At 46.9% G+C, this 144,179-nt stretch overlaps 5 protein-coding genes, 1 long non-coding RNA gene, 1 other non-coding gene and 1 pseudogene across 9 annotated transcripts; 6 read left to right on the top strand and 2 right to left on the bottom strand.

Annotated features, from left to right (window-relative positions):
- The first annotated feature begins 4,906 nt into the window (after positions 1-4,906).
- On the top strand, positions 4,907-5,855 carry LOC120963157 (uncharacterized). The gene is made up of 4 exons (XR_005755218.3): positions 4,907-4,999; positions 5,095-5,199; positions 5,355-5,531; positions 5,691-5,855. It is a non-coding gene; the product is annotated as an uncharacterized lncRNA (long non-coding RNA).
- A 64,268-nt stretch (positions 5,856-70,123) lies between these two features.
- LOC109772772 (uncharacterized) lies at positions 70,124-75,182 on the top strand. Its single transcript, XM_020331472.4, has 7 exons — positions 70,124-71,993; positions 72,099-72,189; positions 72,279-72,436; positions 72,529-72,580; positions 73,640-73,719; positions 73,844-73,937; positions 74,019-75,182. The coding sequence occupies exons 1-7, from the start codon at positions 70,779-70,781 to the stop codon at positions 74,612-74,614; spliced, it is 2,286 nt and encodes a 761-aa protein (XP_020187061.1). The 5' UTR covers positions 70,124-70,778; the 3' UTR covers positions 74,615-75,182.
- A 9,833-nt stretch (positions 75,183-85,015) lies between these two features.
- On the top strand, positions 85,016-86,529 carry LOC109772790 (protein PLASTID MOVEMENT IMPAIRED 1-like). The gene has a single exon (XM_045228065.2). It carries the CDS (start codon positions 85,481-85,483, stop codon positions 86,057-86,059), a length of 579 nt encoding a protein of 192 aa, XP_045084000.1. The 5' UTR covers positions 85,016-85,480; the 3' UTR covers positions 86,060-86,529.
- Positions 86,530-88,034: 1,505 nt separating this feature from the next.
- Positions 88,035-90,424, top strand: LOC109772771 (pyridoxine/pyridoxamine 5'-phosphate oxidase 2). Of its 3 annotated transcripts, none has more exons than XM_020331471.4 (8): positions 88,035-88,258; positions 88,328-88,377; positions 88,459-88,516; positions 88,632-88,664; positions 88,769-88,864; positions 89,204-89,371; positions 89,529-89,661; positions 90,206-90,424. In XM_020331471.4, exons 1-7 carry the CDS (start codon positions 88,148-88,150, stop codon positions 89,628-89,630), a joined length of 618 nt encoding a protein of 205 aa, XP_020187060.1. In that variant the 5' UTR covers positions 88,035-88,147; the 3' UTR covers positions 89,631-89,661; positions 90,206-90,424. The 3 variants fall into 3 exon arrangements, with proteins under 3 accessions (XP_020187060.1, XP_020187059.1, XP_020187058.1); XM_020331470.4 differs by lacking the exon at positions 90,206-90,424 and adding an exon at positions 89,947-89,998; XM_020331469.3 differs by lacking the exon at positions 90,206-90,424 and having other exon boundaries at positions 88,036-88,258; positions 89,529-89,998.
- Positions 90,205-95,422, bottom strand: LOC109772770 (receptor kinase-like protein Xa21). The gene is made up of 2 exons (XM_020331468.3): positions 92,659-95,422; positions 90,205-92,528 (listed from the first exon to the last, which is right to left on the bottom strand). Exons 1-2 carry the CDS (start codon positions 95,387-95,389, stop codon positions 92,161-92,163), a joined length of 3,099 nt encoding a protein of 1,032 aa, XP_020187057.1. The 5' UTR covers positions 95,390-95,422; the 3' UTR covers positions 90,205-92,160.
- An 11,725-nt stretch (positions 95,423-107,147) lies between these two features.
- LOC141022053 (F-box protein At5g07610-like) lies at positions 107,148-109,285 on the top strand. The gene is made up of 3 exons (XM_073497934.1): positions 107,148-108,104; positions 108,305-108,432; positions 109,219-109,285. The coding sequence occupies exons 1-3, from the start codon at positions 107,148-107,150 to the stop codon at positions 109,283-109,285; spliced, it is 1,152 nt and encodes a 383-aa protein (XP_073354035.1).
- An 18,958-nt stretch (positions 109,286-128,243) lies between these two features.
- On the top strand, positions 128,244-128,337 carry LOC120963690 (small nucleolar RNA Z101). Its single transcript, XR_005755439.1, has one exon. It is a non-coding gene; the product is annotated as a small nucleolar RNA Z101 (small nucleolar RNA).
- Positions 128,338-131,960: 3,623 nt separating this feature from the next.
- On the bottom strand, positions 131,961-137,265 carry LOC109772800 (protein ACCELERATED CELL DEATH 6-like; annotated as a pseudogene).
- Between the last annotated feature and the right edge of the window lie 6,914 nt (positions 137,266-144,179).

Genomic DNA, 144,179 nt, shown 5'->3' with positions numbered 1-144,179 from the left:
TATTCAATGCACTTTTTATGAAAGTTTTTATTATACCCATCTTGGATGCTCATCATATTAGGACTAATTTTATAGCCAAAGCAAATTACCATGCTGTTCTAATAGACTCTCAAAATAATATAAGTGAAGCATGAGAGATCAATAATTTCTATAAAATAAAACCACCACCGTGCTCTAAAAAGATATAAGTGAAGCACTAGAGCAAAATTTATCTAGCTCAAAAGATATAAGTGAAGCACATAGAGTATTCTAATAAATTCCGATTCATGTGTGTCTCTCCCAAAAGGTGTGTATAGCAAGGATGATTGTGGTAAAATAAAAAGCAAAGACTCAAATCATACAAGACGCTCCAAGCAAAACACATATCATGTGGTGAATAAAAATATAGCCTCAAGTAAAGTTACCGATAGACAAAGACGAAAGAGGGCATGCCTTCCGGGGCATCCCCAAGCTTAGGCTTTTGGTTGTACTTGAATTTTACCTTGGGGTGCCTTGGGAATCCCCAAGCTTAGGCTCTTGCCACTCCTTATTCCGAAAACCATCAAATCTTTACCCAAAACTTGAAAACTTCACAACACAAAACTCAATAGAAAATCTCATGAGCTCCGTTAGTATAAGAAAACAAATCACCACCTTAAATTACTGTAATGAACTCATTATTTATTTATATTGGTGTTAAATCTACTGTATTCCAACTTCTCTATGGTTCATACCCCCGATACTAGCCATAGATTCATTAAAATAAACAAACAACACACGAAAAATAGAATCTGTCAAAAACAGAACAGTCTTTAGCAATCTGTATCAAACGTATACTTATGTAACTCCAAAAATTCTTAAATAAATTGGTGGACATGAGGAATTTGTCTATTAATCATCTGCAAAAAGAATCAACCTAAAAGCACTCTCCAGTAAAAAAATGGCAGCCAATCTCGTTAGTGCTAAAGTTTCTGTTTTTTACAGCAAGATCATAAAGACTTCATCCAAGTCTTCCCAAAGATTCTACTTGGCACAAACACTATTTTAAAACATAAAACCACATCTAAACAGAAGCTAGATGAATTATTTATTACTAATCAGAAACAAAAAGCAAGAAACAAAAATAAAATTGGGTTGCCTCCCAACAAGCGCTATCGTTTAACGCCCCTAGCTAGGCATAAAAACAAGAATAGATCTAGGTATTGTCATCTTTGGTATGCAATCCATAAGTGGCTCTCATAATGGATTCATAAGGTAATTTAATTTTCTTACTAGGAAAGTGTTCCATGCCTTTCCTTAACGGAAATTGGAATCTAATATTTCCTTCTTTCATATCAAAAGTTGCACCAATCGTTCTAAGGAAAGGTCTACCAAGAATAATAGGACATGTAGGGTTGCAATCTATATCAAGAACAATAAAATCTACGGGCACATAATTCCGATTTGCAACAATAAGAACATCATTAACGCTAGTCTCAAAATCAGAGGGCATCTTATTAAAATTTCCATAAGAGTTGTTGTAGGAATTACCATAATTGTTAGAGGAGTTACTAGGGAACGGCCTAGAATTAAAGTTTCCTCTATACGCGTTGTTACCAAAATTGTTTCTACCAAAAAAATTCACATCCATAGATTCATTATTATTCTCAATCAAAGTAGACAAAGGCATATCATTAGGATCAGAAGAAACACTCTTATTAGCAAAAAATTCCATAAGTTTATCCATCTTTCCACTCAAAACATTAATCTCTTCTATCGCATGAACCTTTTTACTAGTAGATCTTCCAGTGTGCCATTGAGAATAATTAACCATAATATTATCTAGGAGTTTAGTAGCTTCTCCTAAAGTGATTTCCATAAAAGTGCCTCCCGCGGTCGAATCTAAAAGATTTCTAGAAGCAAAATTCAATCCAGCATAAAAAAATTGTATAATCATCCATAAATTCAAACCATGTGTAGGGCAATTACGTATCATTAATTTCATCCTCTCCCTATATTGTGCAACATGCTCATGATCAAGTTGCTTAAAATTTATAATATCGTTTCTAAGAGAGATGATCTTAGTGGGAGGAAAATACTTAGAGATAAAAGCATCTTTGCACTTATTCCATGAATCAATACTATTTTTAGGCAAAGAAGAAAACCAAGTTTTAGCACGATCTCTAAGAGAAAACATGAATAGCATCAATTTAACAATATCATTGTCCACATCTTTCTTCTTTTGCATATCACACAAATCAACAAACTTGTTTAGATGGGTAGCGGCATCTTCACTAGGAAGGCCAGAAAATTGATCTTTTATGACAAGATTCAACAAAGCAGCATTAATTTCACAAGATTCAGCATCGGTAATAGGAGCAATCCAAGTGCTAATAAAATCATTGTTGTTGGTATTGGAAAAGTCACACAATTTAGTATTGTCTTGAGCCATCGTGACAAACAATCCAACACACAAGCACACAAAGAAGCAAGCGAAAAAAGACGAACGGAAAAAGAGGGCGAATAAAACGGCAAGGGTGAAATGCGGGACAGGAAAACGAGAGTCAAATGGAAAATAATGTAATGCAAGGGAGAAGAGTTTGTGATTGGTACTTGGTATGTCTTGACTTGTGCGTAGATCTCTCCGGCAACGGCGCCAGAAATCGGCACATTGACGGGAGATCAAATCTTGACTTGACTTGGCGTAAACCTCCCCGGCAACGGCGCCAGAAATCCTTCTTGCTACCTCTTGAGCATGCGTTGGTTTTCCCTTGGAGAGGAAAGGGTGATGCTTTAAAGTAGCGTAAGTATTTCCCTCAGTTTTTGAGAACCAAGGTATCAATCCAGTAGGAGACTACACGCAAATCCCTCGTACCTGCACAAACAATCAAGAACCTTGCAACCAACGCAATAAAGGGGTTGTCAATCCCTTCACAGCCACTTGCAAAAGTGAGATCTGATAAAGATAATAAAATAAATATTTTTGGTATTTTTGTTGTATAGATTGTACAGTAAAGATTGGAAAATAAACGGCGACAGAAATGGCTAGTTGACGGAAGATTAATATGATGGAAGATAGACCCAGGGGCCATAGGTTTCACTGGTGGCTTCTCTCAAGATAGCATAATCTACGGTGGGTGAACAAATTACTGTCAAGCAATTGATAGAAAAGCGCATAGTTATGAGAATATCTAGGCATGATCATGTATATAGGCATCATGTCCGTGACAAGTAGACCGAAACGATTCTGCATCTACTACTATTACTCCACACATCGACCGCTATCCAGCATGCATCTAGAGTATTAAGTTCATAAGAACAGAGTAACGCATTAGGCCAGATGGCATGATGTAGAGGGATAAACTCAAGCAATATGATATAAACCCCATCTTTTTATCCTCGATGGCAACAATACAATACGTGCTTTGCTGCCCCTGCTTTCACAGGGAAAGGACACAGCAAGATTGAACCCAAAGCTAAGCACTTCTCCCATTGCAAGAAAGATCAATCTAGTAGGCCAAACCAAACTGATAATTCGAAGAGACTTGCAAAGATATTTAAATCATGCATATAAGAATTCATAGAAGAATCAAATAATATTAATAGATAATCTTGATCATAAACCCACAATTCATCGGATCTCGACAAACATACCCGAATAGATCTCCAAGAGAATCGAGGAGAACTTTGTATTGAGATCCAAAGAGAGAGAAGAAGCCATCTAGATAATAACTATGGACCCGAAGGTTTGTGGTAAACTACTCACACATCATCGGAGAGGCTATGGTGTTGATGTAGAAGCCCTCCGTGATCGGTTCCCCTCCGGCGGAGCACCGGAAAAGGCCCCAAGATGGGATCTCACGGGCACATAAGGTTGCGGCGGTGGAAATAGGGTTTCATGGTGCTCTCGGATGTTTTCAGGGTATATGAGTATATATAGGAGAAAGAGTAGGTCGGTGGATCCAAGAGGGGCCCACGAGGGTGGGGGGCGCGCCTACCCCTCCTGGGCGCGCTTCTCTATCTCATGGCCGTCTCGTTGCTTCCTTGACGTCCACTCCAAGTCTCCTGGATTCCGTTTGTTCCAAAAACGATCCTCGCGTAGGTTTCATTCCGTTTGGATTCCGTTTGATATTCCTTTTCTGTGAAATACTGAAATAGGCACAAAGAAATAGCAATTTGCACTGGGCTTTCGGTTAATAGGTTAGTCCCAAAAATAATACAAAAGTGCATAATAAAGCCCATTAAACATCCAAAACAGATAATATAATAGCATGGAACAATAAAAATTTATAGGTACGTTGGAGACGTATCAGCGCCGCCTCCGCCTCGTCGTCTCGGTTTCTGATGCTGCCGCTCCGACGAAGGTCGCCGCGCCGCTGGTGCTTAGATTCATGGAGGGGAACAGCAGCCGCGCCACGCGGCATGCCTCGATGTGCCGCATGGTGGCCTAGAGGCGGCCACCCCATGCTCTGCGTGCGCCGTCTCATCGTCTTCATCGACAGGAGGCATCTCTGCCGGCCTCACCCCATCACCATCGCCTCCCTTCCCTACGAGAGCGACGGATCCAATAGCTTGAGTTCGGATCGCTTCCAGGTGCTTGCGGCCGCCGCCCAGCACGCGCTCGCTTGCCGACCTTGAACTCTAGCCGCAGCAGATCGTCCATGAGGTATCTTGCTCTCTTATCGTTCTCAATTTACATCTTGTTTATCACATGTACCCAGGCCAAAGCTAATGCACATTATTTGCCTGATGAAATGGCCAAATAAATGTAATACAGTTTCACGTTCTCAATCAACACATAATAAACTTATAAAAAGTTATTTCAATAAAGTTTGTTTTGTACGAAAAATTGATAACTATGTTTACTTGTTTCATTGAGCAATATGTTCATCGGTGAACTTTTGGATCAGAATTTTAGTGCAGCTTTTGTTCAATATAGTATGTGCATGCATGATAGTCCTGACCGTTCCTTTGTAGTCCAGCTTCTACTCCTGGCGTCCAAGAGGGTGGTTACGATTGCTTCTTCTAGACACACTACCAGGTATATATGATCCTGTTTTTCATTTCCCCCTTTGCTTTCTTTGTTAAGTTTTGTAATAAAAAAAGCTCATGTAGGAATCTGGCTTGAATATGCAGTCTCTCACAATGGAAGAGATCCTGTTATGCAGTCTCGCATAATGGAAAAGAGAAGATGATTTTATGTCAACTGGACTCTACATGGATGGAAATGAAAACACCAGAGTGAACTCTTTTTCCTTGCTTAAGACATTAATTCATACAACATGTCGTCGTGTTATTCTGATTTCATACCCTTATGCTCTTAACAATAGTTTCTTAGCTTTCCAAAACTCATAAGTAATTTACCTTCCCCTCATATTTTAATTGATTTTGTGCAGACTAATATAATACCAAGGCTCAAACCAGAGTTGGACGACCTCTTATCTCTAAACATTAGAAATGTAGAGCAGTCCATGAAAGCTTCCCTACGCTACTACCGCACCGCTTGATATACTGAACTTGATTCCTCGGTGCATATAAAATGATACAACTGTATTTACATTGGAGTAGGCAAGGTAAAACTAGGCTCCATCTCTGCTAATCTGTTTTGCCAATTGGATTCGCACCCTCCGGAGAGAATGTTTATTTACTCATTTTTGTTTTACCTGGCATATGTGAAATGATACAATTTGTATTTACATTGCCACCATCTTGCTAATATATGTTTGCTGCAGTAATGGGTTCTAGAAGATAGACAAGATCAAGGACTCCAACAGGCACACTGGTGGCTCGAAGAACTCACTGGGAAGATGAGCGAGTGCAAGCGGTAAGTCTTGTTGAACGCTGTCGTTGTTGTTCCTACTTGAGCCTGCAATTTCATATCTTCTGCATGTGGCATGATGAATTTTAGCAATTTCTTTACCTGGAGAATGTATCACCGCCGAGTTCTTGTTTATGTAGATATATGACATGGCTTCTTGCAGCTTAATCAAAGAATTTGATCCTGTACTCAAAGATGAAGAGAAAAGGAATACTTATGAGGCCAACAAACAACTAAATGTCAGGAAGAAATTTATGGTTGGTAGTTTCCTTCATTGACATCTTTGTTGTGTCATGTTCCACAATGTATAATTTCTATCTTTGTGTGTTATGGTAGCTCATCAAGATTTTGATATACCTAAATTTGTCCTGAAATTATTTGCTTAGCAAAGCTTTCTTTTAGTATCAATGTATTTTGCATAGTATTTCAATGCACACAATCCTTTTTACTTCAATATGAGCAAGGACAGAGCCAAAACTACAATTCGATCTCTATTTACTTGGCATATGTGAAATGATACAATGTTTATTTACTCATTTTTGTTTTACTTGGCATATGTTCCCTTCACTGATAAATCTCAATTTCTTAAATTTCATTTTTCATACCATTGTAACTCTCTTGGTGCTAATAGATGTGTTATTCGGTCGCCATGATGTTGCAGGTACCAAAGTAGCCTTGCAATAAGAGGATTGAACTATTCGATATTGGTAATGACCAGGTAGATAACATTGAAATGGCATCATGTAAAATTAAGTACTCCCTCGGATTCATATTAGTTGTCGTCGGTTTAGTACAACTTTAGTACAAAGTTGTACCAAACCAGCAACAATTAATATGGATTAGAGGGAGTATCATAATTTTTTGTTCCTATTTATTAATCTTCCCATGAAAGGTTAACATTCTCATCCAACTACCTCATTAGTTTTTGCAGAAATGTCAAATCAACAACTCATTCATTTTGGAATGAAACAAATGGACCAAACAGAACAAGCTATTGAGCATTCGAAAACAGCGCACTGCAAACTTACACTCTCTTTTGTTGTTCATTCTTTCATAAGGTATTTAGATAGAGGAAATTAGGTGCTCCTCTACCTCTCTCTCACTTGCATTTTGATTGCCGAATATGCCAATTTTCTAAAGGTGATGTGTGCAGCTCCCTCCTGGTTTTAGTTTGAGCATGCTTCTCTCCATGGGACTCTCTATTTAGGATTTGTGTGGATCTTGATTCATAGAAGCACAAACTTGGATATGCTTCTTTTCTCCATGGGATCTTTCAAAAATGAAAAAACAAACCTAGGAGCAAGACTTGGGCAGCAGTTTAAATAATGGTTCCCTGCACATCAGTTTATTTCCTGGCATTGGTTCTTTGTGTTATAAGTCACACTTTCCTATTTTGTCAAAGAAAGAGTGGACTCATTCATGGACTTCTACCATATATATAACACTGGCATGCTGATCAACCCAGTGATCCTCTGATCCTAAATCATTTTTCGAGAAACTCTATGATTTTCTCTATATCAAGGTAGTACTGTGTCAAAGTGATGCTTCTTTGTGCTACGTTCATCTGTTTATTTGGAAGTTCAAACTAATTTTGTGTTCATATCTATTTATTGCATGATTCATCTGTGTAAAACCAAGAAGATGCCTCTTAAATTTTGTGTATTTCTGAAATATGTTCTTTTTATCATCATCAGATACAAAAAAATCCATTTCATGCTTATTCCTAATTTATTATTTTCTCTAGCTGCAAAATTGTAGTAGGACAATGATTCTCACTTTTTGCGTATGGATATGCAGATTGAAATTCAAGTTGCTCCAGGATTCCTTGCTAATGAACAGACATGCGCATAAAGTGACAAATACCCAATCTGATTGATAAGCTGGCTGTCCATGTACACACAATATTCAATTTTTTATAGTCTATAAGTGGTGCGGAAGTGAAAGCATCAGTGAGTGCATGTAGATATATTTTGTCAACCTTTTTTTGGTTACCAAACTCCGGTGTGTAAGGTATGAGAGGACCATGTAAAATTTCTTTTAAAAACGATTTTCGTTATGTGCACCTCTGCCCAGATTGAGTATGGTGGTACTAAAAAGTGATGCTCTAATGTTCGTCTATGTTATGGAGTTGGTTCTTTTGAAGTTAAAGTAGCATGTGTTTGTACGGTAATCTTCTCAGTTTTTAAGCTTCGTCTACAAACATATATGCCACCCACTTTCAGATTTCAGTGTAGGCTTATAGGGGGTGGATCATTGGGCTGTGTTCAGAATTAGGGCTTGAGAGAAAGAAAATAATTAAATACTAGGTTGTATAGAGTTGCTATCATTTTGAATAATAATGATGCTCTTAATGACCCTTATTGCTTATATTGTTTGTGCTCCTCTGAAGAAAAATTAGGACTAAATTAAAAGATGGGCCTAAATGCCACACAACTGATGATTAAAATATAAAAACACTATCGCTTCCATGTTACCCAAATAACACAACAAATTGTGCATGCTCAAGTATAAAAAGGGTTACAATTCATGCCATTTGTGCTTACTCAAACCTGAAGCTAATAACAAATGCAAATATTTTCATCGCGGGCATGGCTTTAGCGTGCCTCTGCGCCATTCGGCGCAACGGGTCCACTAGTAAAACTTATAACTCCCTAAAAGAACTCTTCCTCGAGTCTTCTAAGTTTTTGTGTACTTATTATATATCAACTACAAATTTGCACTTATATTAAATTTAAACTTAATGATCAATGTTCACACAATTCAGGAATATTACAAATTTAAAGTTCCCAATTCAAGTTATTCAGATTCAAACACATTAAAGAGTCCAAATGAAGTAAAGAGCATGATATAAGGACCAGTGGCGGATCTAGGGTGGGGGGGGGGGGGGCTGGGCTGGGCCTGGGGCGTGTAGAAGATTTACTTCGTGTAGTATAGCAATTTGCGCACTGTAGCAGCCTGGGGCCCGGGGCTCGGCATGAGCTTCATGGTTCTCGATGCTTCGATGCGCTGCGAGAAATATTTGTATTCCGTTTGCATCGTGTTCCGGCTCAACAGGACCCCACTAGTGATGTACCGAAAGTCCACGGCGGTAGATGCTCTAATTATTTTTTATCAGCGTCAAGCGATTGGGGTGGATGGGGAGGGGATGGCACGCTCCATGGTGTCATTGGCATTGTCGCCGAATTGCAGTTTGTTCGTGAACCGTCTTTGTTTCCTCGACTCCAAGATGTCCAGGTTCAGCGTGTGGAGCAACCGGTGTTGATCAAATTGGTTGAAGTAACTTAAACTACCTTTTTAACAAACAAACAAAAAACCTATAAGTAGTCGTTTTTTACCAATGATCACCTGATCTTGGGCAGGGGCTCCATCTCCATCCTATGCTGCCAGTACATGGAAGCTGCCCATTGCCGGTCCTTTTCTGGCCTTTGTTGTCCCTGGATCTGTGTTTGTCTGACGAGCAGAGCAGCCTGGTTCCTCCTCTTGGTCCATTAATATCGCACCATGCTTTCTCATGGTGCAATACCACGTAGCACAAAGCCACGAACTACTACCCCAGCTACTAGCTAGTATTCCTTTTCTTTACCCAAAAAGGCTTTCGCCCCGCTTTATATATAAAGCAAAGATCAACATCATCCGAAACAAACGCACGTCCACACCACACACACCCAAGGCAGGATACAAAAGCGCTGAGCGCAGCAACACCACCCCTAGCACACTACCATGAAGAGATGAAGCCGCATACAGCGAACCGTGGACTCCAAGGCGGCGCCTTCAGAAAGGATACGACACCGGAGCCCCGCCACCGCCAGATCCAAGGATCAGAGTTTCCCCCGGAGCCGCACGACGGGCGGTGAGAGCCGCGACGACGCCTTCAAGAAGGGAGCGAGCTTCGCCGTCGCCGGTCCGTCCGAAGATAGAGCAGGTTTTCACCCCGACCTACACTCACCGCCACCGAACGCTACACCCCGGCAACCACGCCGCCCACACGGCCATGGTCACCGGGCAGCGCCTAGACACGGGCTCTGCCCAAGAGCACCGTGCACCGCCACCAGGGCCGCCACCCCGGCATCCAAGACCTTGATACCACCACACCCGAGACCCGCCGCTACCCCAACCAAAGAGACGAGCAGAAAAGGAGCCGCCTTTGCACCCCTGGCCCACCCCAGCGTCGAGACCCAATAGGTCGGCCAACACTGGCATCCATCGACCCATCCTGCAGCCCGGAGCGCGAGACGAGATCGGTCCTGCAGCACTGTGCGCGAGACGACCTCGGTCCTGCTGCACCGGGCGCGAGACGAGCGATGGACCGCAGCTAGGAAAGGGCCAGCCCTTCGAAGGGAGTAGCGACCGAGCGCCGAGGAGATGGAGTGAAGACCGAAACGGTCCGATCGCAGACAAGCCGACGCCGGAGAAGCCGGCCGCCGCCGCAAGCAGATCCGCCAAGCCACCATGGAGCCGCCACGACACCGGGAGTCCACCACCGCCGGACCTCCACATCGCCGCCCACGGCCGAAGCAACGGCCACGCCCGGCCGCTGCCCTACCCGCGTCGCCCGGCGCGCTCATAGCGCCGGAGCCGCCGGGCACGCACCACCGCCGCCACGCGCCGCCGACCGACCCCCACCACCAGATCCGGCTGGATCCAGCAAGGGGCCGACCGCACGCCACCTCCCGAGACGGGAGCGCCGCAGCCGCCCTGCCACGCACGAGCCCCAGGGCGCCGGCGCACCGCCACTAGCCGGCCGCCCTGCGAGCCCGCCGCCGAGCCGCTGGACCCCGCGAAGACCAGCGCCGCAGCTCGAGGAAACCGCCCCGCGCCGGTGTCCCGCGAACAGGGGGGAGAAGGGCCCCGCCGCCGCCGCGCCCCCCGGGCTTTACCCGACGGAGCTTGCCGGCGACGGCAGGGGGGAGGGGAGGAAGGAGGGTTCGAGGCTGCAGAGGAACGGATCCCCCCCCACCCCCCCCCCCCCCCCCCCGGCGCGCCGCGGGGGGTTGGTGGGGGAGGGGGGAGGGGGAGCGGGGCAAGCCTGGAGGCGCTCGCCCGGCGGCCGGCGGCGGCGGAAGCAGGCGAGGAGGCCAGCGGCGGCGGGGGAGGAACCCTAGCGGGGCGGCCTCAAGCTTCTGAATACCACCTATTCCTTTTCTTTTCACGAAACCTATTCAGACCGCAGCGTGCTCCTGTGATTTTATGAAGACGAAGAGAATCGCCCAGTTTATAAGGAAAACAGAGACGAAAAATCATACAACAACATGGTAGATTAGAGGACAACCGTGCAAAAAAAAAAAAAACCAACGACGAACACAAGCACTTCCTAAAGGAAACTAGACTCTGCCACCAAACGCAAGCCGACGTCCGAGGGTCAAAGAGACCCGGGATGGGTAGAGGAAGCTCTTCTACAATGCCTTCAAGAAGTAAATGACGTCCGCGCACGGCAACGTCACCGGCACCGGTCCCTTCGAGACAAAACTTCCGCCCAGAGCTCCACACTCCACCACCCCACCGAAACCCATGGGAGGGGATCCGATCCAGCCGCGCCATCAGCGATCGAAACCTAGCTTCATGCAACAGTGATGCAGCGTCAAGGTGAACTCTTCGGTGCGGCAGCTGCTGCTCTCGTCTCCGGGGTCCCGGCATGGAAGGTGACACGTCGCGAGGCAAACAGCAACTCCATCGAATCCTGGTCCTAATAATCATCGCGGCTCAACACATGTACGTACTCCTGTACCATCCTTGTACAGACAGCACAGGCACGTACGGCACATTGATTCTAGGCGTATTGCCGTTCTAAATAAATTGATCGCCTGTTTGTATGTCGGCATATCGCTTTCAAATTTAGTGCCGTTTCTCACAAGGCTGGAGCGGAGCCTATACTCATCCTGGCTTCCTTATCCTGGGCAGCGGCTCCGTATTATTCCACGTAGACGGAAGCTGCGCGAATAGTATCCATCCTTTTCAGGCATTCGATGCCCTTTTGTTGTTTTGCTGTACAGATCCAACGAACGAACGCAACAGCATCTCACTAGTATAATAACACCGGTACGTACGTCCGCAGATATGCGTCCACGTTCCATGGAGGCAGCCACCACCCACTAGTTAGTCGACGATGATCGATCGTACGTCCATGCATGCAGATTCTTTCGCTTGCTCGCCAGCCCGTTGATGATTGATCTTCTGATGTGCTAGTATATATCTAATGAAAAGATCATGTGCCCGAGCTCTAAGCCAAACAACGCCTGTTTTAAACAATTGTGACACCTGAGAAAAGGTGTGTGCATGGACGAAAGTGTACGTTCTGTACAGTGGTGGAGCTTCATGGGACCAAAGAGGCCATTGCCCCTCTCCTTTAGAAAAATTCTTAAGTGTATTCCTAATTATTAGACTTCAATATCAAAGATTTCTCATAGTTCATGCATAACTTATCTTCTTTGTCCCCCCAACTCTGATTAGCCTGCTCAACAATCTTCATCAAGCTCCGCCACTGGTACTGTAGCCTGCGCTTTAGTTCCTACCTTTGGCCACTGTTTAGCTGCCTCGCTATCTGCTCCTTGCCGATAATTGGAGAAGAAGGGGTGTTTGCTACCACCTGGCATGCATACAACAAAGATGCACCGGCCGTGTCTGCTTCGCACTATATCCAAAAGTAACACGTACACTGCACTACTACGGTGATGCTTGCATGATTGATATCCTATCATCCGTCCACCTGGCTTAATTAGGTTCTTTGCGTACTGGTCGCAGAACATGCGTGCAGTCGGTGGGTAGGCCTTTGCTTGGTCGACCCAGGCGAGACACCGGCCGGAAACTTGCAAAGATATTTGATGCCTGCATATATAAGCTAGTTTTAGCAGGGTTTGACAGCAATGTACGTACGTAGTTGACTCAATTCGTCAGCTTTAAGGTACCTATATGCATGCACTTTTTTGCACGGTGGTTACAACCAATCAACGAAGGTTTATCCACAGACCATGCACCGAGCAGACCGATCAGCACAATCAATATGTCCCTTTTTTTCGCATCAAAAGGGAGTTTTATTCATGAATCACAGGGTTACAATCGAGTGACCATAAGTCCTCACAACATGAAGGACGTCTACTCATCCACACTGCAGTACACGACTCAGTGCGGCTAGAATTAGTCAAACACTTTGCTACCCTATTCTGAGATCTCTTAATTTTCTGTGGAATAAACTCCCTATCACCTATCAATAACTTAATCTCAGCTACCAAGTGTCCATAGGCCGATCGAGACAAGTTGTCACCTGTAAGGATTGAAATAGCCTCCGAGGAATCTGATTGGACGAACACTGGTCGATCCGTATGTTGAATAGCGAGAGCCGTGCCTAAATCAATATGTCCCTTGGCTAAACTTGAGCTGAAAAACTGTGCATATACAACACTAATCAAAGGATTTTCACCGTTGCCACGACGAACAAGCAAAGGTTTATCATAGACCAATATCTCCCTCCGCTCAACTTGATCTGAAAATTTTGTGCATACATAGCTGATATCATTATCACTCTAGCTGGGTGTTGTTGGTGATGAACCCGGCAAGGCCTGTGATCTGTTGTTTAATTAGTGTCTGACACGCTCACATGCATGTTTATGAACGGAAGCTAGAGAGGTGGACATGTACAAGTGAACAGCACACACAGAGTTGGCATTGGGGCAAAGGGAAGTGAAGCTGCCACAATTAAGCTTTGGATGACACCGCATGCATGCACTCAAACTTTTTTAATCAGAACATGACACGTCGCCGGCCGGCCGGAGATATTAGCCCCAGCAACATGATCGATCACGGCACCTCACATGCATGCAGATGCGGCGGCTCGCAGCGACGAAGATTAAACAGCGGGCCACCTCTCTAAGAGCGATGCTACACTCACGGAGGGATTAATTACGGGATTGGAGAAAGGAGGAGGATGGGCCCCACCCCAGCTGAAAATCGGGGGGGGGGGGGGGGGGGGGGGGGGAGGGGGGAGATAAGTTTAGAGGGAAAATCCGTAAAATCTTAGTCCGTTGATCCCGTAATTAATCCCTCCGTGAGTGTAGCATCGCTCCTCTCTAATTAACCGCGTATGTCTGTCCAGTTATGCATCGGCCACTATTCCGGCGTACGTAGAATCGAATCGCAGACCCCATCCAAGTTTAAGAACCTCAGCTAGTAGAGTATAGATAGGTTTAGTTGTCGTGATTAGCGTCGTGAGGGTAGCCTTGCTGGTCACAATCACATGTGCGCATGATCCATCACCACCTGGTTAGGCAACATTTGTTAGTTGTTTAGGTGGGGAGAAGAGACCGAAAGGTGCTGAAGCATTAGGGCATCTCCAATACCCTAAACCAGACACCGTATCTGTCCACGGATCAATGGGGATCAGTCCGCGGACACTGATACAGGAGCCGGCCATCCAACCATATTTTAACTATACTATTGCGGACTAGCCCATGCTATTCTAACCTAGTCTATCACCGGCCGCGGCATAGCCTCATTCTCACGACAAGTCTTCCCTATATCCGAAAGCAAGCGCACTTCAGTGGAAGGGGAAGAGTAGGCTCTGCTTCCATCAAGCACGGATCAAGATTGGTTTTTGGGGCGGGGGAAGACGGTCATGGTGGCCTACGCCCCAGCAAAGCGAGCAAGTCACTGAATGTGTAGACCGGCGAAGCGGTGGCGTTGGCCTTCATGGGACCTAAGCGGCGGAGGCCTTCCATGATCTACTTTTCTTCGGTGTTAGCGGCGACAGCGAGCGTGGCCGACCCGGAGTTGATGACATCGTTTTCGGTGCCCCGGTCAAAAATCTCCGCCGCGGCGCCAACCTATGTGAACATGGTTGCCGCCATCGCTCGCAGCAGATTTGCCAGGAGACGCCGTTGGGCAGCCTGGACGGGCGAGGACAGCCTAGTGATGGCGATGAGCCGATGACGCCGGCTTTGAAGAGCTTGTCGGCAAGTCAACCTGTATCCGGTTGGCTCGTCAAGCCACCTAGCCGACTGCAATACCAGAGAGCTCCTTCTTCTGCTCGCCGGAGAGGTTGTACCACAGGGCTTTGGAGCCGGAGGCCGGTGTGGTGTGGTTCTTGCCCGGCACATGACCACGTTTAAATAGCAAGCGGATGTGAGGGGCCAACCGGAGAGGTGTTTAATGTCGGCCGGCACAAGGACGTACGTGTGACGCTCGGGGCGCCAGAGTAGGTTTCTCGGCACACGTGCTAGCTTAATGAAGGTAGGCAGGTAGAAGGATGCCAGATCAATGTGGAGAGAAGGTGTTCACAACGGGCGTGCTGCGGGCGGCACTCTCGGCCGGCGCAACGCTTCAATGCCGGCTATAGTGAGTGGTCACATTTTCACTCTAGGCCGGCATGAATGCGGCGCTGACGCTCTGAGGGAAAAGAGCGCAACTTGAATTTGAAAGGAGGTGTTCTCCTGGCTAACGACGACCTGGCATAGCTTCCACACACTAAAGGCTTGGTGGGAAGGAGTCATCAACAATTCGCATCAAGAAAAGGCTCGCTCATCATTGATTCGCCTTCTTGGATGGAGGATTTTAAAAAAAAGAACGCACGTCTTGAGAAATAAAGTGGCGCTGTTGACGGTGATAGTTATCGTTATTAAGGAGGAAGCATCGCTTGGGGTTTTTACAGGTGTCGCGCACTTGAGTAATGTATTTCTGCGAGAGTAGTTTGTTAGCTTTGAGTCGCTTTGACTGTGTTTACTTTCAACTCCTTTATTTTCTTGGTCAGTGAAAATGGAAAGTATTTTACCTTGTTTCGAAAACAAGATCAAAACAGCACGGTGAGGTCTCCTTTACTTGTTTCTTAGGCTGATGGTCGGCTTCAATTTTGTGACAGTTTTGCGTGCAACGTGGTGTTCAAACGGGTGCAGGGTTAGTAACTTTCTAGCAAGTCGCAACAACGGCAAATTAAAATGGAGCTAGCGCATAGGAACCGAAGAAGATGACAAGGGTGTTCCCACCAAGCACGGCTTTGTCTTTGTGCTCAATGTTTTTTCTTTTATCTTGCACCGATGGTGGAAGGTGCCATGTTCCATCACACACACGATATTGTTTGGTCGTCTAATTGATAGTTAGTTAGTCTTCCATCGCACTCTGCTAGTTATTAGTGCACCTAGCTAGCTTGGTTAGAGCGCGGCCGACACACACTTAGACCACAGTGATTAGAATAGTCTTGTGTAGCACTAGTATAGTAGAAGTGTCATCGGGTGGATGGACGCATGATTGCTGGCTCGATCGATCTTGGGGAATGAATGAATTTCGTGGAACAGGGCACCATGAAAACGTGCCGGCCTGTCGGTGACACCCAGGGACCGCTTGCTTGCTTCCTTTTTACCAGATCGTGATCAGTTGATTATTAATCTACTAGTACTAAGAGTACTCCTGCCACACAAGCGCGGAGACTAAAGCACGTACGGTATATACAATTGCCCTGTACTAGTATTAGTGGAACCATTAGATTAGCTTTAGGTAAAAATGTTTAAAAAAAGCATTATTAGTTAGAAGAACATGCATGATTGCAGTACGGCCGTGTGCGGTGCAGAAGCTAGCTCGCACAAAAGAAGCTGCGCTGATTACCTAAGTCGTTGGCCGGTTACATCGTCGATCGATCGCTAACTACCCATACTGAAGCATCCGATCGAGTAAAAGCTGAATCATGTCATTCCTGAAGCAGTCGTTGTTCCTGCTGCTGCTGCTGGAGGGAAGGACGACGAGTCGACGCAGGGACAGCAGGCGGAGCCGCGGTCAACCTAATTAAGAGCCACCCACCATGCGTAAGTTATAATCCTTCCTGGATTTCCGAAGCCAACCCCTACATGCATCCTCTCTGTTAATTTTGCAGTGAGTCCATGCTAATTGAGCATAACTAATTGGCCTAGCTTTTCAGGACCGACCTCCTAGCTAGTGTAGCTAGCCCAGTGGTTTCACACACACACACACAGTGACGTTAATTAAGTTAACAAGCAGCGCCCCATGAACGAACCACCGACCACGCAGCTGTAACTTTGGCTTTCTAAAAAAAACTTTCCTCCTGTTGATACACAGTTGCTGCCGTTCGTCCGGTCGATCGGTCGACCGAAAAGCCAAAGATATCGTGCGTCGTAGGTCTAGCTAGACCCAGGCGAATCACGCAAAGCGGATCTCTAGTCTAGGCTCTATGTAGTATAGAGAGAGAGATAACAGTGTGATTTCGTTTGACTCCTAAATCGTCTCCTTCTACTTTGTGTGACCCCCAGCGCGTGCATGCATTTGCATCCGAACACAGCAGCCGAAGTGTCTCGGTCCGGCATCACCCACCCTCCAGTCTAGTCTAGGTAAAGCGTAACGAAAAGCAAGCGGGATCGATCGACCGACCGACCGATCAGGATCGGTGCGCGCTTCCCCTTTTTGTCCAAGCATGCATGCATGCATCTCGCTCTATGTGTGTGTGTGTAACGTACGTGAAAAGCTAATAACAGAGCCCTCAAAGGCTGATCGCGATCCTGCTAGCTAGTCAAAAACGCGAGAAATTCACGGACTAACCGATTGGAAGAGAAGAGATGGTGGTAATTGCGATGGATGATGCGACGAGGCCAAGCTGCTTTGTGTGAGTGCGCGTGCTGCGCCCACGGGGCGTCGTCAAGTGATGCATGATCCGCGTCCCGTCGTCGTCAGCGTCGCCGCTGCTTTCTGAGCCTTTGCCGGCCGCAATCCACCGGCGCCGGCCGGAGTTTACCAACATAATTGGTTGGTGCTAAAAATTGGGCCAATGTTTGGCATTGCGTCAAATATTGGCTACTACTTGATTGGTTACCGAGCTATCTTGCCTATCTCACACAAAGTTGCCAATGGTTGACAAGTACTGGTATTGCCAACATTTGGCAATGCCAAACATTGACAGCAAACTAATCGTGCTCTACATACGTAATTGGTGGCCTAGGTAAGTAGGTAGCCTAACACTGCCGAACCGGACAAGGTAGATGCTAGCCATGCATACTACGAGCGCTGAGAGCGCGCGGCTGACCGCCCGCCCGCCCAACTCTTGGACCTGCACGCGCGCTGACTCGTCGCCGCCGCGCACGGGGGTGCGCTCGTTGAGCCGGTCGACGCGCACGCGGCACGGATAGAGCATGCCCCGCGCGTGCGCGCGCATCCGGATCGGCGATCGGTTGCGCGCGCCCACCACACGTTGTTCCGCACGGCACCGCCGTTTCTTCCGGGACAGAACAAAACAAACGTCTCGCTCGCGGCGCTCTGTTTGTGGCTGTGTCTGATCGATCAGTGATGAAGAGCCGCACAAGCACATCCTTGGAAAGCAGAGCGATATGGTTTGGCACTGGTCGCCGGCTAATATACACGTCCAAGTTTCTGTTGTGCTTCTGCGCCCGTCTGCTCCGGAAAACAACTCACAGCTACAAGCACGAGCGACAGTAACAGATAGCTACCTGGTCAAGGAAAAGTAATGGTGGCCGCACATCTATCTAGCTGACCATCTCGATCGTTATCCGTTTGAGTTACGGATTCGGCCTAAGATAGCATCACATGCGCTAATACGTCTTCCCTGGCCACTGCTAGCGCTTAATCAGTTGACACTTGCCGGTGCAATTGGAGAAAATTATAACAACACAAATCACCACCCTTATTATAGTAATCTAAAGGTTGGTTGCATTATTTGGAACTCGGTACGTGCACTGGAACTCAAGGCCCGAAAGCCATAAAAAAAGAAAAGAATTATGTGCATTATCAGTTTCAAGAAATTTAAATGGGGGTCATTCTGTCCTAAGTTTCTTTTGAAGTCCATGTTGCAACACTATACTTACCACTAGGTTTAAGATACAACCTCGAACTTCAAAGCCGGATGTTCTGCACCCCGAACTAACTACTCGATTTTGGGATCAACCCCATATATCCGGTTTCGACTCAGTTTAGTGGTTTTGACCACGTTGACTACTGATGTGGCGAGGTGGATAAACATGGTCCCATGTGTCATGTTCACACTTTTGTCGCCTATATATCACTTTAATCTCTCCTTTCTCCCTCTTGTCTTCTCATTAAAAGGGGAATGACCAGGAGACCGACGCCACCAGTAGCAACATTGGTGGCACCAGCCTCTTCGTCCGCCGTCTTTCGCCTGCATCTGCCAGTGCAACATTAACTAGCTCTCATATGCATGTCTCCCTGTTTGCTGCAGATAATATGGTGACAGTAAACCCCTGTTTGCTGCAGATAATATGGCGGCAACATTCATGGCTGCGATGAAGCGGGCGCAGGAGCTCTAGGGGCATAGGGGCGTCGTTGTTGGCGACAAGGTCGAACTAGAGCAGCGGGTTGTCTCCGCCCTACCCCTTGATCTTGGAAATGAACAATTTGCCATGAAAGAAATGATGGCAAACTGTCAGTAAAATTCTCATGATGCATACTACAAACTACCTTGCAACAACCAAATTTGCCAGGACGCATAAAAAAAGCATGGGAAAATTTATGTGTTAGCGTGATGAATACACACTACTTGACATGCGGCAATTTGTGTGTAAATATTGCCATGTTGCAAACACGCTAATTGATAACTGGACAAGTCTTGGCATGGCAATTTCTGGGAAGCAACCATGAGTATCGCCAAAAACACATCACATTATGGTAGTAGGAGATGCAAAAACAAACAATCTAGGATCATCGATCATCACAGATTGTTTAGCACTGATGTCAGTTCATTAGCACTTAGAAGAAGAAAAGAAAACGGAAAGGTTGGAGCTTCTTCACCTTCCTTGCTTCCTAATCCTTTTCAGGCGGCTCCATCTTCTTCCACGTAGCCACGCACCCGCCATTACGTGCGGGTACACCGAATCTGCCCCGGTGTCCGTCCTTTTCAGGTGTTCGCTGTCCTTTTGGACATGGATCTCTGTTGTTTTGCTGTACAGATCCAACGAACGCAACAGCTAGCTACTCCTAATCGCGTACTCCGGCCGGCCCGGGGTCCGGCCACGGACGGTAACACGTCGTCGGCCGTGAGCCAAACACTGTACGGGAGGCCGTCCAGCTCCTGCTCCTGCTCCTGATCGACCATCACGACTGTGCGGCCGTCCTGCTAGTACATACGTACGTACGTACACATGCATGGCCACGCGCATTCTTCTTGCTCAGAAAGGGGTGTTTGAAAATTGAGAGATCGAAGGGTGTGGAAACGGCCAGGTCCGTCTTGTGGGGTGGGATGGGGATGCGATCGTGCATGGCGCTCACTCGCGCCGGCCCCTAGCTACTAGCTAGCTGGCCACCCTTGGCTCACTCGTCATGGCTCCAAATTCCCAGTATCGACCTTCACACACGCGTCCATGGAGACGCCCACTGATTACTCCAACTAAACAATACTACATGCAAAATATATAAGCCAGCCAGCTACTAGTCCATGCACGTTCTCTATCCGTTGATTGATCATGTGATTTGTACTAGTATCTAATCTAGCGGCCGGTGCATGTGCCCGAGCTCCAGATCACCCAACGCCTGGTTTAAACAATGTATGGCATGGCCGGAGCCACCGTGTGACACCTGAGAAAAGGTGTTGGTATGTGGACGAAATTGTACTACGTGTTGTACACAGTTGGTGTGTGCGCTTTAACGCTTTAGTTTCCTCGTTGTGGCCACTGTATATATATCTGCTCCTGGCCGATGATTGGAGAAGGAGTAGTCTTTGTGCTAACACCTGGCATGCATACTCCGGCCGTACGCGTGTATGTTGTAGTATATCCAAAAGTAACACGTACATATCCAAAAGTAACACGTACATTGCACTACTCACATACTCCGATGATTTGATGATTCGTGTCGTGTCATCCACCTGGCTCGCATACTAGTGGTAGAACATGCGTGCATGGTTGGTAGTAGGTCAGTCGAATCGAGAGTCGAGACACCGGCCAGAAACCTGCAAAGATCGATGTTCCAAGTTTTAGATGCTTGCCTAGGTTTAGCCGGCTTTGACAGCATTCTAATTAGCTCGTACTGCCAGGCCATCCAGCTTTAAGGTACGTACATGCGTGCACCTTTTGCACGGTTGTCACAACGTACGAATCAACGAATGTTCATCCACAGACTAGCTAGAGGGCAGACCAGCAGCACTGGTCAATATATGCTTTCCTCGGCTGAACTTGAGCTGCAAAACATTGCATAGTTGATGTAGTAGTTGCCACACTAGCTAGAGGTGGTACGGTGATTCTGGATTAATTACTAGGTGTAAGGGCTACGTACCGCCATACATGCATGCATCGACATTTTGCACGGTTGATCTGAAAAAAACTATGGGTACGTTGTTGATAGTACAGTTTATTGCCTCACAAGGTGACGCTGAATTAACTAGCAGCCAGGTGTATACTCAATCACTGATCTGTTTCCAATCAATCAGTGTCTGACACGCTCACATGCCTGTTTATGAGCGGAAGCTGGAGAGCTGGACAACAGTGAGTAGATGAACAGTGAGGTTGGGGCCAAGTGAAGTGAAGCGTGGGGAAATTCGGTGACCGTTCAAAAAAAGAAGATGAAATGAAGCTGCCACTGTTGAGCTTAATTTGGATGACACCGCATGCATGCAAATGCAATCAAACAACTTTTAAATCAGGCCCCTCCCAAGCTGATGGGATGACACGTCGCCGGCCGGAGATATTAGCCCCAGGCCCCAGCTCCATCGGGCACCTCACATGCATGCATGCAGATGCGGCCCTACGAGGCGCGCGGCGATGAAGAAGATTAAACTCCAAGCCACCTCCCTAATCAACCTCTTCCGCGGCGTACGTACTACGTCCACGCATGCACGTACGCAGAATCGAATCGCGTCGCAGATCCCATCTTATATGGCTAAACAAGAACCTTAGCTAGGCATAGTTCGCCTTAGTGCTCACATGTGCGCATGATCAATCACCACCTGGTTAAGCAACCTTTGTTTACTGGTTTGTTAAGAGGGGATAAGCGACCGAAAGGTGCTGGAGCATTACGCACTTGCCAAGATAGGCGTTACTGGGAAAACATTATGCGCGTACGGTGCAATTGCCCTTGATCGGTTGCTCTTCCAACTTTCTAACAAAATCATCCAAGATTCAACTTTGACTCCTCAATAGAAATAGTTTTCCGCAAAAGAAAAAGACTCCTCAATAGAATTGTGTATTTCTCTAAAACACGTGTATCTGCATCATTTCATTCTTGCTCACTGACAGGTGTGACCTACCTCGAGGGCAAATAAAGAAAAACTAATCAGGTTCAGTGCACTCGACCGGTTCACTCTTGAAAAAAACCATAATCAAACCAGTGAAATGCAAAAAAAAAAAAAAAAAAAAACCGCCTACGTCGCATGCCAACTCACCACCAAATTGGGCAAAAAATACATTAAGGGTAAATTATGTCACAAGGTGGTAAAATGCGGCACAAGGGTAAATTATCATTAATGAATCCTCTCGCACTCGAACTACATAGTTAAAGCGCGACACGCAGTTACACCACTGTGATTATAATAGTATCATGGGATGGATGGATGGATGATTGCTGGATCGATCTTGGGAAATGAATTTTGTCGATCAGAACACAACAGGGCAGCATGAAAACGTGCCTGCCTGTCGGTGACACTCAGGGCCACTTGCTTCGCTTGCTTTTACCCGATCTTCATCAGTTAATTATATATTAATCTACTAGTACTAGTAGTACTCTCTTGCCATGCAAGCGCGAAGGTAACATTAGTACGTTAGTGGAACCATTAGCTTATGTAGAAGCTTAGAAAAGCATTAGTTAGAACTCGGAACATGCATGATTGCAGTACGGCCGTGTGCGGTGCAAAAGGTAACACAAAGAAGTTGTGCTGAATAAAAGTAAGTTGTTGGCCGGTTACATCGATCGACGGTCGATCGATAACAGCCGACACTACTGAAAGCATGCGATGGAGTTAAAACAAGAGATTAATGAACAAGCTAGTGGCGGCAAGGATTTAAGCCAAAAAAAAAGAGGAATTGAAGAGACGCAGCTAGCTGAATCATTTCGTTACGGAAAGCAGTCGTTGTTCCTGCAAGGAAGGAAGGCCGGGTAGACGACGACAGCGAACGAACGGTCAACTTAATTAAGAGCCGCCATGACATGACACGTCAAGTCAAATCCTTCCTGGATTTCCGACGAAGCGATGTTCCGATCGGTCAAAGCTAACCCGTGGCTACCTCTCTGTTTGGTACAACTAACTGGCCTTAGCCTTTCACAAGACCGACCTCGATCGTACTCGCTTAGTTATAGCCAGCGGTTTCACACCGTTTGAACGGACGGCCGGTCGACCAAGCAGCCGTGACTCTGGCTTTTTAAAAATGTCGTCCTGTTGAAACACAGTCGCTGCCAGCCAAAGATATCTTCGGTCTATCACTAGGCGAATCAAGCCTCCCTCTAGGCTCGCTAATTTTTTTTGAATAATACATTTTTTTTATTAATTTGCACAAGTATTACGCTGAAAAAATAATTTTTAAAAATAATACACCGTCGGCCCGCTGCAGGCCGACTGGGCCTAGTCAGCCCACAGCAGGCCGACTGGGCGTACTCGGCCAGTAGCAGGCCGACAGCTGGCCCGCCTGCCACTTGTCGCACGCGCATTGGGCAGGCCACGTCGCGGGGTGGGGAGAGGGAGCTGTCGGCGCGGCGGTCACGGGGTGAGCCCCTGTCAGCCTACTGCGGGCCGATCGGCCAGCTGCGGGCCGACAGGGTGCGGCCCCACCTGCAGCACGCTCGGCTCCCTGCGGCTCGAGCATATCTGTTCGCTATCCCACTCGAGCATATCTGTTCTTCCTCTGTTCTTTCCTTCTCCCTTCTGTACACGAAAATGCCTTCAATTTCTACACCTAAATGAGCCAGTTTTTTGCGGATTTGGCACCGTGAATGGATTCAACTTAGTTAGGGCAGCCAAAAGAGTCCTCGATCTACTGATGGGGTAGCTCGTGGTGGTCGTGGTGAGCATTTTGGTAGCTCGTGGAGGTGAAGGTGGTGGTGGTGAAGTTGGGGCGGTGTGGTGGAGGTGAAGCTCGTCGTTCGTCGTTCTTCGTTGGAGGCGGAGCACCGGCAGTTTGGTGGCCGCCGTTCGTCGTTCTTCGTTCGCACGCACGCTTCAAGGGTATATTTTAGCAAACATTTTATTTTTCGTAGGTGCTCCGGTAGTATTTGTTAATATGTTTGGATGTGAAATAAATTAGGTGTGCGATTATTGTTATTTGCCCCGGTAGTATACGTAAATATATTTAGATGTCAACTAATTATTTATGTAAAAATGTGTAGTTGCTCCGGTAATATTCCGTACTATATGTGGATGTGAAGTATTTAGGAGTGTCAGTATTTGGAGTAGCTCCGGTCAAATCCGTAACATAGGTAGTCAAATATTAAAATCTGTAAATATTTGTAGTTGCTCCGGCAAATATTTGTAATATACTTGTAGGTGTGTGAATTGTATTAGTTGCTCCGTTAATATTCTGTAATATATATATAGACATGTCTAATATTTTTTAGTGAATTGTATTTCGTTGTTGAAAAAAATAGGTAGAGAGTGAATTGTAGGTGTGTGAATTGTATTAGTTGCTCCGTTAATATTACGTACCTCCTCATAGGTCCTTTCAGGCCAAGGCCGGCAGTGACGGCGCTGTTATGCGGCATTCCCTTCTTGAAGGCATCGCCGAGGAGAAGTTCAAGGCCACCATCTGCTATCTCCGGGGGAAACCCTAGATCAGTAGATCGGATGACGGCGGCGCTATTTTGTGTCGTTTCCTCTCGGGGGCGTCAGTCTTGGAGGTGTTCACGGGATCGAGGGACCAGTGGGCGGCTTCTTTGGTGGAGCGGTGCTTCATCTTAATCATTGATGGCAGCAGGTCTCGGCGGCGTGGTGCAGGGGAGACTTGGCGCCCGATGCGCGGAGATGGACTCGCGCAGGAGGAGGTAGCTGTCTGGCGTCATGGTGACGTCGATGGCGGAGTGGCCTTCACAAGGTAGAAGACTCAATATATTCTGAAGACGGACCTGTGGAAGATGGCTGCGACGACACAAGAGTGTGTCTGACCGGATTGTGCCCCAGACCCGGTATGTGGCTCGGCTGGGGCTGCCGGCTTTTGATGTTAGGTTTAGGTGAGTGGTTTGGGTAGTGGCCCAACTAGCATCCCTTCATCATATGGATAAGAGTAGCGGCATATGTTGCCGAGATGGTGGATTCAGGAATATTGTCTGTAATACTTTGTAAGGTCCTCAAGAATAATTAATAAAGTGGCCGTATGCATCTCCCAGATGCAGAGGCCGGGGGTCATCCTCCATTTCTAAAAAAAAAAATTGACATCACAGATTTAAAATGACATCACAAACATCTGATCCTGACACCGCCACTGGACGACGGATGTGTGGAAGTGGAGGCAGACTGTGCGAATACGGTTTGCGCGGAGGGCAATGGATGGTTAAAGCCGTAGTAGGATTCTTGGTCGCCGTGTCACTGTGAATGCGGGTAAGCGGCTGGCCGGTCTGCCAGTGTGAATGGGCGAAGATTTTAGAGCTAGAACGTCGGAGAGGGTTTTGGATAGGTCAGAGTCTGACACAACGAACGTCGGGCTCTCCCATGGCTTCCCTGATTTGGGGCTGCTTTGTGGGATTTCACTTATGGTCGAAGCCTAAAAATATCTCAACGGTCTTGCCTGGATATTTATGGACATTTTGATGATCAGCGTTGGGGATGCCTAATCTTGGACAGGCGGATCTTCCACATAGCCACGAACCAACCATTACGTGCAGGTACACAGAAGTTGCCCGGTGTCCATACTTTTTAGGCATTCGCTGTCCTTTTTGTATGTTGGACACGGATAGCTGTTGTTTTGATGTATAGATACAACGAACAAAACAACTACGACTAATCAGATACTTCCTCCGTCCGAAAATACTTGTCTCCGAAATATATGTATTTAGAATTATTTTAGTTATAGATACATTCATTTTATTCAATTCTAGGATAAGTATTTCGGGACAGAAGGAGTACATGCGTATGCAAACTGTTGTGCGCTTTCCCTTCCCGTCCCGGGGTGCGGCCACGGACGGTAACACGTCGTCTATCGCGAGCCAATCGCTATCCCGTAGTCCTGCTAGCTCGGTAGCTCCTGATCAACCATCAGGATCGACGGTGCCATCCTTTTGTGCGTACACATGCGTGGCCAAGCGCATTCTTCTCCCTAGCTAGCTACTTTAGGTGCAATAGGTGCTGAACTCAAGTTGCAGTATATATGTATATCGCTTTCGAATTACTGGTGAGGGTTGAGAGAGGGATGTTTGAAAATTGAGAGATGGAAGAGTGAGGAAATGACCACGTACCGTGGGATGCGATCGTGCATGGCGCTCACTCGAGCCGCCGGCCCCTACTAGCCACCTATGGTTCACTCGGGCGAGATGGCTCCAAGTTCCCAGCATCGACCTTCATTCGATGAACACTAGATTCCAACACCAATCACAGCTTGTAGTATAACACCAGTACGTCGGTACGGACACATATGCGTCCATGGTCCATGGAGGCATCCAGCCACTACCCACTAGTTAGTCGACGATCGTCCATGCATTGCATGCACGTTCTCTCGCTCGCCGACGATTGATCATCTGATGTACTCTCGTAGTATCTAATGCCTACTGGCCAGTGTCCTGCTTGATCATGCATGTGCCCGAGCTCCAGGCCACACAACGCCTGGTTTAAACAATGGTGACACCTGAGAAAAGGTGTATGGATGGATGGACGAATGTGTACGTGCTGTACACAGTCGATGTGTGCGCTTTAGCGCTTTAGTTTCATAGCTGTTGGAGGCCGCTGTTTAGCTGGCTCTATATCTGCTCCTGGCCGATGATTGCAGAAGGAGGAGTCTTGTTCCAACACCTGGCATATAACACGTACATCCGAGAGTAGAAAATCCAGTCTCATCAATCTATTATCGATCCACCTGGATTAATCAGGTTCTTTGCATACTAGTCGCAGAACATGCGTGCAGTCGGTAGGTAGGCCTTTCTTTGTCGACCGAGTCGAGAAACCGGCCGGAAACTTGCAACGATATATATATATTCCAAGGTTTGGATGCATGCCTGCATAAGCTAGTTTAGCAGGCTTTGACAGCAGTGGTGGTGTTGCAAAGATAGCTGATATATATGATTACCACTCTAGCTAGGTGTTGGTGGTGATTCTGAATTAACTAGGAGCCAGTTGTGTGCGTATACCACTGACTTGTAGTGGTTGTTTAATCAGTGTCTGACACGCTCACATGCATGTTCATGAGCGGAGGCTGGAGAGCTGGACAATAGTAAGTACGTGAACAGTGAGGTTGGGGCCTAGGGGAGTGAAGCTGCCACGGTTGAGCTTTTGATGACACCACACGCATGCAATCAAACTTTTTAATCAGGCCCGTCCCAAGCTAATACGATGACACGTCGCCGGTCGGAGATACTAACCCCAGGCACCTCACATGCATGCAGATGCGGCCGTACGAGGCGCGCGGCGATGAAGATTAAACAGCGAGCGGGCGACCTCCCTGATTAACCTCTTCCGCCGCCGCGTACGTACCACGTCCACGCATGCACGCACCTGCAAATATTCCGGCCGTCGTACGCAGAATCGCATCGCAGATCCCATCTTATATACTGTATAGTTATTGAACAAGAACCTTAGCTAGCTTGCTAGGCTTAGTTGTTGAGTTTATAGCAGGTACACAGGTCATGTGCTTAGCGTCCGTCATGTGCGCATCATGGATCCATCCGTCACCACCTGGTTAAGCAACCAATTTGTTTGTTTAGTCGTTTGGAGGGGGAGAAGGGGCCGAAAGGTGCTGGAGCATTACGCGCTTGCCAAGCTAGGCTCTCTCTACTGCGAAAGTTGCCCTTCGTAACTTTCTAACAAAATCATCTAAAATTCAACTTTGACTCAATGCAGTTGCCTATTATGTTCTGAAACACATGTATTCCTATCTGCTTACCATTTCAGAAGAAGAAGAAAACTACTTTACACGGACGCACAAGGCTTTAAATGAAAAAAAAGGAAAACAAAAATCAAAATACTGACGGTGGAAATGGCAAATTAAAATGGACCTAACTAGCACTAGGATGACAGGGACGATGCATGCATGGGAGCCAAAGCAAAGCAAGATGACAAGGGTGTACGTACCTACTTGTGCTCCCACTAAGCACGGCTTTGGCTTTTGTGCTTAGTTTTTTTAGTTTGCACCGATCGAGGAAGGTGCCATGTTCCATCACACACGCTTCTATGCTTTCGTCGTCTAATTATTGTTGTTAATTAACTAACCTCTTTTCGCGCTCTAGCTGCATAGTTATTAGTGCGCCTAGCTTTCGTTAGAGTATCATAGGATGGATGGATGCATGATTGATGGCTCGATCTCGGGGAATGAATTTTGTGGAACAGGACACCATCAAAACGTGCCTGTCGGTGACACTCAGTACAGGTTCTTGTTTCCTTGCTTTTACCTGATCTTCGTCAGCTATTAATCTTGTCATGCGAGCGCCAAGACTAAATGTACCGTGCTCTAAAGTCTCTACTACTACTCAGTATTACTTGAACCATTAGATTAGATTAATCATTATTCTACTTCAAATAATCTTGACATGCAAGCGCGAAAGACTACAGTTGCCCTCTACGTAGGGGTAATGCTGCTAGTATTAGTGGAACCATTAGATTAGCTTGGTTACAACTTAGAACATGCATGATTGCAGTACGGCCGTGTGTGGTGCAAAAGCGCAAGAAATTAGTTCCGCTGATTAAGTAAGTTGTTGGCCGGTTACATCGACGATCGATCGCTAACTACCCACACTGAAGCATCCGATCGAGTAAAAAACATGAGGTGAAATTTAATTAAGAGCGGACAGGATACGTCAAGTCAAATCCTTCCTGGATTTCCGAAGAAGCCATAGTCTGGTCAAAGCTAACCCCTACCCCTTTCTCTGTTTGGTGTGATTGTGGTGTTCAGTATTGTGATGTCATCACACAAGTGAAAAGAATGTGGCCACTGGGTTTGCAAGCCATGCAGATAGTAATTTTTTCGGAAGTACTCTGCAGACGACAATTACATGGATGATTCCAGCACGATTCAATATCCAGCGGACTCCCTTGACTGTGCCTGATGCATGCAAGGCTCAGATGCAACGTCGGGCAAACGTCGTGCAATATATGTCGTCTGCATAGCAAGGCTCTAAATTTTTCTTCTTATTGCTTTAAATGTTGGTCAGCTCGTTGATTCAGAAATTATTGCAATTTGATAATCATCATGTTCGGTAGTCCAATGCGCCACCGTGCAGTACTACCAAACCGAGGGCAGACCATTTACGTTCATATATTGTTGGATAAAGATCAAGGGAAACAGTGTGTGGGAGACAAGTGTCGATTCTAGCTCGAGTATCATTGAATTTGAATCGACGAATTCAAGGAACTTGTTGAACATCTTGTTATCTCGGATGTAATATTTATATTTGAATTATTGTTGTACTAGAGATATTTGCATGTTATTAATGGTCTATGATTATTTTAGATGTTGCGCACTTCGAAAAAACAGGCGGAGAACTTTAGGGGACAAGGTTAGATGGCCGGCTCCGGCATCTGTGTCTGCATATTCGTCCGGACTATTCCATTTTTCTTTGAGCGGGAGTCCGGACTATTCGAGGGTGCATTTTGAGTGTCGACATTGGAGATGCGCTTAGGCTGCCCGTATTGTGAGTATCCTAGTTAGCATCATGCATGCCAACTAGATAATTTTGTTGAGGTAGCATAATAAAATTGAATAAAAAAGAAAGAAGATTGAATATCATATCATGATAACAAATTATAAAAAATATTGTACTACTATTGCATGACGAAAATAAGGTAATCTATGATACTGTCCATTTGGGAAGCAGTATTATGATACTACCCAGCAGCCTTTTAGTCTTTTTTCCCAAAACAAAGAACCTAGATTTTGAATAATTCGGTGGATATGCACATCAAAGGCTTGTCTCGATCCTGCTTTGCTTTTATCAAAACATGCGCCTCATGATGTGCGCCTCATGATGTCCGTAGAGATTAGTAGAAAATACTAAGATCGTCCTTCGATCGATAGATCTGATCAGCCAGTTAGCTTGTCGAAAGCGACAGAAAGAAACTCACGGACAAACCAATTGGAAGTGATGGTGAACGGGACGGTAAGGCCGAGCTGACTTTGCGTGAGTGCGCGTGTTGCGCGCATTGGGCGTGAGGTGATGCGTGATCCGCGTCCCGTCGTCGGCGGCGTCGCCGCTGCTTTTCGAGTCTTTGCCGGCCGGAATCCACGGACCACGGGCGCCGGCGGAGTTTGCTGGCCTAGGTAGGTAGCCTAACGCTGCCCAACCCGATATGGTAGATGCTAGGCATGCATAGTACTCTACGTACGAGAGCCGACCGCCCGCCCAACTCTTGAACCCCGAACGCCGACTCGTCGCCGCCGCGCGCGGGCTGGAAAACCAAACGTCTCGCCCAAGTTTCTCCCGCCGCGAGCTAGCCAGCTTCCGTGCCACGGCTGGTACGGAGCCCGGACCGGCCGATCTTCCCTTCCCGGCGCAGAAAAAGCTACGGCGTCGCCGTACGTCGCAGGCACAAGAGCATCGTGGGGATTTCGAGATGATCCATCCAATAGGCCGACCCCGGCCAGCAGATCGATATGGTTTGGCGCTGATCGCCGGTTACATACATACGGACGTGCAAAATTTTGTTCTGCTTTTACGTTTGTCCACTCCACAAAATAACCTACTCCTACAACTAAATGTATGACTGTCGCAGATTGCCCGACAAGGTATAGTCACTCTGAGCGAGCTATGATCGTATGACTCACAGAGAACCGCATGTATTAAGGATCTCTTGCCAAGGATTGTAACACTATTTTAATGAAATAAACTAGTCACTCTGTAAACAAATATAAGATCTCTTGCCGAAGGATTGTAACACCATCTTAATAGCATTATTGATCTAGCAAAAAATAAACTACATGTGTGAGCGACAGTGACGGATAGCTGGCTGGGGTCATGGAAAAGTACTGGTAACGGCACATCTAACTATCTGATAATCTATCTATTTATCTTGATCGTTATCCGGTTGAGAGAGATAGGGATTCGGTTCGCCGTCACCAGCTAACCCAAAGCATTGGCGATTAGCGCGATTGCTCGTTTCGTCGGTGCTCTTGGTTGATCGACCCCAATAATCACCCACGTACGCACATACGCACGCCCTAAACAAGGCACGCCTAACTGCTTAATCAACGGAAAACAATAGTCAGAACTCACTTGTGCCAACAATATATATAGTACGTACGGCTGAGCAGCTGATCAACAACCGTATCGCATAATGATACTCCTACTAGCGCTAGACCTAGGCTGTTAGCTTGCTAGTTAAAACCCTTGTTGATTAACGAAAAGCTCACTGCTTGCTAGTGATCGATATCTAGCTTCCTCTTATAAGAAAATTAAAGCGCTCCCTGCCAACTAACACGAGTTGCTCGCACACGGAAAGGCATCTACCCAAGATCTCGTATCACTCGCAAGTCGCAACTTGCAAATACGTCTTCCCTGCCCACTGCTAGCTTAATCAGTTGACACTTGCCTGTGCAGTTGGAGAAAATTATTAGTTTATATGAGGGTTGCATTATTTGGTCCAGGGTACCTGCACTGCAACTCATGGCCGGAACACCAGACAAAAACCAAGAATGTTGTGTATTATCAGTTTCAAGAACTTGAAAATTGGGACCCTTTCTGTCCCCATGTTCAAAATAAAATAAAATACAAAATTAACATTTTGACCAAGTATTCGTTCAACAATTATGGATTTTTAAGATTTCAGTTCGACTAATATTGGTGCCATTCAATTTGTATTCCAAAGCACTTTTTTGGACAAATATTTATGCAAACTATTTTGAAACCAAATATGGAGTAATCTGCTTCCTTATCTGTAGTAAGTGCAAACTCTATATTATCCCTACAAAAATCATTACCAACAGACCAGAGCAAACTAATGAATCGTTCCAACAAAGTAGCGCCTTAAATTGGATCAACAAATGACCATCCAAAGTAGTGGCCATCTGGCTCACCACTTAACGCAGCAATCTCTTTTTTCAAAAATAACTTATGCTAGGAGACCTACATCTCGTGGTCTTGGTGTGCTTGTTGGGGTGTATCTCTAGATTTCCGCAAAGATTCGTCAATGATGGTTGTGTATCCGGTGTGATGTTTCTCCATGGCCGAGGTTGAAGTCTTTCCGTCGGTCATGGCTGTCAACACAGGGGTGTTGGCTCCGGGAGGAGCGGCAGCGACGGTGGTGCACCCTCAACCCGCTCTGGCATGTGTGGTCTTCATAGGGTGGTCTGTGGACGGCGTTGTAAGTTTATTTACTTTCGAGTGCTTTGTCTACATATGAGTTTTGAATATAATCCTGAGGTCCAATTTTTTTTATGGTACTAGGGCCAATTGTTTGGCCGAGCATTTAGATGGAACTAAATAAACAGAGATGGAATATAGTTAACATTATCTTATTTGGTCTAAAAAAACATTATCTTATTTCATAATAAATGTGCGATATGGGAACGGACTGTTGCAGAGCGTCAGGTATCATACCGCAGCGGGTGCAAAACTATACCTCAAATGATATGATGCCATGCCTTTGCCATACAAGAATAGGAAAATGATGCTACGGAGGTTGCGCATGTCTGCTGCCAATATCGAGTCCCATACTAGCAGCCCATTGACTCGGACCGGGTGCGACCCGGCCAGGATGCACGCGAGACTAGGCGACTCACACAGGCAAACCTCTCCAAATCAATCAAAATCATTTCGACCTCTGTATGTAAATAGAAAACTTTTTTAACACGATAATGTCAAAAGACGTTTTATATTTTGATATGGATTTTCGTGTGCATTTCTTCTTTCTCAGAGAGAAATATAGCGCTGGTCTGGGATGGACCAACTTTCCATGAATCACGGGATCTGTGTTCGTTAGTTTATCGAGTAGAACAAGAAAACATCCATTGCTTCCAATGCACCATTTGTGGACTATTAATATTAAAAACAGACACTTCTGATTATGTTGTTCCTACATGTATCTAAAGGACATATACTAGTACAAATATGTGGAGGAAGAAGTTTTTTTTTTGGCCAAAACCCAATCCACCTTCGCGTCGCCTGGTCCCTTAGAGGGCCCGCCTCTAGCTACCCCTGCTTCCATTCGCCACCACAGCCGGGAGGCCTCACCGCATTGGCGGCGCCGCCAGCTTAGCCACCTATGCTTCACTCGTCGAGATGGCTCCAACTTCCCAGCTATCGTCGACCTTGGGAGCTCTAAGATCACTCGATGAACGCTACTACTACGGAGTAGATAAGATTCCAACACCGATCACACAGAAAAGCATCTCACTAGTATAATAACACCGGCATGTACGTACGCACACATGCGTCCACGGTCCATGGAGACAGCCACCACCCACCAGCCACTAGTTAGTCGACGATGATCGATCGTCCATGCATGCACGTTCTCTCGCTCGCTCACCAGCCCGTTCATATGATTGATCGTCTGATGTGCTAGTATATATCTAATGGCCACACAACGCCTGGCTTAAACAATGGTGGACACCTGAGAAAAGGTGTGTGTATGGACGAATGTGTACGTGCTGTACACGGTTGATGCATGCGCTTTAGTTCCTAGCTTTGGCCACTGTTTAGCTGGCTCTTTTTTTTGCGAAATGTTTAGCTGGCTCTACATCTGCTCCTGGCCGATGATTGGGGAAGGAGTCCTGTGCTAACACCTGGCATGCATACATTCAACAAAGATGCACCGTACCGGCCGTTCGTGTGTGCTTTGTACTACAATATCCAAAAGTAACACGTACACTGCACTACTACGGTGATGCATGATTGGTATCTTATCATCCGTCCATCCACCTGGCTTAATTAGGCTCTTTGAATACCTCCATCTCCATGCAGTCGCGCGCAGAACATGCAAGCAGTCGGTGGGTAGGGCTTCGGTCCATCGAGACACCGGCCGGAAACTTGCAAAGATATTCCAAGTTTAGCTAGCTTCGACGACCAAATAATGGAGGGTTAGCACAGGAAAATGTCTCCCTCCGCTGAACTTGATCGGAAATTAGTGTCTGACACGCTCACACATTTTCAGGTTTTGTAACGCCGACCACATTGCCGGTCTATTTTCCACTTTGGGTTCTCCATACACGCAAGTTACTCTCCATTGCTCAGCATCCGGATGAATTCGCACCAAGGCATCAATGTATCTTTCCTTCTTGTCTAGAATCTGGACGTCATAAGATTCATGCCAATATAGAGCCAGACCACCGCTCATACCATTACTATCCACGCCGCAAAAACCCTTCAAGCCCAACCTCGTTCGGATTCTTTTCAACTTGTCCGCCTTCTGCCTTGTATCACACAAAAACAACAAAGTGGGGGAATGCGACTGACAAAGAGTCGCCAGCTCTCGAACTGTCCGGGTATTCCCCCCTCCCCGGCAGTTCCAACTTAGGAGATTCATTGGGCTCGGCGGTCCTCCGAGCCGGAGGCCGCCACATTTGTCATTTGATCTTCACCCTCTTCCTCCCCTACTCCTTGCTTCCTCCTCTTGATGACAGGGTGTTTCCCCGAAGTACTATTTGAAGGGCCCGGTACCACTGTCTCCACGGTTTCTCCTCCACTCTCAATCATAAGAACTGTATTATTGACCTTCCCGACCAGATTTGGCACCGGTTGACCCCTCACTATGATGGTGCCATCTTCACTAACTAACCTCTTGCGGGCTCCCCTGCCATCCTCCCCCGGCAACAATTGATTCCCAACTGATATGTCCATGTCAACTGAACCAAGGTTCCCCTCACCCGCCTACAACTCCTGCTTCTCCCCCTCTGACCCCTCTACCTCCATCTCCACTTCTTCCCCCTCTTGGGGGGGGGGGGGGGGGGGGATTAAAGGGACCACCCCCTCTCCCAACGCCTGTTCTTCCACCACCACCTCCCATTCCACCTCTAGCACCACCTCCAGCCGGTTCATTTGCCCAATGTAGCCAATCACCCCACTCACAAGAGGCCAAATCATGAGTACCATCCCCGCACTCCTCAAGCACATGGCCCATACAGCCGCAATAGAAGCATAAGTCCGCCAGTTTTTCATAGCTGACCGGGTACTTCTTCCTCTCTTTGAGCGTGATTGGGACAAACCTAACCAGAGGTTGATTGACATTAACAAACACTTTGACTCGTAGATGATTCGAGGGATTTATCCTACCCTCATTAACGATAACCGTGAACGGTGGATTGCCTACTTTCTTCGCCACCTTCTCTGCTAACTCCTTCTTCCTCGTTAAACCATCCGGTAACCCTTTAACTCTCGCCCATAATGGATACATGTCTAGGGCATACTCGTCCACGTTTGTAAATCCATCATACTCCACCAGGATCATCGGATCTCTTCTGAATTGTCTCCAATACTGGACCATGTGGAGGTCAAAGTAACTGAGGATGATAATGCCAGGCTGGTTGCTCCTTTTTCTGATAAGGAGATATCAGATGCTCTTTTCCAAATTGGCCCTTTGAAGGCCCCGAGACCGGATGGTTTTCCGGCTCGTTTTTTCCAGAGAAATTGGAGTACACTCAAGGATGATGTTATTGCTTCGGTTAAGGATTTCTTTCGGACAGGCATTATGCCAAAAGGGGTAAACTCAACTTCTATTGTTCTTATCCCTAAAATTGCTAATCCATCAAAGTTGTCTGATTACAGGCCTATCAGCTTGTGTAATGTTATTTATAAGGTCATCTCTAAGTGTTTGGTTAACCGGTTGAGGCCTTTATTGGATGACCTTATTTCTCCGGAACAAAGTGCTTTCATCCCAGGAAGGATGATTATAGATAATGCCTTGATAGCCTTTGAGTGTATTCATTACATCAAGCAAGAAAAGGACCCCACAAAAAGCTTCTGTGCTTATAAACTAGATTTGTCAAAAGCATATGATCGAGTGGATTGGGTCTACTTGAGGCAGGTGATGCAAAAGTTGGGTTTCTCTCATCGATGGATTGATTGGGTAATGACGTGTGTTACATCGGTGAGGTATTCAGTCAAGTTTAATGGAACCCTCTTGGATTCATTTGCACCGTCGTGTGGCCTTCGGCAAGGCGACCCACTCTCACCATTTTTATTTCTGTTTGTGGCGGATGGACTTTCAACTATTTTGAAAAATAAGGTGAATAGGGGAGAGCTCTCACCGGTGAAAGTGTGTAGAAGAGCCCCGGGTATTTCCCACCTTTTGTTCGCTGACAATACGTTGCTGTTTTTCGAGGCTTCTAGGAGGCAAGCAGAGTGTGTGAGGGCAGCACTACAAGAGTATGGTGCAGCTACTGGGCAAAAGCTAAACTATGATAAATGCTCAATATTCTTTGGTAATTCATGCCCAACCACAAGCCAAGAGCAGGTCCGAAATGCCCTGCAGGTCACTAGTGCAGCTTTTGATGAAAGGTATCTTGGCCTCCCGACCCCAGATGGCCGAATGTCGAAAGGCAGATTTCAGAACCTTCAGGCCAGCCTAACAAAACGTCTGATGCAATGGGGGGATGGCCTATTGGCTCAGCCAGGTAGAGAGGTGTTGATTAAATCAGTGGCCCAAGCATTACCTACTTATATTATGGGTGTATTCAAACTTCCGTTTTCGGTGTGTGATGATTTGACGAGAATGGTGCGGAATTTTTATTGGGGATCTGCAAAAGGGAAGCGGAAGGTTCATTGGAAAAAATGGGACTATCTTCTCCAACCAAAAGACAGGGGAGGTGTGGGCTTTCGAGACTTCTGGTTATTTAACCAAGCATTGCTAGCTCGGCAGGCTTGGCGGCTTTTGTCCAATCCGGATAGTCTATGTGCCCAGGTTCTTAAGGCAAAGTACATATCCATATGGCAAGCTAGAGGATACGGTCTTCACAGGGAACGCATCGTCGTCGTGGCAAGCTATTAGTCATGGCCTTGACCTGTTGAAGAGAGGATTGATTTGGAGGGTGGGAAACGGGAGAAATATCAGAGTGTGGAGGGACAACTGGATCCCGAGGCCGTTCTCCTTAAAGCCGGTCTCGTTGCAGGGCAGATGCCGAATTCGCTTCGTGTCAGATTTGCTTAATGCAAGTGGGTCTTGGAAAGTGGAGCTATTACAACAGTATTTTCTGCCGGCTGATGTGATTGAGATTTTGAAGATTCGAGCTTCACCAAGGTTGGATGAGGATGTGATTGCATGGGCCCCTGGGAAACATGGAGTTTTTTCTGTAAAGTCGGCATATCAGTTTGCGTTTCAGGAATTGTACGGAGCGAGCACAGCCTCGTCCAGTAACTCGGCTTCAGGAGGAAGGAGTTGTTGGAAGCTTATTTGGAATAGTGCAGTTCCTCCAACGATCCGTAACTTTGCATGGCGTCCGGCAACGGACGCTCTTCCTACGTGGAAGAACAAGAACAAACGAGGGCTTGAGCTTGTGAGCGGTTGTCCGATTTGCGGTACAGAGATTGAGGACAATTTCCACCCTTTTCTGAGATGTCAGCGGGGGAGGGATCTGTATAAGGAGATGGCGAAGGTATGGAGGTTGCCGGTGATCGAATCCTTTGTGCCCAATGGGAGGGAATGGCTTCTCCATGCGCTGGACTCCCTAAGTGAGCTTGATCGGTGCAAGGTTTTGCTCATTTTCTGGAGAAGTTGGTACGTGCGGAATGAAATCATACATCATAAACCGGCCCCGGACATGGATGTATCCGTGAATTTCCTGAGAAGATATTTGGATGAATTAGTGGGGATCAAAATGAACCATGGTATGGATGTGGCTAAAGGTAAGGGATACCTGACTTTTGATCACACTAGAGAAGTGAGGGAGATTCAGAGTGCTGGCCCAGTGTGTAAGTGGCAACCCCCCGCCGAGGGCTGGGTAAAACTAAACACGGACGGGTCCTTTGTTGATAGTGATCTTGCGGGCACTGGTATGATTCTCCGAAACTCCAGTGGAGGGATTATTTTTTCGGCATGCAGATCGCTATTTTCTTGCAGAGATGTGGTTGAAGCAGAACTAGGTGCAATCATGGAAGGTTTATCGGTGGCTATACAACGCTCCGATTTGCCTATTGTTATCGAATCGGATTCCAGCTTGGCAGTGTCTATGGTATCCTCTGGTGAAGTTGATCGTTCAATTTATGCTGTTTTGGTTAATGAAATAAGGCTGCTGATGCGTCTTAGACAAACTTGTGTTACTCATATTATGAGAGTACAAAATAAAGCTAGTGATAGTTTGGCTAGGTTTGCTCGATTTGAGGGACGAACTATGACTTGGCTGGGATCTGAGCCAAAGGAGGTCTTGGGTATATCCCTGGATGATTGTAAAGACATTGATATTTGAGTAATACAAGTGTTCTCGCAAAAAAAAAAAGACACGCTCACACATTTTAATCAGGCCCCTCCCAACGTAATAGGATGACACGTCACCCTAACCCGAGGCCCCAGCTCGATCGGTGATGAAGATTAAACAGCTCACCCGCAAAAAAAAAGATCAAACAGCTAGCGGGACACCTCCCTAATTAACCTCTTCCACCGCGTACGCAGGATCGGCTTTGTAAAAAGCTACCTTACTATTTTGTATTTTGTATCGTTTGGTCGTATGCTTCTTCGTTCACTGTTTTATCTATAAAGCTGGACGAAAATCTATTTCTAGAGATATACTCCTTCCGTTTTTATTTACTCTGTATATTAGCTTTGACTGAAATCAAACTCCGTAAAGTTTGACAAGTTTATAAAAATAAATATAAACATTTACCATAATAAATTTATATGGTGTGAAAGTTTACAAAGCTTGATTTTGACCAAAGTTAATAGGTGGACTAAATAAAAACGGAGGGAGTAGTTAAGTCCACGCATGCACCTGCCAATATTCCGGCCAGCATACGCAGAATCGAATCGCATCGCAGATCCCATCCTAGTTAAAGAAGCTCAGCTAGTAGAGTATAGGCTTAGTTGTTGGGATTAGTGTCCTGGGGGTAGCTTTGCTGGTCAAAATCACATGTGCGCATGATCGATCACCACCTGGTTAAGCAACCAATTTGTTTAGTCGTTTGTTAAGAGGGGAGGATGCACCGAAAGGTGCTGAAGCATTACGCACTTGCCAAGCTAGGCACTCAGCTGGCACTAGCTACTGGGAAAGAGCACTCGCCATTACCGCGGTCGCTCTTCTTAACATTTTAGCAGGATCTAAAATCGAATTTCAACTCGGTGGAACTGTCTATTTTTCTGTAAACATGTATAAATGTCATTTCTGAAACGAGAGAATGCAGATTCAAGACATCGGCGGCGATAATGGCAAGACTAATTGATAGCCTGATTTGAGGTAGCTCTAGCCACCACCATACATCTCGTGTGTTGAATTTACAGATTTTATTGGGTGCATTTTATTTTAGTACCCGGATTTTATTACAAAGCTGGTGGACTTTCCAATCAAACGACCTCTTCCCTGGGACACGATTGATCTTTGGGATGACAAATCAAAATCGGCCGAACTAGCACAAGGACGACGTGCACATAGATTTTTTTAAAAAAAAAATCAAGCCTCATAAACTCTCTATACCCACTACATTATGAAACAAAGTCAGCATAGGAACCAAAACAAGATGACAAGGATGTACTTGTGTTCCCACCAAGCACAGCTTTGTCCTTGTGCTCGACTTGAAACTTCCACTGAGGAAGGTGCCATGTTCCATCACACACGCTATGCTGCGTCGTCTAATTATGATTAATTAATCCTCTCTCACTCCAGCTACATAGTTAAGAGTGCGACACACACTTACACCACAGTGATTATAATAGTCTTGTCTATAGTGGCGTCATAGGATGGATGCATGATTGCTGGCTCGATCTTGGGGAATGGATTTTGTGGAACAGAAGAGAACAGGCCACCGTGAAAACGTGCCTGCCTGTCGGTGGCACTCAGGACCGCTTGCTTACTTCCTTGCTTTTACCTGATCTTGATCAGTTAATTATTAATCTACTAGTACTCCTGTCATGTAAGCGCGCAGACTAAAGCACGGTACTCCTGCTGCTAGCATTAGTGGAACCATCAGATTAGCTTAGATACAAGGTTAAAAAAAGCATTGGTTAGTTAGAACATGCATGACTGCTGTACGGCCGTGTCCAATGCCAGTTACGCGACTCGAAACAGGTTCTCACTCTGCTTTTATAGATAAAGTACTCATCAAAGTTCACGGTCCTCCTGCTACTAGCATTAGTGGAACCATTAGATTAGCTTAGGTAGCGAGAAAAACTTCTTACAGAGCAGATTTTGGGATAGCCGGACAGCATAAAAGCACGTGACTGTGTTGTCGAAAAATAACTTAGGCAGGCTTGAATACAGCATCAGGCCACGCCCTATAAAAGTTAAGCTCCACAACAACACCTTCAAGAAGGGAAACGGCGCTAAGCGTGACGCTGTTGAGATCCAGAGAGGTAAGGGTGTTTGTCTGGAACCCTCACACGAAGAGAAGAACCACGACGACGTCCTAGTTGTGACAAGGCATCGGCGCTAAAGTACGGAGCTTTCGCCTGGCACATCACCGCTACCATCACAAGGCATCCTAGTTGTGACAAGCACAAGCCTCCATATCCGGATATGGGCGTCGCTACTGCCAAGAAACGATGTGTGCCCGAGCCACCCTCCTCTACACCCCTTGCTCCGCACATGACTAAGAGGCATCGCCGCCACCATCGACATGGTGCATGTGGTAAAGCCACCCATGCAGACCACCATCGGAGACCGCCTCCCCGGCATCCAAGACCCAAGACACCGCCAACCACTCACTTCATGGCTCATCAACCACACTTGGAAGACGAGAGGCACTCCATCCACACCTAGCCCGGCATCAGCCACCGAGCCTGGGGCAGCGCCACCACAGTAGGAAGTGCCTATGAGTGCGTCCCCGGCCAGTCCCGATGGACCAGGAAGGAGTGGGCACTACGCGGTGACTGTCGATGACTGTCGTCGAGCCAGCAATGACCATAGCCCTCTGGCCTTGGCCCATGCGAGCTCGCACGACGCCATGTTCATAGCCTACGGTGCCGATCCCTCCCTCGATGCAGCGATATCATGACCACCACCACCGCCCACCATGCCCGCGAGGGGAGGAACCTCGCCGCCCGCGGGCTCGACCCGAACCAACCCAACCTCATCTACCTGGAGCTACCGTTCCAACCCATCTCAGGCCTATGCTTGAGTGCAAGCCCTAGGTCCAAGCCACCACCTCTGGCACAGACCCGAGAAAAGATAGGTCGCCACCACCACCTACATCACACGGCAGATCGCCAACCGCCGCGGCCAAGGACACACTGACCACCACTAGTAGGAAAAGGGGCTTTTACCCCGGTTCATAAGGGCCTTTAGTCCCGGTTCAGGAACCGGGACTAAAGGGTCGTTACTAATGCCCTAGCCCTTTAGTCCCGGTTCTTACACGAACCGGGACTAAAGGCCGTCCACGTGGCCGGTGCGGGGAGCCCAGGCAGGAGGGCCTTTGGTCCCGGTTGGTGCCACCAACCGGGACCAATAGGCATCCACGCGTCAGCACCTGGCAGGAGCTGAGGTTTTTGTTTTTTTTTGAAAGGGGGGGGGGGGGTTGGGGGGTTAATTTAGGTTGTTATTAGGTAGCTATTAGAGAGAAGTGTCCTCTCTTATATCTCCGTGCTTGGTTTACCAACGCTACGTACTACTATGCCTAAACATGGCTTAGATTGAAGTGAAGGCAACATGTGGTGCATGTCGAAAGTAATACTAATCCGGACTTGATCAAGTTTGGATTGTACTACTTTCGACACGCACCACATGCATGTTGCCTTCACTTCAATCCAATCCATGTTCATTTCACCCGCTGATATATAATAACTCTTCATGCACGCAACATGCATCATCATATATAATAACAAGTCCTACTAATCATCATCATACAACTTCTACTCGTTATTAATAACAAGTCATACGATCATCATCCTCACAGTCATCGAACCAACCCTACTTAATTGTTCTTAGCACATGATCATCAGTATTAGGTAGGACCGAAATACCCTCTTTAAGGTAAAATAGCATAAAACAATATAGACCCTGACTCTCCATTATGGAGAATGGAGATCATCCTGTCTCCAATTCTTGCAACTCGCTTCCTTTTGCTTCCAAGAAGCTCCTTGCGATTGTCCATACATTTTTTCCATTCTTTGATTTGCATGTCTCCACTTCTTTTAGAAATCCGGTATGGACAGTTGAGATTCGTAGGATGACCTGGTTGTATATTCAAAACATCAAGCCTGCCATTCTGATACATCAAATGAGGCACACAATCCTCTGGGATTATCTGTTGAAAAACATAGTAATAACTTCATAGTTAGCAATGATAATGCACTAGTTTTAGAACTATGCAAAATATGCACGGATGTCGTAATAGTAAGAAATCTTACCAGGGTATCTCCATAGTAGTTACCGTAGTTCACCACGTGCACTAGTGGCACGTATGGAGGACCATAATGATGAGGAGTTTGATTGTAGATATTGTAATTCTCAATATCAGTACAAAATCCGACCAGATGAGTTTTCTCCTTATAAGTTAACTCAGAGCCATCGGTGTAGTAGGTTCTGTCTACCATGTTCCGCACATTGTTTGAACAATCAAAATAAGCTGTCAATGAAAATAAGCTGTCAACTATTTTGAAATGAACAATATAAATTAGCTAATAACTATGTTTGAGAAACTCACATAGCGGTAGAATTGGAGGCGTATCAACAAGGACCCAAATGTCCATATTGTCTTGCTCGATGTCAGGATCACCAAGATCCATGGTGACAAGCATACCCTCATCAAAACCATACATCTTGCAAAATGCTTCCCAATTTTTGCAACCAAAATGGGTTACGCTCTCAGAATTATACAGCTTTACTTCAAAATCTATATCATGATGGGTCCTTAGGTGAATTTTCTTTGTTTCCATACTTTCATGGTCTTCAAAACCCATCCTCTCCAAGACGTAGCGTCTTGCATGGCATGGGATAAGCTAGCCGAATTGTAAAAGATGAAAAGTACACGTTGAAATAGTTGAAGTCGTGCTTAATTACGAAAAAAATAACACTTGTCGTCGTTGCGTACCGTTTCAACATCGAACGTCTCCTCCAGCTTAATACTGAAGCGCCGATCTTCGTCCAGGTGAGGCCTGTCGCACTGACCTCGGTCGTCGTGGCACCAGTCACACTCCCCCGGGAGACTTTCGTCGTCCGAGTACGACATTTCCTATGTTCATATATAATTCAAATATTAAACATCTACAATTAAATATATGTACTAAAAAACCTAAGTTAGATCATTATTATTCATCACGGGTTGACTATCGGTTTGTCGAGTCTTTTCTTGAAAACTCTCAGCTCACGTGGTGTATACATTCGACCGTTGGTGATGGTCGCTCCTCCCTTTGTCCCCGTGTGCATTACACCAAAATGTCTAGCTAGCACACGGGAACAAAGGAGAAGCGACCCCCACGACAACAGTCGGGATTCTTCGTCCTCTCATATATATATGGTGGAACTCTCCCTCACTGATTCCTCTCTGACATTTGCGACCGTCGGTGATGGTAGCTCCTCCTTTCGTTCTCGAGTGCATTACACCAAATTGTCTAGCACACGGGAACGAAGGAGAAGCTACCCCCACGACAACAGTCGGGATTCTTCGTCCTCTCATATATGGTGGAGACTCGACAGACTTACAGTTAACCCCAAATATCGTTTAATTATCTTTCTAAAAGAGGATTTGGCTGGTCTCACCTCGATGTCGGAGGGGGCGGTGACGGGGACGACGGCGGGGATGATGGAGGGGCCGGGGGGGCTCCTAGATTTCTGCAAAAACAAAAACCCTATAAGCTATCAACTAATCATAGTGCTCTTCAATTTTAGCATTCAAAGTAGGATCGGAGTAGTTTTCCACTTTTAGCATTCAATAAGCAAAATCAAATCACAAAATAAAGTATTATTCAAATTAGGATGCATTCAATTATAAGCAAAACTACATCATCTCCATGCGTCCGTACATCGCCGAATATTATCACTAATTCATACACCTCGAATACTATCATACATATAGCATCGCTAGTACAGCTAGAACAGTAGCACCCGACGGACATCGGCGCGGGCGGTGGACACCCAAAGGGACGGAACCATCACAGGATCATAGCTCCAGTGAGATCCCTGAAGAACCTGCCAGGTATTGTCGAACCTGCCCTCCAACGCAACCATGTAGCGACGGACGTGCTGGTCCTCCTCGCTGACACGGTGACGTACCTCCTCCGCGGTGTCCGGAAGCCTCGGCACCGTCACTGGCCCACGCGAGCGCCACCAAACAAGGATCGGGTCAACGACGGGCTGGTTCCTCACCAACCTACGCCCACCGGAAGGTAGCACCTCCCAAAACCAGCCCGGCGGAGCCCAGTCCCGGACATGGCCCCTCTGATCAAGCCGGCCTCCTCCGCCGAGTCGACGACGAGGATGCGGGATAGGCATCGTCGACGTCGATGCGGGAATAATTGCTTTAACTAAAAAAACAAACTAGTTCTATTAATTTCCTTACTATAAATAGAATAAAGTAGTACTTACTACAAATAAACTAGCTAGTTTAACTAATTCTATTATTTTTCTAACTAATTCTATTAAACACTTTCTAAGTAGTACTTACTAAAAGTTATCGGGGAGGGGGGTACATATATCGACAACGACATACCCGATAAAAAATAAGAAGAGGAAGAAGACGAAAAAAAAGAGGAGAAGAAGAAAGGAATAGAGGAGGAGATCGAAGAAAAAAAAAAGAAAAAAAGGAGAAGAAGAAGGAATAGAGGAGAAGAAGAAAAAATAGAATAATATATTATTCTATTTCTCCTTCTTCTTCTCCTCTATTTCTTCTTCTTCTACTCTTTTTTTCTTCTTTTTCATCTTCTTATTTATTTCTCCTCTACTTCCTCTCCTCTTCTTCTTATTCTTCTTCTTCTTCTCCTTCTTCCTCTTCTTATTTTCCTTTTTTCTCTCCTTCTTTTTCTTCTAAATATGAACATACATAAATGACTTCTAAATATGAAAAATCTAAACTACACATCTAAATTAATACATCTAAATTACAACAACTAAATTAACTACACATCTAACTACACTTCTAAATATGAAAAATCTAAACTACACATCTAAATTAACTAAATCTAAACTAAATTAACTACACATCTAAATTACAACAGCTAGGGGGCGCGGCGGCAGCGGCGGCGGCCATTACAGGGAGGAGGAGGAGGGGATCGGGGCGGCGCTCACAGGGTGGCGGAGGGCGACGGCGACCGCGGCTGGCCGGGGGCGCGGAGGGCGGCGACGGTGACGTATACGGGGCGACGGCTCGGGGGCGCGCGGCGGAGGCCGACGGCGGCGGGGGGGCGGAGGACGACGGCGACGGGCGATGGCGTGGGCTCGGGGGCACGGGCGACGGCGACGACGACGGGGCAGCCTGGCGGCGTAGATCGATATCGAGCTCGCGGCGTCGTCGGGCGGGGGGACACTGGCGATGGAAATCAGAAAATTTCCAAAGTGCTACTTATATAGCAAAGGCTTTGGTCCCGGTTCGTGGCTCCAACTGGAACCAATACCCACCCTTTGGTCCCGGTTGGTGCCACCAACCGGGACTAAAGGCCTCTTTTCACCAGCGCAAAGGGCGGGAAGCAGAGGGCTTTGGTCCCGGTTGGTGGCACCAACCGGGACCAAAGGGGAGCGTTGGTTCCGGTTGGAGCCACCAACCGGGACTAATGTGCTGGCGCGGTGCGGTGGGAAATTTAGTCCCACCTCGCTAGCTGAGAGAGCTCAGCACCTGTTTATAAGATGCGCTGCAGCTCAGGTGCTGAGCTCCTCTCAAATATGCAGGCATTATACATGCCTACCTTTGTCATTGCCATGTTGGGCCTATTGGGCCTGCGGGCCTGCATCCTGGCCCATGTGCAGATGGGTTTCTAGTCGTATGCAGGCTTTATTTTTTCCAGTATTTTTTTGTTTTTTGAATTATTTATTTTCTTTTGATTTTTGCTTTATTTTTTTATTCTTTTTGCTTTTAGCTCAGAATAATTATAAACTTTCTGTTAATCCATTAGTTTCTAAATTTGAATAGTTTAAATTTCATACGGAAACTCGTCTGTTACAAAGGGATTTCATTTTTTAAAACTTATTTGAACTCCTGACTTTTTGTGTGTTCAAAATGCACCATTCAAAGCCACATCATCATTTTTCAATCCTTTCTGACTTCATTTGTTATTTCTCATGCATTTACTAATTATTTTGAACTATAAGACCCTAAAATTGAAAAGCATTTCAAATAAACTCTGAAAAGGTTGAAAGTTGGCATGATATCATCATTTCATCCACATAGCATGTGCAAGAAAGTTGAGAGGGTTACGGCAAAAACTGGATGCACTTCGTGTACAAAACGGACAATCTCTTTCAAAGTATCAGGATTTCATCCGGAAACTCGTCTGTTACAAAGGGATTTCATTTTTTAAAACTTAATTGAACTCCTGAATTTTTATGTGTTCAAAATGCACCATTCAAAGCCACATCATCATTTTTCAATCCTTTCTGACTTCATTTGTTATTTTTCATGCATTTACTAATTATTTTGAGCTATAAGACCCTAAAATTGAAAAGCATTTCAAATGAACTCTGAAAAGGTTGAAAGTTGGCATGATGTCATAATGTCATCCACATAGCATGTGCAAGAAAGTTGAGAGGGTTACGGCAAAAACTGGATGCACTTCGTATACAAAACGGATAATCTCTTTCAAAGTATCAGGATTTCATACGGAAACTCGTCTGTTACAAAGGGATTTCATTTTTTAAAACTTATTTGAACTCCTGACTTTTTGTGTTCAAAATGCACCATTCATAGCCATATCATCATTTTTCAATCCTTTTTGACTTCATTTGTTATTTCTCATGCATTTACTAATTATTTTGAGCTATAAGACCCTAAAATTGAAAAGCATTTCAAATGAACTCTGAAAAGGTTGAAAGTTGGCATGATATCATCATTTCATCCACATAGCATGTGCAAGAAAGTTGAGAGGGTTACGGCAAAAACTGGATGCACTTCGTGTACAAAACGGACAAGCTCTTTCAAAGTATCAGGATTTCATCCGGAAACTCGTCTGTTACAAAGGGATTTCATTTTTTAAAACTTATTTGAACTCCTGACTTTTTGTGTGTTCAAAATGCACCATTCAAAGCCACATCATCATTTGTCAATCCTTTCTGACTTCATTTGTTATTTTTCATGCATTTACTAATTATTTTGAGCTATAAGACCCTAAAATTGAAAAGCATTTCAAATGAACTCTGAAAAGGTTTTCTTTCTACTTACAACAAAAAACTTATTTATTTTATTTCTAATTACTTATGTCTTTTACTTTAATTATTTTATTTTTATTTATTTTACTGCTGCTATTTTTATTTATTTTACTTGCTGCTATTTTTACTTAATTAATTCAGGTTTATTTATTGTAGTTACTATAATTTATTTTATTAAGGTTTATTTAGTTTTATTTAGTTTTATTAAGGTTTATTTATTTTATAAATATAAAAAATGAACATAGATGCACTTATAGAGAAAATTCAACCTAAATTCATACTAAATTTCTATGAAATTTACTACGAATTTAAGTCAAATTTCCTGTATAAGGGCATCTATTTTCACTTTAATAGAAGCTCAACAAAGCATAGAGGGACGGGCTTATAAACTGGTGTGAGCGCCCTTCGGTTGGCGAGGTGGGACTAAACACTGGCCGCAACTAGGACCAGCCCTTTAGTCCCGGTTTGTGGTATGAACCGGGACTAAAGGGTGGTGGGCCAGGAGCGTGGCCCATTGGTCCCGGTTTGTACCACCAACCGGTACCAAAGGGTCCATACGAACCGGGACCAATGCCCACGAGGCCCCGGCCGGCCCTCTGGGCTCACGAACCGGGACCAATTCTCACATTAGTCCCGGTTCGTGACTGAACCGGGGCTAATGTGAAAACTGCCCTGTGACCAATGCCCTGTTTTCTACTAGTGCACGCAAAGGACGCACGCAACCACCTCCACCCCATCACCGACACCCCAATGCCATCCCCTGGCCTGCCTCAGTGCAGATCCCGACGGTCGAACACATGCTTCCAAACCAAGCCAGCGAGCATCCAGTAAGGTCAACGCGCACGACACAACATGACTGGCTAGTCCCTTGGGGATCACGTCACCAACAATACCAGCGCTGCTCAGATCCAGCGAGTCAGGCGCCCGCCATCACCAGCACGCGGCCCGCCCCTGTGCCAATGTGCCCCAGCCTGATCAGAATGACCTGTGTCGATCACGCCACGCGAGAGGGCCGCCGCCACGTCGGGCGGACTTCGCCCGTCGGCACTCCGGGAGGTTTGCGGGCTGGCAGCGGCTAGGGTTGATTCCCCTACCAAACGCGAGAGCACCAGAGGAAGGGAAAGGGAAACCGTTTTCATCTTTGTACAGTTCCGGTGATTAAGTAAGTTGTTGTTGCGCAATGACGACGGCGCGTCTTCGGCTCGCTTTAATGCTTGTAGTCATCGCTAGATGGTCTACGGGTCTGGATGTAATTTTTATTATTTCTGATGATCGTTGTACTGTCATAATTGAAGATGAATAGATCTAAAGTTATGTCAGGAAAAAAAGTAAGTTGCTGTCGAGTTACATCGATGATCGATCGCTAACTGCCACGCTGGAGCATCCGAGTAAAAGCAAGAGATGAAAATATTAGTGATGCGCCGCAAGGAATTGAACATGCAGCCGAATCGATCACGTCGTTTCTGTGAAGCATGTCATTCCTGAAGCAGTCGTTGTGTCCTGCTGCAGGGAGGGACGACGAATCGACGACCACAGCGACACCAGGTCCATGACCTATCGGCTAGCGGAGGCACCGTTAACTTAATTAAGAGCCTGCCACGATTAACATCAAGTCAAATATCCTTCTTTGCCTTAAAAAAGGTCAAATAATCCTTCCTGGTTTTCCGATCGAGGAAGCGATGGTCCGGTCAAAGCTAACCCCTCCTACCCCTCTCTGTTTGATAATTAATTTCCAAGTGAGTCCATGCTAAGAGCATACTGCCTCCGGTCCATGCCAGGAAAAAAATATCAATTTTCACAGCACAAAATCAACATCATTATATGTGTCATGATTTTAATTTTTATATTATATAACTTTAGTATTCTAGATATCGGTATTTTTTCATGTAAATGCGATTAAATTTTACGAAGCGTGTCTTCAAACAAATCTCTTATGGGGAGTAAGAAAGACAACTAACTAATTGGCCAAGCCTTTCACATGCCCGACCTGATCCTAGGCTCCTAGCTATTGCTAGCTTGCTAGCCCGGTGGTTTCACACACACGGTAATTAAGTTAACAGCGGCGCCCTTTGAATGAAGAATGATCGAGCGACCAAGCAGGTGTGACTTTTGCTTTTTATAAAATATAAAATTTCCTCCTGTTGAAACACAGTTGCTGCCGTCCGTCCTGCCGATCGGTCGATTGAAAAGTATGAAAAAGCCAAAGATATCGTGCGTCATCATAGGTGTAGCTACTCCTACTAGGCGAATCAAGCAAAGCATATATCTAGGCTCCATGTAGTATACAGAGAGATAACAGTGTGATTTCGTTTGACCCCTAAATCGTCTCCTTGCACTAGTAGCTAGCTTGTGTTAATCCAGGCCTTGTTCCAGCGTTCATGCATGTGCATCCAAACACACAAGTGTGTCGGTCCGACATCACTAGTGATCTAAACTCTCTTATAGTATTTTTTTAACAGGCAGAGTAGAAGTCTAGGTAAAACGTAAAGGAAAGCGGGACCGACTGGCCGATCAAAGATCTGTGGGCGCTTTCTTTTTTCGTCCAAGCATGCATGCATGCATGCATGCATCACGCTGAGTACGTACGATCCATGCAGGGATGTGATCGGCTAGCTGGTGATCTCGTGAACGCGAACAAGAACGACGGCAATTCAGTGCCGGTTAAACCAGATGGAAGAGGCGACGACGAACGGAACGGGGCGGCAACTGCGACGAGGCTGCTCTGCTGTGCGTGGCGTGACTCGTGAGGTGATGCTTGATCCGCGTCCCTTCGCCGCTGCATGCTTCCCCAGTCATTGCCGGCCGGAATCCACGGGCGCCGGCCGGAGTTTACATGCGTGCATGCATAATCGGTGCCCTAGGTAGCTAGGCACGTACGAGCGCCGCCGACCGCCCGCCCAACTCGTCGCCGCCGCGCAGGCGGCACGGGTACAGCATGGCATGCTGCATGCGCCTGACGCTTACGTGCACCGGCCATCGGTTGCGCGCGCCCACAACCCCCACCTTGTCATCTCCCGTACGGCCGGCACCGCCCCGTTCCGCTCGCGTGCTGGAAAACGAACGTCTCGCTCGCGGACGCCCAACTTTTCACCCGCCGGGAGCTTCCGGGCCATGCATATTTCCGTCCCCGACGTCGGCAGAAAAGGCTGCGGCGTCGCCGTCCTAGGTAGTGCCCCGATCCTCCATCGCGCGCTCCGTCCGTTTACTGTGTGTGTGGTCGACGAAAAGCCCTGACAAGAACATCGTCGGGGTTTCGAGATGGTCCAGCAGATCGATATGCATGGTTTGGCACGGATCACCTGCTATATACAGTACATACGTGCACAATTCTCTTGTGCTTTTGCGCCTGTCTGCTCCAGAAAACAACTTACTACAACTACATCTACATGTATGAGCGACAGTGACACATAGCTAGCTGGTCAGCGGCGGCACACATCTACTAGCATCTATCTGAATATCTAGATGGTTATCCCGTCTTTCACCAACTAACCAACCCCCGATTGCTTCTTTCATCAGCGCTCTTGGTTGATCGACCTCAATAATCATCCACGTACGCACACACGCACGGCCTAACTGCTTAATCTACGGAAAACAATACTAGTCAGAAGCCACTTGCGCCAACAATATATATACAGTACGTACGTCTGAACAGCTGACCAACAACCGTATCACATAATACTAGCGCTACACTGCTGGTGGCCTCCTAGGTATACCTAGTTAAACCCCTGGTTGATTAACCAAAAGCTCACTGTTTGCAAGTAGCGATCCATCATATCTAGCTTCCTCATAAGAAAATAAAAGCGCTCCCTGTGCTGCCAACTAACACGAGTTGCTCGGGCTCGGAAAGGCATCTACCCAAGATCTCGTATCACTCGCAACTTGCAAATACGTCTTCCCTAGCCACTGCTGCTTAATCAGTTGACACTTGCCGGTGCAGTTGGAGAAAATTATAACCAGGAAAATTACCACCGATAGTTTTTTGAGTAACTTTTTTTTAGTAACAATTGCCACCGCTAGTAATCTATAAAGGCTGGTCGTTTTATTTGGACCACGGTACCTGCACTGCAACTCATGGCCCGAAAACCATACGAAAACAAGAATTCTTCTGTGCATCATCAGTTTCAAGGAATTGAAGTCGTATTCGAAAAGAAAAAAAGAAATTGAAATTGGGTCCTTTCTGTCCGTAAGTTATAAAAAACAAAAATATATTTTCCACCAAGTTTTTCTTTCAACAATTACTCTAGTAGAATATTCATTTATGACATAAGAGTAAGTCTACCAGGGTTGCCATATCTGCCTGACCGGCATAATAACCGATGATATGATGATTTTGATAAAAACTGTCATTCTACCAGAGTCGTCATCTGGTCCTGGGTTGTCATGATTTACGTTGGGCGCTCCATATCGAGCCGGCAAGCCTCAACATTTGGAGATCGTGGGTGTTGGTTTGAAGGGCGCACCATCTGCCAACCGCTAATACGGGTTGCTCGCACACGGAAAGGTATCTACCCAAGATCTCGTATCATTCGCATGACTTGCAAATACATCCTCCCTATACCGTATGCCTAGCTACTAGCAGACTAGCTTAATCAGTTGACACTTGCCAGTGCAGTTGGAGAAATTTAACAACAAAAATTGCCGTCGTTATTACTCTATTAATTACAGGTTGCATTGTTTGGACCACGGTACCTGCACTGCAACTCATGGCTCAAAGTTAAACCATACGAAAATGAGTTTTTCAATATAATAAATTCGGATATGCCAAATAGATTTAGTGTCCTCTCGTCCCTCCCGAGTCGCCCCCGTGCGGCGGCTGGGACGCCCCAGATCCCGTCGCCCCCGACCCCCCCCCCCCCCCCTCATCCTCCTCCTCCCTCGTCGCTGCCCGAGGGCACGGCCAGGCAAAGCCTTGCCGACGCCGGCGGCGGCGGGGACTAGGTGCCCTCCCGCTCGTGAGGAGCTGGCGCGGGCCGGCGCCCCCGGGCCGGAGCGTGGCGTGCGGCCAGACGTCATGATGGGGGCTGGCGGCGCTCCGGCGATCCCATTCCCCATGGCAGGCGGCTTCAAGATCTGGGGCGCCACGGTCGCCAGGAACGGCGGCGGCGTGACCAGATCGGCGGCGGCGCGGCCGGATCTGGGCTCAGGCGTGAGCTTGGTCTCCGGGTCACAATCGCGCGATGGCGAGTGCGACACGTCGGCAGCAGGACGGATCTGCGGGATTCCATCTGTGTCTGGTCCTTGACAACTCAGACAACTCCGGGGGAAACCCTAGATCTCCATGGGATCGAGCGATGGCGGTGCTCTTGAGCCGTAGTCCCTCTTTAGGGCATCGTTTTGGAGTTTGCTACGGTCAAAGGAACCAGCGAGGCTGGCGGCGTACGCCCGGTGGCGCAACTGCCGATGAAAATCGCGCCGAGTACGGTCATGGCGGACGATGGCGACGTCTCTGATGTCGTTTCCTTGTCGAGGCATCGTTGTTCCAGTTGGCGTCATCAGGCTCGGGATGCTCCGGGGGAAACCCTAGATTTGGGTCTCCCGCATCGGACGATGATGGCGTTCTTAGTAGCGCTTTCCCTCATGGGGGCATCGTTTTGGAGCAAGTGATGGCTAGAGGAGCACTAGTAGAAAACAGGGCTTAGGTCACAGCCCGGTTCGTATGGAACCATTTGTCCCGGTTCGAGCCACGAACCGGGACTAATGGTCCTCGCTCCTGGCCCACAACCATTTGTCCCGGTTCTTGGCATGAACCGGGACAGAAGGCCCGGATTTAGTACCGGTTCATGCCACGAACCGGGACCAATGAGGTGCCTATATATACCCCTCGCCCGCGAGCAGAGCACTCCAGTGCTCTGTTTTTCTCTGGCCGGCGAGGGAAGGGCTTTGTGGTGCTCTAGCTCACCTCCTATGCACATGAGGTGTTCGATGAAATGCCCGAGCCACACTAGTTAAGCTTTGTCCTCTCGAAGCTCGACCTCAAAGCTCCATTTTCCTTGAGATTTGTCTAGGTTTAGCGGCCCGTCACGTCCCATTCCCGTCTTCACCGTCGTCGACCGCCCGCGCCGATCTCGTCGCCGGCACCACCGTGGTGAGCCTCTTGTTCTTATCTTCTTTTTGAAAGAAAAAAAATTCTTACTTTAGATAGATACTTGTCTAATTTTCTTACTATTTTATTCCTTCTTATTACATAGTGCGATGGTTTTGGTATCCGCCCCCGTCGGCCCTCGTCCTGTCTATGATTCGGATGTGGTATATATTATCTTTTTATAACTATTTGATTCATTTATTGTTTATGACAAATATACCGACCAGCGTGACATAGATTTTATTCATCTAGGAGGTGGTTGAACTGGAAATTCTAACCGACCCTATTGTCGAGAGGTTAAATTTAGTTGAAGAAAAAAAACAATTACTTGAAGGAAAAAATAAAAAAAATTGAGGAGGAGAAGCTGATATTGGAGTTGCATGTTGCGGATGTCGTCGATGATCACAAGATCAAGATGGATGCAATGCGCTTGAAGATTAGAAAGATTAGAAAATATGCCATTCATACCGAGGCTTGGTATCATTATGCCGTTGGATCAATTGTTACCTTGGTTGCGATTATGATCGCATTTGTTTTCGCATTGAAATGTTTTACATAGTTTCAATGTATGGTTTAATTAATTAGATGCTCTGGAGAGCTATATATATGTTGTTAGATGAGAACTATGTATGTACTTTGGTTCTAATGTGATGATGAACTTCTATTAATTTGGTCACTTAATTATCTATTCATGATGTTCTGTAATGGTTTTTGACACACTTAATTATATATAATGCACGCAGATGAACCGGCAATGGATGTACGGTGACTGACACACCTCCGAGTACATTAAGGGCGTGCATGATTTTCTCGAAGTGGCTGAGGCAAACAAGCAGAATGGTTTTATGTGTTGTCCATGCCCTATATGTGGGAATACGAAGTCTTACTCTGACCGAAAAATCCTTCACGCCCACCTGCTTTACAAGGGTTTCATGCCACACTATAATATTTGGACGAGGCACGGAGAAATGGGGGTTATGATGAAAGACGGCGAAGAAGAAGAGGACGATGAAAACTATGTGCCCACTGAATACGGTGATGCTGCAACGGGGGAAGCTGCTAAAGATCAAGAGGAACCAGACGATGTGCCCAATGATGCTGCAAGGGGGGAAGCTGCTGAAGATCAAGAGGAACCAGTGCCCGATGATGATGATCTCCGCCGGGTCATAGTCGATGCAAGGACGCAATGCGAAAGTCAAAAGGAGAAGCTGAAGTTCGATCGCATGTTAGAGGATCACAAAAAAGGGTTGTACCCCAATTGCGAAGATGGCAACACAAAGCTCGGTACCGTACTGGAATTGCTGCAGTGGAAGGCAGAGAAGGCTGTGCCTGACAAAGGATTTGAGAAGCTATTGAAAATATTGAATAAGAAGCTTCCAAAGGATAACGAATTGCCCGACAGTACATACGCAGCAAAGAAGGTCGTATGCCCTCTAGGATTGGAGGTGCAGAAGATACATGCATGCCCTAATGACTGCATCCTCTACCGCGGTGGGTACAAGGATCTGAACGCATGCCCGGTATGCGGTGCATTGCGGTATAAGATCAGACGAGATGACCCTGGTGATGTTGACGGCGAGCCCCCCAGGAAGAGGGTTCCTGCGAAGGTGATGTGGTATGCTCCTATAATACCACGGTTGAAACGTCTGTTCAGAAACGAAGAGCATGCCAAGTTGATGCGATGGCACAGTGAGGACCGTAAGAAAGACGGGAAGTTGAGAGCACCCGCTGACGGGTCGCAGTGGAGAAAAATCGAGAGAAAGTACTGGGCTGAGTTTGCAGCTGACCCAAGGAACGTATGGTTTGGTTTAAGCGCGGATGGCATTAATCCTTTCGGGGAGCAGAGCAGCAATCACAGCACCTAGCCAGTGCTCGTCCAAGGCCCTAAGCAACCCGGCAACGACATTGATGTGTACCTAAGGCCATTAGTTGAAGAACTTTTACAGCTGTGGAATGGAAACGATGTACGTACGTGGGATGAGCACAAACAAGAGGAATTTAACCTGCACGCGTTGCTGTTTGTAACCATCAACGATTGGCCCGCTCTTAGTAACCTTTCAGGACAGACAAACAAGGGATACCATGCATGCACGCACTGTTTAGATGACACTGAAAGTATATACCTGGACAAAAGCAGGAAGAATGTGTACCTGGACCATCGTCGATTTCTTCCGACCAACCATCAATGTCGAAAGAAAGGCAAGCATTTCAAAGGCGAGGCAGATCACCGGAAGAAGCCCGCCATGCGTACCGGTGATCACGTACTTGCTATGGTCAATGATTTACACGTAATCTTTGGAAAGGGTCCCGGCGGACTAGCTGTTCCGAATGACGCTGAGGGACACGCACACATGTGGAAGAAGAAATCTATATTTTGGGACCTACCCTACTGGAAAGAGCTAGAGGTCCGCTCTTCAATCGACGTGATGCACGTGACGAAGAACCTTTGTGTGAACCTGCTAGGCTTCTTGGGCGTGTATGGGAAGACAAAAGATACACCTGAGGCACGGGAGGACCTGCAACGTTTGCACGAAAAAGATGGCATGCCTCCGAAGCAGTATGAAGGTCCTGCCAGCTACGCTCTTACGAAAGAAGAGAAAGAAATCTTCTTTGAATGCCTGCTCAGTATGAAGGTCCCGACTGGCTTCTCGTCGAATATAAAGGGAATAATAAATATGCCAGAGAAAAAGTTCCAGAACCTAAAGTCTCATGACTGCCACGTGATTATGACGCAACTGCTTCCGGTTGCATTGAGGGGGCTTCTACCGGAAAACGTCCGATTAGCCATTGTGAAGCTATGTGCATTCCTCAATGCAATCTCTCAGAAGGTGATCGATCCAGAAATCATACCAAGGCTAAGGAGTGATGTGGCGCAATGTCTTGTCAGTTTCGAGCTGGTGTTCCCACCATCCTTCTTCAATATCATGACGCACGTCCTAGTTCATCTAGTCGACGAGATTGTCATTCTGGTGCCCGTATTTCTACACAATATGTTCCCCTTTGAGAGGTTCATGGGAGTCCTAAAGAAATATGTCCGTAACCGCGCTAGGCCAGAAGGAAGCATCTCCATGGGCCATCAAACAGAGGATGTCATTGGGTTTTGTGTTGACTTCATTCCTGGCCTTAAGAAGATAGGTCTCCCTAAATCGCGGTATGAGGGGAGACTGACTGGAAAAGGCACGCTTGGAGGGGGGAACTCAATAATATGCAGGGACGGATATTTTTGGTCTGAAGCACACTACACAGTTCTACAGAACTCTACCTTGGTGACCCCGTATGTCGATGAACACAAAAACAGTATGCGCTCCAAACACCCGGAGCAGTGTGACGACTGGATTACATGTTAACACATCAGGACTTTCAGCAGTTGGTTGGAAACACGTCTCAGAGGTGACACCACTGTTTGTGATGAGTTGTACTCGTTGTCCAGGGGACCATCTTCGACTGTATTGACTTACAAAGGATACGAGATAAATGGGAATATATTTTACACGATCGCCCAAGATCAAAAGAGCACCAACCAAAACAGCGGTGTCCGCTTTGATGCAGCAACCGAGAGGGGAAAGGACACATATTATGGTTACATAATGGACATATGGGAACTTGACGACGGACATGATTTTAAGGTCCCTTTGTTTAAGTGCAAATGGGTCAATCTGTCAGGAGGCGGGGTACAGGTAGACCCACAGTACGGAATGACAACAGTGGATCTGAACAATCTTGGGTACACTGACGAACCGTTCGTCCTAGCCAATGATGTGGCACAGGTTATCTATGTGAAGGACATGTCTACCAGACCGAGGAAAAGAAAAGATAAGGAAGCGAATACATCATACGATGAGCCAAAGCGGCACATAGTTCTTTCAGGAAAAAGGGACATTGTGGGAGTGGAGGGCAAGACAGACATGTCTGAAGATTATGAAAAGTTTCATGAAATTCCTCCCTTCAAAGTCAAGGCTGACCCAAGCATCCTGATAAACGATGAAGATTATCCATGGTTACGGCGCAATAAGCAAATGACACAAGCGAAGAAAAAGTGAAGACTTTCTCCCGCAACTATTATGATGATACCATGCCAACTTTGTAATAGACGAGTATGATACCATTGTCCGTTTTGTACAAGAAGTGCATCTAGTTTTTGCCGTAACCCTCTCAAATTTCTTGCACATGCTATGTGGATGAAATGATGATACCATGCCAACTTTCAACCTTTTCAGAGTTCATTTGAAATGCTTTATAAGCCCTGAGTGCAGAGAGGTTAGGCCCGTAAGCCTGCTTTAGAGAGGAGCTCGACAGCTCAGGCGCACCGCACCTTATAAACAGGTGCGGCTCTCTCTTAGCTAGCAAGGTGGGACTAAACTCACCACCACACCGCTGTGCAAGGCCATTGGTCCCGGTTGGTGGCACGAACCGGGACCAATTCCACCCTTTGGTCCCTGTTGGTGCCACGAACCGGTACTAATGAGGCTGTGGTCCCACAAGCACCTTTAGTACCTGTTCGTGGCACGAACCGGTACTAGAGTTTCTTACTAGCTAAGCAGTTTTTTAGTCCCACCTCGCTAGCTGAGAGGCACTAGGAGCGGTTTATAAGCCCTGAGTGCAGAGACGATGAAGAAGAGGCGCAATGCTCACGTTGCTTAGCTTCAAGCCTTGAGGAATAAGGTAGACTGCATCGAGCTATGTGCAGTGCAGTCTACACTATTCCGAAAGGCTTGAAGCAAATCAACGCGCATTGCGCCTCTTTTTTATTTTTAATCATTAAAAGCAAAAAGAATTTTAATAAAGAACTTTTTTGATAGAAACTTTAATAGCAGAAAGAATTATCATAAAGTAAAATAAATAAGTAATTAGAAACAAAATAAAATAAAATAAATAAGTTTTTTGTTGTAAGTTGAAACAAAACAAAATAAATATAGCAAAAAAGAAAACGAAAAAACTAAATACAGCAAAAAGAATTTTCATAAAGAACTAATGGCACTAATAGAAAGTTTATATGTTTTCTAAAACTAATGGCACTAACAGACAGTTTATAATTTTGCTGACCAAGCAAAAGAATTAAAAAATAAAGCAAAAAACAAAAAAAAATAATGCAAAAAACAGAACCAAAAAACTGGAATTTTTTTAAAAAAAACTGCCACCTATTGGGCCACCACGGCCTGAATACGACTAGAAACCCAACCTGGGCCAGGATTCAGGTCCGCCGAAGGCCCAATAGGCCAACAGACAGCACAGTGTGACATTAGGCCCGTAAGCCTGCATTTGAGAGGAGCTCGAGAGGGCAGCCGCAGTGAGGCTTATAAACCACTCCGAGCCCCTCTCAACTAGCGAGGTGGGACTAAACTTTTGGCCGCGGGCAGCGCAAGGCCTTTGGTCCCGATTGGTGCCACCAACCGGGACCAATGCCCACCCTTTAGTCCCGGTTGGTGCCACCAACAGGGACCAAAGGCCGCCGCTTCCCGCCCTTTGGTCTGCTGAAAAGGGGCCTTTGGTCCCGGTTGGTGGCACCAACCGGGACTAATGTCCACCTTTAGTCCCGGTTGGTGCCACGAACCGGGACTAAAGGCTTTGCTATATAAGTCCACACTTAGGAAATTTTCGAGATACCTCGCCAGTTGCCCCCGACGCCGCCAGGCTGCCCGTGCTCGCCGTGGCCGCCCGCTCCTCGTCGCCGTCGCCCCGCGCCCTTGCCTCGACGGGTCGCCGCCCGTTGCTCGTCGCCGTCGCCCTGCCCCCACGCGCCGCCCCGCCTCGTGCTCCCCTGCTCGCGCGCGCCGCCTCGGCGCCCCGAGCCCCCCTGCCCGGCCCGCGTGTGCTCGCCGGCGCCCTCGCCGCCCCCGCCCCGTCCTCGCCGCCCCCCGCCGTCGCCATCGTCCTAGCCGCCCCCGCTGTGAGAGCCGCCGCCCCGGCTCTGTTTTTTTATTAGTTAATTGTTCTTTGATCATATATATATAATGTATATATATGTGTATGTATGTGGCTATATGTTTTTGTTCATATGTGGCTATATGTTTTTTTATTTTTATTAGTTTAATTTTTGTGTTCATATGTGATGTATATGTGTATGTGGCTATAATGTATATGTGAACAAAAAAAATTGTATGTATGTAGATGTTCAAAATGTATGAATATATATGTCAAAAATGTTTTTTTGTTCATAGAAAGTTTTTTGTTCATATATAGAAAGTTTTTATATACGACAATGGATATATATTCGATATATATGAGAAATGATGATCCACATGGAAAAGTTTTATATATGCAAAAGTTACAATTTTAGAAAAGTTTTATATATCTAGCTAGGAAGGGAAGAAGAAGAAAAAGAAGGATAGGAAAGAAGAAAATAAGAAGAGGAAAGAAAGAAGAAGAGGAGAGGAAGAAGAGGAGAAATAAATAAGAAGAGGAAAAAAGAAGAAAAAGAAGAGGAGAAGAAGAAAGGAATAGAGGAGAAGAAGAAAAAATAGAATATTTTCTATTTTTTCTTCTTCTCCTCTATTCCTTTCTTCTTCTCCTCTTTTTTTTCTTCTTTTTTTTTTCTTCAATCCTCTCCTCTATTCCTTTCTTCTTCTCTCCTCTTTTTATTTCTTCTTCGTTTTCTTATGTTTTATCGGGTCTGTCGTCGTCGATATATACCCCTCCCGATAACTTCAACACGAGGGGGGATAACTTCAACACGAGGGGGGGGGGTCGATATACCCCCTCCCCGATAACATTATTTTCCCGTGTATATATGTCGTCGTTGTCGATATAACCCCCTCCTGATAACTTCAACACATGGGGGGGGTCGATATACCCCCTCCCCGATAACATTATTTTCCCGTGTATGTATGTTGTCATTGTCGATATTACCCCCTCCCGATAACTTCAACACGAGGGGGGATAACTTCAACACGAGGGGGGGTCGATATACCCCCTCCTCGATAACACTATTTTCCCGTGTATGTATGTCGTCGTTGTCGATATAAAACCCCCTCCCGATAACTTCAACACGTGGGGGGGGGGGTCGATATATACCCCCTCCCCGATAACATTATTTTCCCGTGTATGTATGTCGTCATTGTCGATATATATAACTCCCTCTCAGATAACTTCCACATGATGGACGGTCGATATGTATACCCCCTCTCGACCGTGATAACTTATACCACGGGAGCACCCCCCCCCCCCCCCGGCCCTCTCGCTCGACCAAAACTCTCGAGGACACCCAAACCCTAGAAAAAAATGATGTCGGTCTCCTACCCCCTCCCGCCGCGCCCCTACCCTTGAAGCGTTGCCTAGGCCACCCCAAACCCGGAATAAGCTAGGTCTACGTTTGTACTAATATATCCACCTGCTGTCATGTTTGTGTAATAATTGCCATGTTGTAATATTTGCAGAAACAATGGAGCACAGACGAGATGAGCAAGCAGAAGAGGTGTTGGGGGACATAATCTTAGCCGGAGGTGATATCTTGTCGTATCTTAACGACAATGATGGTCTGGAAGAACAGGGTAAAGAAGCAGGCTGCGGTGATCGAAGAGTGGAGGAGGAAAGACATGATTATGATGGCTCCGGTGACCCAATGCTGGTGCAAGAAGGAGCCCGTGGTGACGGCTCCGGTGACCGAACAAAGTCCGACCAGGTAAATATATTAGTTAAGCCTGTGCTGACTAGCTAATTGATGCATTCATTGTTTTGGTATGTACACATATTAATTAACACTCGTCTTTCTTCTTTTTTCTAGCCCTCCGGATCGAGCACAACTGCGGTAAAGAGACGAGGCCCGAAGAGAAAGTTGCGCTCGGATGAAAGGTTTGAGATCACAGCAATCGCGCGCGACGGCCAACCGATTGAACCCCTCCGGACAAAGGATGCTTTTGCTGCTCAGTGCGGGGTTCTAGTTAGGGACAAGATCCCGATCAGCGTCCACCAATGGTATAAGCCTAAGAAGGAAGACCCTGAGGTGTCTTATGTCAATGATATGCAGAAAGATGATGTTTGGACTGAGCTGAAGGCAAATTTCACCCTACCACCAGAGGAGGATCCGGAGAAGCCAGTTATAGAGCAATTAATCAAGTCTCATGCTCTTAAGAAGATGGCAGACCTATTCAGGAGGTGGAAGAATGAGCTGAAAACGTTTGTCGACAAAGAAGAGACACCAGAATTCATCGGCCGGTATGAGAAGATCAGAGATCACTGGCCCGCATTTGTGGCCCACAAGTCATCGGAAAAGAGTAAGAAGATGTCAGCGACAAACAAGAAGAAGCTTCACCATCGCACGGGGTCAGGTGGCTACCTCAAAGCCCGGCCTAAGTGGGCCAAGTCTGAGAGGGATCTGCTTGATAAAGGGATCGAACCAGAGACAATGAACTGGCCAGACCGTTGCCGGACTTGGTTCTTCGGGGCTGGCGGAACCTTGGACCCTGTATCAGGGAGGTGTCGTTGGACGGACGAGCAACTTGCAATACCCGTCAAGAAGCTTAAGCACTATATTGATGCAGCGCAGCAAGGGACGTTCGTTCCAGACAAAGAGAACGACGAGCTCATAATGGCCCTCGGGAATCCTGAGCACCCTGGACGGACACGAGGCACGCCAGGCTCCGTTCCGTGGAAGGCTGGTTTTTCGGACGCGGGCGGTTACAAAACCCAGGAGAGGAGGAAAAAAGTGGAGCAGATCCATATTCAGCGTCTGCACGAAAGGGTTCAAGTGCTAGAGGAACGAGACGGCAATAGAGATGCCGAAACTGCCCCCGAAGCTACACCACCATCTTAGCGTAGAAGCAGCGTGGCTTCCACCGAGCTGCCTCAGCTGGAGCATGCGGCTACTCCTAGCTACCCCGTGGATGCTATCACGGAGTCTCAACATTGCCACCTTATGGCGGAATGGCAGAACTTGAAAGTCAAGGCGGCTGTTGGCTCTGTTTTACCTACTGAACCAGGCGCAACCTACCACTGCCGGCCGATTCCAGAAGGATATGCTAGGGTGATGGTGGATGAAATAACGGAGGGATTTGAGGACCTCCAGCTTGACCACCCTACCGGTGAAGGGGAGACTCGGCTGGGTTTAGCTCTGAAGACTCCATGCCTATGGCGAAAGGAACTCATCAAGCTTCCGAACTGGACGGCTCCGGCGAGTAAGGGCACTCCGCCTCCTCCTCCGCCTCCTCCTCCGGCGAGTGATCAGGGCACTCAGCCTCCTTCTCCGGCGCGTGGCGGCACTCCGCCTCCTTCTCCGCCAGCGCCGGCGCGCCAGGGCAGCCAACCTCCTCCTTCTTCGCCTCGTCAGCAAGGGCGGAAGAGACCCGCCGCCGCTGCGGCTGCTCCGGCGCGTCGCAGTCCTTCTCCTCCGCCTCGTAAGCAAGGAAAGAAGACAGCCGCAGCCGCTCCGTCTGCTCTGCCGACGTCTAGCAGTACAGCTGCCAGAGGCGGGAGGCAATACAGATTTGGTCCTTCTCTGAAGACTCCAGAGAAGTTACCATATGAGAGGACCGAGGAGGAGAACGCGAAGATCGTGCGAGCCGAAGTGAAGAACTTCTTTGAAGGGGTCAAAGCAAAGAAACATCCACCTCCGGAGGAGAAGGTAGATCCGGTGAAAGCAAAGCGCACTCTGGCTGCCCTGACAAAACCACCAAAGTCTCCGCCGAGAGGCAACTATGAGCGCGTTCTTGGAAAGGCATATGCTGAAGCGGAGCGGTCGGGAAGTACTGTCAGTGATAAAAGGATGAAAGAACGACGAGCTGGGAAAAAATTGCCCAGCTCGGCGAACAAGCGAACCAATCGTGCCCCCCACTCAAGGTGTCAAAAGACATCGTCGCTAATGATCCGGGTATGGTGCCCGGTTATAGCAATCTTGGAGATTACCTGCCCGACGATGTACATTATGAAATCATGGAGGTGGACGAACACAAATACCATTACGGGAAGCCTCTCGTCAAAGATGTCAGATCTCTAAGCACGATGATGCGAAGACTACATGATTGGTACATGAAAACCTGCAGAGAATCTGATGGGATGAGTACTTTGACGCTGAGAGTTAAACCGGAGCATGACCTCGTTGGAATTGATCTGCTGAATGTTCCATTTGAGGATTTCTTCCAGTTTTACAATCAAAAGTTCCTCGATAAAACAACGATCACTTGCTACTGTCTGTAAGTAGTACTACTTCTGTCATTAAGTCTCTCTATATAGGTCAGCTCTTTCATTGCATGTATTTATACTTATCCTCACTATATTATGCAGATTGAAGATCGCCGAATTGAAGAAAAGACAAATCGGTGATATTGGGTTCATTAACACAAATCTCATAGATGCATATACGGTTGAAAAACATCCCAAAGAAGCCGAGGCCAACTTGCTACAATCGTTGGTATTAAATCAAAACAAAGATATAATACTCTTTCCTTACAACTTCAAGTGAGTGTTACTGTCTTCTGCATATTCGGTTTCCCTTATTAGTCCAGGTTATGGTAATGTAATTGATGACTTATGCATGCATGCGCAGCTTCCACTATATTCTCCTAGAGATTAAGTTTGAGCCTGGAGTAGTAACCGTCTTAGGCTCGAGACGAAAAGATCCCCAGGACTATGCGAACATGACTCAAATGCTCCAGAAGTAAGTTAAATCGATCATTATCCACCATATCAGCAACTTTGTTCATTTCCTGATATCAAGTAATTGTTTTCTTTGTCTGGCAGGGTTTGGAGAAAATTCACCTCAAAAGCCCCGGGAGTGCCGAACCAGCTGCAATTTAGACACCCGAAAGTAAGTACTATAGTAGCATGTTCCGCACATCTCCTAGTGATTCAAGCGCTAGTTTGATCAATACCATTTAGCATGCTTGCTTATCAGTTTGATTGACCTCTATTTCTTGTAAAGTGGTTGTGGCAGCAACCCGGAAATAATTACTGTGGATACTACGTTTGCGAGTCCATCCGCTACCATACCTGTGAGCGGGGCTACACTGAAGAACAATATGAAGTGCGTAAGCAATAATATTCACAATTTTATTTTATTACCATCATTTGTGTTGAGTTTCATTTATTCATATATATGTATTGACCCCCTTCTTCAAATTAGATTTTTCGGAAGCGGGATCAACTCCTAGCAGAAGATCGTATGCGAGGAATTCAAGAGGAATTGGCGGCATTCTTCCTTGACCACGTGATCGCTGAAAACGGAGAATACTATGTGGACCCTGTGTTCCTACAATATAATTAGGAGATTGTATTGTAAGAGATAATTATTGTATATATGTAGCCGGTAGTGTCGGATAGATATGCGAGAACTTGTTGTTCGACCAATATCTCGGAGAAGGAGAGGTGGTCGATATCACTTCTCTCTGTATGCATATGTTCATGACGATCTTCTGTTTCCTTCATTTGATTACTAGGTAGCGTGTCTACTCCTCTCCATACGTATATAGTACGTAGCGTCGACCAAGCACGAAGATAAGAGAGGACACTTCTCTCTATTAATTAGCTAGCTAACACAATATATGGAACACCTAAATTAACCCCCAAAACCCCTAAACCACCCCCTTTCAAAAAAACAAAAACCTCAGCTCCTGCCAGGTGCTGACGCGTGGATGCCTATTGGTCCCGGTTGGTGGCACCAACCGGGACCAAAGGCCCTCCTGCCTGGGCTCCCCGCACCGGCCACGTGGACAACCTTTAGTCCCGGTTCGTGTAAGAACCGGGACTAAAGGGCTAGGGCATTAGTAACGACCCTTTAGTCCCGGTTCCAGAACCGGGACTAAAGGCCCTTATGAACCGGGGTAAAAGCCCCTCTTCCTACTAGTGGAGACAAGAGGAGGAGCGGTGCTTCATCACACACATTGATGGTGTCGGATCTCGATGGCATGGCGCTCTGGAGATTAGGCGTCTGATGTGTGATGATGGACTCGCGCAGGAGGTCGACGCTGTCTGGCATCGTGGTGGCGTCGGCGGCAGCTAGACCGGGCAACGTTCATGAAGCAGTACAACTCTGAAGATGGATTTGTGGCAGGTGGCTGCGGCGGCCTCATACCCGGCAGGCATCCTGGTTGAGGAGCACGCCGGACTGGTGGGTGCACATACCCGGCAGGCGTCCTGGTTGGGACCTCAGGTCTTAGATGTTAGGTTTGGCTGCGAATTCTGTTTGGTATTAGGCCCAGACTATCAGCATCCCTTCATCAATTGGATAGGAGTAGCGACACTTTTGTTGCCTAGACTGTGGCTTCAGTCTTACTGTTGTATGACTTTGTAAGGTCTTGTGTGAATAATTAATAAAATGGCTGCATGCATCGTTCAGATGCAGAGGCCGGGGGTCCTCCTCCATTTCTAAAAAAAAGAATTTAACAACGACAAAAATTGTCACCGTCGGTAATGTTAGGGTTGGGTTATTTTGACAGCGATAACCTGCACTACAATTCATGAGATAAAAAGCCACGCAAAAAAAGAAGAGAAATTATTCCCGGACATCGAGTGATCAAAGAAAAATTCGGATATGCAATATTTTTAGTGTTCTATCTTGTTTATTGCAGAGACTTGTGTGATATTCTATGCGTGATCATTCAAATTATAATTTGCCCCCGCTTTTGTATGCTAGATATGCTGAATTTGATTCTCATAGTGTGGCATTGATATCACACGAACACGCAATTAAATATTAAAGAATCAATTACACATGATGTAAATTGGCACCTAAATGTCTAAAATTGCTTAAGTACTTATATATCTTTGTACTCGTGCATATAGATGATATCTACCTTATATGTGTATTTCTAACAAATGATATATTTTGGCCAAAGTAAATAATTAATACCCCCTCCGATACTATATTAATTGTCATTGATTTAGTATAACTTTGTACTAAATCAACGACAATTAATATGGATCGGAGGTAGTATCCTATTTGAGCAGTGTGCATGACTCAACTATTAGACAATAAAAGAAGAGATAACAACTTTTAACACATTTGTAGAGTCTTTTTCCTTGTTTATATTCGTGATTTGGTAAAACCATTCCCTTGCTTGTATTTATCTATCATTAATATCATATCACATTGAATTAATGGCTCATATTCATCTGGGCGTGTCATAAAACATATCTAAAAAATTGTACAGTGCCATCTTTGTGTGTGTATCACAGAGCAATTAACCGTTCAGAGCTGTCAGTACATAGTTTGCAAGTTTACACAGTACTCCCTCTGTAAACTAATATAAGAGCGTTTAGAATACTATAGTAGTGATCTATACGCTCTTATATTAGTTTACAGAGGGAGGGAGTACAAATTAAGTCAGAATATGTACATGTAAGACCTGAAAATTGACCTGATACCTTATCAATTGCTTGGCTGGGTATTTATATATATGGGACCAGATAAACAAAGAGGGAACCTACTCAATGTTATCTTTTCAAGTAACTGCACGATATGGGAGCGCACTGTTGCAGAGCGGCAGGTGCCATACCACACACAGCGGATGCAAAAATGACACTACTACGATAGCCATCCATCCATGCCTTTGCCACAAAAGGAAGAGGCAAATGATGCCATGTTGCTACGGAGGTTTCGCATGTGCTAATCCAGTTTTTAAAACGGAAAATGCCGCTGTCTGCTGCCAATATGGACTCCCATTCTACAGCTACCACTAGCCAATTGACTCGGACCGGGTGCGACCCGGCCAGGGCGAGGACGCACGCGAGACCGCGAGAGGCGACGCGGACAGACAAACCGCTCCGGACCAAATCAAAATCATTTCGGCGTGGATTTCCGGAGAGTTGGTCCTTAAAATATAGTGCAGGGAAAAAACAAAACATCCGTTGCACCATTTGTGGGTTCTTTTTTTTTTCTTTTCCTTTCTTTTCCAGTTGGATGGATTGCCATCTCTGATTATGCTGTCCCTACATGTCTTTAACAAGTTTTGTGCAGTAGATTACGGGATCTGTCCTTCAGAAGTTTTGTGGAGTACTGATAAAGTTATCTTGTCCCTGTCCCAAGTTCTAGCGCCTCTTTTTTTCTCGTTTTCTTTTTTCTTTTTTTTGAATTTTCTTTCGGTTTTCCTTGATTAGCCGAGAATGTTAGGCTTTCGGGTCCGGTTTTCCTTATAAACTGGACCAACTCTCTTCTTAATGAAATGCAGGAACCCCTGCCCCTCTCAAGGTGTTCTCGAAAAATATGTGGAGCAAGACGTTTTGGCAGATAGGAGCATAATTCTTTTATGTCTATATCAATTTGTCGTCCGGATTTATTCCAGAAATAATTCTTTTACTACTTACTTTCCCCCACATTAATTTCTCATTTTGACGTGTACACCGTTTATATTTACTCCGTATATAAAATTGGGTCCTCATTTCTATCCATTAGCATTAATTCATAGTCTCGTCGATAATTTTTATCCCAAAACAGTTTGGGTAGGCTAGATATAAAACCCTTTCACGAGGACTTCCCAGAAGGTCACCCATCCTAGTACTACTCTCGCCCAAATGGGTTTCATACCAAAAAGACTGGCTAGTTTTTATGTTGGCTCGCCAAGCCTATCACAACCCTTAGATATGATACCCTTTCACGAGGACTTCCCATGAGGTCACCCATCCTAGTGCTACTCTCGCTCAAATGGGTTTCATACCTATGGGACTGGCTAGTTTTTACGTTGTCTCGCCAAGCCTATCACAACCCTCCTCCTTTACCCGGGCTTGGGACCGGCTATGCCTAGAAGACATAGGCGGAGTTATAGTCTCGTCGATAATAAACTAGACAAATTAACTTCATTGATACGAACCGACGAATCAAGTAGAGAGATTCACAAAAATAAATAAAAGAATCAGGTAGAGAGATGATATAAGATACTACCTCCGATTCGAATTAAATGATGCAACCTTTATACATTACGCATTGTATGGATACCGCGTCATTTACTTCGGATCGGAGGGAGTATAAGAGATCCATAATATCGTTTTGCACATCTCATGATTAATTTAAGGCAATTAAATGTCATGAACTTGACCACAAAAAAGAACAGATATTCCATGCCCATTAATTGTCACAAAGTGTACTGTGTGCCAAATGGAGTAACATAGGATTAAAGTTGTACTGTGTGCCAAATGTCACAAAGTGTACTATGTGCATCTCATAGGCGAGATAGGTTAAAGTTTGCTTGGTACAACATGATTTACATAAGATTGGCTGGAATATTTTTTATGATGGCTGGAGATTAGTTGTGTAACTGTTTTTTTTTCTTGTGTGCGTACCTCTAAACATGTCACAAGTCTTGCAAATATTATAGCTATATTTTATGTTCATATTATTGAAAGTGCATTTTCCTGTTGGTCTATATAAAGAATAATCTTCTGTCAAAGCCTTTTTATGCAAAGTTGTGAGAAATCCAGGGCAAAGTACTTACTTCTGTCAGAATATTAATTTGTCATCATGTGCCCTTTGTATAGTATACATTATATCAGGGTCTCATTTCTATCACTAATACTAACTCAAGGTTGCCATTTGCGTCTCCAGTTATAAATTAGGCAAATTAACATAATCAATATGAGCAACGAATCATATATATATATATATATATATATATATATATATATATATATATATATATATATATATATATATATATACCAGTCGCAAAAAATGGATATATATAGACACACACTATAAAATATCAAAAGATGGAAATGGACACTCGTAATTTTGGAAACTTAACCTTTATTGTTGTTGTTGCCATTCTCCGGGTTTTCGACGGTCCACGCCACCCTTTCTATCCTTAGTACCTATTTGTTGCAGTCACTTCCATCTCCAATATTTATTATGTACATACAAGTATACAAAATGAATACGTTGAGTTGACTGGCGATACAGAAGAAGCCATATAATATAAAACAATACATTAACACACGCTTGTGGTCTTGCAACCATTAGCCACTAGTCTCTGGGTCTTCGATAGTCCATGCCACGCTTAAAACCATTACTACCAAACGTCGTTTTGCGCGCATCATCATGATGGGATCAACGAAAACAACGTGCATCTTATAACCGTCATAGCTTAGAGGAACAAACACGGGACTTGGCCTCTATAACCTCTTGAAAAGTCAAGAGACGAGTCACCTAACCATCTTGCAATCCCAAATAAAAACGAATTGGACGACTATTCTCAGGCAAAAGAAAGAAAAGAATTCAGCGACTATTCATCACTGAAATGCCCATAAACGTTGAAATGAAATGCTCCATGGAGCAAGAAAAGGTGAATGGGGAGGCGTCAAGCTCAGCCCTCGGTTCTGTTGCGGGTTGCGGGCACATTAACCTTTAGTGTTATTGCCATTCTCCGAGTTTTCGACGGCCCACACCACCCTCTATATACATGGCATTAATTTGGGATTTTACTTCTATCCGTAGTATCGATTCATGGCCATCAATTCCGCCTCCACTATACAATCAGGAGAAATGAATGTACATAGTCAATTCGATGGATGACCGGTCAGACATAAGGCGACACATAATATAAATGACACACCAACGCACGCTCCTAGTCTTGGAAGCGTTAGACTCTCCATCGTTGCCGCTATTCCCCGGGTCTTCCACGGTCCACGCCACACTAAAAATACCATTACTACAAAACGTCATTCCGCACACATCATCGTCACGGGATGGCCGAAAACGACGCGGAACTTCTAACCCGTCATGGCTTAGCAGAAGAGAAACAAACAAACAAACACGAGACTTGGCCTCTGAAACCTCCTCTTGAATTGAAAAGTCAAGAGACAGGCCACCTAACCATCCTCAAAATCCCAAAAAAAAAAACTGAATTAGACAATTATTCACCATCATAGAAATATTGCTTGTAGAATATAGAAACATAAAAATAGTAACATGGAGGAAGAAAAGGTGAAAGGGAGGAGAGGGGAAGGAGGCAGGAGGGGAAGCGGCCAGCCGTCGGTCCCGTTGTGGTGGGTGCGGCTTTTACCGGGCCGGCTGGGATGGATGGATCCCGTCCCCGACCCCAACCGATTGAGATGAAGGTCCCCTCCCCTACCTCCGTCGCTCGCTCCTGTGCTAGCTATCGTGGCCTTTTATTGCCGCTCCCCTCCTCCGTCCGCCCACTCTAGTTTACTGCTCGCTCTGCTTGCTTTGGGTGCCGTGGCGTGGTGGATGCTTGGTTGGTTCCCTTCCGCTCCTTGTTGACACCCGACCCCGAGCCGCCCCACGAGAGGTAGCACAGCGAGCCAGCGGCGGGGTAGTACCACTGCCACTGCATCATCCGTCCGTGCCCAACGCCACAGGAGAGAGAGAAAGGGGGCGGTGGCAGGCAGAGGCTGCCACGCAGTGGGCGCGCCATAAAGGAGCGGGCTGCGGGCGGACGGACGGACGGAGTCCACCGAGATCCGGGAGCCAGCGCCGCGAGATCCGCTGCCGGATTCGCCGCCCGGCCGCCGCGCCTCCGCTCCGCTAAAGCTCGGTCCTTTTGGGGAACGGCGTGGTGGTGGTGGTGAGCTGGTGGTGGCGCCGAGGCTTGGTCGTGTGGGCGTGCCCATGGCGCGGGCGCGCTCGCTGGACGCGGACGCGGGCGAGGAGGAGTTCTTCGACTCCAGGGAGGCCATCTCGCCGCCCTCCGTCGCCTCGCCGGCGAGCTCCGGCCGCCACAGCAGCGCCGGCGACGGCGACGGCGTTTTGCTCTGCGGCGGGGCCCTGCTCGAGGTCTGGGCCGCGGGCCCCTTCAGCGTCGAGGAGCGCCGCGAGCGGTTCGTCCGCTCCCTGGGCCTCCTGGATCCGGGAGAATCGGGGCCGCGCTCGAGGCCCCGCGCCGGCGAGGAGATCGTCGTCCTGGGCAGCCCCGGCGCGGAGCCGGCCTCGCCCGCCCCTCGTCTCGCGCGCGGGGCTGCGGGGGAGGAGGAGGCGGGGGCGCCCGGCCTAAGCGGCGGCGGCGGCGAGGACGGCCTGGAGTGCGTGTTCAAGAACCTGGACGACGGCACGGTCTTCGTCGTCCACGAGCTGGGCAAGGATGGCAGCTTCCGGAGCCTCAGGGAGCGCCGCTCCAACCGGACCGTCACCGCCGCGGAATTCGAGAGGATCTCCGGCTCCTCCCCGTTCATCCGCGAGATGATGCGCCGGGTGGACGACTCCTCGGACGAGCCCTCCACCCCTGAGAAGTCCGCCGCGGGGAGGGCGAGGCGCCGGAGGAGGCGCCGGTTCGGGTGGCTCCGGAGGCTGGGCATCGGCGCCTGCGTCGTCGACGCCGAGGACGACGACGAGGCGAATTCCACCTCATCCAGCTCCTGCCGGAGCTGCGCCGGGAAGCCCGGGAAGGCCGTTGACAGGGTCAAGGTCAGGCCATACAAGAAGCGGTCAAAGGAATTGTCAGCGGTGTACAAGGGCCAGGAGATCAGGGCGCACAAGGGCGCCATTGTGGCCATGAAGTTCAGCTCCGACGGGCAGTACCTGGCCACCGGTGGCGAGGACGGCGTGGTGCGGGTGTGGCGCGTGGTGGAGGGCGAGAGGCCCGACGAGCTCGACTTCGCCGAGGACGATCCGTCATGCGTCTTCTTCACTGTCAATGAGAACTCTGAACTGGCTCCTGTCAACTCCAGCGAAGGGACCAAGAGCAAACAGGACAAGAGTTCAAAGGGGCAAGCAGATCCGGCCTGTGTTGTGATCCCTCACCGGACCTTTGCGCTGTCTCAGGTCCCTGTGCATGAATTCTATGGGCATGATGATGCCATCTTGGATCTCTCATGGTCCAAAAATGGGGTGAGTTGCAGTCCAGACAGTGTGTTTCCATGTACCTGAAGGATCTACTACAGATGTTGTTATGCTCATCTACTAAAACATCTGCCTTCGCTTGGTTTTGTGCAGGACTTGATCTCTGCATCTATGGATAAAACTGCTCGACTGTGGCGGGTCGGGTGCAATAGTTGTCTCAAGGTTTTCTACCACAATAACTACGGTAAACCCTTCTCCCCTGAACTAATGTTTCCGCAGCCTGCCGCTCCTCACCATATGATGCTGACATCAAGTTTGTTGTCTATTATGCAGTGACATGCGTTCAGTTTCACCCTACGAGTGACAATTATTTTATCAGCGGTTGCATCGATGGATTGGTTCGCATTTGGGATGTCCGTAAATGCCTAGTCGTAGACTGGGCTAATAGCAAAGAGATAATAACCGCAGTCTGTTACCGGCCTGATGGAAAGGTTCGCTTGAATATCCTTGTACTAGCCTGTTTTTACCAAGCGGCTATTTGTTGATTCACTGAGATGCTTATATTTCTGCTGGTTTCATTCAGGGGGTAGTGGTTGGGACCATAACAGGAAATTGCCGCTACTACGATGCATCAGGTAATCATGAGTTGGTTTGTTTGTGAGATTTGAGTTGTACTTCCTGATGATTGGCGAACTAATGATTTTGGAAATAGTAGCTTCAGTCGACATCCTCATTTGTTTGTTAATATGTCAATATCGCTTGCTTTCACGAGGACATCCAAGATGTATATGCACATTAGTAATGATAGGGATACCTCATTTTGTCCTCGCTATAAAAATAGCGAAAGCAGGATTGTTGCTATCCTCTAGTTGCTACGCAGGTCATCCTGTTTGAGCTTATGGATGTAGTTTCCTTGGGTTTTATTAGAAAGAAGATAGCGCTCAGAGATTTTCATCTACGCTAATCGAACAGTTGTTCCCTTGATTTTCCCTGTCTACGCTCCTTTTTGTCCTGATGAATAAACAAGAATGTGCCGTTAACGGATATTAAATATAGGCATCCAACAGTTGGAAAATTATGGAAACAAAAGAAATACTCTGTATATTTGGCGTTGAATAGGTGGCATGTGCTGTCGACAATATATTACTTAATAGGATCATTGCCATTTTGATGTAATACAACAGTGGCTTCTGTTTTGGCGGGAGTGGAATTCCAACTTCTAAGATTGAAATGGAAAAAAATAATGAAAATTCTAGTTAAAACTCTATATTTCTGAATGTGGGTATTCCTGTACTGTCAATGAGTGAACAGTACGCAAAGTATTATTTGGTAAAATAGAATCACAGAATTTATAATGCTCCTTTGGTGTAATTATGTTGTCCTGCTTATATAAAGATCTTGGAGAACACATGACACCTTACATTTATCATCGTTGTGTTAGGAGTTCATTTTTAGTACTTAAATTGTGATACCATCAACTCAGTGTTTAGGATACCTGGAAAAGGCAGTATAGTGAAAATAATTGTACTTGCTAGTAAGGCAGCAAATGGTTAACTGTTAACCCGATCGATTTTGTGGAACACAAAGAATCTTAATTTCTTATCTGATGTTCCTTTTTAAATATGCTGAAGTGTTCAATGTTTGCAAAATCATATCAGTATCTTAATTCTAATGTATTTTCCTTTTTTACACAGAAAATCGTCTAGAACTGGAATCTCAGGTCTCTCTGAATGGCAGAAAGAAGTCTCCGCTTAAAAGAATAGTTGGTTTCCAGGTACTGTCTTAAGATCTGTTGGCTGCACAAGATTTTTTTTTTTTTTGGTGATACAGACTTGGGATCTACTCATTGTTACAAGTGATTCTTACATTGCCTTCTTCTTCAAAACTTGTGTTGACAGTACTGCCCATCTGATCCAAAGAAGTTGATGGTAACATCTGGTGACTCACAAGTTCGCATTCTTGACGGGGTTCATGTAATTTCCAACTACAAAGGTACTGACACCATCTTCTTGTCTTGGGTTAATTCATATTATTCGTGGCCCTGAAGTTCACATTTCTATCTCCTCTTCTCAGGATTACAAAGTTCAAGCCAGGTTGCCGCATCATTTACCCCAGACGGAGATCACATAATCTCTGCTAGTGACGACTCCCGTATCTACATGTGGAATCATGCGAACCAACTTGCCCCAGTCACAAGCCGCGTGAAGACAGTGTGGTCATACGAGCGTTTTTTCAGCAACGATGTCTCCATCGCCATACCATGGAACGCCTCACAGTCAAGGAACTCTATTTCACTGGCCTGCAACATCCCTTCTTTGCGGCAGGAAGTCTCGGGCGACCTCTGCGACATACAGGACAGCAGCACATCACGCTGCCAGACTGAAGATTGCCTTGAAGACGACAACATGTTCCGGTTACCATCGGGCAACTTCACTCTTAGCAGGGCGTTCCTTGCAGAGTCTGCGCCAAGGGGGTCAGCCACATGGCCGGAGGAGCACTTGGCATCCAACTCCGCGACGGCGTCTATGTTGCGTAAATCTCAGTACAAGTTCCTGAAGGCGTCTTGCCAGAATGCAGCCACACATGCCTGGGGCCAGGTCATAGTCACCGCAAGCTGGGACGGCCACATCAGGTCATTCCAGAACTATGGCCTGCCGGTGCAGGTTTGACATCGCGTCTTCTCGGCATTGCTTCATCAGTGGGTTTCCCAGAAGCGCGGCGCGTCTCGACTTCACGGCGAATGCTTTGATGCCCCGCCTCGGGAAGCCTGGCTGGCCCGAGCTTGACGCTCGTCCAGATATACTGTTGCGGTACAAAGCGTCACATGGCTGGTTTCTTGTGCTAACATGCTTGTGGACCATAAGTTGTATGTAGCCCGGGTGGTCCTCCAAGATCCCGCCAGCGTCGACGCCCTTGTAGCAGCAGGCCCCCTTGGGAAGAAGGCGGACCGCCTTCCTTCGCTGAATTATGCAACCTTGTGGCGGGGTCTGGGCAACCGAGACCTCTTGATGCTGTTTCTTTGCGTTGTTCTGGAGCCCTCCGTAAATATATAGGAGACGGTGAACATATGTTTTGGCCAGTTTCGACTCCCCTCGCCCCGGTCGACCAGTCGATCGACGCGGGCGAGCGGGGAGCTAGCTAGGGTTGGATCTTGAGGATGGAGTGCACATATTGGATTCATTTCATTTGTTGTTACATGTTGTTGTGTGAGTGAGTTTAATGGTGTTGTACTGTGCACATTGACGCCTCCATTTCAGTGTGCTGGTGAGGTGTGGTGGACATGGTCAGGTGGGTGTGGGGGGGACCTCTCTCACCCTCCTCCTCTAGATGATGATGATGGATGGATAGGGATGGTGCAGTTGCAGTTGGGTCTCCTCTGATGGGATCCCTAACTCCAGGGACCAGCCTGAGCCTGGGTATGGTTATGGTATGGTATGGGGCTCATCTATCTCTCACTCACTCATGCTTGCCTGTCTCCTTCTCAATACCTTTGATTGATTAAAGCTGGCTGGGTGAGTGAGTGCTCAGATCTTGACCTTTTTACCTCCTGCATTGCCTTGCCATGCCCCTCTCTCACTTATTATTTGGCAGTGATGATATCCTGACTTCAGCAAGGTGAAACTGGCCTTTCCAGTTACCACTAGTACTTTCTTGCCCGTGCAGTTTGCACCTCGGAAAACTTCAGACCTTTACCTCCAGCTCTGAACCAAGAGCAAGTCTCTCTGGGTGTGTGCGTGTGTCATCGCCAAGTGGTTTTCAGATAGGCCAACTATGCGAAAACTCATTTTTTCGGTTTGGGTCGGCGTGGACAACCAACAAGGCGACACTAACGGACATATGTCTGTTCTTTTTTATTCCCGCGACGCATTTTTGGCCTAAATTTGAGCCAGTTTAGTGTTGGCGCGAACGACCGCGAGTCCGTGACGCCCCCACTTGTCCTCCACTTGACCCGTTCATCGGTGGCACAACCACCCCATTTCCCTCCTCTCTACCAAAACTCTTCCGCCCTCGCGCCATGCTCGACGCGCCAAACCCCGCTGTCACCTCCTTAGGCCGTGTGTGTGTGTGTGATTGCCAAGTGGTTTCAATGTTTGCTAGTAGTACTTCCCTTAGGCCAACTTCAATGCGACAACCTATTTCATCCGCCCTCGTCTGTTTGGGTGCGCGAACAAAAAACGTGGCCGAATGCGGACAACCTATTTCATCCACCCTCGTCTGTTTGGGTGCGCGAACAAAAAACGTGGCCCAATGCGGCGACGTAAACAAACATGTGTCCATTTTTTGTCCGCCATGATGCTTTTAGGTCCAAATTATGCCGGGATTAAGTTGGTGTGACTCCCGCGATGCCTTCACTTGTCCTCACCCCGTCCCACTCATTGGTGGACAACCACCTCATTTTCCCCTTCTCTCTTCCTAAACCCTCCCGCCCTCGCGCCATAGTCGACGCGTCAAACCCCGCGGCCACCTCCTTCACGACCGCCACGGGAACGACGTGGCCACCCGCGCCATGCACCCAAAGAAGAAGCCGGAGAAGGTGCGCACTCCGGAGGAGACAACGGCTGAGTCGGCAAAGAGGGCTGGCTAGTGGAAGGTCGCGGCAGACAAAAAAGAGGCCGTTGCGACAGTCGTCGTAGCCGAAGCTGTGCGGCGACATTCGCTGTAGCCGAAGCCGTGCGGCACCATGCCACCATTACGGAGAACGATGCCATCATTGCCAAGGCCACGCAGCAGGTCCTCCTCATGTTGGGTTCTGTGGTGAGCCGACCATTCTCGCCATTGTCGATGCGGCCGCGGCCAGCATGCGCTCGTCGGCTGCCCACCCGCAGTCGTCGTGCACGTCGAGAACGCCGCCGACGTACGTGTTCCTTCCTCAACACGACCCGGGCGCGTCCCGCTTCTCCGAGTCACCTTGGGGCGGCTCGCCGGAAGTGAGTGAACTCGCACAAACATTCCCCCTGGTGGCGGCCCTCGACCTCAATGCCACACCTGTGGCCGGCCAGTCCACCGGGATGCAAAGCAAGCGTCCGCGGGAGATCCCTATTGAAAGAACATGCAGTGCCCCCATGTTTGGTTTTGGTAATTGATGACAATCTCTATGGACTAATGGTTGCCTTGAGTTATATTTGAAGGATTTGTCCATAGGCTTTTCTTGAAGTCCATGTGTTGGTTTCAAGGAGTTTATGTGGTGACCAAGGTGTTATTAAGGAATTATCCAAAGATTGGTCATGTGAGAGTAGAGCTTATTGCAAGCATGTCTTGAAGAAGAAGATTGTGTGATCATTCATGTTTACCTTCAAGACATCATCCAAATGAAGAGAGTTGGAAAGAGTCAAGGTTGATCAAGACTAAATCAAGAGTGAATCAAGTTGATCAACACACAAAGCGCACAAGATGTACCGAGAGGGATCAAGCGATCCCATGGTGTGGTAAGCATTGTCGATCACGCTTTGTGTACTAACCCATGATCTTCGTGAGAGTTCTTTGTGAGGTTAGGTTGCGGTGCGCAAGTTCAAGTGAAGCATCATGACGAGATCAAATGCTTGAAGCTTGCCGTCCATTGTGGTGACAATGGACTGGTGAAGATGTGCGGAAGAGTGGCTCACCCATAGTGGAGTATGGGGGAGCAATCAACTAGTCTTCATCGAGCCAACACAACCAAGAAAGGTGGTCCAACTTGAGGGAGTCAAGATCGTCATCATCTAGCTCAAGTGGACCATGTGCAAGGCAAATGTTTGCTCTTGATAGGTTTTCTATTTTACCGGTCTCATGATGGTAGTTGGGAGACCGGGTTATAGGATCGATTGCCGTACTATCAAGGGGGGCTCTCAATGAGTAGCTTGATCGTATCGTTCATAGAGAGCTCAAACCATTGCATCCTTGCATCATCTTTGTTGGTTCTTGTTTGGTTCTTCTCTTTGTGAGTTTTGGAGCTTATGGTCATCTTGATGACAAGCTCGAGTTCATCGAAAACGGAGTTCACTCGCATCTTCTATGATGTTTTCGATGTTGGAGGTTATGCCGGTTCTTCTCGGTTGGAGGTTTCACTCCTCTATTTTTGGCATACCTCCCCTGCCTCTTCTTACTATAACCAGTTGCTGTTTTGATGCTACTCGTCTTTCTCAATCCAACAAGCTTGAGTTTGCTCAATTCGGAGCTCATATGCAGAAGTTAGGGCAGTTTTGGTTTCCTAGCGGTAGTACCGTGGCCAGAGCGGCAGTACCGCTTGTCACCCCAAGCGGTAGTACCGCTGTCCAAAGCGGTAGTACCGCCTATGGCCATAAGCGGTAGTACGGCTACGGTTCCGCGCTGGTACCGCCTCGATTTTGGGTCTTGCATTTTTCGTGTCGAGTTTTGCAGTAGTTGCACGGCAGTAAGGCACGGCAGTTCCACCTATAAGCGGTAGTACCGCCCTGATGGGCGGTAGTACCGCCTATAAGCGGTAGTACCGCTCCGGTCGGGCGGTAGTACCGCTACTGCATTTTTGTCCCGTGTTCTGCTCCTCCAGCGGTAGTACCGCTGGGGTGCGCGGTAGTACCGCTTATAAGCGGTACTACCGCCCCAAGGTTCATGTTTGGTTGCTCCTTTTGCCTGCTTCTTCCGCCAGAGCGGTAGTACCGCTCGTGGAGCGGTAGTACCGCTCGTGTGCGGGCTGAGCACATAACGGTTGGATTTTTCCCCTTCTATAAAAGGGGGTCTTCTTCCCCATTGAACCTTATCCTTTGAGCTCGTGTTCTTCCCCCATTGTTGACCTTCTTCGAGCTTGCTAACTCTCAATCCCTCCATGGATTCTTGCTAGTTTTTGAGGGAAAAGAGAGAGGAGATCTAGATCCACATTTCCACCAATCACTTTCTCCTCTTTGTGAGGGGAACCCCTTGGATCTAGATCTTGGAGTTCTTGGTGTTCTCCTTCTTGTTCTTCCTCTCATTTTCTTCCCTAGCATTAGTTGCTTCGGTGGGATTTGAGAGAGAAGGACTTGGGCACTCCGTGTGCCCTTGCCATTGCATTTGGTGCATCGGTTTGAGTTCTCCACGGTGATACGTGGAAGTTACAAGTTGAGAAGCTTATTACTCTTGGGTGCTTGGTGCCCTTGAGCTTGTTCCTCTTGGGTGCTTGGGCGCCCTAGACGGTTGGTGGTGTTCGGAGCTCAATCATTGTGGTGTAAAGCTCCGGGCAAGCGTCGGGGTCTCCAATTAGGTTGTGGAGATCGCCCCGAGCAATTTGACGGGTACCGGTGACCGCCCCCAAGGGTTGCCAAAGTGTACGGGTTCGGTGACCGCCCCCAAGGGTTGCCATTTGTACGGGTTCGGTGACCGCCCTCAAGGGTCCCTTAGTGGAATCACGGCATCTTGCATTGTGCGAGGGCGTGAGGAGATTACGGTGGCCCTAGTGGCTTCTTGGGGAGCATTGTGCCTCCACACCGCTCCAAACGGAGATTAGCATCCGCAAGGGTGTGAACTTCGGGATACATCGTCGTCTCCGCGTGCCTCGGGTATCTCTTACCCGAACCCTTTACTTACGCACTTTACTTTGTGATAGCCATATTGTTTCTTGTCATATATCTTGCTATCACTTAGTTGTTTATCTTTCTTAGCATAAGTTGTTGGTGCACATAGGTGAGCCTAGTTGTTGTAGGTTTTGTGCTTGTCAAATTAACCGCTAGGTTTATTCCGCATTTGTTCAAGCCTAAACCGTAATTATTTTAAAGCGCCTATTCACCCCCCCCTCTAGGCGACATCCACGATCTTTCACCTATGGGCAACTTTCCAATGCCCACAACTTGTTCGATGAACCACCGACCCCGACGGCGGCTCATGAAGACCCGGCCTACTACAATGAATTCATGGAGGACATGATCTGAGGGTGGCCAAGTGTATGATGGCAACGAGACCCAAAACCAAGACGGGAACGCCGAGTACGCCGAAGGGCAAGAAGACACAGACGTCCACGGGCAAGAAGACACCAACGGCCGGAGCAACAAAGGGAAAGAAGATGGTGTGGACATCGACGAGGAGCCATTGTTCCATGAGGAGCTCTCTCACCAAGTAAATGCACAAAGGAGGCGGCAGCAAAGCATCCAAACGGGAGGATACACACAAGATGAGGACAAGTTGATTTTTCAAAGCATGGATGGAAATTGGACAAGATCCCAAGACGGGCGTCGAGAAAAGGCACAATGTTTTGGAGGAGGGTTCATACATACTTCCATGAACGTAGGAAGTTTGAGCCCTACAAGTTTAAGAGTAACCGTGGAGACATGTCGATCGCAAAGAGACGGGCTTTCATCCAATTGGAGTGCAACAAGTTTGGTGCTTCCCTTAAGAACATCCCAGCCGCCCCGTGAGTGGCCTAGGCGTCAAAGACATGATATACAATTCCTTCCCTTGTCCATATGTGTGCGGGGTTTTTGATTTTTCACCACCACTTACTTTGCACTTTGATAATTTGCCACTCTTTACATTGTAATTGATCTATTGCCACTCTTTACATTGGACCTTGATATTTTGCCACTTTTTCACACAAAAACAATACCTGTAAATGATTAACATAATTTATACATAAAACAGTGGACGAAACTACCCTTTTGTGCTAGTTTGACCGGTGCATCCAGCCCATTCACTGATTGAAATCAAATGGGGATGGGAGGGGATGAACTCGTTCACCGCCGCCGCCCCCTCTGCTGATGGCCGCCGCCGGAGTATCACATGCCGTCAGTTGCACAGCCATGCTGCTCCCCGCCTCCCTTGCTGCTCGTGCTGCTCCCCGCCGCCCTGACACGGAGGATGGCCAAACCCGTGCCACCAAGGAGGCCGGCGCGTCCCCAGGTGGTAGAAGAGGTGTCGCCCTCCCCTTTGCCCAGAATGAGCTGGCTCCCAGTCGCACACGAGCACACGGGAGAATGTGATAGGAGGTTGCTGGGAGAAGCGCACACGAGCGTGGCCACCGGGGCTGTGCTGCACCTAGTGCTGTAGACGACCAACAGCGGCAAGCAGCAAAAGCGAAAGGAGCGGCAGCGGCTAGGAAAGGGAGCAGCGGCGAGGGAACAATGTAAGTAATTGATCAATCATTGTCCAAATTGATGTGCTAAACTAGATGTTCAAAATGATGAATCCGTCCATGCAAGGAAGAGATGGAAGATGCAGGCTCTGAGAACGTCAAAAAAAGAAAAGCAAAGAAAGTTGCAGGATGCGTGATGCTGTCAATCCGTGGTACTTGTACATCTGGACGACCCGTCGCGGAGCAGCAGCCGTACGAGGCCGGCGGCCCTTGCTACTGGAGACCTACACAGAGGCAGCGGCCATGCGGCTCGGGGACGACCTGTACGGAGGCGGCGGCTGTGCGGATCGAGGACCGCGCAGGATGACCTGCACAAGCAGGTGGACGGAGTAGAGCACGGCGTCGGCTTCCACACCATGGACGAGTTGCTGATGTGCGAGGCGGCAAAAGGAAGGGTCAACCCGTCCGCTCCGTGGTGTAAGGCGCCGGCTGCGGAGCAGAAGCAGCAGCGGCAGCGCACATCACGGCAACGCGGTGGCCGGCAGCAGAGCACACGCCGGGATGTAGTCGCCTCGGGAGGGGGAGCGGGACAGAGAGGACTCACGTCGCCGGGATGTAGCCGCCGGGGACAACCAAGGGCGTCGGCCGTCGAGAGTAGCCTTAGCCGTCTCATGGCGTTGCTACCGGCGAGAGGAAGGGGATAAGGCGAGCGACCGAGAGCTCCTCTCCCGTTCCTGGTCAATCTCGGAGCATGGGTGTTTTGGTCATTACATGCGGGACCCGTCTCACAAAGGGCAAAAAATCAAAGTCTAGTGTAAAGAGTGGCAACAGATCAATTACAATGTAAAAAGTGGCAAATTGTCAAAGTGCAAAGTAATTGGTGGCAAAAAAATTAAAAACCCCCCAATCTTTGGAGACTTTCAAGACCCAACATGGGTACAAGTCATTCACCATGACCCATTGTTGGACGATGATTTGTGAGTGCCCGAAGTTTAAGGAGCAATATGCCGCACAAAAGAAAGGTGGGGGGCCGGCGGCGGTTGTTAAACCAAGTGAAGGTGAGAAGCGGCCGAAGGGGAAGACCAACTCCAAGTTTGACGACAAGCATCATGCTTCAACACTCGCGTTGCAGGAAACTTTGAAGGGGTTCATGACCCAAAAGGAAACGAGGGAGGAGAGGAAGCGCCAAGAGAAAGAGGAGCAAATGAAGACCTTCTTTGGCATTCAAAAGAAGAAGCTCGAGATCGGAGTAGAGCTACGCCCGGACGAAAGAAAACGAGGTGAAGCTCACGCGGATCTCGAAGGAAATGAAGATCATGATGGCTGACCTGAGTAAGGTGTCCCTAAGAAAAAGGGTTTGGTTCAAGAAGCAAAACGAGATGCTCGAGATAGATGAATGAATGAGCTATGGCCGAGACGCAATCATTTTGTATGCCGGCATGAATTACGGCCGAGATGCATCAACTATGGCCGAGAGAGGCGATTTTTTTATGTACTGGCATGTATGCCGACCGTTATGAAGACGGACCATATGGATCGGCCCATTGGGCGCACCGGCCTGATTTGTCCGGGCAAGGCCGGACGAAGCACCTCAAGCCAAGCCAAACAGGAAAAAAGGGAGACTAAATCCGCACCTGTTTACGTGGGCCGGTAGATCTGTGCAGTAAAAGCTACTAGCAACGGCGGGCGGCGACAAAGCATGGGCACGGCTGTGCCGCCATGAAGCACACACTCTTCCCCGTTTATGCCGGCCGGTCAGGTCATCCACTGTCCAGTCCACGGCCGCAGTGCTAAAAAATCTCTCTGCCATGGCACGACGGGTTCTCTGACAGACAGGATCACTTGCACTTACCCATCTGCTCAAGAGCATGATGGCGCCCATGCCACGGCCATGCGGCCGATCGGTCGATGAGAGTGAAGTTGAATCAGACAGACAGACAGACAGAGAGTCATCGATCTCGATGCGGCCGGCAGGCATTGCCACTTCTCCCTCTCGTCCAACAGTCGACTTGGATGGATGGACGGATGGCGTTGTGCTGTACGTGCCGTGTCAGTCTGGGGAAAGGACGGACGGATTCTGATTATGAGTTTCTGACCGACGAGTGTGTGGGCGAGCGTGAATATCCTCAACTTCCCCATGGCTCCTGTCGGGCAAAGGTAAGTAAGGTCGTCGAGGCAACAGCACAGCAGCCACTGTAAAATCTTCAGAGATGCAGAGTACTACTTGCCGTGCAGCCCATGAGATGAGATGAGATGTGCAGTGAAAGCGAGCAACGGCGCCAAAGCACGGCCATATGGCCATGGCCGTGGGCAGCCATGGAGTGGGCACGTACGTGTACTCTCCGGTTTATTATGTCAGCCGGCCGGCTCATCACCGGCGCCCATGCGGCCGGCCCTGGATGGCGTGCTTAATAACGACCTCTCCATGCATGCGCGCGGTGGTTCGATCTGACAGGCAGGATTGGGCGACCATGAAGTTGCCCATGCCATTGCCATGCTGCAGAAGTGTGAGTGGATGTGAAATGATACTAGATTGCATCGTCGATCTCGACTCGATGCGGCCGGCCGGCATTGCCTCTTTTCGTCCAACAGTGGACTTGCATGGATGGATGGATGGATGGAGGGATGCCCCGTCGTTTCTGAACGTGCCGTGCCAGCCTGAGTTGAGTCTGGGGGAAAGGACGGACGGACGGAGGGAGGGATTCTGATTCTGACGGCAAGTGTGAGCGAGCGTGAATATCCTGGCCTGCCCGATGGCTCCTGTCGGCCGGGCCGGAGGAAAGCTTGTCTGTCCTGTCCAGCCAATCTTCACAAGTGCAGCGAGCGACGCCTCGGGGTGGCAGGCAGGCGCCACCTGGGGGCTGCTGGCTCCTGTCGTCGCCTCTCGGCCTCGGGTACGCCGCCGCTTGCTGCCCGTGGTCGCCGGCGTCGCTGCCGGCCGGGATGGACGGACGGACGGTGATGGGTCGGTGCAACGCGCTCGCGCTATATATATGGAAGAGGTTCCCGTTGTTGCTTTGGTCCAGGCATTGCCGGCGACGTGAAGTGTCATGAGCCCATGCATGAGCCATGACGTGAAGGGCCTTTCAACCCCATGCAGCTCTACTCTTTTCTACTCTGGTGCTATTACACTTCACTTCACTGTGGAAAAATAAAAATAAATACGCGTGCGTGTCCAAGTAAGAATACGGACGTGTGGAAGGGAAGAAGAACAGGAAAACCGTGCACAAACATGCATGTCCACTCGTTGCCGCCTGAGCCTGCCTCACGGGTGACACAAGCAAGCCCAATGGCCGTGCCAGCGATATCTCGAGGCGTAGCACGTGTTAGATCGCTGTCGTGTGCCATGACGTTCTCATGGAAAGAACTTACAGCGGTCAGGCACATGGTAACGTAAAAAGTGAGGCAGGATGTCTGCAATCGGCCGGCATTGGCGAGGAGAGAAAAGCTGCGTTGCGGATAACAACAGTTGAGGTGTGGCACTATGTGTCATCCTGCCTTTTTGCACGACTCCAACACTAGTACAGTGGAGGTCCTGTCTGATCGTCGCCGTCGGGCTATAAACTGCCACGCAGACATGACACAACCGTGAAATGAACCCACGATTTGACGGCCGAATCTGGACCTCGTTTACTTTTTCTTTTCAAGGAATGGAGCGCCGCTCCCAGTTCCATTTCTGAAATTGATAAATACACCCTCTATAAACTAATGTAAGACGTTTTTACAACTGTAAAAACATCTTATATTTAGGTACAGTAGGAGGTAACAACCTCATACACAGAGGGGGGGAAACTAGAGCAAAAAACAAAGCGGAGATGAAGAACATACAAGCATCGGTGCTCAAAGACCCAGAAACGGCTTCAAAACAAGATGAGCATGATCAGCAACTAAAAATGTCATAGTACTCTCTATTATGAGGATAAGAGCATCTCCACTAGGCCTACCCCCCCCCCCCCCCCCCCCCCCCCCCCCACCAACAGCCCTCCCCAGGACCACCTTTTTGCGCCGGTTGTAAAAATCGCCCCAGCCATGCACCCAACACCTCCTTTTTCGCCAGATTTGACGAAAGGTTCGGCCGGCGCTCCCATGGGAAACCCAACGCGCTGGGCCCGAGCTAGGGGCACTGGCGCTACCTTTTCACGTGCAAACCCCTCTCTCTCCTCTCTTTCCACCTACCCCACCCCGTCGCCCACCTTCTCCTCCTACTCCTCCTCTGTCCCGGCCTCCCCCGCACGCCATGGCGGCCAACCACCACCTCCGCCGCCTCGCCTCCGCGTCCGCCCCCGCTCTTTCCCGCCTCTCCAAGCCCCCTGCCTCGCCGCTCCTCCGCCCCGCGTTCTCCAGCTTCGCCTCCCCCGCGGATCAGCCTGCGAGGCCCGGGGCGCTGTGAAGGAGGAAGACGAGCCGCAGGCCGGTGATGCTAGTGCGACCGCGACGAAGGCGGGGGAGGAGGAGGATGACGGCGGCCTGGACCTCCTCCTCTGCCCCGGTCTCCCGTCACAGTCGGCCGCACAACCAGGCCGCATAGGTGCAGCAACAGATGGCCCGCGCCGTCCCGAGCGCTACCATGCGTGCGCTGTCGTGCATCGGTATGACCCGCCTCGGCTGCCTCTTCTCCGTCGAGGTGGCGGCGGCACAGGGCCTCCCGTCGTCCATGGACGGGCTCCGCCTCGCCGTGGCCGTGCGCAAGAAGGAGTCGCGCGAGGGCGCCGTGCAGACCATGCCGTCCCGCGTGCAGCAGGGCGCGGCGGACTTCGAGGAGACGCTATTCGTCCGGTGCCACGTCTACTGCAGCGGCGGGGGCGCCGGCAAGCCGCCGACGAAGTTTGAGCCCCGCCCGTTCCTGTTGTCCGTGGTCGCCGTGGACGCGCCGGAGCTGGACCTTGGCCAGAGCACGGTGGACTTGAGCGCCCTCGTGAAGGAGTCCACGGAGAAGAGCCAACAAGGGGAGCGCGTCCGGCAGTGGCAGATGGCGTTCCTGCTCGCCGGCAAGGCCAAGGGCGGGGAGCTCGTCGTCACGCTCGCTTTCCAGATCTTGGAGGACGGCGGCGTCGGGCTCTACAGCCAGCCGGCCACCAAGACCGCTGCCCTGGTGCGGTGTCCAGTGACGAGAATCTGAAGGAGCCCCTTCTTGTCCCTCGCCTTGGCCGCCAGCCTGAGCTCCCGCAGCGCGGCGGAGAGCCTGGACCTCTTGCTCCTCTTCTTCTTCATGTTCTTCATGGCGTCGCTCCGGCACAAGGACGGCGGCCTGGACCTCCTCCTCTGCCCTGGGGCCTCCTCGACATCGTCACCGGCCCGTCCGCTTCCTCGCTACGCGCCACGCGCTCGTGGACCTCCGAGCTATCGCCACGCGTCCTCCTCGTCGAGGTGCCGAGATGCTTGGGGGTGGAGACGGCCGGAAAAATCCCCCCTCCAAGCCCATTCTCCTATGGAACACCTTAGTGCCGGTCAAAGTAGAAGCCCTCCGCCGCATCACTGCATTTCTGAAGATTTGCTCTCTAAAAATTAACTAAAAAATACATGTAATGAGAACTAGCAAAAACTGAGCTAGTAGGATTGGATGGGTGAATATTCCTAAAACATGCATCATTATGAGTTTTCCCATACAGTCCAAATCATAGCAGCTACACCAATGAAAACTAAAATTCCTAATTCGAAACTGCTCCACACACGACAGTAATTATTGCACCAGCTAGGAAGCTCGTCAAAGCTACGATGAACCAAAGTTAACTGATCAACATTTTCATTTGCACTACAATAAACATTTCACATTACCTACCCTGCTACCCTTCTCCTATGAAGCGGCACATCTCTAGTTAATACACTTTTTTCTTCTTCTAAGAACCAACCACATAAATACTTCAACTTTTATAGCCACTCTACTCTTCCATACATCCTCCTTAAGGGCAAACAACTTGTCTAGTTCGATCGAATCTCAATAATTTCATATATGAAGTAGCTCGGATCAATACTGGCTTCTGGATATCCGAGTTGGGTTCATGTAGTATTTAGAAGAAAAAAACTTGTTGTCCGTACAAAAAACCCAAGAAGATAATTTAAATGTAGTATTTCATAGCTGAGGTATGTTCAAATCGTAGCTTTGTTTATGGGAAAGCCATATTTTTAATGGTTTTTGTCCTAAATGGGCCGTTTACATGTCAACACTACATAGTCATTCTTTAAGAGCAACTCTAGCAGAGTTGTCATATTGACAGCCTCCATCTCCATATTCATATGGAGCGTACTTCATATTGAATTATGGGGGCCGCTAACGCAAGTGCAAAGTCAGAATCACTATATTGGCAGCCTTCATTATTGTGTGAGTCACTCGTCAATAAAATATACTTTTTCCCAACCTTACTGCCATCTCACCTGAGATGGGAGATGTAAAGTTTCTTTCGCCTCACACGTAAGTGCAATATGGAGCGCACTCCAAAAGGCAGTCCTGAGATGTCATATATGACGACCGAGAGGCCAGATATAAATGGCACTCGATAAATTATGGCAATCCTGACAAGATGACGACTGAGAGGCCAGATATGGATGGCACTCGATAAATTATGGCGATCCCTGACAAGATGACGACTCTGCTAGTGTATTGTTTTTTTTGTCAATGATGACTCTGCTAGAGTTGCTCTAAACACTACGATTTATGAATGTACAAAATGATTTAAAACATAAATCTAGGGCTATGAGTATCAACAGGCAAATATCTTTATCTAATTTGACTTCTTAATTTCCATAAAAAAAGAGTTGAACTCTTAGTTAATTATTACCCCTGTTCCAAAATAATTGAAATTCTGGCTTTGTTCTAAGTCAAATTTGTTTAAGTTTGACCATGTTTATAGAAAAATATATTAACATCTACTCTCTTCATCCCATAATATAAGATCGTTTTCCTAGCTTTATGATGTGTATTTGGTGCCGTAAATTATACTAGCAACTTTGGTTTAAGACGAACCTAAAACTTTTTTTTTGAAACAGACGCGGTAATTTGTAACCTGACGATGATTCGTCACTTTATTGATCGCACACAGAATTTCTTATGGCTCGTTCCCTGTCACTGACCTGCCGGGCCCACGGGACATATCTCAGGCGATGCGATCCTAACCGTTAATCCGTGCCCATCTCCCCGCACAGCATCAGGAAGCGACATCCCCGGCCCAGCGAAGTGAACACAGCGCGGCTGCGGCGGCGACCGGCAGAGATGGCCGGCGGTGGCGCCGCCGCGTCGGCGCTATCGAGCCCATGGAGGGCGCTGCTGCAGCGAGCGCTGGACGCCAACGCGCACCTCAAGCACTCCACCTTCTTCCAGCTCGTAAGCTCCCATACCATATCCCCCGTTCCCCTCCCCTTGGATACCCTAACGGACGGTCGATCGTTCCAGGCCACGGTGGGCGCCGCCGGCAGGCCGGCGAATCGCACCGTCGTGTTCAGGTGCCCGCCTGCTCTGGTCTAGTACCCCGCCTTTCCCCTCCACTTCTTACCGGTTTTGATCTGGAATTTTGGCCTTGCTAGGGGGTTCCAAGAGCAGTGCGACAAGATTCAGATCAATACGGATGCGCGGAGCAACAAGGTCGCTGCTGCTATTCCCCCCGTGCTTTCTAACCTTGTTGTTATACATACATAGTTCTTTCTCGCTGCTCGCTGATTCCCTTGCTGGTTTGGATGTGCGATTTGCGAACCAACAGATTGGGGAGATCAGGGAATGGCCCCTCGGCGAGGTAGGATGTGAAGAGCTTGCAGAATTGCGTGTCATAATTTTAAGCAGCATCAACACAAGTGCCAATTTGTTGTTGAGAAATGCCTGATCTTGAAATTCTTGCAGATATGCTGGTATTTCACTGATTCGTGGGAGCAATTCCGTATCAGCGGTATCATAGATGTGATCGATGGTTCCAGTCTGGATCCTGCCAAGCTCCAGGTTAGAGCTGAGTAGATTCTTCCCTGTGCTCTGTTCTGTGTAGTGGAGGTTTGTTTTAAATGAAGGATAGCTGTAGTGAAAGATTTGGTTATGCACAAACATAACTGTTCTAGTAGTTTACTTTTGTATAGTTTTTGCACACATGGAGTTTGCTTGTCTCATCAAGAGCAAATGCTTGACCTTGTATTAATGTCTCCACAACTTTCACCTTTCAAAGCTTTTGGCGATGTTCAGAAGTAGTTTTTTCTTTTCTTGACGACATGTAGCAGCGCTGCTTTCATTGATATCAGGTGCTCCTTTATAATCTTTTGGCTCAACATTGGTTGTTTTACCAAACAGCAACGAGAGAAAGCTTGGTTCGCCAGTTCAGTGAAGTCAAGATCACAATACTTAGGACAAAGTCCAGGGGTTCCTGTCGCAAATGATGACCACATTAAGGATGTTCATATTGATCCATCAGCTGGCCCAGTTGATGCCTATTGTCTTCTGACTCTTGATCCAGAAAAGGTTAGGTTAAGCTTTCTTGTGCCGGATGCTCACGCTTCTGTATCGGTATCTGCACCTACTTTAAAATACAGAATCAGTTATACTTAAATTGGTTAAATGTATTGCAGATTCATATGCCCCTATTGTGTTGCTCAATACTCTTGGTTTTCATATTCAGGTTGATTATGTGAACCTGAAAAGTAATCAGAGATTGATGTTCACAAGAACCCAGGAAGGAGATGAGTTCAATGACTGGATGGCCGAAAAAGTTAGCCCATAATGACTCTTTTTTGGAAAGGAAGAACAGAAAGGTGTTATTGGCTGCCACTATTTTTATTTGGTGATTTTCCATGTCACGGAACAGTCTTCATTCTACAATATCTTTTCTAGCATGTCAAAATGTATTTTTGGCAGAGCATCCATGGATTACTCGGTCTGAACAGCTGAGCTATGTGCTTTATCTGCATAACAGTCATTTGTTAACATACATTATGGCTCTAGTTAATATTAGCGTTCACTGTTAAAGGTTTTTCTTTTCTTTCTGGGATTCTTACTTAGTGTCTTTCTTGTAAAACTCAGAATATATATTTGGGCAGGTACCATTCAGGATTTCTACTGGAGATGTTAAAAATATGTGCTTGATCTGAATTACAGTCATTTGTACAAATTTAGCATCTTTCTTGTAAAACTCAGAATATTTGGGCAGGAGCCATTAAGAGATGTTAATAATATGTGCTGAATCTGATTTACAGTCATTTGTAAACATTTTATTTGAAAAAGAATGGTCGAGCCCTGCGATTTCCGATAACCACTTATAAACATGGCACCAATTAATGTTAATATTCACCGTTGTAGGGTTTTTCTGAGATGCTCGCTTGGCCAGTCAGTTCTTATGGAAAGCTTCAACGGCCTTGGTAGACACCTTGATCTGGTATGCAATAATTGGACGATGAATCAATCTAAATTATTCCTGTAGCTACAATAATATCACGCACACAAAAATCCATGATTGCAAGGAATTCTGCAATTACTATGTTTTTTTCAGTAGGGGTTAAATGAGTATTACTTTCCTAATTTTGGACCCAGCTAGTTGGCCTCTGATCAAGATCGGAATTATGCGTGCTCTCCACAAATTTCAACCCATCGGCTGTAATTACAATGATATTTACAGAGTTAGTTGGCCTCTGATGAAGACCAATATTATGCGTTATTGCCAAAAATTTCATTCTATAAACTCTCAGAGCCTCCAATGCCATCAAATCAGCCATGGTGATCCTGCTCCTAAGTCTGAAGCTGCCCGCCACACTGCCGACTTCAGGCCTATTTGCCTTGTTCACAGCTTCGGCAAGCTTGTTGCCGAGCTTCTTGCCAATAGAGTGCAACCTCTGATGCCCCAGCTAATTGAGAACTACCAGAATGTTGTCATCAAGGGAAGATGCATCTATGGTTACCTCGGCTGTGTGCAAGGAATTGCAAAATCTCTGCATGAGGGCAATATCCTGAGCCTCCTTGTTAAGCCTCACATATCAAAGGCATTCAATTTCATCTCCTGGGAGTTCCTTCTCCAACTTCTTGAAATTCGATGAAGCTCGTAGAAGTGGCGGCCTAGCCCCATTGGGATCTCTAAACATTCTGCATAGATCTTCTCTCTAAACCGATGAAGTTGCCGACTTCATCAAGCCGACACCTGCAGATACAAACCTAAGTTCTCCAATCTCTCGCATCTTCGGTCAATCTACTGGTCTTTGCACCAACCTCTCCAAGACCAGAATCATCCCAATCCAGTGCAATGAGATCGACCTGACAGCCACCCTGGACAATCTGCCGCGCACCATGTCCTCATTTCCCTGTACCTACCTTGGCATGTCCCCTGTCCGTTCACCACCACAGAAATAAGAGGTCTCCAGAAATAATGACTATCAAGCTATCCTCTACAACTTTGCCAAGTTATCAAGGTATCATGGGCAATTCATCTCAAATGCAAGCAAAGTGGTGTTGGTTCGGCATGTTTTCTCTGCAATCCCCTCTTTTCAGGTGATGGCCACCAACCAATCCAAGTGAGTTGATGCTCAGATGAACAAGCTTTGTAGATCTTCTCTTTGGGCTAGCTCTGATAAAGTGTCAGGTGGTAAATGTCTTGTCAATTAGAACAAAGTTTGCTCCCCGATTGAATTTGGAGGCCTTAGTATCCCTAATCCTGAAGCTTTCAGTAGAGCCTTGAGGGTTACACGGCTTTGGTTTAAGATGGGTGGACGAGCATAAACCTTGGACTAACCTGCAAATTACCATGGATAGTTTTTGCAAAAGCAGGTTCAACTCAGTCCATATAAAAGTAAATCTGTTTTATCTGTGCTCATGAGCAAAATAAACAGGTTTGACAAAACTATTAACCATCATCGGTTTACAATATTCTCGACAGAGTATCGTAATTCTGTTCTGAACATAACAAATTGTTTTCCACTCACCAAACAAAGACGCGCCACATGGAAAAAATAGTAACTGGTAAAATAATGGACAATATTAACACGAGTTCTACTAAACCCATACCCATCACTAATCATGCAATGGGGACTTATGAACTCAGCTGTTGCGATTCTAACTGAAACATAGTAGAGACCGTACTCTTATGCAAACATTAGGAAATAGCTGCAATTGAAGCGCAAAATTGGTTGTACTTCCATGTTAACTGTTTGAAGTACCAATGCAGGAATCAATTCCAAACAAAAATATGCCCAACAATATCGATGCACATATCATTCTCACATAAAACATTCCAGTTAGCATTAGCATGGTTTCTGTCTTCATATTCACTACTCCCTCGAGAGAGATTCTTTCATGGCATGAAGTTCCTTGACGATATCTCCGGTTGGCATTCTACTTGACGGCAATTCCTGAGAGCAGGAAATTCCGAGTTTAAGTAGCGAAACAAGGCAATCAATCGTTCTCTTGTATGCAGAAGCATTCACAGTTTGAAGCCCATACTCAAGATCCAACGATAGCCGCATGTCCACAACCTCCATCATACTATCACATAGACCAAGCTCAACATACTCACGAAGGCTCAATCCTTGTCTGAATTTGCTATCGGTGGGCCTCTTTCCAGTGGCTGTTTCCAACACAAGAATGCCATAACTGTAAATATCTCCATGCTTGGACACGGGGTTTCCAACACCATACTCTGTGACAATAACAAGTTCGAATAAGTAGAGTTTTTATGATGCACAGAGTTCTATATTTACATTCGTTTTAAAAACTTTATATAACTAGGCACGGAATAAGTAGAGTAAATATAGAAGAGGTGGGCTAACCTGGGGCAGCATAACCAATTGTCCCTCGAAATCCCATTGAGCTCATGGACTGCTCGAGAAATGAGCTTCCCTCGTTAAGAATCTTAGCAAGACCAAAATCTCCAACATGGGCTACCATATTATCATCTAGGAGCACATTACTTGGCTTCACATCGCAATGTACAACAGGTGCAGGACCATGGCAGTGAAGATAGTCCAAGGCATAAGCCACATCAAGTAGTATTGTCACTCTTTGATGCAGATTCAAATACTTTTGCTCTGCTTGGTCACTTGTGTCAAGATGTAGCCAACCTTCTAGACTACCATTAGGCATGAAATCATACACAATTGCTTTGAATTCATTCCCTCTGGTATCAATGCTTGAGCAAACTGTAACTATCTTGAGAAGATTGCGGTGTCGCATATTTCCTAATGCTTTGCATTCGGCAGTGAAACTCTTCGGCGCCTTTGGAGTTTGAAGTTTTAATACCTTGACAGCAACAAGGTTTGAATTTTCTCCAGCATGACCATCCAACTCTCCTTTGTACACAGACCCAAATGATCCAGAACCCAGCAAATTCCCTGCCGAGAAACCATATGTTGCCCTCGCCAACTGACTATAAGAAATCAGTTGGTAACCTTGCATGGACGTTGTCGACAGGATTGTTGCTTGTCTTTTATTTTGCCAGGTAAGAAGAAGCTTGTAGAGGAAGGCAAGAACAACCAGTGTTGCAATGATAGAAATAGGCATACACGCAACCGGGAATTTATGTTTCTTCTTTGCTAATTGCAAGGAACAAGGGGCCAAATGTAAATTAGGTACACCGCCACAAAGGTTTCCATTTCCTTGGATTGATATTGCTGAAGAATTTGCAAAAACACCAGTGATTGGCACTTCCCCAGCAAGGCTATTGAATGAAAGGTTGAGATAATAGAGTGTGGTAAGGTCTGCAAAGGATTTAGGTATCTGGCCTGACAAATTGTTGCTCGAAATGTCTAGAGTTTGTAGACCTTTCATTTGACTAAGGACTGATGGGATGGTACCTTCAAATTTGTTGTTTTGGAGGTAGAGTTGCTGGAGAAGTTGACATCCACCGATGGTGCTCGGGATTTCACCTGATAAAATGTTTGACTCTGCATGGAATTCTACTAGATTTAGATTCCCTATTTCATGAGGTAGCGATCCCTCCAAGTTATTACTTGATAGAGAAAGATATTCTGAGAGTGTTGGGATGTTGAATAATCCGCTGGGTATTGGTCCTGTAAAGTTATTACTTGAAAGATCTAGTGTCAACAAGTTTGTTAGGTTTCCAAGTGTGCGTGGTAACCTACCACCAAAGGCATTCATGCTGAGGTCCAAAGAAATTAGTTCAGTAAGATTTCCTATATTCTGTGGAATAGACCCACTTATTTTATTTTCGTATACTTGGAGTAGGGAAAGGAATTTGAGGCTACTCAAGGAAGAGGGGAGAGTTTGGGTGAAAGAGTTAGTATAGAGAATGATAAATTGCAAGTTAATGAGGTTACCTATATCTTTAGGGAGGCTTCCTGATATTTTGTTCTCTTGAAGGCCGAGTTGCACCAAGGAGGTGGAAAGGTTGGAAAGTGAATCAGGGAGGACTCCCTCAAACTTATTGGTTCCCAACCCCAAAACTTGTAACTGTGTGCAATTTGTTAACGTGGTTATGAATTCCCAATCTTTGGGCTCTTTTGCGCGAAGCAAATTTTGTTGGAGATTTATCCGGAAGAGATTCGGAAAGCTTCCAACCTCGGGAGGAACGATGCCACTGAAAAAGTTCTCTGACATCTGAAGTAATGCGATATTAGAAGCATTAGCTATTGCAGCTGGGATGGGGCCATGGAAGTGGTTAGCATCCAACGATATGTCTTGGAGAAGGTGAAGATTACTGAATGCGTTTGGAGGTATTGTTCCACTAAGCATATTTTCCTGGACAGAAAGCAGTGTTAGAGAGGAAATGTTCCAAATGGAATTGGGGATCACTCCACTCAAGTTGTTAAAGCCGATGCTGAGCCGAGATAGTTTGGGCAACATGCCCAAAGACGGCGGGATAGGTCCGGACAGGGCGTTGTGATCGACCTGAAGATATTTGAGGTTGGAGAGGTTGCCCAAAACAGGTGGTATCCTACCAGATAATCTGTTGAGAAACATAGACAAGGTTTGGATGGATGGTGATTGCACCAGCGAGCCAGGGATATGTCCTGACAAATCATTTCTGGAAAGGTTCAAAGTGACAAGATTCTTCAAGCTGGAACCTATCTCGCCCGGGATCTCACCTTGGAGATGGTTTCTACTTAGGTCAAGCGTGGTGAGGTTGGTGCATCCTCCAAGAGCCACAGGAATGCTTCCCTGGAGAGAATTCACCCTGAGGCTTAGGAGCCGAAGCCTGGCAAGATGGCCGAGCTCCGGGGGTATCTGACCGGCGAGGTGGTTGTCGCCGAGGTCAAGCTCCCTGAGAAAGGAGAGGTTGCCCAAGAATGGCGAGATGCGTCCCGACAGGTTGAAGGAGGCCATGCGTAGGGAGACGACCCTATCGGGGTGCCGCCGCCCGCAAGCAACGCCTGGCCAGCTGCAGTGGTGGGTGGAGGTGTTCCATGAAGCCAGCAACCCTCTCGGGGGCGCAATGGTGGACTTGAAGGAGAGGAGCGCGAGTTGGTCGCTACCCCTCCCCGGAGCGGGGGACACAGCAAGAGCGTGGGAGCAGAGGATCAAGAAGAAGCTGAGCAATGTCATTGCTCCTGCTGTGAGGACTAGCCAGCTAGGTGGTGAGCGTGTCTGTGCATACACTAGAGGGTTTATATAGCTGGTGCTGGTGCTGGTGCTGGTGCCTCGTCGCTAAATCAGCAAGCAAGTCGTCTTGCCGGTCTTTGGTCATTGGTCGTTGGTGCTATCTCCATCTTCCCCAGTGGCGTGGCGTGCGCGTTGGGCGTGGTAGCCGTGGACGGTCTTCCCAGCCTGCCTGCCTCTGCGCCATGGTTGTGGGACCCTAGCTGGTACGCGTGGATATATCTGGCGTCGTCGCGCTCGCGCTGCGCACCTGCGGCTCGTCTTCGTCTCCCGTCCCGGTGGAAGGTGGGCACGGCGGGTGGCGCGGAGGCGTTCCTGGTGCAAGGGTCGCCGTGTGCTCTACTGTGACCCAACACCAGACCAGACACGAGACTGACCGAGGACTCGGCTTCAACATGGTATACACCAGCACAACTCTCGTCCCCTGATGGCACTACTGGATTTTTCCTCTTTGCCGAGTGCATTATGTCGGACACTCGGCAATAGTATCTTTGCCGAGTGCTTAACTCGGCAAAAACGCAAAACTCGGCAAATAGGCACTTTGCCGAGTGTCGTGGACAAAACACTTGGTAAAATAACAAAACTCGGCAAACAGGGCTCTGCCGAGTGCTACACTCGGCAAAAAGGGGTCTTTACCGAGTGTCACACTTGGCAAAAGGATGTCTTCACTAAACTGCACGGTTTTGGTTGTAGAGGTTGCATACGATCTCGGATGAAGATGGTCCAAAAATCAAAGTTGTTCATTTTGACGAGACGGACAATTTCCGTGTTGAAAACCCTTTCATTTCAGGCCATATTAATTACACCTTTTGGCTTGCCAAGTATTTATATAGTCTCAAATGACCAAGGTTATGGCCATATTAATTGGATAGTTTATTATAATGTTCCCAAATTAGACACATAGGTGCATCTTAACTTTACAAAAAATGTTGCCAAATAGAGTTTCCTACTTTTTTATAAAAAAATCAATTTCCATTTTCTAAGTGTCAAAAATGGGTGTTTTTTGTGAAGCAAGTACAAAAATCGGGGTGCAAAATGGCATCACTCCAATTATCACAGTAAGTCGACCATATTTTATGCACAATTCCCATGTTTCGTGGATTTTCTAGTTTTCTAGCTACTTTCGCACATTTAAATGACTTTATGTCAATTTCCCGAAAGTAATTCAAATTTGAACTGCAAGTATGTGATAGCTTAGTCATAAAAATTAGCAAAAAATGTTTTTAGGTACACAAATAGTCACTATATGGGAGAACCACTTGATTTTTGAGAGATTCAACCCCTTGTGATGAATAGCCATGTCGACCATTTTAACCCCGTTTTGGGAAAATGAAAGAAAAAGAATACAACTTCAAAAAATGCTATCCTTTCACATGGAGTGCTTTTATGTGTATTAGTTGCGAGGAAAAATACCAAACTTTCAATATAAAAAATTTGAAAAAAAAATCCTTCACAAAACGGACTATCATGTATGAACATTAATGGCTTTCAACTTAAAGGACCATGGTGATGGTCATATTCATTGCATAGATTATTATAATCTTCCCAAATTAGACACATAGGCTCATATTGACATTACAAACAATGTTGCCAAATAGAGTTTCCTACTTTTTTGTATAAAAAATTAATTTTCATTTTCTAAGTGTCAAAAAATGGGTGTTTTTTGTGAAGCAAGTACAAAAATCAGGGTGCAAAATGGCACCACTCCAATTATCACAGTAAATAGACCATATTTTATGGTCAATTCCCAAGTTTCATATCTTTTCTAGTTTTCTAGCTACTTTTGCACGTTTAAATGACTTTATGGCAATTTCCCGAAAGTAATTCAAATTTGAACTACAAGTGTGTGATAGCTCTGTCATAAAAATTAGCAAAAAATATTTTTAGATACATAAATAGTCATTATATGGGAGAACCACTTAGAGTTTTGAAAGATTCAACCCCTTGTGATGAATAGGCATGCCGACCATTTTGACCCCGTTTTGGAAAAACTGAAACAAAAAGAATACAAGTTTAAAAAATGCAATCCTTTCGCACAGAGTCCTTTTATGTGTACTAGTTGCGAGGAAAAATACCAAAATTTCAATATAACTAATTTGAAAAAAAATCCTTCACAAAACGGGCTATCGTGTATGAACATTCATGGATTTCCTCATCACAGACGTATTCATTGCATTGTTTAGTATAGTGTGCCCAAATTAGACACATAGGTGCGTCTTGACATTACAAACAATGTTGCCGAATAGATTTTTCAGCTTTTTTGTACAAAAAAGTCAATTTTCATTTTCGAAGTGTCAAAAATGGGTGTCTTTTGTGAAGCAAGTACAAAAAACACGGTGCAAAATGGCACCACTCCAATTATCACAGTAAGAAGACCATATTTTATGCACAATTCCAAAGTTTCATAGATTTTCTAGTTTTCTAGCTATTTTCGCACGTTTTAATGGCTTTATGCCAATTTTCCAAAAGTAATTCAAATTTGAACTGCAAGTACATGAAAAGATTAAAGATTTTATTTTGAAAAATCATATTTGTGTTATTGAGTCCATACTTGGACCCTATCCAAGAAAATAAAATGGATTTCAGACATGAAGATGCGGAGATACTTGGACCCTCAAATTACGCAGAGGCTAAATTACAGGGACCTCTTTTTTATCATGACGTCTATCCGGCTAAAGCATACGATACGGCTAGGAATGCTTTTGCTCATTATGGATGTCGGTGTAATTCTAGATAAGATCTACTCCAGCCGATCGAGCGTCCGTGGGTGCCGTTTCACCTCCTTGGAGGCGCCCGTCATGGAGGCCTGAACCTCTCCCATCCTCGGATCATTTTCTTTGGGTGAATGCCTAAAGCCTAGTGTTGGGTTTGGCAATGGCATCGGCATTGACGCTCCTGCCTTTGGTATGTCATCTTAAGACCATCAATCCTGGTCGCACTTCCGGGGGCTGGATGCTCACGACATTGGGGAAGGGCGGGTATCCATCCGACGATGTGGGGATGCTAGGGAGGTGGCCTCGGGTCCATTTAGCGTGCTCTCCTGTTTGGCAATGATGGCGGCTTCGTGCAGAGCTGGGGCGCGGCCGTGTTTTCTTAGTTGGTGTCTCTCGGCGTGTTCGAGCGGTCTCCGTGCCTTGCCTTGTCTTTGTGGATTTGGAGTTGCGTAGCAGGGTCCAAGCTCTCCCCTTCTCTTCAGCAAGGTTCGTCACTTGAATCGGAGTTGTCTGGTCTCCAGCACGGGTGGTCGTCTATTTGGCATGTGCCGACATGACCTCCGACATCTGTTGCGGCAAGGGCTTCGTTGGTGGGAGTCGATGGTGAAGTCAGAATTGCTGGCTCGTGGAGGGGTGACTACGATGACGCCTGGTGTCAACCTCGACAACGTTTTCTTCTCGGCGGCATGTAGGTCTTCGTGTTGGTGGCCAGTTTGAGTGGTGTTACCTTGTGTGGGCTATTGTGACGGTTTTAGTCCGATTTTTCATATGTTAACCTGAAAAGTATTTTCTCTTTGTAATGATTCGAGATTCTTACTTTCAAAATCCAGTACAACCATAGCTTTCAACAAACAACTTCGCAACAAGACGACCATGATCAGCAGCTAAGTTTCATATTGTACTTTTTTCTGTCAGTTTTCTATTATGAGGATAAGAGGCCCCCATTCTCCCATGGAACTCTCCCCTATGAACTTCTAAATAAAACTATTTATAACTTCCAAAGAAAACTATTTACAGCCTGAAGATGATATGACACTTTATTGAAGCATGTACAGCCGGACTCGGTAAATCAAGGCCCCTATACGTCCGCAGGCCCGCGGATGGTGCCGGACAATCTCTCATATACCGTGTCCGGCAGCCAGCATGTACCTCAAATTTGAACTCTCAAATTCATGTAAATCCATGCACATCCAAATGCACGTGAATGTCGCACTTAAATAACAAATGTTGATAGCGAGATACATAGTTAAAGCATAAAATTTATTCTAAGTGCACAATCCAAACATTAGCTATTTGATTTTCATTGTAGGACCACATGTGCTCCACAGGATCACTGAGTATCTGTGCGTGCACCTGATGATCTCGAAGATTCTGATGCATCTGTAGAAAATTCATAACTGATCTGCATCTTGTTGCTCTGTAATACGGACTTGTTCTCCGACGTCTCAAAATCATTGGTTTCGGTCAACCCGTCACCCTCGTCCTTAACAATCATATTGTGTAAAATGACACAACATGTCATAAGCTGCCACAAAAATTATGATTTCCACATCATTGAAGCTCTACGAACAATTTCTCAACGAGCTTGGAGTACTCCGAATGCCCTCCCCACATCCTTCCCGGCAGCCTCTTGCATTGTTGCAAACTGGCTTTGTTTGTTGCCTTGGGGTTCGGATATGGTCTTCACAAATGTCACCCACTGAGGATAGATGCCATCGGCAAGATAGTACCCTATGTTGTAGTCACCACCGTTGATGGTGTAGTTCCACGGCGGCGATTCCCCATTACAAAGTCTTCTGAACATGGGAGATTGTTGAAGCACATTGATGTCGTCCGCGGTGGCGTCTGGGTCGGCAACGATGTCCACGGTGGTGAGAATGGATGGGCGGACTGTTGGGGCGGTATAGGCGGCGCTGAGGGTTCACTACGACGGCGGAGCAAGGGTGGTGACAGAGCTAGGGGTGGCCGGTGCAGCGGAGGGAGAATAGAGGAGAGGAAAATTGGAATCAATGGTGATGGTGGTGGCGGAGGGGGGGGGGGGGGGGTTGGTGCAATTTTAGGTAGGATTCCGCCTATCCGCTCGACGTCATGGACGCGCCCGGGCATGCTCCGGCCTCCCCATATCTGCCCCAGATTTGACTGGATATGAGGGGTGCCGGTCAGCCCGGGCATTTAGGACCGATATGAGGAGCCTATCTCGGTCGCATTTTTTTGACCGGTCAGTGACCGGGCCGTCCGCCCGGAATGGTACACATGATTTCTTATGGCTCATGCAGCGGGGAGAGTAAACTTGTTCCCTGTCACTGACCTGCCAGGCCCACGGAAGGCGATGCGATCGTAGCCGTTAATCCACGCCCATCTCCCTGCAAAGCATCAGGAAGCGACATCCGGCTTGTGCTAAAAAAAGAAGCGACATCCGGCCCAGCGAAGTGAAACAAGTAGAGATGGCCGGCGGTGGCGCCTCCGCGTCGGCACTCTCAAGCCCATGGAGGGCGCTGCTGCAGCGAGCGTGCACCTACTTTGAAATACAGAATCAGTTATACATAAATTGGTTAAAATATTGCAGATTCATATGCGTCTATTGTGTTGCTTAATACTCTTGGCTTTCATATTCAGGTTGATTACGTGAACCTGAAAAGTAATCAGAGATTGATGTTCACAAGAACCCGAGAAGGAGATGAGTCCAGTGATTGGATGGCCGAAAATGTTAGCCCATAACGACCTTTTTGTTATAAAGGGTGAGCATAAAAGTGTTATTAGCTACCACTAATTTTGTTTGGGGATTTTCCATTGCAAGGAACTGTCTTCATTCCTCAACATCTTTTCTAGCTTGTCAGAATGCATCTTTGGCAGAGCATCCTTGTACTAGAGAGTTGAGCTGTGTGCTTTACCTGCACTACAGTCCTTTGTGATACATGATGCACCTAATTAATATCGTGGAATGGTTGAAAGGCCAGGAAATACATCGAATCAATCTACATTTATGGCTGTAATCACAATAATATCACGCACACAAAATAGAAGATCACAAGGAATTGTACAAGTATTAAGGTTTCACACTGCTGGTTACAGGAGTAGTTTTCTAAATTTAGATCCTGCGATATACGCTGGAGTAAATCTGGTTATTTTGTTGGGCAACCTTGGGATACAAGGAAGCTATCTGGTAGGTGATACAACTTTGATTACAACAAATTAATGGTGATATTTTTCTTTCAGGTATGATTAATGGCGAGATTATATATCTCTATGACTATACAAACATGTCTCCACTGTAATGTCTAAAGATCGTGTTTCGTTTTCTTTCCCTTGATTCCCATATCGCATTTTGTGTGCGATGGCCGGCGAGATGGACACCAATGACGATGCCAATGGTTTCTGCTTCCCCTATGATGTGCTCGTTGACATCCTCCATCGCCTCCCAGCTCGCGTCCTCGCCGACTCTCGGCGCGTCTGCCACACGTGGCGCACCATCATCGACGCCCACAGCCTCCTCCTTCCCCACGCCTTCCCGCGTGAGTTCCCTGGTATCTACACCCACTACTATGGATACACATCTGATTCCGCCTTGTTCGCCCGGCCGATGCCGCGCTCGGATGAGCCTGGCTACCAACGCCCGTTCAGCTGGGGCGATTGGGACATGTGCATACAACAACACTGCAATGGCCTCCTCCTTGTGCGGGATAGTTACCAACTGGAACGTGCCAATGAAATCTACGTGTGCAACCCAACGACAGTACGGTGTGCCTGCCTACCAAGGCCTCCGACACCATGGCCGTGCAATGTTGAGGGAATGTTTCTCGCCTTCGACCCAGCCATGTCGCGGTATCACAAGGTATTCCTCCTTCCTTCAAAGAAAACACCCAGCCGTTGGTTCACCGAAAAAGAGCAGTGGGAGTTAGAAGAGGAAGAATCCTATGGTTTTGCTAGCCAGTTTGGTGAGCTCGATGGCAAGGTAATAAAGATGCTGCCTTTGCTGGTGTTCTCGTCACAAACTGGGCAATGGGAGAATAAGAAGTTTGCACCTGGGCGTTGCGCCCCAGGGCACATCTATGACATGGTGACCACACCATGTGGTTTCAAAAGGTTGGCATGGTCAGCTGAGTACTGGCATGGATCACTCTATGTGCATTGTCATAGTGGTGTCCTCTTGATCTTGCGTTGCTCAGAAGGGGTGTACGACATGATCCAACTGCCAGGGGATTTGGCTCCATACGATGACGAAGAGGGTATGGAGACATGGGACCTTCCCAAGAGATCTGTTTTAGCAAACTATGAGAGAGGGGTTTGCTATGTGACTCTCAACAAGTACCATCTCCTGGTATGGACACTGATAGAATCTACCGACGGTCAACTTGAGTGGACGTTGGCACACGAGGCCGACCTTGGACCGCACAGTCGTGCTATGGAATCTTTGAAGAGAAAAGCAAGACCGAGGATGAAAATGGAATGGGAGTTGATCGAAATGGATGAAAAACTAATTACCTTGTTAGGAGAAAGCAGTAATGAGGAAATTGACGAGGATCATGATATTGGAGAAGAAGAATACAACGAAGTCGAGGTCGAAGAAGTGGAGAGGAATAATGAGGAAGCTGACAAGGATGATGATATTGGAGAAGAAAGTAACGATGACGAGGTTGAAGAACTTGGGAGCAGAGAGGGTTCCGTGTATTCATGGAACTCGGATGAGCACAACTTCATCGACTTAGACGAACGTGATACCACCGACTTAGAGGGATGCTTGTTCAGGATCATTGGTTTACATCCGCACAAGGATGTGCTTCTCCTAAATTTTTGCTCATGTGTGGTGGCGTATCATCTTGGCACCTCGAGAATGCAGTACCTAGGTCACATTTTCCCTAAACAACCAACACAGAATGCTGCAAACATCCGTTGTGCCTTCCCTTATCGCCCTTGCTACTTGGATGCGCTCCCACAAAGGAAGTCCCAACCACTTAGAAACACTGTGATGTAGTTTCAGACTCACCTTATCCTTATTATGTTTTCTAGCATCTAAATGTACTTTTGGCAGCTCACGTGCATGTTGTCGACAATAAATAAATGTGTTCTATAGCATTTCAGGAATCCTTCTAAGGGAGCTGTTGTGCTATGTGCTTTATCTGAATCATAGTCATTTGTAAACATACAAGATGGCTCTAATTTACGTTTATGCTTATTGTTGAAGGTCTACTTTCTTTTCTTAATTTCTTTCTTAGATGCTTACTTAGCCAGCCTTGTCATACGAGATGATTCAGAGCCCGGTATATACCTTGATCTAGACTGGAGAAATGAGAGATACAACAAATAAATAAATCTAGATCGGAACTGCAAGTATATACAGTTATACACTACAATGACAATTTCTATGTATAGTGCATCAACGCAGTGGTTGTTGATTTTCACTGATTCGGTAGCTAATTTCGATGTGTGGTTTAGTTATGATCAAATAGACCAGCGGGATCTAGAATTGGCCCCTCTGACGAGGCGCGGTTGGGAATTAGCACTGTTGTTTAACATTATTTCAAGCATCACAAGTGCCTAATAAGTTCCTGTAAAGGAAGTCCTGATTTTGGATATCCGTGGTGCTACACCGATTCGTGGGAACAGTTTTGTATCAGCGACATTACAGATCTGATACATGGTTAGTGCTTAGTAGAATCTGCCTTGTGCTCTATTCTGCATAGTGGAGATATTTTTTCCTGGAACACGCACGAACTTTGTGCGTTGATTCATTAAGAAGGGGAGAGCAATACAACAAGAGTTAGGTTACCTATAAGATCCGGTTGTCTCGCTCAACTCTACTATTCTACCCGCATAACTCTTACGATCCCAAGCGAGCAGCCAAAGCTTCCAACCTACATAAGTTCTAGCAGAAGCTCACGCGTGCTTCCAAATAGACAAAATAACTAGTGTGAAGGTTGTGTTTGAAATGGAAGGATACTCTTGGTTTACTGCAAAGCAACAAGAGGTAGATGTTTACACGAGGCCAGGAGGGGTATAATTCAGCCCAATGATTAGATTACTGAAAAAGAGAGGTCATACGGGGGAGAAAGGGGGCGGTGGCGGGGGGTTGAATTGACGATCACAACGATTTTTATCTGTGTATTTATCATGCGAAGGAAAACAGTCTTAATTATTGGCCATCTTTTCTAGCCTTTTTTCAGAACGTATTTTTCTCAGAGCAATTCAAGATTATATACCTGTAGTGGAGAAGTTGGACTATGTGTTTTATCTGGATGACAATCAGTTTTCCCCCTTTTACAGGAATGCAATTGACAGTCATGTGTAAACATACAAGATGGCTCTAGTTAATACTTTCTCCGTCCCAAAATATAGTGTGCATTAGATTTGTTTTTCAGAATCAAACCTTGTAAACTTTGACCAAGTTTATAAAAAATTGTCAACATTTGGAATGCAAAATTAATACCATTTGATTCATGATTGAATATATTTTAATATGGGATTTATTTGGTGTTATATATTTTTTAAATAAACATGGTTAAAGTTTGTGAATATTGTCTAATGCAAAAACCAATGCCTATGGGAAACACGCTGTATCTCTTTTTTTCGTAGATGCTTACTTTTACTTTTGAGGGTATTCAGATGCTGACTTTGTTATTTGCAAAAAAAAGAGAGAAAAGATGCTGACTTTGTCGTTTTCTTCTTCTTCTAGGATGATTAAAATCTCAGAATAAGACTAGACTGGATCGAGTAGTTATACAACAAATCAATCTACATCATCACTGGTCGTTATGAGAGTCTTCTAATTTTAGGCCCAAAGATATGTGCGACAGTAAATTTGCCTCACCTTTGGCAAATACTCGTATGATATTGAAGGACTTTGATACAGATTAACGCTGAGATTACATATTTGTACAAACATACCTTCACCATAATAGCTTTAGATCACATTTTCGTCTTTTTATTGCTGGCGAGTCCAGGACAGATACACATTCGAAGCCCACAGACGCCATGGCCGTGCGATGTCGAGGGAATGTTTCTGGCCTTTGACCTGTCTGTGTCGCGGCATCATGAGGTGTTCTTCCTTCCCGCCAAAAATATGCATGTACTACTTTGGAAGAGCCGAGTGGTTCTGCAAGTGAGTTTGGCGTGCCAGAGGGTGAGACGCTAAAGAAAAAGATGGTTCCTTTGCTTGTGTTTTCGTCACGGACCGGGGAATTGGAGAACCAGGGGTTTGCACTGGGTCGCTCCACTCCGGATCACCTCTACAACGTGGTGACTGCAGCACGCCCTTTGCGAAAGTGGACATGGGCGGCCGAATACTGGCAAAAATCACTCTATGTGCACTGTCACAATGGCGTCCTCATGATCTTGGGCTGCTTAGGGAGGACATATGATATGGTTCAACTCCGAAGGGATCCACCTCCCTACAACGACGAGGAACTTAAAAACAGATGGCTCCTTCCAAAGAGGTGGCTCTGAGAGAGGGATTTGCAATGTGACTCACTCTTAACGACTTCCATCTTTTGGTTTGGGCACTGGCAGAATCGACTTCCACCAACTTGAGTGGATGTTAGCACATGAGGCCGACCTCAAACCGTACAATTATATATGACAAATCCATTGAATAGAAAAGCGGAACCAAGGATGAATATGAAATGGGAAGTGGTCGAAAGCGGAAAGGAACGAACTAGTTTGTTGGAACATAGCAGCGGCGAGGAAACTGACACTCTAGTTTTCATCGTTATGTTTTTCTTTTGAATAAAAAGAGCTGTGCATATATATGATCTATGCACCATGTCGTACGATCTCGTCCATGGCACAATTTTGGCACGAAATTATTGTTTTCCCTTGCAGCACTTCCCAAGATTATTGCAAAAGGGCCGATAAAGTTCACTATGGAGGATGAGCTGTAAATACTTTGAAACCTGGGTAATCATTTCTGTAACATGCTCAGGGAAAAGAAATCCTAGGTCAAAATGTTTGCTGTAGGAGCACTAGCTAGAACTTCACCAGGTGATTCATACTGTTGTAGTAGGCTGCTTGTTGTGATGAGAATGCAAACTCAGTGAGGTAGTCTGTTTCTCCGCTGAGCAGGTTTAGTGTCTGCACTCCACCTCGCCGTCAGGCCTCCAATCCCTCCATACGGGCACGATCTGAATGACAAGGCCACAGGCGGACAATGGTCGCTTGTACGTAGAGCATAACAGTAGTGCTCGTTTGGTGATCTTGAATTTTTAATGTAATTTTTATTATGTTTGAGATGCTTTATATTTTGGGTGAACTTTTATAGGAGTAGTAGATTTTGTACTTTTTGCAAAAAGGAAAGGACATGACAAAGGACAAGAAATATATAAGGAGATAAAAGTATGGGAAACACTTACCATCACCCGGCGGATCACAGCGTCCGCGTCCGTCACCTTCCCTGTGTGACACGCGTCCAAGTGAGGTCCGCGTACCATCCTTCGTTCAACACACTTCTGCAACGAAAACTATGCTTCTGAAACATATACGGTGTTGCAATGCTTTACGACGGGTCTATGTTTTGCAACAAAACTTCCGTTAAGAAATTTTTCTGCAACAAGACCTCAGCTGCAAAAACAAATTACAACAAAACCTTAGTTGCAAAAAAAATTCTGTAACAAGACAATGTATTGCAGAAATAATTCTGCAACAAGACCTGTGTTGCAGTATTGAAAGTGCGTTCGGCCGCTTGATGCGGTATATCTGACGGCAAAAAGATCAGCCGGCGGACCCCTAGCACGCCCATGTATATGCATGACAACAAGAAAGAGGAAATCTTTTGCACGACAATTGTCCCTGCGCGCGGTGATCTCGAGCCGGATTCTGCAAGTTACGGAGACAAAGACAATGAAGGAAGGAGGCAATCTTCCATGTGATGGACTCCAATTGCGCGCTGTTAGCGATAAGCTTCTCATCCATAATGAATACTCGTACCGCACAGATCGATCGCAGCATCTTCGTTTCTCCTTCCCAGAGCGCGTCGTACCGAGCGCACCCGCCACGGCGAGATGGATGTCGCGAACGGGAACGACGGCGCCGCCGCCAACGGCGTCTGCTTCCCCTACGACGTCCTCCTCAACGTCCTCCGCCGCCTCCCGCGCCGCGCCCTCGCTAGATCGCGGCGCGTCTGCCGCGCGTGGCGCGCCATCGTCGACGCCCACGCCCTCCTCGTCCCGCACTCCTTCCCGCGCGGCGAGTTCCCCGGCGTATACGCCAACTACTTCTTGTCCTCGCCACGCTCCGCCTTCTTCGCCCCTCCTCCGCCGCGCTCCGGCGTCGACCCTGCCGCGCGTTTCCGGCGTCCTATCGCCTGGAACGATCTAGTGCTGGACCCCCACGTCTGGAGAGACTGGGGCTACGTGCAGCGGCACTGCAACGGCCTCCTCCTCGTACGGGACAGGTGCAAGTTCGAATACGTCAACCATGTCCACGTGTGCAATCCGGCGACCATGTGGCGTGCTCGTCTGCCGAGCCCGCCGAAGCCATGGCCGCGCGGCGTTCAGGGGATGTTCCTCGCCTTCGACCCGGCCGTGTCGCGGCATCACGAGGTGTTCATGTTTCCTCAAAACAAGGTGCCGTCCGTGGACAATAACATGGCAATTTCTCTGCCAGTGTTCTCCTCGCGGACCGGCCGATGGGAGAATCGACGGTTTGCGCCGGGACGATGCGCCCCGGTGCACCTCTATGACGCGGCGGTGACCGAGCCGTGCAGTTCTGAAAAGTGGATATGGTCAGCCGAGTACTGGCGTGGATCGCTCTACGTGCACGTTCATAGCGGAGTCCTCGTGATCCTGCGTTGCTCGGGGAGCAAGTACGACATGGTTGAGCTCCCAAAAAATGATCCGCCAGCCAATCATGACACAGAGGAGCAGCATGAGGAAACACCGAAGCCACGTAAGGGATCCATCTTAGCCAACCATGAGGGAGGCGTTCGCTACGTGGTGCTCAACAAGTACCGTCTGCTGGTATGGGTGCTGAGCGAATCGACTGACGGCCAACTTGCTTTGGTGTTTGAACACGAGTCTCACGACCTCAGGCCGCACTGTTATGCAATCAAACTTTTGCTTCTTCACAAATCAAGACCGAGGATGTAAATAGAATGGGAGATAGCCGAGACCAGAGAAGAGCGAAATGATAATGGTGACATGACATTGACGACCTGCAGGTCGAAGTAGAACTCGGTAGCAGAGAAGGGTGCTCCGAGTACTCATGGAACCCAGACAAGCACAACTTCATCCAGTTATTAGATGGAAGCAGTGTTGTTGCGGATGACCTCGACAATTCAGAGCTATGGTGCGACATCATTGGTTTCCATCCACACAAAAATGCGCTTCTCCTACATTTCATGTCTGCGGTGGTGGTGTACTATCTTGACAGCTCGACCATGCCATATTTAGGTCAGATTTATCCTTTAGGTGAGACTCATCGTTTCGACGGCGTGTTCCCTTACCGTCCTTGCTACTTCAATATGCTACCTCCTAATTAAGGAGTCTCCACCATCTTAGAATGTCCATGATACAGTTTTCAGACGGTCCTTTTCAGTCTTCGAAACGAAGAACTTATAATGGATGGCATACAATTTTGAGTTTTGTTAATCTATTTTTCGCCGAAGGATCAACATTGCTTCTTTTGGTTAATCAATTTCATTATTAGTGATTCAACTCGTGTACCTGTTATTATACATCCCATGCATCCATGGCATAATGTGGGTCTTGAATCATTATTTTTTTTCCTTGTGTCTCTACCGATGATTGCCCCATTAGATTTTCACCGGAAAAGCACATGATTTTCATTCGACACGACACAAGCCGATAAGAGGACTTGCACTCCGATGGCTGAAACTGAATAGGAGATGCTATTTTCCCTGAGATGACTACAGATTTGAGCTATTTGAGTTTAGTTCCAGAGATGTTTCGGCAGGTTTTATAATGTTGTTTTAGTTATAAATTGTTTGGTGTCTTTGACTTGGTAGTGGCAACGGTAGCATGAAGTCTACGTGTCCCAATCCCACCAACCTACCCATGATTTGTTTTTTTTTTGAAACACATGTACATTTATTCATACTCATAACGATTACAGGTACACTGAGTTGGATTTAAGATCCAAGAAAATACAAAGTAACTCTTATGACCAAGAATTACAATGAAATTTACCGAAAAAGGGTTTCCCCCGCTTTGTATTCAAAAGCACCAACACCGATTACAGAGCATACGCTGGGGCGAGCAGCACAACAAGCCAAAGAAAAAGAAAAAGAAACAATGTCAACACCGGCAACTCGACAGACGCGAATGACCCACAACCGCTGCGCCCTCCGAAATCTACCCACCACGATCCTAGGCTCCGATCCTCCGTGTACCAAGCAGCACCTCCAGGAAGGAAACGACGCCGACGACGCTGCTGCCCGGACGTATCCTAGGGTTTCCCCCGGCACACGGAGGGTAGAGGGGAATGAAGACCACCGACACCCTCCAGGGAGGAATGGTGGCACCCGCAGGCGTCACCGCATCGGAGCCGGAAGATCCGGCAAGGATTTCTCCCAACTCCAAACCCCACCGCCCAACCGGATCGAAGCCAACCAACCAGCTCGCCGCCCACCAGCATGCGCCACCGCGGTCGCAACGCAACCCACGCCGCCTCACTGAGATCGCCACCACGAGGCCAAGAGAACGAGGAGAGGAGGCATTGGACGACGGGAGCAGCAGCGCTGTAGCCGCGCGGGAGGGAACCACCTCCTCCGCCGTTGTGCAGGAGGCTCGAGCCTCCGGCACCGTCGCGGTCGCCGTCCGGACGCAGCAGCAGGGCATACCGGGCCACCCTGGCCCGGCCAGGCCCGAATCGGGCCCGCTAAGCCCCGCCGGCCACGCTGCAGCAGGGCAGCGCCAGCACCCCAACGCCCATCGCCGCTCCCCCGCCTCCTGGGAGCCACGCCGGCGACCCGCCCCGCCGTCGGCCCGCCCAGACCCAGATGGGGCGATCTGGGCCGAGCGGGCGCCGCCTGGCCGCGCCGCCGCGCCACCCCGCCGCCAACGGCGACGCCGCCGTCCAGCCGATCTCCCGCGCCGCGCCAGGAAGCCCCGCCGCCACGCCGGACCGCCGCCGCCTAGGGAACACCCCCCGGCGCCCTCCGCCCCGCGCCGGAGAGCAACCGAGAGGGGAATGGCCGGGGGCCGCCGCCACCAGCGTCGCCCGGGCCAAGCCCGGCGGCGGGGAGGGGGGAATGAGGGGGAGCTGGCGGAGGAGGAGCCGGGGCGCGGCCGGTCGCCTGCGGGGGCGACGCGGTCGCGAGAGCCCGAGATTCAACTTCTCGGCACCACAATGAAATTTTTTGAAAACACCTTCTTCAAGGAATCAATCTATACTAGAAGAAATACTCCAAAAACTTTGGTAAAGAGGTTGCAATTAGGCTGGAGCAACGTTGTCGTCACGATAGCTTCACTACTGAAGCCCCGTTATCGGACATTGCAGGCTTAGGCTAATCCACGAAAAACGATATGAGAAATGCGAAAGAACTGTCACCCCCACGAACATTACAAATAAAGGTTTTTCAAAGTGCCTTGAATTGTCCATCCAAAAAATGGGAAGCCTTGATCGATGAATGTACTTGGGCTGGGGATGATCCCCTAGAAGAGCGGGCCGCCGAATTCTAATATCTTCACCATGGTGTCGATGAAAGATTTCATCCTCACAAAAAGTCAAACCAACAAAAAAAATCTTGACACACTAATATAAAGTCGCCAGATCCGTATAATCGAATCTGCGACGACACAAAACTCTCTAACTTCATGGCACCGTCAAGAACGAGAGTAATTTTATTCTCACAAATCTACGATGATCACTAGACGACGACGAAGAACATCACTAGTAGAAAATAGGGCTTTCGTTCGGGCCAGATAAGCCCATTAGTCCCGATTCTTATACGAACCGGGACTAATGTGAGCATTGGTCCCGGTTCGTGCGGCTAAACGCATTAGTCCCGGTTCAGATGAGCCCTTTAGTCCCGGTTTGAGACACGAACCGGGACTAAAGGGCGCGATGCCCTTTAGTCCCGGTTCGTGTCTCAAACCGGGACTAAAGATTAGACCTTTAGTCCCGGTTTGAGACACGAACCAGGACTACAGGTGCAATGCCCTTTAGTCCCGGTTCGTGTCTCAAACCGGGACTAAAGGTCCCATTTTCAAACTCTACACCACCACCCCCCCTTTGGATCGCCTTTCCAGTTTTGTAAAAAGCAAAAGAAAATGATAAAAACTTCAAAAATTAAAATCCTTCGAGATGTAGTTATGTTACTACATCTACTAGTTAGGAAAATTTAAAAACTTAAATTTGGACATGTTTTGCAAAAAGTGTAGGGAAAATGTAAAACGGCTATAACTTTTGCATACGATGTCAGAAAAAAACGTATAATATATCAAAATGTTCAGCACGAAAATCCGCATCCGATTTTGACGGCCTATGGCCTGTTTGCAAATTTTTAGAATCCTCAAATTCCAAAAGGAAAAAAAGATATGCTCAAATTTCAGTTTTTTTGAATTTTGGTTAAATCTGTTCAAACTATGGTCAAACTACTTATTCAAGAAGTATTAGTGTTACTACATAATTATTCAAGAATATTAGTGTTACTAAATAATTATTTTAATTTTTTTAAATTTTGGTCAAATCTGGTCAAACTGTGATCAAAATGTGGTCAAACTATGGTCAAACTACTTACTCAAGAAATATTAGTGTTACTAAATAATAATTGTTTTTTAGAATAATAGTTTCAAACTCAAACAGTGAAACGTGTGACTTCATGCTAAAGCTAAACTCCTGAGGGTTAATAGGATTGACATCTTACTATTGTCAGGAAAACAACAAGTGCAGACTTGGAAATCAGAGAGAATAGAACCCGAAAGTTAAGCATGCTCAGGTTGGAGTAGTGAGTGTTGGAAATATGCCCTAGAGGCAATAATAAATTGGTTATTATTATATTTCCTTGTTCATGATAATCGTTTATTATCCATGCTAGAATTGTATTGATAGGAAACTCAGATACATGTGTGGATACATAGACAACACCATGTCCCTAGTAAGCCTCTAGTTGACTAGCTCGTTGATCAATAGATGGTTATGGTTTCCTGACCATGGACATTGGTTGTCATTGATAACGGGATCACATCATTAGGAGAATGATGTGATGGACAAGACCCAATCCTAAGCCTAGCACAAGATCGTGTAGTTCGTTTGCTAAGAGCTTTTCTAATGTCAAGTATCATTTCCTTAGACCATGAGATTGTGCAACTCCCGGATACCGTAGGAATGCTTTGGGTGTACCAAACGTCACAACGTAACTGGGTGGCTATAAAGGTGCACTACAGGTATCTCCGAAAGTGTCTGTTGGGTTGGCACGAATCGAGACTGGGATTTGTCACTCCATGTAAACGGAGAGGTATCTCTGGGCCCACTCGGTAGGACATCATCATAATGTGCACAATGTGACCAAGGAGTTGATCATGGGATGATGTGTTACAGAACGAGTAAAGAGACTTGCCGGTAACGAGATTGAACAAGGTATCGAGATACCGACGATCGAATCTCGGGCAAGTAACATACCGATTGACAAAGGGAATTGTATACGGGATTGATTGAATCCTCGACATCGTGGTTCATCCGACGAGATCATCGAGGAGCATGTGGGAGCCAACATGGGTATCCAGATCCCGCTGTTGGTTATTGACCGGAGAGTCGTCTCAATCATGTCTGCGTGTCTCCCGAACCCGTAGGGTCTACACACTTAAGGTTCGGTGATGCTAGGGTTATAGAGATATTAGTATGCGGTAACCTGAAAGTTGTTCGGAGTCCCGGATGAGATCCCGGACGTCACGAGGAGTTCCGGAATGGTCCGGAGGTAAAGATTTATATATGGGAAGTCTTATTTTGGTCGCCGGAAAAGTTTCGCGCATTATCGGTATTGTACCGGGAGTGCCGAAAGGGGTCCGGGGGTCCACCAAGGGGGTCCACCAGCCCCGGGGGGCCACATGGGCTGTAGGGGTGTGCGCCTTGGCCTATATGGGCCAAGGGCACCAGCCCCAAGAGGCCCATGCGCCAAGAGATAAGGGAAAGGGAGAGTCTTAAAGGGGGAAGGCACCTCCGAGGTGCCTTGGGGAGGATGACTCCTCCCTGGCCGCACCCTTCCTTGGAGGAAGGGCCAAGGCTGTGCCCCCCCTCTCCCTTGGCCCTATATATAGTGGGGGGAGGGAGGGCAGCAATACCCCAAGCCCTGGCGCCTCCCTCCCTCCCGTGACACCTCTTCCTCCCCGCTTGCGCTTGGCGAAGCCCTGCCGGGATCCCGCTACTTCCACCACCATGCCGTCGTGCTGCTGGATCTCCATCAACCTCTCCTCCCTCCTTGCTGGATCAAGAAGGAGGAGACGTCGCTGCTCCGTACGTGTGTTGAACGCGGAGGTGCCGTCCGTTCGGCGCTAGGATCATCGGTGATTTGGATCACGACGAGTACGACTCCATCAACCCCGTTCTCTTGAACGCTTCCGCTCACGATCTACAAGGGTATGTAGATGCACTCCTTCCCTCTCGTTGCTAGTAAACTCCATAGATTGATCTTGGTGACGCGTACAAAATTTTGAATTTCTGCTACGTTCCCCAACAGTGAGAGGATGGGTGACCGGCCGGGAAGTTAGTGAATTTGGAATGATGAGAGGTGATTAGGGATTAGAGGTTAAATAGAGCAGTGATGAGGGGTGATTAGATATTAAATTGAAAATAATTCAAAAATTTAAAAATCGGAAAAAAATTCAATTTTTTTTCACAAAAATTCAAAAAAAATATCTCCTTTAGTGTGGAGCTCCAGGCAGCGGCCACGTGGAGTGCCTTAGGGGGGGCCCTTTAGTAACGACCCTTTAGTCCCTGTTCGAGAATCGGGACTAAAGGCCCTTATGAACCGGGACTAATGGCCCTTTTTCTACTAGTGCATGAACTCTTGAAGATCTGAGGTCCCCCCCTCTCTCAGCGCTAAGGATGGTAGCCGTAGGCAAGAGGACCAAATTTCTCTCGTGACCGCGGCAGCGGCAACTGCAGCATTCGAGAAACCCTGCAATTGGCGTATTTCCATAACTACCTACCCTTGAAAAAGGGTCGATCCATGGGCGGACGGGTGTCGGTGTCAAAACCGGTGGATCTCGGATAGGGGATCCCGAACTGTGCGTCTAAGGTTGATGGTAACAGGAGACGGGGGACACAATGTTACCCAAGTTCGGGCCCTCTCTGTGGAGGTAATACCCTACTTCCTGCTTGATTGATCTTGATGAATATGAGTATTACAAGAGTTGATCTACCTCGAGATCGTAATGGCTAAAACCCTAAAAGTCTAGCCTGTATGACTATGATTGTGATTATTATCGCCTCAACGGACTAAGCCCTCCGGTTTATATAGACACCAGAGGGGACTAGGGTTGTACAAAGTCGGTTACAGAGAAGGGAATCTTCATATCAGGGCACCAAGCTTGCCTTCCACGCCACGGAGAGTCCCATCTAGACACGGGAGAGAGTCTTATGTCTTGTATCTTCACGGCCCAACAGTCCGGCCCATGCTACACAGTCCGGACGCCCGGGGACCCCCTAATCCAGGACTCCCTTAGTAACCCCTGAACCAGGCTTCAATGACGAGGTGTCCGGCGCGCTAATTGTCTTCAGCATTGCAAGCCGGGTTCCTTCTCCGAATACTCCAAAATAGTCCTTGAACACAAGAATCGTGTCCGGCTCTGCAAAACAAAATACCACACACCACCGCAGAGAGTATAATATTTCACGAGTCCAATCTGCTGACAACTTTTTGTAGCGTGACATCACGTCCCTGCCTGGTTATTATTTCGAGCCGTTTTTCGGCTCGTCGCTCCACGTTTCGAGACGCGGTTTTATTGGCACATCTTGCCGAAGCAGAGATCGTGTCCCATTATTGCGGGATTCTCATCAATGCGGGCGTGGGTATCCCAACCATTCAGTTGGCATGATTCCTTAGGAGTAGGCAGGTTTTAAGGCTTATGAGGAGGCGTCTGATATTCATCGCTTTTATAAAGGGGCTAAGACCCGTCCTTCTCCTCTGCGCCAACCCTTTCCTCAACCTCTCCAACCTCGAGTTCCATCACCCAAGGTACAATTTGATTGCTTCGAGCTTCCCAGTCATGTTAGGACCCAGCCTTCAAGGCCGGTGGGTGGCTTCCTCTGTCACAGAGGACGATATTGCGAAACTTCGGGCGGCAAGATACCTGACCGCGGAAATCCCCCACAGGCTCCCTGCTCAAGAGCAGGTTATTCCCACTCCCAGATCCGGCGAGAGGGTCGTATTCATCTCCCACTTCCTCCGGGGGCTAGGGTTCGCTCTCCATCCCTTCGTTCGAGGGCTTATGTTCTATTACGGGCTAGATTTTCACGATCTAGCTCCGGACTCCTTTCTTCACGTCTCGGCGTTCATCATCACGTGCGAGGCCTTCCTCCGCATTCCCCCACACTTCGACTTGTGGCTCAAGACTTTTAATGTGAAGCCGAAGGTAGTCGACGGGAAACAAACGGAGTGCGGCGGTGCTACAGTGAGCAAACTCACTAATACTCCTTGGCCAAAAGGCTCCTTCACAGAAACTTCCAACCTATGGCAGCGGGAGTGGTTTTACATCACTGAACCCCATGGTACCAAGTGGGCAGCTACACATGCGTTCCGATCTGGCCCTCCATTATGGCTTGCATCATGGATTAATAAGGGGCTGGACTGGGGATCAATCTATGAAGTGCAGACGCTGCAAAGCCGCCTCCGGAGCCTCATTGAAAAGGACACGACCTTATCAACGTAATCCAAGTAATGCTAGTCCGTCGGGTCCTACCGTGCTAGCGACGGCCTCTCCGCCTGTGGGAGTTTAACCCGAAGGACCACGAACCCTTCAGCACTTCTTCGGCACAACGCACAATGGAATGTGGAAACTATTCTTCGGGACACGAAAACAGTGGCCGGATACCACAGAGGACATTGGTCTTGACTGTAACCATCCGGATACCCCGGTAAGCACTCGACTCTCGAACACAACGTAGTTAAATATCCCACAATAAGATATTGAGAAAACCATCTTCCTCCAGGGTTGGATAAAGAAGGCAGAGCGAATTAGGTGTTCGGCCCCTCTTCCCGAAGACTCAGCTAGTCCCGTGCTAGCAAGGATGCTGGTCCCGGCACCGTACCAGGTGCCGGTGAAAGAGGGCAATGAGGAGAGCAAGAAGGCCAAAGGTGGCCTCCATTCTGAAGGCACCCCACGCTATGTCCAGGGAAGTTAGGGCTCCCTCTTCCGAAGACAAAAAGGAAGGAGAAGTTGACATCCTTTCTCTCCATGGTAAGAAAAGGGCCGCCTCCGAAGGTCGGGAGGTAAAGGCTCCTAAGCGAGGTAAGACGCCCCTGTCCGGCGGTTCAGGCTCGGAGGGCGACGTTGTCGCACAGTTCCCCCGTAAGGACAAGCCTTTGGCCGAATCGTAAGTGAACAAAGGTGTTTTAACATATCCCGTTCCTTTTCCTGTTACAAGGGTAACATCTGGAATATATGTTTTTGCAGTCCGGCATACAGTCTTCCTCAACAATCCTCTTCCTCGGGGGATCTTCTTCCGGAGATGATGGAAAGCGAGACGCCTCCACAAGCTTCCTCGCCCAATAGGGCGGACGACTTCGAGGTGTCGTCCCGGAGGATCTCTCCTGATCAACAGAGGATAACAAAGACAACGCCCCAAGGTGAAACCTCGGCCGCCCAGGGTCCGGGGTGTGCGGACCCTACGGGGACCAACAATAAAGGCCCCGGACTATCCGGTTTACGGCCAGAGACGACTCTAGGGTCGAGCAAATATATCCTTTCAAAGGGAGTCCATCCTCCCATAGCTGCTTCCAAGAATCAGGAGGCGCCGGATACACTGATGGACATGTTGCGATATTCGTCCGTCTCAGAGGAACATCGTACCTTGATGGGTACGGTGGTTGAGAGGATTCTGTCCACGAAAAGCGGATTGAACGAAGCCTTCATGGGCCTGCTAAAAGGCTTCGAGGTACGTAATATTATATTTTCAATTGTGCTATAAACGCAACGCCTGTGTATAGATAGTAGCCCATGAGACTCTGGTTGGCGTCCAAAGGGAGGCAATCAGAGGATCGAAAAAGATATGCCCAGGAAATAACCTAATTAATTGGAACACAGGCTGTTACTTCCATGACGACTGCCCACGCTACAGAGGTTGCAGGTCTGAAGCAAAAACTTGATGTGGCGGATGACGACATCACACTTATTAACAGGCGGCTCGACGAGGCGCAAGGTATATTTTGGAGCGGTCAGTGTATGTGTGTATAATAGCATGAGCACAAAGCTGAAATTATATACTGAGATATGCGCAACTGTAGATGGTGCTGCCACGGTGGAAACCCTTTGGGCTGAGCTTGCCCGGGCCAAGGAGCAAGCCAGGATGAGTAGTGCGGCTGCCGAGAAGGCAGCTGATGAGTTAAAAGCCGACCAGGCTACTCGGCGCCAGTGCGAGGAGAGAATGTCTACTATGGCGCGCGAGCTAAAGGAAGCCACTGTCCGGTGCGAATTCCTCGAGGGGGATAACAAAGCCAAAGCGGCCGATCTCGACAAGGCCTTACAAGAGGCGAGAGAAGCACGATCCGAGTCTAGACCGGCTCGGGAGGAGATCCGGCAAGCTTGGGAGATAGCAGCCGGTAAGCCTTTCTTATTACAGACTAAATTCGGCGATCCGAAGTATGCCCTGCTTAATCAAATGTGGAGCTCTCCAGACGCATTCTTGGACTTGCTGAAGAGCGCCTCCGACGCGGTGCAATTTTACCAAGCGCAGGAAGGGTATGCAATGGAGAAGCCTTTTTGGTCACAATTCGGCACGCCAAAGCGCCCGCTGTTGCTGAACGAACAGATGGCCCAGTGGGCCGAGCTCCACAAGATATCCGGTTGTGCCATGAAGGACATCGTGGTCCGGCTGTGGCCGACTGAGCCAATTCCGAATAGTTATTTCGGTTTGGTGCGGCGACTTGCTGATGCGGTGCCGCGTATCGATGCCGTGAAGCGGTCAACATGCATTGAAGGTGCACGGATGACCTTTGCCCGTGTCAAGACATACTGGGCGAAGATGAAGGCCACCGATATTGCAGCGAAGAGTCCACCCGAGGGCAAGGACCATCACGCGCCAGAGCATTATTTTGAAGATGTCCTAGAGGGTGCCCGCTTAATAGAGGGTCAGTGCTCGAAGGATATGATGTTCGAGTGAATGTATCGAAATTGTAAAAACAATAGTTATGATATATTAAGGCTATGTTTTTTATACTTTTGCCGGAAAGTTTTGGTTCCTCCTGTGCGGCCTTTTTTGTATAATCTGAAAGTTTGCCAGTCGTCGGCTTCAGCCCCCTCGCATATAATACGGGGGTGTTCGGAAAAGTAATTGATCACTCTTTACCCAACGTCTTGGTCCATTAAGGAGGTGTCAATGCGGCGAACCAGGCAATCAGACTATAGGGATTTAACACTTCCACTTAGCCATAGGAGTTTGACGGTGGGTCTACGATACAACCCTTGGTATGTACGCGGTTATCCGAATACGGCGCATTTACATACGTGACCAGAAGAACGGTCCTTCATTTAATACGGAAGGAATCGCGAAGATTCCGGTGAGTCATCGAGTGGTTGACCAGCTCTCGCCGCATCATGACAATCAGTTTTCGGCTTTCTCTACTGAGGTGCTCATCCGGATAAACCAGGACACAATCGCAGTAGTTCTTCCTTTACTACCCTAGCCGATATAGCGGAGCGTAAGGTAGTAAGCACAGGAGCCGGGCAACCCAACTATTGACCAAAGACATGATTCAGAGCTGGTGCATATAAGGCCAAACTCGTGACGCCGAACTGCATATGAAGCTGTTCGGACTTGTCGGCAACTCATTTGTTCCCATATCGAGCCCCTGGCAATTTGTGCCGAGGTGCGTATGTGAAACAACCGGAGAAGCAACATTCAGATTTTTAGAAAAAGAGAATACTGAATACGGATTATGTTCACTTGAACCTAATTGACATGTCAATTGCCATTTTATAGATAATAACGCTACAACCGAGGCTATTTGACATGCCGGTGGTCAAAGGTTGAGGGAGAAGGCATTTTACAGGCTCGAAATAGAGAGTGCGGTCTACAAAACTATTTGGACCTCCTGTCGCACATCTGCGCCGCCTTGCCTCGGTGAAAGGACTCCTTAACGGGAATAGCCTTGGGGTAAGTGTATGAAGCCGAACTCCGAAAAAGTCCATGAGATGACCCGTCTTTGAGCCACCTGTGATAAAAGATAAAAAATAATTAGGAAAGAAAAGGAGGCTATGGGAGTGCTTGCAGGCCTGTCCGTATTGTGCCTCCGCCGATGACCAGGGTATTTTAAGTACATAATTATGTATACGCGGTACAAACTTCGCGGATATATGAGGCGAACGACGGAGGCCGAGCTGCTAATCCAGCTCTGAAATTGATCGGTTCCATTTAATAGAGACCAGCGGCTTAATGGCTGATGAGATATACGGCTTGATAAGCCGCCTTGTACTTTGGCTGTAATAGCCGTAGTATGATCCTCTGTACGGAGGGAGTGCTCCGTATTTCCATTTATTGTTATGACGCCGCATGGACCGGGCATCTAAAGTTTTCCGCGGGCGTAGAGTGGGGCCGCATTAAAACGAGCAAAAGCGGTATGCCCTAGAAGTGCATGGTAGCTACTGCGGGACGGGACAATATCGAAGGTCAAGCCTTCGCTTCGGAAGTTGTTCGGCAAACCGAAAACGACTTCCAATGTGATTGAGCCCGTGCAGTGAGCTTCTACGCCGGGTACTGCTCCCTTGAGGGTAGTTGTGGTGGGCTTGATTCTTGAAGGATCGATGCCCATTTTGCTGACAGTGTCTTGGTAGAGTAGATTAAGGCTACTGCTGCCGTCCATAAGGACTTTCGTGAGATGGAACCCATCGATAATTGAATCGATGATCAGAGCTGCCGAACCCTCGGGACGGATATGGCTAAATTTTGGGGGAACCGGCTCTATGGCGCGTGCGTCCCGCAGTGCGCGCCTGCGCTTCCCTGTAGGGGTGTTCGTCACATATACCATGTTTACGGTTTTCACTTCGGGGGAAATTGCTTCTAAACCCTGGTATTCGGCTGGCGAGTCTCTTCGTCATCGCTGTCACTCGGCGGCTCCTTCCCCTTGTGTTCGGCATTAAGCTTGCCGGCTTGTTTGAAGACCCGGCAGCTTCTGTTGGTGTGAGTAGCTGGTTTATCGAGGGTGCCATGAATCTGGCAGGGTCGATCCATTATCTTGTCCAGGTTGGATGGTCCGTCTCTATTTGCCTTGAATGGCTTTTTCCGTTGACCGGGTTTGGAGCCGCTGAATCCGGCGTTGACCGTTGTGTCTTGCGTTCTTTCGTTATTATTGCGACGCTTGTGTTTATTGCGCCGTGGCCGTCTCGGGCTTCGGAAGTGCCCCGATCGCTGGTGCTGTTGCTTCTACGAGCGAGCCAGCTGTCTTCTCCCGCGAAAAAGCGGGTCATTAGGGCGGTAAGGGCTGCCATGGATTTTGGTTTTTCTTGACCAAGGTGGCGGGCGAGCCAGTCATCCCGGACGCTGTGTTTGAAGGCCGCGAGGGCTTCGACGTCCGGACAATCGACAATTTGGTTCTTTTTAATTAAGAATCTAGTCCAGAGCTTCCTGGCTGACTCTCCGGGCTGCTGGATGATGTGGCTTAAGTCATCGGCATCTGGTGGCTGGACATATGTACCTTGGAAGTTATCGCGAAAGGCGTCTTCCAGGTCTTCCCAGCTGCCAACGGAGTTCTATGGAAGGCTGTTTGGCCAGTGCCGCGCTGGTCCCTTTAGTTTTAGTGGGAGGTATTTGATGGCGTGGAGATCATCACCGCGGGCCATGTGGATATGGAGGAGAAAATCTTCAATCCATACCGCGGGATCTGTTGTTCCATCATATGATTCGATATTCATGGGTTTAAACCCTTTTGGGAATTCGTGCTCCATTACCTCGTCAGTGAAGTGATGACCCACAAGTATAGGGGATCTATCGTAGTCCTTTCGATAAGTAAGAGTGTCGAACCCAACGAGGAGAAGAAGGAAATGATAAGCGGTTTTCAGTAAGGTATTCTCTGCAAGCACTGAAATTATCGGTAACAGATAGTTTTGTGATAAGGTAATTTGTAACGGGTAACAAGTAATGAAAGTATATAAGGTGCAGCAAGATGGCCCAATCCTTTTTGTAGCAAAGGAAAAGCCTGGACAAACTCTTATATAGAGAAAAGCGCTCCCGAGGACACATGGGAATTATCGTCAAGCTAGTTTTCATCACGCTCATATGATTCGCGGTCGTTACTTTGATAATTTGGTATGTGGGTGGACCGGTGCTTGGGTGCTGCCCTTTCTTGGACAAGCATCCCACTTACCATTAACCCCTATTGCAAGCATCCGCAACTACAAAAGAAGTATTAAGGTAAACCTAACCATAGCATGAAAAATATGGATCCAAATCAGCCCCTTACGAAGCAAGTCATAAACTAGGGTTTAAGCTTCTGTCACTCTAGCAACCCATCATCTACTTATTACTTCCCAATGCCTTCCTCTAGGCCCAAACAATGGTGAAGTGTCATGTAGTCGACGTTCACATAACACCACTAGAGGAAAGACAACATACATCTCATCAAAATATCGAACGAATACCAAATTCACATGACTACTTATAGCAAGACTTCTCCCATGTCCTCAGGAACAAATGTAACTACTCACAAATCATATTCATGTTCATAATCAGAGGGGTATTAATATGCATAAAGGATCTGAACATATGATCTTCCACCAAATAAACCAACTAGCATCAACTACAAGGAGTAATCAACACTACTAGCAACCCACAGGTACCAATCTAAGGCTTTGGGACAAAGATTGGATACAAGAGATGAACTAGGGTTTTAGAGGAGATGGTGCTGGTGAAGATGTTGATGGAGATTGACCCCCTCCCGATGAGAGGATCGTTGGTGATGACGATGGCGATGATTTCCCCCTCCCGGAGGGAAGTTTCCCCGGCAGAACAGCTCTGCAGGAGCCCTAGATTGGTTCCGCCTCATGGCGGCGGAGTTTCTTCCCGAAAGCTTGCTTATGATTTTTTCCAGAGTAAAAGACTTCATATAGCAGAAGATGGGCACCGGAGGCCTGCCAGGGGGCCCACGAGATAGGGGGGCGCGCCCAGGGGGGGTGGGGCGCCCCCCCACCCTCATGGCCAGGGTGTGGGCCTCCTCTGGTGGATTCTTTCGCCAATATTTTTTATTAATTCCAAAAATAACTTCCGTGAAGTTTCAGGACTTTTGGAGCTGTGCAGAATAGGTCTCTAATATTTGCTCCTTTTCCAGCCCAGAATTCCAGCTGCCGACATTCTCCCTCTTCATGTAAACCTTGTAAAATAAGAGAGAATATGCATAAGTATTGTGACATAACGTGTAATAACAGCCCATAATGCAATAAATATCGTTATAAAATCATGATGCAAAATGGACGTATCATGAAGCAAAGGGGGTGTGCGGGGCCTCCATGTCGGGCCACGTCGCGACATAGCTCGGATGGAGTCCGTCTGCGGTTCTCGGCCCGGGCGTGACTATGATTGTTGCGTCCGGCTAGATAGCCGTTGTCGCATGTCGGGGCACGCCCGCGTGAGCCATAAATCGATCTGTTCTGCCCTGCTCTACTGTCCAAGTTTTGCCGCAGGTCATATGTATGTCCCCGAGCTGTTTTCTCTATGCCTTTACGGCGAGGTAGGACGGGCTGGTGTTCGGCTTGAGGTGCCGCTTTATCCCGGCCACGTGGTGGTCGCTCAGCCGCATTACGCACTGATGGTACGGGCTCCAACGCCTCGTCATCGAATTGGGGTAACAATTTGCGCTTCGGGTAACTTTTGGTTGGGCGTTCGAGGCCGTATTCCTCGGCTGCCAGGTGATAACCCACAAGTATAGGGGATCAATTGTAGCCTCTTTCGATAAGTAAGAGTGTCGAACCCAACGAGGAGCTAAAGGTAGAACAAATCCCTCAAGTTCTATCGACCACCGATACAACTCTACGCACGCTTTAACATTCGCTTTATCTAGAACAAGTATAAAACTAGAAGTACTTTGTAGGTGTTTTTGGATAGGTTTGCAAGATAATAAAGAGCGAGTAAATAAAAAGTAGGGGCTGTTTAGGTAAAGAAGCAATAAAGTTAGTATAGCGAGTGTGGAAAAGTGGTGGTAGGAGTTGCGAAATTGTCCCTAAGCAATTGACTACTTTACTAGACCGATAGCAAGTTTTATGTGGGAGAGGCCACTGCTAGCATGTCATCCCTGACTTGGAATTCTATGCACTTATGATTGGAACTATTAGCAAGCATCCGCAACTACTAACGTTCATTAAGGTAAAACCCAACCATAGCATTAAGATATATTGGTCCCCCTTCAATCCCGTATGCATCAATTTCTATGCTAGGTTGAAGCTTCTGTCACTCTTGCCCTCCAATACATAGTCCTATCAACATACAACTAACCCTATGGTGTGATCCACGCGCGCGCTCATATGATGGGCACCAAAGGACAGCAACATAACCACAAGAAAATTAAACCAATCATAGCAATTCACCAATTACCGATAGGACAACGAAAATCTACTCAGACATCATAGGATGGCAACACATCATTGGATAATAATATGAAGCATAAAGCACCATGTTCAAGTAGAGGGTACAGCGGGTTGCGGGAGAGTGGACCACTATAGATAGATGGGGGAAGGTGATGGAGATGTTGGTGAAGATCGCGGTGATGATGATGGCCCCGGCGGCGTTCCGGCGCCACCGGGAGAGAGAGGGGGGGGGGGAGAGCCCCCCTTCTTCTTCTTCTTCCTTGACCTTCTCCCTAGATGGGAGAAGGGTTTCCCCTCTGGTCCATGGCCTCCATGGCATGGGAGGGGCGAGAGCCCCTCCGAGATTGGATCTGTCTCTCTCTGTTTCTGTGCTCCAGATTCTGCCCTTTCACCGTTTCTTTTATAACCGGAGATCCGTAACTCCGATTGGGATGAATTTTGGACACGATCTCTATCCGGATATTAGCTTTCTTGCGGCGAAAGAAGGGCACCAACCGCCTTACGGGGTGTCCACGAGGGTCAGGGGCGCCCCCCCTGCCTCGTGGCCCCCTCGGGCATCGTATCGCGTTGATTCTTCTTCCCAAAAATCACATATATTCCAAAAAAATCTCCGTCAGTTTCTATCCCGTTTGGACTCCGTTTGATATGGATTTTCTGCGGAAAAAAACATGCAACAAACAGGAACTGGCACTGGGCACTGGATCAATATGTTAGTACCAAAAGTAGAATAAAAAGTTGCCAAAAGTATATGAAAGTTGTATAATATTGGCATGGAAGAATAAAAAATTATAGATACGACGGAGACGTATCACCAGGACATTAGTCCATCTGTCGTTGAGCAGGTCTTGATCAGCTTGAAGCTGCTGCTGCTTCTTTTTCATGCTCCTTGTAGTGGCTATTAGCCGGCGCTTAAAGCTCTCCTGCTTGAGAGGTTCCTCAGGCATGATGAAATCCTCGTTGCCAAGGCTCACCTCATCCTTGGAGAGTGGAAGATAATTACAGTCCTCCGAGTCTTCGTTTATGGCCTATTCATCAGGGCTGACTCGCCCGTCCTCCCGTTCGTCCTGTTCGGAGGTTGGCTCAACGAGGTGTTCGTTTTCTTCGGCGTCGTCCAGAGTATTGTTTTCTCGCGTGCCGGTATCGCTATCTTTTCCACGGCGTGACTTAGAGCGGCGCCATTGCCGTCGACGTTTTGGCTGCATCTCAGGAGGTTTATCCTCGACTGGATCCTTGTTATCGCCATTATTCTCTTTAGGTTTATCGACCATGTACACGTCATACGAAGAAGTGGCCAGCCAGCGCCCGGTAAACGGCGGGTTTTGGCCTTGCTCCTCTTCGGCATCGTCGTCCATACCGTCGATGTCTTCGGAGCCGTAATCGAGCATGTCGGTTAAGTCTTCGACAATGGCTATGAAGTGGGCGGTGGGTGGGAACTGAAATTCTCCGTCATCAGCCTCCCGTTCGAACCGGATATAATTCGGCTGTGAGTCCCCCGCTAAGGAGAGTGTTTTTAATGAGTTAAGCACATCACCTAAAGGTGAGTGCCGGAAGATGTCCGCGGCGCCGCATTCGACGATCGGCGCCCGATCAGGATCGATGGCCACGGATGCACATGGTTCGGAACCTATGGCCGGATATGGATCCGAGGTTCCGGTGACGCAGATCCCGCTCGAGGTTGGGTCTGTGTGGGGCTCCAACGCCGCTGGGTTTGCGGCTTCCTTGGCGGGGTTGAGCTTCCTGTCCTCGGAGGGCGCAATTTGCTCCGGATCTAGGGCCGGAGCGCTTACAGGTGCTATCTCCTGGGTATGGTCCGATGACAGATTTAGGTCATGCTCATCACGGTGGCAGGGAGCGGCTGCCGTGGGTTCAAATCCATCAAAGATCAAGTCTCCGCGGATGTCAGCGACGCAGTTCAAGCTTCCAAATCTGACCTGATGGCCAGGGGCGTAGCTGTCGATCTGCTCTAGACGGCCAAGCGAGTTGGCCCGCAGTGCGAAGCCGCCGAATACGAAGATCTGTCTGGGGAGGAAGACTTCCTCCTGGACAACGTTGTTGTAGACAATTGACGTCTTGAAGACGACACAACAGAACTCTCAATGAAAGCACCAATGTCGGTGTCAGAACCGGCGGATCTCGGGTAGGGGGTCCCAAACTATGCGTCTAAGGTTGATGGTAACAGGAGACGGGGGGACACAATGTTTAACCAGGTTCGGGCCCTCTCTGTGGAGGTAATACCCTACTTCCTGCTTGATTGATCTTGATGAATATGAGTATTACAAGAGTTGATCTACCTCGAGATCGTAATGGCTAAAACCCTAAAAGTCTAGCCTGTATGACTATGATTGTGATTATTATCGCCTCTACGGACTAAGCCCTCCGGTTTATATAGACACCGGAGGGGACTAGAGTTGTACAAAGTCGGTTACAGAGAAGGGAATCTTCATATCAGGGCACCAAGCTTGCCTTCCACTCCACGGAGAGTCCCATCCGGACACAGGAGAGAGTCTTCTATCTTGTATCTTCACGGCCCAACAGTCCGGCCCATGCTACACAGTCCGGACGCCCGGGGACCCCCTAATCCAGGACTCCCTCAACGGGATTGACCAATAAGGTGAGATCGATCCGTGGTCCCGAAGCTAAACAAACAACAGTCTCGTGAAGCTAAATGTTTGGTTGGACCAACGGTCATGATTGACTTGAGAGAAGATGAATCCATGGGATGTGCCGATCGACCAATGAGGTGCAATGGATCCATGGGAGCAGCGAGCGAAACATCCAATCCAATCCCGTCCACGTCCAGATCATCCTCCTCCCCGAAGCAGATGAACCAACCGGTCCCAAACCCTCCTCCCACATCTCATCGGTGCCGCCACACACCGCCCCGCCCTCCTCGTACGTACCTCCTCTGTGAAGGTGGGATCGGCTTGAGGGGGGCAATTGATCCATGGGAGGATTTTGCGCAATCCCCGCGCGCGCTCTGCTCCCAATCCTCGTCGCGGGGTTGCTGTGCCAAAGCCCACACCCACACCAACCCTAGCCGGCACACCTCTCCTTCCTCCCTCGCTCGACATCATAGCCGTTGTACCCACTTCCTCCTCCCTGCTCATCCGGATAGCTGCCGGCCGCCGCATCCCATCTCCCCCTTCCTCCTCCTTCCCTTTGGCGCCCCTCGCCCTCGTCCTCGGACAGGGGGGCTCCCGCATGGACGGCCGGGTCTTCAAACCGGGGGTAGAGGAGCAGGGAGTATGTAGTTGTTTTGCTATGGTAATTTGCACCAGTGGATGGTATAGTGGTGATGCATTGCTGTCTCTTAAAGAGGCATTTTTGAAAGAGGCATTCCTGCTGCTTAGTTGTTTTGCTGCTGCAGCAATGCTTGGTCTTCTGATGTGAATTCTCCCTGGTGGTTGGTTAATTTGGTCAATATCGTTGTTGTCCTATGAAATGTTAGTCTGCATTTGCTTGGTTAGATCAATCTATGGATTTTTCAGCAAGCACAACACTATGTAAACTATATGACACCATGTGTGTTGCCGCATGAATTGTTTGCAATGTATTTGGATATATAAGATTATTATAGCCTGCAACATAGGATGTAAAAAACAACCTCGTCCGTTAAAATGGTTGACAATATAAAATGAGTGAGAGGTGGTTCCTTGCTTTGCCAGATTTACAAGCAATTTATTGCACTTGACTTATTTTTACACATTTCATTTCGAAATCCAGGATTGTGATGTGTTAAACTGTTGTTTTGATTTGATGCGTGTGTTGTGCTTCATATGCACGGCAGTGCCACTCTAGTGCCATCGAGATTGACGATGAAGATGTTGCCCTCAAAAGTATCAAGGTGTCAGAAATAAAATTTTAAACCAGACCAGAAATATTTGATCTTTGAAATCTACACACAACGAAATCATCTTAGTAATGGGCCTCAACTATAACGAATTATTTGTTGGGCTGATAGGTGTGGAAACCACTAGGACTTGCCCCTGTTGGTTCTTTCTAAGTCTGTAGGTTTTCCTCGGTCGGTCTTATTGCTGTATCATAGTAAGATCATTGTCGATCCAGATGAGTGGGCACAAAGATTTGTGGGTAATTTGTGTTAGGGTCGACTTTATGATATCACACTCTCTTCACCTCGGAGATCTGATGCACCCTTGATAATACTCTTGCATCACGTTCTTTCTTTCTTTCTTTCTGTTTTTCTCTTCCTATTTTTGATTCCTTAGAAGAGGTCGCAGGTATTTTGTTGATTGACTGTATGATGCCCAATGAATCATGTATTAGCTTTTTCCTGATCATATTCCCTACTGAGTTATGTTATTTCATTTCAGACAAGAACCTCTGATTATTTGTTTTCCTTGTTTAATTTGACGTTTCATAACTTTTTTTGTGTGTAAAGGTGTTGTGCAAATGCAGACGAGGCACCACGAGTTTATGGGTAATTTGCATCTGAGGCATTTCTTTGCCATGACTCTTTTTCACCTTGGATCCGATGCATGCCTGCCATAGATGTCTTCTACGTTCGTAGTACCTCTTCCTTTTTCTTTCAAAAATGTTTTGTTTTGGGTTTCCATGTGCTGGAGGTGAGTCCCTATTGGTTTGATTGGCTGATATGGTGGCCTAAATACTAAACCAAACCTGATCATCCTCTCTTGGCTAGACTCATGACGTCGTTATTTCCCTTGCTCTGGTTTTGGTACATTTATTCAATCTGACAGGAGGCTTGCTGACTGGATAATTAGCCACCTTGTTGTTGATATTCTCAGCATGTTGGATAAAACTCAAAGCAATGTAAAGTACATTCGTAGAGAACAAAATGTTGTCGCTAACTATTTTACCTAGGAAGTTGGCCAGTTTGACATAAACCAAAGAGAAAAATAGATTTGTTCTTGTTCCATTTTGCTCGAACAAAGTAATTTACAATTTATAATGATATGGAACTCCTAGGTCAGCCTATGGAACTAAGTGATTTAACAATTTATTTGTCTAAAATGAAAGATTGGCCACTTCCTAGATACCTACCATGGTTCCCTGCCTGAATCCCTGAATTTCACATGGATTGGACTTGAGCAATTTTAATTTAGTCCCTGATTTTCACATTGATTGGATATGATTAAGCGCAGCTCCCAAGCAGATTGTGTTAGTATCTTCGTAAGTTTTCTCTTGTTCAACTCAAAGCTGTCCTTCTGGCTTGCTATTAGACACCCATAGCACATTAATGCCAGTAAGTCATAGCGTGACTTTCACTTGCCATCTTTAAAGTGCACGCTAGGTAACTGTGTTGACCTCGGTGCATCAACAAATCCAGCCATTAAACCAAAGTGCCAACAAAAGGATTTTTGGATTGCTGGATGTAAGAGCACTTTTAGTTTTAATTTAATCTAGAAACAAATCATGCGCAAGAAGAACAGACTGCAAATAAAACTAGACGAGTCCATGTCAGATTTAGACAAGTCTATCAAACCAGAAAACAAAGAACACCAACCATACTCTGCAACTTGCGTACCAGTATAGATAAAAAGTCGACTGATCCTACAGAGCAGAAGTAGTAGACAATGAAGTCGTAGATGTAGGCGGAATGGTTGTTGGCGCAGCCCAGACAGGACGACACAACAGTTGTTGCAGTCTATGATGAGCAGCACCGCTAGAATAGTGGGGAACTCAAGCCGTAATGGAAGAGATAGAGCAGTCATGTAAAGTACTTTCCAAAAACCTTAGTCACCCTCTTCCAGTGCAGGAGCTTAGAGGACGGCGGTTTCGGAGACCTGCTTTCTCGCTCATTGGTGCACACTGGCGACCGGGATGGGGCAGACTACATCGACAACATAGCAGGAGAAGGAGGCAAAACACTATAACTCATAATAAGGTATGTTTAGGGGTGGCGGCCCGTATGTATTTTTATTTATGGAGGAAGAACCGCTACGGTTTAGGCGTCCATGACATTCCATATTAAAAACATATTGGACATGCTACAAAAATAAACTGCACCTGCACAAGGCTTGGGGTTGGATTTTGGCGGACCATTCATGCACGACTACGCCCACGTCATGCCTGGGGCGGAGAGGTGAGTGGGTGCATGCGTTCTTCCTTCTCCCTCTTTACCACATACTAGTATGAGAGATCAGACCATCCGACTTTTTAAGTTGGCCTCCCTCCACCTCCACTAGCAATGTGGTACTAAATTGTTGCACTCCTACAATGCATGAATGGGAGCTCCTATACGGCGCTTTATGCGCCGGAACCGATAACTGGTGCCGACTACCACACCTTGTGGGCTGGCCCAGGAACACTCACGGGATTTCTAGCGCGAAAAACCTCCAAAAAAATTGCTCCGACGAAGATTCAAGCTCACACCGATTAATTATAGACCACAGTGCGTAACCACTCGAGCTACTATGAGCTAGTGAATGATAGCAGCGCAAAAAAATGAAAACATAACCCTGCTATTTCTTGCACACACATTTCAGGAAAAAAACGTGATTTTTTGGAATTTTTTTGAACAAAATTAAAAGAAAATATGAATTAGTAAAAGGTTCATGTATTAAAAAATCACAAAATAGAAAAAAGTTCATCGATTTTTACAGAAATTTCATCATTTTTTGAAAAATTTCATTGATTTAGAAAAAAGTTCATCAATTGTTCATCAAATTGAAAAATGGTTCATCAATTTTCAAAAAAAGTTCATCGATTTTCCAAAATAGTTCATGGATTTTCAAAAAAAGTTCTTAGATTTTATGAAAATTGTCATTGATTTAAAAACAAAGTTCATTGAAAAATGAAAAAAGTTCAAAAGAAATATAAAAAGTTCATCGATTTTAAAAAAGTCATCAATTTGAAAAATCAAGTTCATAAACAAGTTTATCAGATTGAAAAATAAGTTCACAACATTGAATTTTTTTTCATCGATTTGAAAAACAAAGAAGAAGAAAGAAAGAAAAAAGGAAAGAAAACGTAGAAGTAATAAAAGGATGAGAAAGATGGACAATATAAGACGAGGTTGTGTGGCTGTGTGGTTAGTGCGTTGCGCCTCAAAACAGGAAGTCACCGGATCGACTTATCCCGCTCGCATTTTTTTGCATTTTTTGAAACAGAAGAAACAAAACTACAGATAAATGGGACAGCCCAGTTAGCGCGGTTGCAGGCGCTGGTTAGGAAAATTGCCTTTAACCGGCGCTAACCGGCCCTGCAAGCGCCAAATAGGGTCTGCCTGCATGAATGGCTCTTTGAGATCTTTTGCAATCATTAGGAATTTAAAGGGCCAAGCCGAATAATTCCAACAGTGTTTGCAAAATCTATCATAAGAAGTTTTTGGAAACAGAAGAAAAAAGAACTACAGATAAATGGGCCAGCCCAGTTAGCGCGACTGCAGGCACTGGTTAGGAAAAATGCCTTTAACCGGCGCTGCAAGCGCCGAATAGGGTTTGCATGCATGAGTGGCTATTTGAGATTTTTGGCAATTATTATGAATTTAAATGGGCCAAGCCGAATAATTCCAACAGCGTTTGCAAATCTATCATAAAAAAATGCACTTCAGTTTATTCAGATCATTCTTTAGATTTCTCTGCTCGAGCAGCTCTATTTCTGGATTCACATATGATCTGATGCATGCAAGTGTGTAAATTAAGAAATAGGTTCATATGGGATTTTTTTGTAAGTGGGATAAAATTGAAGTGACTACATTTTTGTTCTCTTTTATTTTTTGGGGACTATTGGGTTGAAGAATCAACTTAACATTTGGCTCGAACCGTAGAAACCCATTTTGGAAAATCCACACACAAATCTCCCGATAAAGCTGTGCTTTGTGAGACTCGGCCTACGTTCTTTTAGCTAGAGAGATGAAAATATTTAGTTTTTCTTTCGTAACTACAATCCAAACAAGGATGATTTAGCATAGAAAGTTCTATGAATGGATAACAGAGTACATCCTGCCATACACACGCATTTGCTTCTGGGCAGAGTAGTCTTTCTTTTTCTGCATGGATATCAACCAAATAAGTAATAGGTATTATGTTTAAAAAATATTCACATGGTTACAATTACAACAGTTGTCACACAGAAACTTTAAAACAAATTGGCAAGAAACATGTCCATTTCATAATATCACTCTGATGCCTTTTGCTTAAATCACAGGTGTCGCCATGCATGTTTCTTGCCAGACTATGATTACTATGAGTGGCCAACAAGTAAATAAAATTAATTTAGAGATACTAGATCTTAGTACTGGCAGAATTCCTATTCTAAAACATAACACTAATAAAAGTATAGAAAGTTTCTCAACTAGTGTGGCAGAATAGAGGATTGTTGTTGAAACAATCACCACAATAACCGCAATAAAAGTTATAGCAGCAACTGGTGTAATCATGACATATAGAGCAATTATGAAAGCCACGACCAAGGATCCTAATGCATTCAAAGCCAAAAATATGGATAAATTATACTGTGTGTAGCGCATCAGCAACTCAACTGTAGGTGTTCCAGCAAATGAAAGACTTATGATGGCTACTGTTGAGCACAAAAATGCTAAAGCATTTGCCATCAAGAAGCCTTGAAACTGTTTTGTGCGAGCAAGAGCCGGTGTTCCTTCATCAGCTTTGTAACCCCCAGGCAAGGCAAAAGTAGCACCAAATGCCATCGTTATAACAAGCACTATGCCAAAGCTAAGAAATTGGGTTGAATCTGATACTACTTTAGATCCTTTTTCCTCATTCGCTGCTTGTAATTTGGGATTATGTTCTTCTTCCACATCGTCATCCCGGCGACAAATATCACAAGTAGCATTGGCTGACATTAGTGCTTCTTGTATTAGAATTCGTGAATTCTACAAACAGGATAAAGCATTATTACTTTTCCTATTTTTTGCTCAAAGTCTATGAAATATGTTAGAACAAAGAGGAGGAAATATTACCAGAAAACAATATAGCCCTGTTGGAATTGAGCTAATTGAAACTTCCCGCGGAGTATGCTGCTTGTTGTTTAGTAAATTTAAATCTATGTGTTTGTTCACAAACAAACAAGCAAAAGTCCACAAATTCCCGGTCTCCACAGCTAGGTGTAGAGCAGAGTTGCCTTCATTGTCTTGTGTGTTCAAAATTGACGTGAACATAGGTGTCTGGCAGACGTACCAAACTATATCAAATCTCTTCTTCTTGACGGCAATATGAAGAAAAGTTCTTCCATCAGCATCGCGCAAACTGGCACAACCGGGATACCTTGTGACTAAAATAATGATGGCTGAAAGTCTATTTGACGATGCAGCGATATGTATGGGGAATGACCCTTTTTTATCTGGTTCATATGCTGAAAGTGCATCTGCTTCTAATAGTTGCCTGGTGAGCTCCAACGGAGGTTCTTCTATATTCAGAAGTGTTGTAATATCTTTTCCTTTTATAACTGGCACAGCATATATGGGAAGCATTCCATGTGGGTGACGTTCCAAAACTGATAGCGCAAAATGTAGAGGAGTGTTTCCATATTGATCTCTTTGTTTAGTAAGCTGCGTGTTCCATCCTATTAATAGTTCCACCATATCTGCAAGTTAGCCATGTTTGTGTTAAATAATACTATTGAGAAAATACAAAAACAGCAACAACATAGCCTTTTGTCCCAACATAGTGGAGAAAATGAAAGTACAAAACTACAACCGTTCAATGGATATGTATGGTAAGAGAGATTTCCATTATTGTGCAGTAGTTGGTGAAATTGATTTCTACTATTAATATGGATAACCTTTGTATTTGGTGAAACATGGTTGGATATTTAACGGCCAGATCATCCGTAGCCAAGGATGGATCTGGGACAGATGTAAATTTATCATAAATACTAGATCGGATTCAGAGAATTTGATATTAATTAGATACAAACTCAGGAGTCAGGACCATATATTGGGTGAAACTTCCCATCGTATATTGGCTGTATAAAACTAATACATTTTAGCTTGGAAATGTATAGCAAAAATCTCACAAAATATATGAAGAAATAAGGGACAATTAAAATTTAAGCATTTGAACTAACCAAAGTATTTTTTTTGTCCTTTTAAATACAGAAAATCATAAAAATTCAAGGATCCACCAAGTCGAATTTCTTGTTCTTTTTTATTTTCTATATCAAATACTGGGATAGGGGTGTTTGTATGCCTGTACCTTTTTGATATGCTTATGTATGGATTATATGTGCTATATCATTGTTATGTAATAATATATGAATGGTAGAACTTATGTACACTCATGTCCAATCTAGCTAATATATAATGCTAATAATATATGATGTTCAAACATAAACCATGTACTCTTGCACAACCAATATTCTTGCTATTAATCTATTATGTACGAACATATGTTATGTACTCATTTACAATATTCATTTTTATGTTTGTTGAAATGTGAATTTGTTTTTGTATATGATTCCATCCAAGGAGAAAGTCTTAATTTACTAGATGGGGAACTTATAATGCATCCCTTCTTATAATTCACCCTGTGTACTCCCTATATTATGGCATATCTTTTCTCGAATGCAATAGCTGCGTATTTTGTATTAAGCTGAAAGATATTTTCTGTATGGTTACAGCCGATATAAGGCATATTTTGTTTAGGCATGTAGATTAGGAATGATATGAATCTAAGAGAGAGAAGCTCAAATTACAATCCTATCAATATTTACATTATTGGGGAATGCATTCGAGAAAATGGTTAGTGAGAGTAATAATTATTAATGTAGGTGATAACTTCATGGTTAACATTCTCAAACTGAGATATCCGAAATCAGCACAGAGTCACCCACAATTCGCTCATGTCATTGACCCATATCACGACACAAATCCACGAAATCAGCACCAGTACTGCATCGGTGACACCCCTTGCTTGCATTCCATGACGAGACCAAACCCTAACGGGAACCCTCGGCCTCCAACCTTGCCGCACGCCTCGGATTGCAGCAAAATCTCCTAACTCAACTGCCACTCGAGACGTTAGATTGGCAGGCGGGCAGAGGAGGGAAGCAAGATGGAGCGGGAGTGAGGCGTCCAGCACGGACCTTGACGATGCGGTGGGGATAGGAGCCGAAGAGTTGCTGGGTATAGGGGTGAAAACGGGATGGGAAAATTCTGTCCCGTTCTGGCGCCATTATCATTTTTATCCCGTTTCTTTTCGTATTTACGTCTCCTGTTTTTTACAGTACGAGAATTTAGCTTTCCGCCCAACAATTTACATGGGCTGAAGCCGATCATCATAATGCGTGGCTTGTCCGCATATTTTTTTTTTGAGAATCGTCTATATTTATAAAATGTGTTGGCTTCAACGCACACTAGGTACACGAGGTGGTACTAACCCCCAGACCTTCTGATTGAGCAGTCACGTTAGAGTTGGAGTTATGGGCCGTTTGTTACCTCTTTTCATTTTGTTGCTAATGCTGACGTGGAATATCGCCCAGCAGCCACAGGTTCTCGACCAGCAGCATAGCTTTGGGCATTTCTTTTTTGCTTTTGCAATCTTTTTTTATATACTTGAAGTTTATGACATGTGGTGGGCTATGGTCCGACGAGGCGACAATGAGCATCACACGTCATGACACCGAGTCATCACATAATGAATGTATTAGCGAATCGTTTGAGCAATTTTTGATATCTAATTTATTTGCACCTACCACTCAATTTGTTTCGTAAAAAAATGTTGTACCAGGCGCCAGTCGTGCCATTTATTCATTTGTGAATCAAAGACCATAAACCCTAAAAATTACGCTTAAAACTACATTTCCTTAGTTTGCGACTACTGCTGTGACCGGTGGCCGTGCTCCAGCCATGGTGAATATCATGTTGACGCCCATTGTATATGGAATCAAAATGCGAAGTCCACACACAAAAAAAGAAGATGGATGGATCGAAAATCATACACCTGTGATCGGCGCAGCAGAGGTTTCTAACGACCCGGCTGTCTCAGGGCCATTCAGTTGCAGCAGTAACGGCCCAGAATGCGACCCATTCCGGCCAGATCGGCCGGGCCAGGTTTGAAGTCAGGCCGAGAATGGCCGTTCGGTTTAGCCTGGGCTGGAAGGAAACCTGGCCCATTTCGATCATCCTATTGCCCCTGACCAGCCCGGAACAAAACTTACAAGGCAAAGGCGAGCAAGAGTGCAAGACTATGGTTAATGGGAGCTCCCAACCGGCGCCTTCTGCACCAGTTAGGAGAACGGGTGCTCACGTACCTCCCGTCATGGGCCGGCTCCGACGACGGATCAAGCTTCGACGACGACCCTCCGATGGCCGACGCCTACACCAAAGGCCAAAGAAGCACCGCTGACCCTAAGGGGAAAGGGGCGGCAAGGAAATGGTGATTTCCTCCGCCCTTTCTCCATTTAATTAAATTCTTAATCGTTTGTTTAGTGTATTGTCCGAGTGAAACTGCATCTTTTGGCTGTCCATCAATATTTTATGCTAGAATTACGCTCGAATTAATTAGATTTGGTGCTAGTTCGTTGATCTACTTTAGTTTATTTTCATACGTGCACGTGTTGCATGGATATGAGGAGTCGGATTTAAGATACACGGGTGGCGGACGCACCAAAATGAGGAGTGCCTGCGGACGCGCAAACGCATCCGCGTGTGTTTGAGGGGCCGGATTTGATGTCTTCGACTATAGATGCTCTAACATCTCACACTCAATTATAATTAGATCAAGAGCAAATATGTCACGTGCAATTTAGATCCATACGAGCACTCTGTTATAGTGTGTATGTATGTGTAACAAGCCGCGCAATTTCATATCATGTAGGAGTACGTACCTTTATTCCGAAGAACCGCAGCATGCAAAGCATTTTGTCCCCCAGGTCCAGAATAGGACAGCTGGTTGTCTCTCTCGTACAGCTTCTGCGCCATGCCGTACCGGCACAGCGAGACGGCGAGGAACAGCGGCGAGGCGGCGCTGACAAGATGGTGACGGGCCAGGCACGGGTCCGCCGTCATCAGCACGTCCACCGCGCTGGCGTGGTCTCCGCGGATCGCCTCGTGCAACGCCGTCTCCCCGACCCCGTTCTGCGTCCTCAGGATCGTCTCCACCCTGCTCGTCCCGTCCGCTCTGGCCAGCTCGATGAGGAGGGAGAGCATCTGGGAGTTGCCCGCCCTGGCGGCGCGGTGCAGCGGCGTGCTTCCCCCCGTGTTGCGTGCGCCCAGGAGGTGCCCGGCCTTGCCGTAGATCACCTTGGCGCTCTCCAGGTACCTGTCGCCGTCCCCGGAGGCTGCTACTGCGTGGAGCGCAGAGTCGCCGTCCGGGGTGACGCCTTGCAGGATTGCGGAGCTCACTGTAGAGTGGTGGTCGATGTTGACGACGATGCCGGCGGCGGTGGCGGTGGCTGGAGATGCAACTTGATCTTCCCCGCCAAGAAGGCGCCTCAGGTGCTTGTGATCGCCGTTGTTTACCGCCATGAGAAGCTCGGGATTCATGGCGGTGTATGTATGTACGTAGCTGCGTTTTCAACGGCAGCCAGGCTGCTTATATACACGGACCACCGAAAGCATGTGTGTGTGCACGAGTATTTCGTATCTTGGGTTGCTCCAACTTGAAGTAAGGAATTATTGTAATATATTGATGGTGCAGATAATTTACTGCAGTATCGTCACTGTGATCTTTTGTTTTTTTAGGGTTTTCTTTGGGGTTGCATCGAAGACAAGCAATACTACCTTATTTGCATCACGCAACACGCAAGGAATGGGCAGTTGGAATAATTATGCCGCCGAAAGCATGTGTGCACGAGTTGACTCCTTATTGGTGCATAGAATTTACTGCAGTATCACATTACTATTTTGGGTTGCATATGCAATAGTATACCTTTTATTTGCATCAGGCAACACGCAAGGAACGGGCCATAGCCGTTTCCTATAGGATCTGTCTTTTGAGTCAGGTGATTGGGATTTTTTTCCCGGCAAGGGTGTCTAGGATGGGTTTTGCTAGACGTACGTAGCTTTACATAAGTATACGGGCTGATTCCTGAACTACAGGCGCGTCTTAGTTGGACGAAGGGTGAGGGCGGGCCCCACACGTGTGAAAATCGGGGCGAAGAGAATTTGTGGAAGGGTTTGTAGCAGACCCGTAAAAGACTGTATGTGTAGCATTTTTGGTCTAGGATATGGCAATCTGCAGATATCTGTCTCGGTCACTTTTACTGAACAATCGATCAGAGTCCGACATCCATAATCCAAAAGTACTGTGCTAGCTTTTGTGTTGTGGTGCGCAATCCGCTTGGCGGGGAGGAGGTGTTGTTGGGCAGCAGCCTGGGATTGCAAAATTTCGTGTTTTGACCCTTTTCCGAAAGTTAATCGAGATTTGACTCCAGTTTGCAAATATTTCGAGATCTGACCCTTTTGCTACCGCTGGCGGTAGCCTGTACAACCCTACCGTCAAGGTGCCCGACGGTAGGCGCGAGCGTACACTATGCTTCATACTTAGGAAAAAATTGCGGTAGGGCTGCCAGGGACCTTGGCGGTAGGCTGTTATAACCTACCGCCATGGACCCTAGTGATAAGAAAGGGTCAGATCCCGAAATTTTTGCAAGGCAGGGTCAGATCCCTAGCGATAAGGATTGTCTGCCCCAAGTGGCGAGGAGGAGGTGCCCGTGATTATAGAAAAAAAGGGTATGATTTGGTCGAACGTGTAACACTCGTCCTTGCACATATTCGTGATATAGGCTTACAAAAATGCTTGGAGGGCAAGGAATTCAGTTTCCATTTGAATGAGACATATCTCTACAAGGCTTTCTAGAACTATCCTATTACAAGTCGTGGTTACTTCTAACATCCCCCCTCAAACTAAACTGTTTCTAGACAAAATTCTCCAACCGTGGACCAGTGTGTGGTTTAGTAAAACCATCTGTTGCTTGATATCCAGAAGAAACAAATCTGGTATCAAGCAATTTATGAGCTTCACTTACAAAATGATAGTCTATATGCTTTGTCCCGCCATGGAAAACTGGATTGGCTGACAAATAAGTTGCTCTAATATTGTCACCCACCACAATCTTGCACTTTGAGGAACTTTAACTTGCAGCTCCTTCAAAAGAGATTGAATCCACGTGATTTCAGCAGTTGCATTTGACATCTAGAAACCAGCTGACCAGCAAGGAATTCGATTTGCATATCTTTAATCCAAACTATCCAAACTTGAGAGTATGCTTTACATACTACAAAATCCTTTTAAGAGCCAACCCGTGCAATGTAGTAGGAGCATGCAAGTTTTGACACACTTTGTTAACCAGAAAAAATAAATGCGATCTAGTAAGCATCAAATATTGTAATGCTCCCACTATACTTCAGTATTGTATTGCATATTCTGCTCCCACAGTGTACCACCTTGTGCCAAAAGTCGATAAAGGAGTATTCACCGGTTTACAAGGTAAGATATTAACCTTCTTCAATAAATCAGAAGCACACTTCCACTACTGGAATTTACCAGTTTCCCTAGGGGTACTCATAGCCTTTATATATCCAGATCAGTTCCAGAATATATGTTCTTGCTGGCGGCGGGACGTCAGGGATGGGTGGATGGCGCATGGTGCATTTAGGCGGGTTAGGTAGCAGGTGCGACCCGAGTGGTGCTTAGGAAAGGACAATGGATGCCGGTTGTTAAGTAGGGCTGCATGGGGTGGAGGACTTAGCTTAGCCAAGAAGGAAGCAGATGGGAAGGGGAAACCAGAATAAGGAGGGGATAAGATCAAGAGGACCGTTTAGTAAGGAATTATTTCTACACGCATAGGCTTAGGTGTTCTGAAGATTTCGTCCTACATGTCAAGTATGGCTCTGATACCACGCATAGATACAATACAACTAGATGCAACACATATTAGAGTTTGGAGATTACCCGTTTATTATAAAATTTAATTTAGGTTTGCTTTAATTTTGTTGCAAATAAACAAAAATTACTTAACTAGGGTATGGTTATTAACCCATGCACTGCTCCAGATCCATGGCTTTTCTGGATTTGTACCTCTACCAGACAAGACTCAAGGACCAGATGTAGCAATACGGCATTTTAAAACTTCCTAAAACATGAGAAACTTGCAAAATAGCCGAAAGCAAACTAATGTCAACGAATCAAGTGAAACAACATGCCTCACTAGTAGAAAAAGGATCAAATGTCAAGCACATTAGTGCCGGTTTGATTTTGAGCCGGCACTAATGTGTGCATTAGTGCCGGTTCCAACGGCTAGCCGGCCGCTCTCATTAGTACCGGTTCGTGCCACGGACCGGTACTAAAGTGAGTGGTGGCAGGATGTTGTCAGTCCGGGGCCCCTCCAGCACCTTTAGTACCGGTTCGTGGCATGAACCGGTGCTAAATGTCGTCGTACATAAACCCTTCGTCCACCCGAGCTCGCTCTGTTCTTCCCCTTTCCCCTCTCCTCTCTGTTCTTCCCCTCTTCCTCTCGAGCTCATCACACATTTTGCCCAAAATTTGTCAAGATTTGAAGGCCCCCATCCATTCAAATGATCACAAAGGTTAGCAACTTTGTCCTTTCATCTCTCATTGCTAGATTAGCTCTTGCAATGCTTTGTATAGTGATTAATTTATGAGTTTAGTAATTTGGGAGGAAATATATGTGCTAGTATTTGATTTATATGAAATTTGAGGTCAAAAATAACACTTAGTTTGCATATGTAGGTGTGGTTTACTTAGTGCCTTCTAAATCTCCGTCGTAACCACCGTCGATCGCCCGCACCGTCCCGTCGCCGGCACCACCTTGTGGCGAGCCTCTTGTTCATGAATGTTTTACATTACCAAATTGATGTTTGTGTGATTTGGATATATAGTTACTCGTATAATTATCTTACCCGTACGTTGTTTGTTATACATAGTGCCATGGTTTTGATATCCGTCCACGTCGGCTCTCGTCCTTGTTATGATTCGGATGTGGTATATTCTCTTTTAAAACTAGTTGTTGCACTTCGTGTTTATGACAAATTATTATGCCCATCAAGTTGACATAGATATTTTTATCTAGGAGGTTTGTGAACCGGAAATTCCAACCGACCCTATTGTCGAGAGGTTAAATTTAGTTGAAAGAGAAAACGAGTATTTGAAAGAAAAATTGAAAAGAATTGAGGGGGAGAAGATGGAATTGGAGTTGCATGTTGCCGATGTCGTCGATGATCACAAGATCAAGATGGAGAAAATGCGCTTGAAGATTAGAAAGATTACAAAATATGCCATTGATAGTGAGGCTTGCTATCATTATGTTGTTGGATCAATTGTTACCTTAGTTGCGATCTTGATCGCATTTGTTGTTGCATTTAAATGCTTTAGTTAGAGAGTTATTTGTTTGTTGCATTTAAGTGTTGTATGAACTTTATGTATGAACTATATGTATGAACTATATGTATGAACTTGTATTAATTTGGTCTTTTCGGTGTTGTGTAATGAAGATGAGCTGACAATGGATGTACGATGGCCGATGCTCTCCCGAGTTCATTAATGGCGTGCAAACTTTTCTGCTTGCGGCTGAGGCAAACAAGCGGGCGGATGGTTTTATGCCTTGTCCATGTGCTGTCTGTAAGAATGATCACAATTACTCTACGTCAAGAACCATTCACGTCCACCTGTTTAAGTCCGGTTTCATGCCCCACTATAATGTTTGGACCAAGCATGGAGAAAGAGGGGTTATGATGGAAGACAATGAAGAAGAAGAGGACGACGAGAGCTATCCTGGCCATGGGTTCCCTGAATACGACGATACAACAATGGGGGAAGAAGCTGAGCCGGCAATGCGGGAAGAAGCTGAAGAAGAGGCATCAGATGAGCCCGCTGATGATCTAGGTCGGGCCATTGCCGATGCAAAGAGAAACTGCGCAAGTGATTTGGAGAAAAAGAAGTTGCAGCGCATGTTAGAGGATCACAAGAAATTGTTGTACCCGAATTACGAAGCTGACAAGAAAAAGTTGGGCACCACACTGGAATTGCTGAAATGGAAGGCAGAGAATGGTGTATCTGACAAGGGATTTGGAAAGTTGCTGGTAATGATAAAGAATATGCTTCCAAAGGACAACGAATTGCCCGAGAGTACGTACGAAGCAAAGAAGGCTGTCTGCCCTCTAGGGTTAGAGGTGCAGAAGATACATGCATGCCCTAATGACTGCATCCTCTACCGCGGTGAGTACGAGGATTTGAACGCTTGCCCGGTATGTGGTGCATTGCGCTATAAGATCAGCCGCGATGACCCTGGTGATGTCGAGGGCGAGCGCCCCAGGAAGAAGATTCCTGCCAAGGTGATGTGATATGCTCCTATAATACCACGCTTGAAACGTTTGTTCCAAAACAAAGAGCATGCCAAGGCGATGCGATGGCACAGAGAAGACCGTAAGAAAGACGGAAATTTGAGAGTACCCGCTGACGGGTCGTAGTGGAGAAAAATCGAGATAAAGTACGGGAAGGAGTTTGCAGATGATGCAAGGAACGTATGGTTTGGTCTAAGCGCAGATGGCATTAATCCTTTTGGGGAGCAGAGCAGCAACCATAGCACCTGGCCTGTGACTCTATGTTTGTATAACCTTCCTCCTTGGTTGTGCATGAAGCGGAAGTTCATTATGATGCCAGTGCTCATCCAAGGCCCTAAGAAACCCGACAACGACATTGATGTATACCTAAGGCCATTAGTTGAAGAACTCTTACAGCTGTGGAATGGAACAGGTGTACGTGCATGGGATGAGCACATGGGGGAAGAATTTGACCTAAAGGCGGTGCTATTCGTGACCATCAATGATTGGCCTGCTCTCAGTAACCTTTCAGGACAGACAAACAAGGGATACTGCGCATGCACGCACTGTTTGGATGATACCGACAGTATATATTTGAATAATTGTAAGAAGAATGTGTACCTGGGACATCGTCGATTTCTTCCGAGCAGGCATCCCGTAAGAAAGAAAGGCAAGCATTTCAAAGGCGAGGCGGATCACCGGACGAAGCCTCGCCATCGTACTGGTGCTGATGTACATGATATGGTCAAGGATTTGAAGGTAGTCTTTGGAAAGGGTCCTGGCGGACAACCTGTTCCGAATGACGCTGACGGACGCGCACCCATGTGGAAGAAGAAATCTATATTTTGGGACCTGCCCTATTGGAAAGACCTAGAGGTCCGCTCCGCAATCGACGTGATGCACGTGATGAAGAATCTTTGCGTGACCCTGCTTGGCTTCTTGGGCGTGTATGGGAAGAAAAAAGATACACCTGAGGCACGGGAGGACCAGCAACATATGCACGGAAAAGACGACATACATCAGGGTCATGCCAGCTATGCTCTTAACAAAGAAGAGAAGGAAATCTTCTTTGAATGCCTGCTCAGTATTAAGGTACCGTATGGCTTCTCGTCGAATATAAAGGGAATAATAAACATGGCAGAGAAAAAGTTCCAGAACCTAAAGTCTCATGACTGCCATGTGATTATGACGCAACTGCTTCCGGTTGCATTGAGGGGGTTTCTATCGGATAACGTTCGATTAGCCATTGTGAAGCTATGTGCATTCCTCAATGCAATCTCTCAGAAGGTAATCGATCCAGAAATCATAGCAAGGTTAGAGAATGATTTGGTGCAATGTCTTGTCAGTTTCGAGTTGGTGTTCCCACCATCCTTCTTCAACATCATGACGCACGTCCTAGTTCACCTATGCGAAGAGATTAACGTTTTGGGTCCTGTATTTCTACACAATATGTTCCCCTTTGAGAGGTTCATGGGAGTCTTAAAGAAATATGTTCATAACCATGCTAGGCCAGAAGGAAGCATATCCAAGGGCCATCACAATGAGGAGGTCACTGAGTTTTCTATTGACTTTATTCCCGACCTTAAGCCGATTGGTGTTTCTGAATCGCGGCATAAGGGCAGACTGGATGGAAAAGGCACGCTAGGAGGGAATCAACTAATATGTATGGATGGACATTCTCTCACTGAAGCACACTACACAGTTCTAAAGAATTCCGCCTTGGTGGCTCCGTATATGGTCGAACACAAGAATTTTCTACGCTCCAAACACCCGGAGCGGTCTGATGACTGGATTACACGTGAACAAACCAGGAGTTTCGCCGGCTGGTTGCAGACACGTACCATGCATGACGCCTCTATTGAAGATGACATGTACTCGCTGTCCCAGTTACCATCTTAGAATATAATGACTTTCAAAGGGTACGAGATAAATGGTAATACATTTTACACAATCGCCCAAGATAAGAAGAGCACCAACCAAAACAGTGGTGTCCGCTTTGATGCAAAACCAAGACGGGAAAGGAAACATATTATGGTTACATAGAGGACATATGGGAACTTGACTATGGACGTGGTTTGAAGGTCCCTTTGTTTCGGTGCAAATGGGTCAATATGACA

The sequence above is a fragment of the Aegilops tauschii genome, chromosome 4, assembly GCF_002575655.3.
Source record: "Aegilops tauschii subsp. strangulata cultivar AL8/78 chromosome 4, Aet v6.0, whole genome shotgun sequence".
Classification (NCBI taxonomy): Eukaryota; Viridiplantae; Streptophyta; class Magnoliopsida; order Poales; family Poaceae; genus Aegilops; species Aegilops tauschii.
Note: the sequence above shows the minus strand (reverse complement) of the source record. Positions and strands in the feature narration are given on the sequence as shown.

What these genes read in the sequence shown, in the direction of transcription:
- LOC141022053 (XM_073497934.1), top strand. Translation starts at nt 107,148, where the DNA reads ATGGATGTCGCGAACGGGAACGACGGCGCCGCCGCCAACGGCGTCTGC. An exon ending in TCAACAAGTACCGTCTGCTG is followed by an intron (nt 108,105 to 108,304) that starts GTATGGGTGCTG and finishes GACGACCTGCAG; the next exon opens with GTCGAAGTAGAACTCGGTAG. An exon ending in CTCGACAATTCAGAGCTATG is followed by an intron (nt 108,433 to 109,218) that starts GTGCGACATCAT and finishes TAACGATTACAG; the next exon opens with GTACACTGAGTTGGATTTAA.
- LOC109772770 (XM_020331468.3), bottom strand. Translation starts at nt 95,389, where the DNA reads ATGACATTGCTCAGCTTCTTCTTGATCCTCTGCTCCCACGCTCTTGCT. An exon ending in AATTGGTTATGCTGCCCCAG is followed by an intron (nt 92,529 to 92,658) that starts GTTAGCCCACCT and finishes TTATTGTCACAG; the next exon opens with AGTATGGTGTTGGAAACCCC.
- LOC109772772 (XM_020331472.4), top strand. Translation starts at nt 70,779, where the DNA reads ATGGCGCGGGCGCGCTCGCTGGACGCGGACGCGGGCGAGGAGGAGTTC. An exon ending in TCTCATGGTCCAAAAATGGG is followed by an intron (nt 71,994 to 72,098) that starts GTGAGTTGCAGT and finishes GGTTTTGTGCAG; the next exon opens with GACTTGATCTCTGCATCTAT. An exon ending in TGTAATTTCCAACTACAAAG is followed by an intron (nt 73,938 to 74,018) that starts GTACTGACACCA and finishes TCCTCTTCTCAG; the next exon opens with GATTACAAAGTTCAAGCCAG.
- LOC109772790 (XM_045228065.2), top strand. Translation starts at nt 85,481, where the DNA reads ATGGCCCGCGCCGTCCCGAGCGCTACCATGCGTGCGCTGTCGTGCATC.
- LOC109772771 (XM_020331471.4), top strand. Translation starts at nt 88,148, where the DNA reads ATGGCCGGCGGTGGCGCCGCCGCGTCGGCGCTATCGAGCCCATGGAGG. An exon ending in ACTCCACCTTCTTCCAGCTC is followed by an intron (nt 88,259 to 88,327) that starts GTAAGCTCCCAT and finishes CGATCGTTCCAG; the next exon opens with GCCACGGTGGGCGCCGCCGG. An exon ending in TGGATCCTGCCAAGCTCCAG is followed by an intron (nt 88,865 to 89,203) that starts GTTAGAGCTGAG and finishes TTTACCAAACAG; the next exon opens with CAACGAGAGAAAGCTTGGTT.